This window comes from Haliaeetus leucocephalus, unplaced genomic scaffold (genome assembly GCF_000737465.1).
Source record: "Haliaeetus leucocephalus isolate CR32 unplaced genomic scaffold, Haliaeetus_leucocephalus-4.0 Scaffold151, whole genome shotgun sequence".
NCBI lineage: Eukaryota > Metazoa > Chordata > Aves > Accipitriformes > Accipitridae > Haliaeetus > Haliaeetus leucocephalus.
Genome location: NW_010972587.1, coordinates 7,006,773 through 7,150,951, shown reverse-complemented (window position 1 = coordinate 7,150,951; position 144,179 = coordinate 7,006,773). Strand labels below are relative to the sequence as shown.

The 144,179-nt window shown below is 37.4% G+C and overlaps 2 protein-coding genes across 2 annotated transcripts in view; both read right to left on the bottom strand.

The window, feature by feature from the left end:
* The window catches only part of MYF6 (myogenic factor 6 (herculin)), a 1,181-nt gene extending 278 nt beyond the window's left edge, over positions 1-903 (bottom strand). Inside the window, exons 1-2 of the mRNA XM_010561831.1 lie at positions 325-903; positions 25-115 (exon numbers count right to left, since the gene is read on the bottom strand). Coding sequence (XP_010560133.1) covers positions 25-115; positions 325-843 — 610 coding nt within the window. The 5' untranslated portion in view covers positions 844-903. The remainder of the gene's footprint in view (positions 1-24; positions 116-324) is intronic.
* A 24,485-nt stretch (positions 904-25,388) lies between these two features.
* PTPRQ (protein tyrosine phosphatase, receptor type, Q) lies at positions 25,389-135,624 on the bottom strand. The gene is made up of 45 exons (XM_010561968.1): positions 135,571-135,624; positions 134,998-135,109; positions 133,945-134,171; positions 129,907-129,976; positions 127,620-127,819; positions 125,986-126,235; positions 122,686-122,814; positions 121,793-121,939; positions 119,967-120,139; positions 117,377-117,587; positions 115,517-115,696; positions 115,219-115,398; positions 113,659-113,766; positions 110,860-111,141; positions 108,500-108,682; positions 107,662-107,763; positions 105,129-105,249; positions 101,196-101,356; positions 99,495-99,640; positions 92,491-92,656; positions 91,732-92,022; positions 91,179-91,454; positions 90,236-90,387; positions 88,177-88,318; positions 85,661-85,930; positions 75,208-75,540; positions 68,469-68,590; positions 64,565-64,751; positions 62,044-62,288; positions 61,344-61,410; positions 60,594-60,752; positions 59,125-59,347; positions 58,604-58,677; positions 53,010-53,109; positions 52,079-52,207; positions 43,989-44,015; positions 43,237-43,318; positions 38,059-38,149; positions 36,583-36,659; positions 33,973-34,107; positions 33,735-33,860; positions 31,435-31,583; positions 29,498-29,633; positions 25,715-25,838; positions 25,389-25,426 (listed from the first exon to the last, which is right to left on the bottom strand). The coding sequence occupies exons 1-45, from the start codon at positions 135,622-135,624 to the stop codon at positions 25,389-25,391; spliced, it is 6,957 nt and encodes a 2,318-aa protein (XP_010560270.1).
* Positions 135,625-144,179: the final 8,555 nt, after the last annotated feature.

Here is a 144,179-nt window from a genome sequence, read left to right as displayed (position 1 = left end):
GCGGCCCGTCCCGGAGGACGTTACCTTCCTTGGGGCTGGCTCCTAGGGCCCGGGAATGGTCGGAAACGCTTTGCCAGTCGGAGCTGCAGGTGCTCAGGAAGTCTGAACTGGGGATCTGGGGGAGAGGAGGGGTTTTAATTAAGGTATTAATTAGTTAAGGAGGGCCGCGGCTCCCCCCCCCTCCTCCCCGGGGCGGGCCGGGCCGGCTGCCCGCTGGAGGCCTGAGGAGCTCGGACGTTTCTCCCGGAGCCCCCTGAGGAGGAGGAGGAGGGGGGACACGGACATGGTCGTGGGCGGCGGGAGGGATGGAGCGGCAGTGCTTACATTTCCCTGCTTGGGGCTGAAGGTGAAGGGGTCCCCCCCGATCTCCTGCATTTTCTCCTGCTGATCCAGCCTGTGCAAGAGGTCCTGCAGCCTCTCGATGTAGCTGATGGCGCTCCTCAGGATCTCCACCTTGGGCAGCCGCTGGTTGGGGTTGGCCACAGTCCGCCTTTTCAGCGCCTCGAAGGCTTCGTTGATCTTCTTCAGCCTCCTCCTCTCCCGCAGGGTGGCCGCTTTCCGCCTGTCCGTGGGGGCCGACTTTCTCTTGCAAGTTTTACAAGCCCAGATCAAACACTGGCCGGGGCAGTGAGGGGGTTGTAGTCCCGGGGGTGCCAGCACATGCTCCTCTCCGCTACTGTCGCTGCCGGCCTCCGGCGGCATTTGGTCCTGACAGGGCGACAGGGTGCCATCGCTGCCTGGGTACAGCGGGGATCCCTCGGCCATCTCCAGCTGCTGCAGGGCTCCATTCTCCCCATCCAAGTAGAAGAAATAGGAGCCGGTTTCAAAAAGGTCCATCATCATGCTGTCCCTCGGCCTCTCTGCCTGCTTGAGTTGGGTGGCAGGCTCAAAAACACCCCGAGGAACAACTCGGATGGAATTTAATTAGTGCGGTGACATAAGTCCCCCCTGCTTTATATAGGAGCTGCTGAAACCCTATCCAACTTCTAGCTGTCGCGGTGTATCACCCTCCAAAACTGATTCCAGCCAGTCTCCTGGGCGCTGTCCTGAGAACATCTCCTATTTAGAAGGGGGGGGGGGGGGCATGAAGGGGGGGAGGAAAATTGGAAAAAAAAAAAAAAAAAAAGGAAAACAAGCAAAAAAGAGAAATACAGCTCAATTCTTCCCCCCCCCCCCTCCCCCTGCCCTGAAATCCTGTGAGCTCAGGGTGCAGCGAAGGGACGCGAGGTGGGGGCTCGGGAGCCGCGTCCGGGCCATCCTGTCCTGTCCCCGCTGCCGAGCCGGCGGGGGGCACGGCTGGAGGACAAAGGCACGGGGCTTCACGGGGAGCCCTCCCCCAGGCCACCCCTCACACCCCCCCCAGCGCACGCTCCTTGCCCTGCTGCTAAGTATAGATCTATAAGGAGAGATTTCAAAGGCAGCCCTCGCTCTCCAAATAGACGGGTTAATATTTTCAGAAGAAGCCCCCCGCTATTCCCCCCCCCTCCCCTGAAGCATGCCATTCCTGTGACCCAAGCCACCCGGGCCAGCCCAAGGTTAGGAGCCAAGCTCACTGTTGCTCCACACGCAGGGGGAAGGTTGCCAAGGCAGAGCCTTGCTGCGGTGCTGAGGCACCCGTGGTTATTGCACCTCGGCTTAGGCTTTTCATGTGAACTTTCCCACGTTGCCCGTGAGGTGACAGGAGTGATTCCGGGTGACTGGGTTACAGTCTGATGGGGCTGTCAGCACAGCCCCTGTCCTTGACGGTGTTTAGGGCAAGCGAAGCCCAGGCGTGTGGTGTAACTGCAGTTTAATCCCTTGGGCCTGGCAAGATATATAGAGCTTCCTAGCCCCTGAGACAGAAATGGAGCTTGCGATCGCTCCCCGTTAGGTATACTGTAACATCACATCGTGTCTGGGCTTCTCTTACATCAAGAAAGAGAAGGTATGGGAAAATCACCTGTTTGCCTCTTTCCTTGGACTGCCTTGTGTTCCTTAAATCCTGTGTGATTTCTCTCTGCTAAGGTAAATATATGTGTATATGCATATATATGTGTCCATATGTATAGACACACACATATGTATGTATATTTATGTGGATAAGTAAGTATATTTCTGTGTGTGTGTGTGTGTATACATGTATATGCGCATTTTTCACAGAAACTCACAATAATATACGAGGAGTGGACGAAGCACCTGGAATACCACAATCTCTCTCAAATGTAGATTCTAACCTCATTCTTTCTGAAGGGAACCGTTGCATTTTTGTTCGTTTCTCGAAAGCTACAATGAAATTGATCATTGACTTGACTGTTTCTCCAAAGCTGATTGCAAACCAAATTTTCGGAGTACAAAGATCTTAAAGGGCAGTTGTGATTTTGTTTTGACCACATCAGGGTTGTTGGAATGGATCTCATTTCTGCTTTAATGAGGCAGAACAATATCCAGTTTTGGACGAGGCAGAAGAAATTCAGACTGTTCTCAGCGAAACTAATTTTGATATTAATATTCCAGCACTGAGTTTTTTATCCTCTTCAGATTAAAGAAAGGGTAGTCTTGCAGTTAAGGAGCTGAACATAGGACACCATTTCTCAGTTTCCATGCTCTGCAACTTGCTTTCTGTTTGACCTTTGACCAGTCACTTAATTTCCCTGTGATTTAATTTTCTACCTTTAAAAAGGGATATAATGTTGACCTTTACCCATCCCTTGTGTTTCTCATTTAATTTGCTGACAATGCAGTCCCTTGGCGTTACATGCTTTGGAGTCCCACAGGGATGTTTGTCCCATACCATTAGTGATGGCAGAAATAATAAAAAAGGAAAAATCATAAGTCTGCTGATTATTTAAAATATTTTCACATTTACTACCGTAATTTTTTCTTACAATCTTTAGTTTCTTTACCACTGCTCTGGGAATGTTTGGAACAGGACAGAGACGAGATCAATCTACTGGTAAGGTGCACAAATGAAAACTTAGTTTAAGGGAGAAGTATCATTACCAAATTGTTGTTGTCCTTTCAAGAGTTTTAACTGGGCTTAGGGAGTTGGGAAACTGGAAGTTTAGGAGCCACATGCTCCTCTGTCAGCAGATTTTTTTTTTTTTTAAACAGGAAACAGAGTAAGAAATTCTTTCTTTCCAGCATTTAGTGCTAGAGTAAAGACATTTGGTTCTTCACAGAAACGTGGACACAGTATAGTTAGCCCTTTATCGAGCAAAACTCCTATCAACTGTAAATGAATTTTAATTTGAATGAAGTCAGCCAATTTCCGTATCACATAAGCAATTTCCACATCATACTGCATCTCCCATTCCAGCTCCTTGGTGAGCGTAACACAGCTAGCAAACGACCCTAGCGTATTTGAACAAAATGTCCTCAGTGATGGTCTCCATTACAAAAGTGGATCAAGTGGAGGATTCAAAAGTTGGTGCTGGTCTTTTTTCTTTCATACCTTTCATTCCAGATCATGTTAGATATAAGCACAAAGACATAAGAGGAAGTAAAAGCACATGAATAAGAACAACTGGACATAGAATTAGAAGGAGGATCACTGCTGAACTCTGCTTGTAACTTCAGTCGGCTTGATAGCCCCATACAGAAAAACTCACTTTCAGCCTGTGAAGCCAGTTCCTTATTCAGTTGTTAACTGCTTCCACCAGAATACTGTAGCACTCTGCTGAAAATGTACTTTCGGTATATTTATACAAGTAAAATACGAGATGTACTGCATTTCACTGGTCTACAAGTCTATTGTCCTACCAAAGAAGTATTTCAGTAAGTCAGTGAGTGGTAAATTCAGTAAGTGGTCAGGATGACCCAAATCCAAGAAAGATGCACTGCATTTTAAGTCACAGCTGATATCCAGAACTTCAGTCCCTCCAAATTCACTTTCCACATAAACTTTTCTGGATAACTGTGGTTGAATAATGAACCTGGAACTGCCCAGGTCACTCCTGACACCTTATGGTTTAAGCAGAAGTTCAGTCCAGAATTATAGAGAAATATTTTGTCATCTAGGACCCACATAGCACTGCATACCACTCCAAACACCTCTTTTTTCTCCTTCGCTCTCCTCAAGATTCTTCCAGCCACAGGCATGGTGTGTTTTTAACCTTTGATCTTTTTGACGCTTTTTTGCAGTGGCATCGGTGGTTAGTGGCTATCGGGCATATCCACTCCTGTGTGGCACTCTGAAAGGGCACCTAGGCAAAGGTGAATTTTTCAGCCTGTCTTTGTTATAGCCCTGTTCTACTCGTACAATACACGCCTTGATTTGAGAGATGGTTAGATACCCTGGCTGCCAGGTAATCTGCTTCTTGCAGATTTCTGAAGTGCAGGTTATCAGGGTAGGCGCAGCTGTGGGCATGCTGGGGTTCTCAGAGTGTGTTTGCACTTCAGAGATGGAAATTTTTCTGTTCACACTCCCAGTCTCCTTTTTTTTAACTTTTACGCTTATGTTCAACAGCATCTTTCTTGACAGAAGCTTTCCCTTTCTACATACTTTATTGTTAATACACAGTGCTGCTGTTTGCCTTTATTTCTGTCTTTCCAAACAGTTTATATTCTTCAAAACTTGTGTTTCACCAAGTTCCTGAAATCCCTCTAACATTTGACTTGATATCTTCTACTGATATTTCTAACATGTCCTTTTTTCACAGGAACAAGAACATCCCCTTTTAAAATTTTAGCATTTTTCATCTAATTTCTCAACAGAAAAAAGATTATACACTGTCGTCATATTCTCAAGGTAACTGCTTAGAGTACCTCTTTGCTACAGAAAAAGTTTAGGCTCTTAACTCCTGTCCTGTTCTCTGCCAATTCCATTTTGCACAGAAGACCTTCTCGCCTGAGTTTGGTAGTGTATTCAGGTAAGGGTAGGTGGCATGTCTGGGGATGTGTGTTAACATCCATGTTTTGTTGTCACTTGTAACCTCTATATTACATAGTTAGGACACCAGTCTAAGCTATTTGAGAGTTAATTGTCTGCCATTCCTCCTGACGTATCAAGAGGTGCACTCACATACTCACCTGGGATGTGTTTACATTCTTATTTTAATTTGTCAGGAAAGCCCGTGTGGAGCAAATCCCTGAATAGCCCCCACTTACTGCACCTGTGATACTCCTTACAGGGTGCTCTCAGAGTGTGTCATCCGGGTTCTGTTCAGGAGAAACTAAGGTGGAAGGTATCCTGAAATGAGAAGTGGACGCTAGGTCTTCAGCACTGCCAGTTTCTACAGACCTGCTCCTGATGTACCGGTATTATCTGCTAATGTATTCACAGTCGCAGTTCATTGGGAAGAACTAGAGAAAACCTTGACATGTTGCTGCACTGTGAAATTTGCTGCTGAAATAGTATGTTATGCCAAGGATTGCAAAACATTTCATTTCTCCTTTGCCTTCAGAAGGAAATTTTAAACAGGTGGGAAGGATTGAAGTATCTTTACTTTTTAAAGATGTTTGAAATGGTTGAGAGATGCGGAAACTGTAAGGGGAAAGTTGGTGCACAAAAGAGAGGTGGTCTGGTAAAGAACACATATCTATCCCTGAATCTACAAGTTATTACAGAAATGTTTGGTGAACAGAGATTAGAGATTTTCCATGAGTTTTCTTGAAGGTCTGGGCAGTGGAGACTCTATGGGGGGACCAGCATTTCTTATGCTGACAATGACCTATGGGAAATTTAAGCAAAAGAACTTTACTGACATTCATGGAAGCATAATTCCCGCTACTGCAACAGAGCATATGGAACTTCATGGCTTGTGGTATGTAGGAGCACTTCTTAGCTCAACTTCATTATCTTTTCTTGCCTTAAAATGTCTGAATTTCACAGAAGTCTGCAGTGGTGACACAGGCCAGCTTTAATTCTTGATTTTCGTTGTTATGTTGTTAGACGATCAGCTGACTTTTGCCTACCTAGGCTCTCTTGTTTACTTGCCCCTATTCAAATTCTGCTTGTCCAAGGAAATGCTATTATTTGCATATCCACATTGTCACCTGCACTCTCGCTGGAGCTTTGGGAACTGACTAGAGGAGGTGTGTGTACTCTGCATGCCAGTGCTTGTGGATAAGTATGTGCCATTTCGGAGAATTTAAAAGCATGTGGGAGCAACCATCCCTCAAATGCAAGTTTGGCAAGTAGAGTAGCGGACGGTGTAGTATATGCTCTGGAGCTGGGAAGCCAGAAAGGTAGAAACCTGGAAAAGACAACTTTGTATAATTTTACGGTCTTTGTAGGGGAAGATTTAAAAATTCTTATTCACAGAGGCCTTGGCTGTATAGCTGTTCCAAATTATTGCTGTTTTCCTTTGATTGGATATGGACTTTAGTGTTCATATCAGTTACAGTCCTGTTAGTATCTGAGAGGTGCAACCTTGCTAACTAAACAGACTTCTCTAGTTCAATATGGTAAGGTAGGATTTCATTACAGCTCTCATGTTGGGCGGTTATGAGACACAGTTCTAAATGGCAGATGCTTTAATGCCTGTGTCAGGGTCTACAGTGACAAATAGTCACCACTGCACAAACACATTTATTTTACTACAAGACGTTTTCCTGGGGAGGAGGGAGTGCCAATCAGAAACCGGAGGCCTGGTGCGCTGTTGCTGGCTGGGACAAGCATTTTCCATGGTTCTATCCACAAGCAGGGATTCCTTGCAGGAAGAAAGGTAGTAATAATAACAGACGTCTTCTACTTGTGATTAGGCAAAAAATGGGGGACATGAAATGGGACATGAGTACAAGATACATCATGTGCTATGCAATCATATTTCTGCCATCACGTTTTTCGTAATTACGTGAAAGGCCATTTTTACAGTCATATACTTATTTGTCTGTTTACGCTACAACATGTTGGAAGCATAGAGTGCATTTTGACACTAGGTAGTTTCAGAACATGATGACTGTGACATCTAAACTTCATCTCAGTCAAAAGGGCGATAGTTAAACCATAGTCGCTGCTACTAATTAAAATAAATATTCGCTGTAGTTCTGCAAGTGAAAGGAAGGAAAGGGTGTGTGGAGAGCTAGTTTCTGCATCCAACACTCAGGCTAATCACGTCTCCGCTGCCTATGGACGGAAGGAGAGCTTAGTGCTCAGACTGTGGAAAAATGACAGCGTACTTCCCTGGGGCTCACAAGGGATTTTTGCAGAGCCATGGATCTTCATGGAAAACTGGGATGATAGTGGCTTGGAAGTGGAAGCTGTGAAGATACAGTGAAGGTAATGGACGTAGACAGTTCTCTCCTCAGCAATAACATAGGGATTGTTTAAAACAGCACATCACAAAACCAGGAAATGTTTATGTCGAATGATCGCTTTTTATACATGAATTGTATTCAACTGTTTCATCACCCATTGCCAAATATTCTTTTGGTTTCCTGGTGTTAGCTCTCTGACATATGGGCGTGCCAGTTTAATGAGCCGTTTGATTATAGATACATAGCATTGGAGCATTAAGACAAAGTTAATAAGCCATACTCAAATGCAGGCATTACTTGGTCCTGACTTACTTCCTGGTGCTGCATTAATTCAGTCCTCAATTATTCCATGCACATGTGGATTTAAAATGCAGGAACAACTGAAAAGGGAATCTTTTGAGATATTACTGTTGCCAAAATGTGGCTACAATATTGGAAGTAATGCAATCATGTCATAGCCCTATAGAATTCCCTGTTCCTCCTGAGTTTTTGTGTATTTTCTCTGTTGTCTGTAATTTCAAAATTTGTCCATTTTATTTTCAGTATTCTTCTGCCTTTGTGGACAACCAGTTTAGCTCATAATTTTGAAGAAGTGTTGATTTCACCATTATTTATACTTTGTACATTTTACATGATTTGTACTTCAAGGTTTTATTCTCCATGTGTCATCGTTACCTCTTGCTTTCCACATCCTACGTTGCTCTTCACAAATAAAGCCTGTGTCGTGTACTTTGTTATGACTTGCTTGAGATCCTTTGGGTGGCATGGCATCAATCTTTTATGGTATATGGTAAATACAGAGGGTTGGTTTTGCTGCCCTGTCACATTTTCTGTTTTAGCAGAGATACTTGCTATGTCCTAAGTGTTCTCTCTAAGTTCTTCCTCAGGTACAATGATTAGCCTTGCTGAGTCAGTGTCAGCTTTGAAAAGCATGTATGCACCATCTTAATTTCCATAAATATGTTCCTGTCTGATTGGAGTGTAATGTTCACAACATGTACTTTGGGTAGTCTGATATGTGACCATTCCCTTTCCAAGTGTCAGTCAGATTCCTTTCTCTGTGTAGCTTTTCACAAGTCTTTTGATTGCTCTATATCCATAATCCTTGAGCTTTACTGGGCTTTAATGCAAAAAAAAAAAAAAAAAAAAAAGAGGGGGGTTTTGTATATTCATTCTAACATTTCCTATTTTCTTCCTCTCTGTGTTGTAGCAAGAAAAAAATGATTTCACAGATCTATCTTTCTGTATCCCTTAAGAATACACCAATCTTCAAACACTTTCAATGTTAATTCTAACATCTTCTTACCATCTCCACTTGGTTTGGGCTGGTACACTAGTTGGTGTGTTTTGGGGCCCTTTTGCATCACTTATGGTCTCCTGCACCTGCTGGCTGCTTCTAATCATTGAAAGACAAATGTACTTCTGTCCCTTCCTGGTGATAACCTAGGCAGTTGTCCACCTGGAATATACCTCAAAAGTCCTTAAAATTTTATCTCCCATCAAATATAGGGATGAAGTGCTCAAGGTGCCACACTGCAGTCCACCAAATCTGTTGTCTGTATTTTTTGAGCAAGGCCAGTATCAGATGCTTCAGTGGAAGATACGGGATGCTCTGAAGAGGTTTCAACAGAGAATTTTCTTCCAATCCCTTCAGTTAGAGTGGTGTGAGCCCTCAAATGTGACAGCCTGTATCACCTTCAAACTTAAAAAATAAATTCTGTATAATGCATCTGGGACTAGAGAAAATGTTAATACAGAATCCGCAAGTATCTTATCTACATGGGCTTTCAAAAGGAAAATAGCTGCTGCTTTTGGAAAACAGAAGCCATTGAAATAAAGTCTTCTGGAAAGAAATTTGCTCTGTATTAAATAGCAATAATGACCTTGAATCTAACATATATTGTATCATGTTATCGGAACCTGTTGCACAGCTGCAAAACTGTTTCAGGCCGTGAAGGTCATTCTGTTATTTGGCTGTGTGTCATTTAAGGTACATGCTTGTAAACAAGGTTGGTTACCTGTGATCTGGTAGTGCAAGAAATACGGCAATCTATATTCTACTCTTTCACCTCTCTGTTCTGTTCATTTCACGTAATCTCACTTAATAACTTCTGCATGGTTATATACTAAGATTTAACTTGCCTTGAGATTCCTGAAGGCTCAAAAATGTGTTCTTTAAAGTACATTGAGATCTAGGTGTTGTAACATGTGTCTTGAACATGCCATGAGTATGTGGCACAAAGAAAATCCGCAAATTTGTTGTCTGAGATTTCCGAAATAAGTAAATGGCTCTGACCACTAGTTCTGCACCATCTTAAAGCACAAAGGAGTCTTATGGTTATCCTAAAAGACAACAGGAAATTTCTCAAGGTATGGAAAGAACCTTGGCTGAGCTGACACTCTTCCTTCCCCATGCAATTCATCTGGCATATCGGACACAAGACAGGAATGAAAAGGGGATAGTATTCAGAAATTCTGGGTGATGAAATGGGTCTTACCCTTCTCATTCTAGCCAGACTTCACAACAGCATGCTCAAAAACTGCCTGTATTTCATTTTTCACCAGACCACTCCAGAGAACATATCAGAGAAACTGCATAGACTAAAAGATTGCCAGATGCCCACTCTGCCTGCAAAAATCATCAAAAATAAGGCTTCAGCTGAATTGATGTAAGTGCGTGCTTGGGTTCTTGGAGAAAGTGTACTAATTATGTTTTTTGGGGAAATGATTTGATAATTAAGCATTGAGGAAACATTTAGAAGAAAGAAACACAATCTGTTCTGATTAGATAAAGAATCATTGGAAGAGCAATCCTAGATCTGTGTTCTGAAACTGGTAACTGGACAGCATATAGCTATGTTTAGACTTACTTAGAGAAAATATTTTTGTTGTGAAGTGTGAAACAGCTGGCTTATAATAGAATCTGTTGACCTGCAGCGTCATTATTTGTAAACAACATTTGTGTATTACAGCAGCCTAATAGAACTTTTGGGCTGGAAGTGCTAAGCATTACAATTATTACTTTGAAGTATTATTGATCACTATAATAACTGAAAAATAGCACAGACAGAAGCAATTGTGCACCAGCAGTTCCTAAATAAACTCCAAATGACGAACAAATTAATTATATTTGGTAAGTCCATACACAGTAGCCTAGTCCCATGCTGTTCAATGGGAGCTGCTGAGTGCCTTGGACTTCTAAAAAGCTTGGCGTTTAAATGAGATGACTAATTATGGATTATAAATGTCATTTTATGAGAATACAATTAATTGTAAAAACTTTGTATTGGAACTACAGCTTGGGAAAGCCATAGTGGAACAGCTTTTCAGTAATGTCTGCAGGTGGGTTCTGAAACTGGATGGTGTATGAGGAGGGAGGCGTTAAAACCAGATGCGTTCAGAGCGTGGCATTTACCACTTCATGTAATTGCACCCTATCTTTCTTTTCCTTCAGAACTGGTTACTTGCAGCCATGTTAATTAGCAAATTGCAAATTCAGTAGCGAGCAGGGGTAATGAGAGCAGTTGCGTTTACAGCAGGAAGGCAGTCTTCAGGGTACGAGGCTAATCACAGATTGCTTTCTTCTTGCATTCCCACTGCTGTTGTTGGTAAACCATGTCTCGCTTTGAGGAATCAGGATCTGTTGAATTAAATAAAAGATATGCAAGACAGAACTGATATTTCAGAACTGATTACTGGTCTGCAAACTACTACAGAAAAAGAAGAAATCAAACTGAACTGGTCATCATAATCAGGAACATGACTATCACTGATAAAGTCATTGGTGCAAATGCTGAAAACTCAGTGACATTAACATTCACTGGACAATCCAAAATCATCCAAATTTCTGCTTTGGCAGTGGAAGCCAGCATCAGTGTTTTTTGTATCAAAGATTCTGTGTGACGTTCCTACAAGGTCACTTGAGCCCACTCGGCAGTATGAAACAGAATCACCTAACAAAGTTTCTCATCTGCAAGTATTATCCAACAAGTATTTAACAACAGGATAAAGAAACTTTGTCATAGTTGGAAGATACGCAGTGAAGAATATAAAGGCTCTGAAATGTTTACAAGAATGATCATTAGCAGTGGCAAGGGTAAGAGAAAAGTTGTCCCTGAAGATTCGATCTTTCCTTTTATCAATTTTCAAGCTGTGAAGTCCATCCTGCACAACCTATTAACCTTCAAGGACATTATGGTAAAGAAACTGACATTATGAGAAGCCTTAGATGAACTTTTTCTACAGTTTTTTCCAAGGAAATCACTTTTCATTATTACAAGAGAATTAGAAATCTGCATCCAAGATATCAGTGTCATTAGTGAAGAATTACCAAGAAAGATTGCCAACTAATTAATAACTAATTCATTGAAATTACATTTGGAGAAGAGAGCCCTCTGAAGGTTCTGGACCATCAGCATTGCTCTATTTGGATCCAAAAGTCATGTCAATTCAAGAAAGAATTTGTCTCTCTCTCGTCAGCTGATGCTAGACCTAAGTATTTCATGGAACAAGGAGTTATTAAATGATCACACAATTGGTACCATGTTTACAAACTGTATTATTCATTATACTGGCTGAAAGGTAGTGTGTGAGCACATTCAAGGAGCATCAATGCCTTGTGGCTGCTTATATTTAGCTGTCTTTTTCCAGGTAGAGGATGTGTCTTTGCAGAAGTTGATTTTACACAGGCAGCAGCAACAGTTTCTAAACAATAAAGAGTCTGCAGATGCTTGGATTATCACCTCTCATTGGGGAGCTTTCTCAGTCGAGCATCTCAAATTTGACGTTTCCATGGTTCCAGGAATTTTGTAACACTTCACATAAACTATTTTCCAGAATTCCAACTGTTCAGTACTGTGATTATGTCCTCGTGCTGGGTTCAATCAGCAGTGAACTTGCTTAGTGTTTTTGGGAAGCTTTAAGCTGCTCATAAAGTTGTATATGTAAAGTAAGAGGAGAAAATATGAGACTGGAAAAAACCAATGTCACTTTCTTGGGATGTATGACATTCTCTGACAGAAGATAAATGTTCAGTGTCCCTGAACTGAAATTCAAGCAATAATTTGATGATCAGTAGAGAAACTACCTGAAGTAATGAAACCATTTTTTCCTCACCAATATGAGCTATTTAATAAAAAAGAAATTGTAACTAAGTTTTTATTTCTGAAGAAAGTCACTGAGTCATCTTAGTTACACACAGCACATTCAAGAATTGCAAGCGTGCCTGCACAGACCAACAGTCATACCTGTAACTCAGACACCAGTATATAGAGAGTTATAAATAAGACTAAAGTTAGTCAAACTACTTAATGTGACTTTTCAAGAGCCCCAAAATTTCTGAGTAAGCCATGATCTAGAATGGTCTTATCAACTGTACCAGGCCCTTGCAAGGAATTAGGTTTCTGACTGTGATAGCTTTTGGTTTGAAATACTTTGAGTTTATTTTAATTGCAAATTTCTGAGGTAGTAACATGAATTCTTCATCATTTGTTTGCAACTTAGTAGTATCAGATGGCAGGATTGATTTGTGTCTGATGAGTCTAAGTTATGCCAATAGCTTTTTCATTTGAGCTGACATTGCACACTGCTGATCCCAATAAAGTCATGCCGAGCTATGGTGAAGACAACCAGAAATGCACTACTGATATTCCTGAAAGAGATTGCATGATAAGACTTAAGTTCTCATTGTCCTGCATAGCACTCCTTGTCCAGTTTACTAGCTTCAGTTCAGCAAGATGGCATCACAGTTCAGATCTTCATGATCTTAACTCTACCTGAGGCAATGCAGTACCAGCAGGAACAGATTGGATTAATCTCAGCCATCCTTATATTCCTTTTTGCCATAAGAATTCATATGTTATAGAAACCATTGAGCTGAACCAAATGGCTTCAATAATTATCAGAGTCATCAGACCTGTGATATACAGTCAGTGATGTCCATCATCCACATACTCGTTTTTTGACACAGTAAGCTCACAGAGGTAGTTAATGGATTAGTGCAAGTGACTCTTCCAGCTTTTAGTACAATGGAAAAAAATAAGTCACATATAAGAAATATATAATATGCGAGAAATTCCCTGCTAGGTCAGCCCAGTAGTCCATCTAGCAGAATATTCTGACTATTTAGAAAGTGCATATGAGCTTGGCCACTTCTGGTCATCTAGTCCTTTTATAATTCCTCAGTATCAAGAACTGTCTAAAGAGGGATGTTATAGGGCACATCCCTGCCTAGTTCTGTTAGTATCTGTTTACAGACATGTTGCCCATGAATTTATCTCATCCCTTTCTGAACATCCCAATAGTGTCTCACCTCCCAAAGTATTTTTTGTAATTACTTACATCTGATAGTGCTTGCAGGATCAGGTCCCAAAGGACAGGCCAGCGAAGGGAAACCTAGATAGATAATCCTTCTTGGACTAACCATGGGAAGGGTCTCAGGGCTGCCAAGAGACATCAGGAAATGCATAGGTTAGCACATGCCAATTAGCAGTAATGCCATCAAGGGCCTGATTCCACATGGGACTTTCGTGCCTGGGCCCCACTTTGGGTGCCTAAATTCACAACGTAGATTTTCAGGCCTTGCTGCAAAACCTTAGAGATGTCTGAAAAGTATATGTGCCACGTTTTCTTCAGAAAATTCCCAGAGGTATGTAAACATCATCTTCCAGACGTATGCAGAAATCCCTCACTGTTGGCACAGCAGAGCAGCTGGGTGCGTTATTTTCATGTGCTTCTGCCTGGTGTATCAACAGGACTTAGAGCAGATGGACCTAGAACACACTTTCTAGATTGGCCCTCGAACACAGCTTAGCCAGGGGCATTTTAGGGAGCAGTTCGGGACTTGCCAGAATGCCATTCTTCCTGACGAGACTGTAACTACCTCTCAGTGAAACCACAAGATAAATGGCAATCTTGACAGAACGAGACCCTGAGTAACCTGATCAAACATTGAAGTTGGCCCTGGGCTAGATGACCTCCACGGGTCCTTTCCAGCCTAAATTATTCTAATATTCTGTTCTGAAGCTGAGGAAAAGCAGTCATGAACAAGGTAGGGAAAAAAAAAAGAAGACAGAACTAAGGCTGGGGAAGAAAGGATAGCATAGACGTGTTAGGACGAAATCAGAAAGGCAAAGGACAAAGCAAGAAATCACTATCAAAAGACATAAAAAGTAAGGAGAAGCTTTAAGTATTGCAATAGCAAGAGAACTAAGGGAGCCTAAACAGAGAGAAAGCCATTAACAGATGATGATATGCTTAACGCCTCTGTCAATTCAGATTACAATTAAAAAATGAAGTGCATTTAGCTAGTTAGCAAAATTATTAGTGCTAGTAACAAAAGGAGAAGGAGTCAGGATGGGACAGGAAAACCAAGAGGTAAAATAATTAGATTAGTGTTAAAACTGGTTTGGCCTCGGTGTACTTAAGAGAATTGGCCGAACTGCTCTGGGTGCCATTCCCTGATAGCTTTGAGAACTTGTGGGGGAGGAGTGAGACTGCAGGAGAGTGCTGATGGGCAAATGTAATGCATGTTCTTAAACAGAAGGAAAGCGGGACTGGTACATGAGGAGTTCAACCTAAGCTTCTGTGTTTCTGTGAAAATACTGGAAAATGATACAGTATTTGTGTGCACCCGGAAGAATACAAAGGGGTGAATAATGCCAGTATGGAGTAGTCTTGTTCCTGTTTAAAAATTTTCAAGACTAAGTTGTGCCAGATCAATTTATTGTCCCATCATAACAGGAGAACAATTCTTGTGGTTATGGGATACGTGGAAGTCACTTACTTGATTTTAATGAAGTTTTTTTTATACAGTTTCACATGACATCCTCATATGAAGACCAGGAAAATTAAGCTCCTATGGGTATTCAACTCCTTGGAAACTCATCAAAGAAGAACTCTCAAATGAGGGACGTGTCAGGGTTCTGCTCTGGGAACACATTTTAATAACTCAGATGATGGACTAGAGAATACACTCATCAAGTCTGCAGATATCACGGAGATGGTATGAATTATCAGCTTGTTGGAGGACATGCCTAGGTTTCAAACTGATTGTGATGAATCAGAAATATGGTCTTTAATAGGTTTCAATTTGATGAGGACAAGGGCACAAATGAGCACTTAGGCAAGCCAGATCACTGCAGAAATACAGACTGAGGAACTAGGTAGGTGGTGAGTCTACAAAAGAAGGAAACTGCTGGTCACAGTGAATCGTGAGCTGAACGTGTGCTGTTGAGAAAAAAACCCCACACACGCCACTAGGACATGCAAACAGGAGGGAGACACATGCGGTCGTCCTTCCGTCCTCTTCTAGGCTGGTAAGACTTCAGCTGTAATTCTGTGCCCATTTTCAGGTACTGCACTGCATCTCAAAAGAGAGACAGCTGGTACAACTAGAGAAAACACAGAGTGCTAACGAGAGTGATGAGAAGCTTAGAAATGTTGTCAAAGTAAATGTTGAATAAATGTGGTGGTATAGACTACAGAATTAGAAAAGTCAAGAGAAAGCACTAGCAGTGATCAAGCAAACAGTAAATAATTGCTGCAAAGAGGCACAGAGTAAACTGATGTTGGTGATTATGTAGGAAGAAAAAAAAAAACCATGAAATTTGTTATAACAAGGTAGATTTAGGTAAGTCTCCTGATGGAAGTAAAGACACCAGACTGGGTTAGCTGCAGAGCAGCAGCTATGTAAACCTCTGTTAGGAGTGCTGTAGCCTTCAAGCAAAATATGTAGACTATGGGACTTCCTAAGATTTTTTTTTTTTTTTGCCTTGTTTTGCTGTGAACTATGCTGTCATTGTTCCCTATTAGAAAGAATTCTACTTTGTTTGGGATAACTGAGGAGAATTAAGGATGGAAAAAAGAAAGTCAGTCTGGGTATCAGAGCCCTTGCAGGAGGGAGAAGATCCAGCCAGGCTCCTGTAATTTTCTTTTAGTACTGTACTTGGGTGTTTGAACAGCTGCCTTCCACATTTCATGTGAGAGCCTGCCCCCCTCAGGCTACATCCCTTTCTGAATGAACGTTTGAATATTCTTGAAAGCGGCACTACTGGGGCAAGACAGATAGCGCACATGTAATACCCTGGCAGCCTTAGCCCAGGGATCAACATATTTGCCTGAGATGTGATAAACAGGGATAAACAGATCCCTGCTCTGAATCAAGCAGGGGATGGAAATAAATCAGTGGCTCCTATGTATTATTTGAGTGCTTAAAATACAAGCCTAGAGATTTACTCCTGGATTCTTTTTTAGAAGGGGACGTCAGAATTGGCAATTCCAGTTGAATTAGACAAGAATTAAATGACAATTAGATGATGATTCCCTAACAGGAGCGTGTGACAACCATACAGCTGCATGGGCATGTACACTTTGCCACTTTTTATCTGCATTGTCAGTCCTTGTTGTCTCCCGAGTCCCATTCATAATTTCTGAGAGTGCCTTTCTTAAGTGGCTGTTTTTCTACATGCTTTGAGTTTGGGCATTTACTTGTCAGCTAAGGCTTCTGCTGAACAACAAGATGTCCAAGAGTTAAGCACTGTAACACTTAAATGTCCTTGAAATTCTCCAGTACAAGCCAACTCCTTTCTCAATACCTCTCTCTTTGACCTTCAGACACACATCAAAAAAAAAAAAACCAACCCAAAAACCTTCACACAAAATAGCTTCATGGAATATGGAGTGGATTGTAATCTGTCTGGTCTGTATACTGAAAACTTCCTGTGCCCGAGAGCCACAAGTGTTTCTAGTAGACAGCCAAGCAGGAGAAGAGCACACATTTGGAAAGGCTCACACTGATCGCCCTGTGATCTCACTGCTCCGGTGTGAAATAGGACTGGGCTGAGTGTCTGGGCTATTTTGATGGTGTTGGCCTCAGCAGCTTCCACTGGCTGACTTCCTCCCAGAGTCAGGGGTTTGGATTACCCAGCAATGCCGGCAGACCCTCGCTGCCATGTGAGATTTTTTTGGCACGGAAGCTTCTTTTGAATTGTGTGTACGCTGTGCGCGACATAAGGCTGGCCTTGCTGAAATATAAAGCCTAAACCGATTCTTGCAGTCCTTCTTGAAGAAGAACTATACATAGTTCTTCTACAGTATATACTCTCTTGATTTCCCAAATGTGAATGCAAATATTCTAAATAGATCATAAAGAATTATTTTAAAGTAATAATAGAAAATCTTGCTTCATTCGATTTTTAATCTCTTAGAAATAAAACCATAGGGCTTTCTTACAGATTTGCTTCTTTGGAAAGATGAACTTTTTACCAAAGTTCATCAAAATACTGAACTCTGACTTATGTTTGGAATTTCTTTCTCAGGAAAAAGGAAAACACATCATATGATGTTGAATATCAGTGGAGTATAGTATGTTTAATTAATACACTATTCTTTTCTCCTAAGCATTTTAATACATGCTGTGTCAAACACGTTGTTCACAATGGATTTTTGTTAAGTACAACGTTCTTTTCACACAGATATTGGCTCTATTAACATGGTTTCTTCAAGCTCATGTCTAAGTTTTAAATCCTTCTGGAATTGACACCAACTGTCCATTTTGACACTTGTTCATTAGTTTTTTTCTCAATAGAAGCATTCTCCTTCGTTCAGCTGTTGTAGCAATTTTATATTTCACAAAGTCTCCTTACAAGACCCTGCTGAACATTTTTGCTGGTTTTGGAGAACCAGATAATGTGACAGCCCAAAGTATTTCACAGCTCCATTACAGCAACTTGCCACTTGTTCCAGTGCACGTGCAAAAAAGGAAAGCTTCAATCTGACCCCTTGCAAGTTGTTTTTTTTTTTAAATCAGAATCAATTACTTCTGTAGATCGAGACCTAATGGTCATGACTATTAATCCAAGTCATGCTTCCCTTTGCTAACCTGAAGCAAGCTAGTCACACCTGACCTGACCGATTTAGATGTGCCTTTACTTTCAAGAGCTTGAGTACCTGCTTGTGCCTGCATGAGTAACCAAGGATGTGTGGATGTGGTGTATCGTAACAGTCATCACAAGTCAGAGAAAATGTTGGCATCTTAAGTTAACTCTTGTCATTTTTCTGTTATTCCAGACACGGAGCCAAGAGATTTTTGCCCAAGGACTGAAAAGAAGGAAGATGCCTTTTGTGACAAGTGCCTGCTGCACTCCTGGGGTGCTCATGTGGAACCTTTCCAGAAAGAAGGTCGCTCTCTGCAAATGCTCTCTTAGTAATGCCCTCCATATTGAGACCCACTGCCTACTGCTAGTTCTTTTTTGTCAATGGGAGAGAACTGAAGGGATGGTGAAGGCAAAGCAAAGCATGAGCGTTGTGTGGCCGTGATGCTGCCCATAGTGGCTCTTGACAATCTACTGGCCATTTATTTGTTTTGGGATGACATTATAGGAGAAAGAATTCATTACTTTGACAGTATTCTTAGTTGCGATAGGAGGTGTGCAAAGACATTTTGGGAGAAACTGCTTTCCCCACAGAGCTTCCAAATATAAATAGATAGGACACATAAATGTTAGGAAAAAAGGTTTAATACAATTTTTTTTTTTTTTTCCTTTGGCTTAGGTAGTTGAGATACACAGAAATTAAGTGATTTGTTTCAGACATGCAAAGTGTGTGAAAACTTGGAACTCAGCATGGATTTTATGCCACAGCAGCACAGGACCATCCTTCTCTGACTGCCAGTTGGCGCTGGTAGTGATGTCAGGGATCCCCTCTGGCTTCAGAGAGAGCACACCGGTATGCAGGGGAGGAATGTTTGTCTCATTAAATTTTGTACAGAGTTAGTATAGCTGACACAATTAATCTCCATTAACCAGCAACCTGATATGTCCCCAAAACCTGCTTAGGAGTGCCAGTAAAGGATAAGAAGAATTGGAAGGGCAAAAAGAATGGGAAAATCAAGAAGTGATAAATGTATCTGCCTTCCTGAGCATTCAGTCCCATTCTTCGTGTACAGTGTGTTTAGTAGATATGTTCTTACAATAATGGCCACCCCACAGGAACTGGGCATATTTTTGAGGAATTGCAATGATATGGCCATTGTTATAGAACATATTTTTATCAAAGCACCCTCCTTATGGCTGTTTTATCAGGACAGCTCAGTATTTTCCTGAGACAACCTGTAACTATTCAGAAGTCAGTATTTCCAAATTCCCATTCTGAAAGAGAAAAAAAAAGATATAAAGGAGAGAAAAGTGTCAAAACTTTAAATGCAAACCATGAAGAGGACAGTATGTCTTTGTAAGTTTAAGGCACTATTAATACCAATTAAACCAAAGGTTTTGCTTCTTAGTGTCCTAAGCAGCAAAGATGAGTTGCTGACAATGATGACAATGCTAGCTCTGAATTTTCTTGTTTATCCTTAGCAGAGAAATGTTCAAATTAAAATCCTACATATAAATGTCAGTCAGATTTGGGAACATTTTCTGAACTCCCCGACTGGGACAGTGCCTTGTCAGATAACTGTCCTGGTCTCAGAAGGGAGGAAGATTACCTGCTAGGCAGCCAGTCTCCTCAGGTCAGTTCCTTGCCCGTGCCTGGAGTGCAGTATTGTGTTATCGCAGCTTGCTGCAGAATTCTGCGCACAATATGCAAGCCCAGATTCACACTATGTGTGTTGTCTCTGTAATACTGACAGAGAATTAGTAGAATTCTGTAAGAAAAATAGTTAAATGGAGCTATTGTGAATCCCAACAGAAGTCTGATAAATGAAAAGGCACAGTTCTGTAACTGTTACATGCTGGATTCTGAGAAAGGGATTACCAATATATTAATCAAATTAAAAATGGATAAATTTTATGTATCTGCAGTTATCCCCAACTGGTGAGCACATGCAGACAGCAGCCTGAGGGAGAGAGAGGGACATACAGTTTTAATTACTTTTTTGCTTATGCCTCCAATAGTGGAAGAAAATCCTCTTCTCTGTCTAGACCCTGTCTGCCTGTGTTCTACACTTGTGGTGTCAGAATATTTGTTTATATATTTAAGATTAGTGAAAGGATTGACTAAAGAGAGTCCTTTGGTTCCTAGCACTGACTTGAATCACAAAGGATGTTACCAGCTGTCATAGTAGGTGTTCCCTGTATTTGTGTTTTTCAGCTGAGCTAAGAATATTTTACAGTAAACCTTATTTAAGTGCGTTCCTGCACGGCTGGTGAGAGCGCCTTATCTTGCAGTGCTCAGCTGAAAGGTTGTGTTACGTTGTCCCAAATAAGCTCCGTGTGTTCTAGGACACACTTCCTGCTCAGCGGGCTTCATGGAATGCAACTCTGAATGCTAGAGCTGTAGTTGCATATTAGGTTTCCAGTAACCAAGTATTCTTTTTATATCATTCAGAACTCCATCTCCTGCAAAATATTTCAGGAACATCCTTGTAAAACTTCCTTCAGCTCATTATTGACTGTAAAGAGTACTGGAATGGTTTATTCATGATTACAGTGGATAGCTGGGTGCAGCTGTCATCCTACAAAAAGATCACCCTGGTAACACCAATCAACAAGCAGAGTAAGATGATCCAAATATAACTGAAACCTTCTAAATGTTGTCTTTCAACTGAAATACAGAGGCACAACTTCATCGCAAACTTTGCCTGATGATGTGGGATCTGTGAAATGTATCACAGACGTTGTTATTCAGTGCTGAAAAGCCATTGCTTTTCAGTTTTCTTTACATAGTGGAATCTGAGAAAGGGCCTACATGATAAGGGAGCTGTGAGAACAAGTAATTAAAATAAGTAATTAGTTCAGCATCATTTGGGAAAAGTTATTGGGAAAAGAGAAACACCATGCAAAATATCAAACATTGGATTCATCTTGCTGTCTTCAGCTGACACTGAACAATGACCAGCGCTAAAATTTATATCAGAATGTATTATAGCAGTAGGGGGAACTTCTGGATAGGAAGCCAGTTTATCCGCACAATCGCATACAGTGCCTATGCTGCAAAGACCTGCAACTGATACCACAGTTCAGCTCTGAGATCAGCACAAAAGTAGGTTTGCACTTGTCTCATCCCTCGTAACCATAGCCGAGGACAGGGCAGAAAATGTATTCTGGGCAAGAGCCAGCGCAAAAATGCAGCTGATATTCCGTGATGTCATCTGGAAATCAACTCATAGGGAAAGGGATAGAGAGAAGGTTTGAAGCAAGACCACTACCCACCTTACCTGAGAATGATGTATGCCTGTAGATCATGACTGCAGTATTTGAATACAGCTGATCCATATTATTGTTTACAATTCCTTCTAATATAGTCACATATAGACAAGCAATACAGCATTAGATAACAGAACGAAACATGGAGAACAATATTGGGAGGACTTGTCTTTTCAACACCATACATAGAGTGGTGACACCACAGTCATGGAAAAGTGGTGAAACAGTGGATCACCCCTCAGTACATTTTCTCTGACTCATTTCCTTAAAATCAAACCTGACAGAGATAGGACCAGCACTATGTGTTAATGGTTTCCACTTACAGTCTACTGCACTCAATACACTTAATTATAAAACAACGCTGAATTCATTGTTACCATATGTATATCCCCTAAAACAGAGAGCTAGTTGGATACTTTTCACAGTTCTTAAAACAAAAATTAATTTGGATCTGTCTATTTTTATTGTTTCTTTATTTCCATGGATAGACAATGATCTTGTGTAATGCTTAATGTACATGTAATACATACTCTGAAACAGGTACTTTTCAAATTTTATTTTAACTTGCTGTCAAAATATTTTCAGAAAAAATAGCTTCTGCCCACAAACCTCACAGGGCTTTGTGTCCTGAATCCCTGCAAATTCATGTCCACATCTGGGAGGGTTTTTAACTTCTGTATGCAACCAGAAAAGCTCACTGTCGTGTTACCTTAGTATGAAATGTGATCGATTCATTGCTCTTTTCTGCTTTGTCGTAGTAACTGCATATGAGCATACTTTGTATTGCAGCAATACACAGATGGTATTACATAGATTAATACATGTTATTAATCTTTCACATAATGTTATGAAATTAAATTACTGAATAGCTCTGTGTTTACAGTAAAAGCACGTTTGAATGCACAATTATTTTTATCAACTCCTTTAACAGTATAAAAAAAGTGCTTTAAATTCAACATGAATGTGGTGTTCTGCTGTCTTTCTATTACTTCTGTAAATAGAAGGGATCGGTCTTTGAAGGCACTGACAGTAGCCTCTTCTAATGATATCCAACAGAACTGGCTATAAATATATATATATAAAGACTGCTTCTTCTATGTATGTATGGAGGTATATCAGTCTCTACAGAAATTGCCTGAATAATTTAATACAGTATGACGTAATTTCAATACAATTGTAATCATCCTATAGCATTTGTATATTCTTCTCCAGTTTTTATTCATTCAGTTTCTAATTTTGATAGAGTACATTCTTGCTATATTAGTAGTGCCAAGAATCTAGAAAATTGAGTGGCAGCATTAAAAATGAAAATGGTGTGCTGCTTTACATATATATATATATATATATTCTTAAAATAGCTATTGGGCAAATTCTGCTTGCCTCCAGCTCGCCAGTTCTGTCAGTAGCACCATAGCTGTCATTGCATAAGGGAAGGAGGGCTGGAAGACAAGATATGTGGAAATTCTTTCTTCGTGACTGAACTGAGGAGATCTCCTGATACACAGATACTCCCCTATCCCTGTAAATCAATGGCAGGCACACAAGAAGGTCAGTGAACTACTGCTGTATTTATACTGAATACCAGTTCTTGGAGAGAATTGCTTGGAGTTACTTCTTTCCCTGACCATGTATCTTATGAGCTGTGGCCAGCTTACGCTGAATATTGGCTTTTACCCTAAAGACAATACAAAATGTGTCAAGGTAGTATGTATCAGATTGCTGACATTAAATTGTACAATAAACTACTTGAATTACTTCTCAGTTTTTCACCTTGCCTCTACAGAAAAGAGAGTCACATTTTCTAGTATCTTACTAAGTTGTCAGACAAGCATGCTACTGAATGTAGCGTTTGACCCCAGGAAGATCCCGTAAGGAGGATGTAGGAATCTTCATCATTAAGTATTTTATAAAACAGAAAACACTTAAGCACATTTGGAACTTCTGGAGTTCACCTGTAATTTGCATAGGGCTTCTTAGCTTTTTCCTCCAATCGAAAGGAACGACACACACACAGATATTCCACCATTGTGGATATAAGATTATACAAGATTATGACTCTATAATGTCAATTTATCACAGTGCTGCATGTACTGCTACCAAGGACAAATACAAATCATGAAAAACATCTGTAAGTCCCTATAAGCAATTTGTCAGAATACTTTAAAGTACATGTATAATAAATGAAGAACACATGTTTCATAGGAACCAAATGAAACTAGAGCTGTACCGAATGCTTTGCCAGAGACTTGAACAGCTGTGGACATCACCTCTCTCTCCCTCTATCCAGCTTTAAAAGGCATTGTTTTCTTTTTTAGCTTGACAGGTGATGTTTACAATACCGTCAGTCTTCCTGAAAGACAGATTGCCCAAAATATCTCTGTAGACCATTTCCATCTCCTTAAATGCTGTCTTTTGATTTTCATTTTAGATATTTGGCACTTTCTGCTAAATTACAAAGGGTCCTCACTGCACCATCCTTGCCAGCTTCTAAAAAGACATCAAACACCTACCATCATTTACTTTTGAAAAAGTATCAGGTTACATGCTGTATAGCATTTTCTGTCTGGTAGCTACAGCTGAGAGATGGAAAGTTTTGTTCATTTAGTATTCTGTTCAGAGTGTGTGCACACAAACACACACACACACATACATCTTTCAAGGTTCTAAAGAGATTTGTCTGACTTCCCTGAGCCTGATGCCTCAACAAGGCTATGGATTTCTTCTGTCTAAAGAGAATATAAGATGGCAACTCCAGAGCCTCTTCGCTATTGTGTTTTGCATCTCAGGTTAAGGTCACAGCTTTAGTATTATTCAGAATGATACATTTCTTTACACAAAGAAAAACTTAGCAATCAACCCTCCCCCCCAATAATATAATTGAATACTGTCACTTCCGTGTAAAACGAGGGCACCCTGTTTAATTATCTCTCTAGTCTTCCTACCCTACCAGGTTTTACGTTGCTTCTCAGATAAGAGCTTCCTGCTTCTCTCATTCCTGTTTCAGATCTATTTCCAGTAACGGTAATCACTGGGAGTGGAAGATGTTTTCTTTTATTAAATCTCCAAATGTTAGTTCCCATACTTTTCAGTGTCTGCAGTGATTTGCCAAACTTGAGGAAGGAGCAACAACTTTTTTACGTGACAACTCTGTGTTATAGAATATATTGTTATTAAATTTTGAGTAACCTTTCAAAATACTGAACAATGTTATATTCAAGAAATGTGATTGAATTATAAACATTCTATTACTCAAGTCAATCTAACATGCATTGTAATATATAATAAATTCATAGTTTTACTTTGTTTTATCTGCTTGAAAAAGTAGCAGGAATGTAAAATACTTTCTTCAGCACTGAACATATGCAATCACCATTGTTTATTTAAAAAAACAACCCGCTGATTATAAGATGGCTTAAATAGCCCCAAGTGTCCCTGAAGAGCTACTGTGTGCTGTGTAAAAGCTGAATAATCCTCCCTATGTCAGAAGGTGACTCTTCAGCTGTTCAGGATCATGAGCTGATATGCTACCACTCGTAAAAAATGATTCAAAACACAAGAACATACAGTTAGGTAAAGATCACTGTGATGATATTGGAATTAATCTGCAAGAGCTGACAACATTGAAACCAATCTAGCAAGAATGATTCAAGGAACTGTAGCTTTTACTTAAAACCAACACACAAAGAACACAGCAAATTCACACCAAAATAAGTTCAATGGGAATATGAAATTTTTACATCATATTTGGCTCACTTTTCTTCTTTTACAAAGGTAACTGGAAAAAAGGAGTATGTTCAAACACACTTTCTATTTAAATACATACTGAATGCAGTATTCATATAACACCAGAAGTGTAGTCTGTGCAAAAGTACTCCTAATCATTATTGCTCAGTGATCTGCATAAAATACTTTAACATATTTATGAAGGCACATTGATAGAAGAAAAGATATTTCTGTCATCTGTGTGTGTTTTAATCATCAAAATAGGGGAATTCACTTTGGCCCCTGTGCTTAGAAAAATATGACTTTGACTTTCAAAATCTCATTATCTTTAATATTTAGTCTGAGTATTTACATGGTCGTTTCTTCCCATTCAAGCTCCACATCACCTACAAAAGAAACAGATATATTACATTAACCTACCTCGTAAACAAATAGTAACTAATGGCAGATAACTGTTTTGGCTGAACTTAAAAGGTCTCGCAGGGAAAAAAATGGAAAGAAAGCTTGAGCAGTGACTATTACTATGAAGGAGACTGAAGAGCAGCAAAATGCTAGAAATTTACACTTCTGAAGCAAAAAAACGCATGTCAAAGTATTTTTTTTTTCTTCTTAGTCAGACAAGTCAATGCACCTGTTATGAAAAAATAATTTTGAGACAATCTGCATCTCCTTACCTTCCATGGCATCCAGAGAGTCCATCTTTTGCAGTGCTGAATAATTTACAAAACATATGGGCTGACTACTTCCCTTGCTTGTCAACAGATCCAATACACATTGATGCAAAAATATATATTGTGCCTGTAAGATGTGAATTTAAAGATGTTTGATTAGAAGAAAAATGTAATTCTAAACCCAAAAAACTTTTAATTTTTTTATATAACATCTAGATGTTCTTAAAGTAACTGCAGTTTAGCTCAGCAATCGCAGTACTTTGATGACCATATCATATATGCCCGATCTGATTTCATTCATTATGAGGCATAATGCATTAAAATTTGTCAAAACATGTTAATCCTTATGCCCAGTAAGATATATGAAATTAAGTTAATCATAACTGAGACTAATAGGGTGTTCCACAATTTTCTGTAAAGGTTTGTTCTGTGAAAAGACATTTGATTACTTTTTGCCACCAGATTCAGACTGAAGAAACTGAACCACACTAATGTTATATTTAGATAAGGAAATTTTCCTCTTTCTAGCATAGAGAAAACCAGCAGGGTGCACTCAAATGCAAAAGTTCAAGTAAATCTAAATCTACATGTTCTAGGAGCATGCACCATTGCTAGAGTAAAAAACTACATTATTTTTAGTGATACTTCTTGAACTGTAGCACCACTTTTAACAGACTATAATGCAGAGAGTGGGCAACTGAAGTTAGTTTGACACTTCCAAGGACATAAAGTAACCCTGGGTAATGATTGCTGAAAAGAGAAAAACAAAATAAGGCAATGTAAGAATGAAATAAAGAATGAAAGAAAAGAATGAAAACCGATAGAAAGAAAATGAATGGATTAAGCATATCTTCACATAGGAGAAGTACTGTGCATGCAGATTGAGAAAATGAGCCAGATCACAGTATCACAATTTGTTCAGATTGGAAGAGACCTCTTGAGATCACATAGTGCAACCCCCCACTGCTCAAGCTGGGTCAGCTAAAGCACATTGCCCAGGACCTTGTCCAGATGGGTTTTTAGTATCTCCACAGATGGAGATGACCAAAATAACTTTAACTCCCTTGACTTTTGCACAGTTAAATACATTAGTGTAATTTTTCTGCTCAGTAATTGCTATTTTGTTTCAGAACTGCCACCGATTTTCAATTCAAGTGTCTCAGATTTAGAAGAGAAATTTGCTTACGTGGATATGTTTTAGGGTCACAGCTCCAGAGCCATGGGTAATTAAAACAGACTTTCACAGGCCCCTGAAGTACACAGGACCATTACACTTTTCAATAGCTTGCTTACTGAAGCAATAGCAGGGCATTACTTCAAACTAGCCTTTCTACTTGGCTTGGCAAGATGATAAACTTTAACAGATCCACTGGACAAATATGGATGTCTAGAATGAAGGTCTTAAGTTTCAGTGGAGTTTAGATTGGTTACTCCAGTTCAGAAGGCAGACTCTGAAAGCTCCATAATCTCTTGCACTCATGCAGCTACTTGTGAGCATGCAGCAATGAACATCTTTCTGGGTTTGCCAGGGAGAGTGAAGCAGCATACCTGGGGAGTGTATGCATGACAAGTTATTTTCCCAGTTAGAATTAATGACATTCTTAATTATCTGAAAGTCTTTTTATGATTGCAAGTGGGAGAAAGAATAAAAAAGTTCACTAAAGAGTAGGTGATCCGCTTTACACGTAGTCGAGGGGCAGGCCTTGGTAATGTACAGGCCACCAGGCAGAGTACCAGGATTTTGAAATTATATCTACATTAGGGAATTAAACAGTGTCTGGGTACATCACCAGCTGGTGGAACCTGATCATCCAAACTACTTCAAATTGTTTGGATAGTCCCTCACATAGTTTCGATCCAGATGAACCAGCACTATCTCAAATAATTTCCAGGTGTGTTTCAGGAGTTACTGCAGACTATGGGTTGGTCCCTAGAGAGATCTTGTGAAGAGAGTGGTAACTGCAGAGGTGTTTAATTGCACAGATGTGGGCCATTCTGTGCCCATGGGCTAACAGTAACAGGGAGCTGGCAAAAGGAAAACTATTTTCAAGCTATCATCAAGAAAAAAAACAGGTCTGAGAACAACAAGTTTTTATTTATTTTACTCATAGATCTTACAGACAGTTTGACTGAGGGACCTCTAAACTGAGTTCTGGGAAGGAATTGCTCCTCTCTTTATATCTTCTGCGCTGATCACATAAAAACTGAACCATAGACTACTAAACAGTGTTTTATAACAGAACTGTCAGAATAGCTTGACTACTGAATCCGCCATAAAAGTTTACAAGATTTGGTTCCCGTGGGGCAAGTTTTGTTGCTGATCTGCCTTTTGTAGTCTTGCCAACATGAGCTAGAAACGACCTGGACGGAGAACAACCTGTCTCAGGATTTTGCATGTAGCATATAGATCAATACCTGATCTGTTTGGAAATCAGAACTATGAGACCATCATCTTCTATTGCATTTTGGCACATCTTTTCTTAGCCTTTTCCAAAATATGCAAATGAAGATGCACATTTTAAAAACATACACTGATGTTATCAAATGTCTCACTGTTTTAAGATTTTATTTTGGGGTGGTCCCATTAAATTGTCTTCCAGCCTCCGCCTTATTTTCAGACGATTCTCTTTCTAGCCAAAAGTGTAAAACAACAACAACAAAAAAGGTATTCCCAGAATTCATCATCGCAGGAAAGTCCTGGCAATTGTTTAGCTGCATCAAGACTCCAAAAGGAAAAATTGAAAGCAACTGGTAATCAGACAGCACCTTACAAGAAAGAGCATGACAGAGTATCACCAGAAGGTCTCAAAAAATCTACTGAAGTGCAGTTGCTGAAGAGAGGTTAACTGCTCTTTGTATATTCTGACATGATATAGAACAGCAGAATTGCATTCCTAATGGAACAAATCTCCTTACATTAAAATCAGTTTAAATCCACCAGTCATGTGGAAGTTCATCCTGAAACTGCTCACCCATACTGAGAAGTTGGCAAGTCATGCTGGAGCCTCAAAGGCTTCAGGCAGCAGCCTTGGGTTAGACCTGGCCTGCAGGAAGCTTATGCCAGAAGCCTTATGCAAATACAGCTGGATTTCCATTCCACTGGGCATTCAGGATCAGCTTTAAATTCTGCTATTACTCCTTTACATATACCCAGATCTCCAGATACAGCAGAGGTCTTCCTTACCAGCAGGTCATCACTAACTTACATCCACACACAATAAGTCTGCCAGAAATGCACTTTTTTAGACCCAGACCCCACCATTGCCATGATTTTGCAAACTCTGAAGTCTGTGCTTAATTCTATTGTATGTGTTATTTTATTTGAAGCAGTTTAAAAAGAATCAAGGAATCATTAATGAGGTCAAAGGTAAAGTTAAAAGTTTGGAGGACTATGCTACATATATATACACAAAAAAATACAGTTAAGTAGTAAATAAAGTCAAATTAAGTAGTGCATGAGCAAATCCATTTTTTATTTAACAACTGTTCTTCAACCAAAACTTGAAATGAACTTTCTCAAAGTCTGAGAAATTATGATTCAAGTTCAAAAAACTAAATATCTCAGCACTCTTTCAGCACTTGTCAAGACTTTGCTGGCCAAATATACTGAAATAGATACAAACCATACACATCTGCACAGTGCTTGAAATCCAAATAGAAGCAGAATTTGGTTGAAAATGTATTTGACAGCTGATTGTTATGAGCTTTCTAGTCTTGTTTTGAAGGAGATCAGATGATTAACTTCTTAACAACAGGAGAACAAATAGATAAATATGTAAATCTTACCAGATTCTGTACCATACACATTCTTTCACTTCTTAACTCAGCTACAAGTCCATAGATATCCACAAAATCATGGTCATCTACATGTTGGGTTAAATGGTCAAGTGCAATATAAACACCTGTTCTTCCAACACCGGCACTGCAAACATAATACACAAGATAAAATAAAGGTTTTATGTTAATTTTTTAGTATAAAATATTTTCTTAGAATATTCTGGTTAAATTAAGTTTATTGTGAAATGAAAACTTCAGAAAAAATTAAATCTTTTTCAGTAGTTACTTTTCTCTGTGTGTGTGTCTCCTTGCTGATTGGGATCAAGTGAAATCTGGATTTGAGCCATGTTGTGATCTTGATTTTACAAGGGGTTTGCATCAGACAAATGAGTTATATCTAAACCAAGCCTGTATAAGTGGAAAAATGGTCTTACAGCTCTTCTGTGAATTTTCTAGAGCTCATTAATTCAAAGAAAAGAAATCACAAGATTTTGTGAAATCATACCTGGATTCTGTGATGCTTTTGGTATTTGAGACAAAACAACATGGGATCCAGCAAAACATTTAAAAGAAAATACTTTTAGAAGGAGGATGAGTGTGCAAGACACGCTGATAGCTAGTGTTGTTTTATTTAAAGCTTTGAAAACGAACAGGATTTTCTCAAAATCACTATCAGACTTCTCTGCAACTGGTGTAATAAATGCAGGGTATATCACTGCAGATAATCAGAAAATGTATAGCAAAACTTTCTTCAACCTGCAAGATCTAACGAGCAGAAAGTAATGAATGAGTTTTCTGGATATGAGAGCCCATAATGCTGCTTTATAACCATCAGGAATTTGAGCACAGGTGGAGTATCTGGCCCATGGTGGCCCCTTTACGTATCTGTGTTGTGAAAAGGGGATAGGATTCGTTGCAGAGGGGCCCCAGAGAATATAAGTGTCCTCAAAATGTGAAGACCGTGTAGTTTTCTCCTGTAATAGTCTCTGGCCCCTGCAGTAGAGGGAAATGTCAAACTGTCAATGATAACGATATCAAATAAAATGAGGCTTTACGACCCATTGTGGTGGCACCTGTAGGACACCGAGGACAAATAAAAAGAACTGCCATGCATGATAAACTGGACAGTTAGGGAAGAGATTCGTGGCTCCAAACTCAGCTTTTCCTTCCACATATTTCCAGACTTGCACTGAGTGAGAATGAGACAATTGCAGACCTCTGAGTTCAGATTGCTATTTTGGAGTGTGCCCACTCATTCAGTGGGAACACTGACCTGCATATGAAATGCAGACACACTCACCACTTTCCTGAAGACTTAGCCTTCCCCACACACTTACTCTTTGAAATAGCAGTTTAAGGGTGTTGAGTATGAAATCAATGGGAACTATGACAGCTGAACACCTCTAACCACCAGACCATTTATTTAAGAGCCTAAATATAGATTTTAGCTGCTTACAGGCATCCAGCCTTGAAATCTGGCATATGCAAACCCTTATTCCTATTTGTCATTCTCTGTCGCTCCCAAACAGTTTCCTCCTTTTGCTAAGTGACATGTACATTTTAAATACAGTTTTTAATACTTATTTCTTAAAAAAAGCTATAATTATAATAGAAGTAATTAAAACTAACATGTCATTTACTATTCCTCTTCTTATGATAAAGTGGAAAATTGAGATAAATCCAGCAGTACCTTATGGTGTTTGTTGAATTAACTGTGTCACTGGCATCACCTCAATAGGATTTCCATGAATGGAAGAACAGAAACACTTTGGCATTTTCCCTCCTAGAACGGACTAAGGAGCACTGCTAGACAAACCTTCACTGCTGTCTGTACTAGAACCATACCTGTGCACTCAGTTTTCGTTGTTCTTCTGGCAACTTCCCTGAGCTTTAATATGCACCTGAAATTCTAAGATACTAAATGATGATTTGGTGAATAAGCTTACCTGCAGTGAACCACCATCGGTGTATTATCATGTGCTCGACTTGCACGGATAAGTTTTACAAAATGGATAATTGGTGCAGTAGTTTCGGGGACTCCATGTTCTGGCCAAGAAGTGAAGTTACACTGCCGCACCATCATGCAGTCTCCATGCTGAGAAATACAAAATAATGCAGTTTTCACAGAAGAAATGTGACAGAAGATCCAGTAAGCTACATGAAACCTTCTCAGCAATTTCATGTAAAGAAGAAAGTCAGAATAGCATAATAATTGTAAGATGTACTTGTATCAATGGATAATTTGTTGTGCACAGATCTTATGGCAGGTTTTTTGAGAGATGGCACCAAGTCCATCTTTCAGGAAGTATTAATGACTTCAGCAGTCACTCTCCATTTGACTTCAGTCACTGTATCAATGTAATTTGTAGACTACAGGTTGAAGTTTCTTTAGCGCATTTACAAGTTTAGTGAACTGGTTCAACAATTTGTTTAGGAAAAAGCAACCATTCTAAGACTGATCTTACACATACATTGGTAAACACAGATCTATTTTCTAAGTGTTTGATGCCTTCTCAGTCAGAGCAGCAGCAATAGTAACTCAAAGAAAAGAGCAAGTTATGATCTGATATCTAAATTAACTATGAAGGACACAAGAATAAAAGCACAGGATCATGCCAAAGGTCTGTCTAAACCAATATCCTGTTTCCAACAGTAGTCAAGGAAAAATCTTAGGGAAAATTATAAAACATGACAACAATGTATCTATAGTTCCACAGAATATCCTTTCCATTCTTAATAGTTTGTGACTTGTGAACTGCCTCAGTCAGAGAAGGTATCTCGATATTTAATAGTACTTGTCAGAATTTTCTTCTATTAATTTATCCAGATTTTATGAAGCCCTGTAAGTTTTTAGCACTCACAATATCTTACAGTAAGCAGTACCACAGTTTAATCAACTGTTGTGTAATGAACCAGTTGTGTTTTTTTAAATTTTTTTTTGAACCAACCACTTGCTCTTTTCAGATTGCAAGAAACACTGAACAACTGTGAACAATTATGTGTGGCAACTACTTTGGGTCTGTATTTTTTAAATTGATCATCATAAAACCAAAACAGAAGTGACTGTGGATGCAATATGGCAATAATTGTGAATGATTTGCCTCACATATGCTTTTCACCTTCACTGAAAGATCATCAAGAAGCCATCCATTTGTGAATGAAAGATGAAGTACAATCTTAAAGCCAGCAATATGGGACATTTAATGACATGCTTATAAAGGACATAGCTTCTTGTGCAGGGTAGTTCAGCTATAGCAAATGGATCACTTAGTCAATTTGGGTTATGTTGTCTTTTCTTTTCAGCCTCACCCTGGTTAACAAAGGTGACTTCGCATTTCACTCGCATGCATTTTTACTGTAAATAGTCTCTTTTCCAGTCTTGTTTACTCTTGTTTGTCTTCTCTCACTCGTTTTAAAATGTTCAATTGTCCTGTACTATGCGCACAACACATCCTTATGGGGTGACCACTGAGACAATCCCCTAAGTGCTATGTTCCTTTTGTCACACGCACATGCCACGGGATGGTAACGCACGTATTTGGATAGCTGAGTTCAGGTCCTAGCATCTGGCTGCACTACATACAACACAGGTCAACGTTGGGAGTGCAAAAGAAGGCTGACTTCATCTTGGGTCATTATGCCCAGATTGCTTTCTGAGCCTACCTGCTGGTCTGACTTAATGCTGGGTGCTAATTTTTCCAAAGAGTGGAGGCTATAGTTGTGGATCATGACAAAGATGAACATCTGTGCTGTACCCCCCACCCCCTTCCCAGCACAAAGAGTGGGAGTAATACTGATGATTCTCATTTATATTGGGTGAATCTCCTGGGGGTGGAGGCCACTACGGCTGGTGGTACAATGCAAAACAGCTGCGCTGCACCAGAGAATCTTGCCCTTTAATCTGAGAGGGATACATTCAAAGGGATTTGTCTGATCCCAGAATGGTTAGGATTACTCCTTTCTAGAAGAGACAACTGAGGTGTCCAAATAGAAACTTCACCTCCCACAAGACCAGAGGTTCAGTAACCTTGATAGGCCCTTCATGGCATGTTGGACAAATATCTGAGCTCTTTGTGACAGAAACTGGAGAAAATCCTCAGGAAAAAAAAAAAAAAAAACAGGAATGAAAACAAAATGCAGGAAAACCAGGCAGTACAGTGCATTAAAAATGGTGGGATGGAGCACATCTGATGTTCTTTGAGGTGTTGGATGGGTTTTATTCAATCAGCTTCCAGTTCTGGCTTACCCTTTCAATTTTTAAGTCTCTGATGGTCCAGTCTATCTGAATATCTTCCATCAATTTAGTAATCACTATATCCCCAAACACAGTCACTGGTTTATTATCTTCTGGCCAGTACTGATGACATCTTATCTGCAGTGAGATGATTACTAATTAACAATGATCATATTATAATCTTGACAGAAACTACATATAGAATTTCCAATTATATCAAATGCTGTTAGTTGGTACACTGATAACTTACCCGTCCTTTTTCAAAACATTGTGTAAGCATCACAAGTGTTTTTGCTCTCGTCTCCCACACCATTCTCCAGAAATCACCCACTGTTCCTGGTAATGGTCCCTGAGTTGCAATAAATTCATTTGGACATAAATAACCCTAAGAAAAAGAAAATATTTAATACATAATGGTTAGAAGGGAAAAAAAGAGTTTGCATGTGACTCATAGTTGTGCCTGTAGCTACCATGCCTAAGGCTAAAACCTTGTCAGACATACTAAACGAATTGGCAGAGGCCAGGCTAATCATTGCATGGCAGATGGCCTTGGAAACCTAAGGAAGTAATGACATTTTTTCCACCATGTAGATCAGTTATGAACCAATGCTCTAATAAAGTTTGGGAAATGACATCCTAATAGAAATGCATTTAGCAGAGGAATTACAGGGACATCAGGTCAGTAATTCCCATGTAAAAATATCTAAGCCTTCATATTAGCCTTACTGCAGATCCAGCCAGAGGCCACCAAGAACTGTGTCAGGAGGTGGCCAACAAAGGAGAATTAAATAGTGCTAAGGAGCAGTGGAGCCAGAGAAACTAAAGAGCTGTCTGAGAGCTAGTGCAAGCTATACACCACACAGATGACCTCGTCCTTCCAGTGAACGTCAGGGATCTGCTGTAACTCAGGGATGGAGCTTACTCAAACAAATCACCTCTGATAAAAGGTCTTTGAGAAACCTACTGTAGGGGTTGACTTTTATTTTAGGGTTGGCTTCTCCTGTTTAGCTCATTTATAAATTGATGTAAAACTTGGGGAGAAGAAAGTTTGTTGAAAAAAATCTGTGTAAATGCTGTCAGGGCATGGGTTCTCATGGATCTGTTTCCTCAAAGAAACTAAGCATACCCTACAGGAACTCTTATGTACTACAGAAAGTCTAAAATAATAATAGCAATAATAGCAATAAATTTATGCTGTAGAGCTAGAAGTCTGTAATATCACAGAGTTCTGCTTATTGCTCAAAACAACTGACACAGTGGTTTATAGCACCACTGAAGCTCCTTGTTGGAATTATAGCCCTATAATTCACAGCTGCCTGTTACTTACTCCATCTATAATATACAGAACAGGTGGCAGTGAGAAACTATGTTAATCCTTCCTAGTTTAAGAGTGAGGTGAGAAACCAGAGTTCAGGGATGCAAAGCTCACAGTTCAGTTAGTGACTTTTTCTTGTTTAACCAATGAAAATAAAAGTAGCAGCCAAGTTCCCATTTGTTAAAACTATATACAACACCTCTCTTTCCCTCTCTTTGTATGTATGCATATGTATATACACCTAGATAAATAGGTACATAAATACACACATGCACAGATGTTGCATATTTACAGCTATATGCATTTATATATTTACACATCCATGAATATGGAAAGTGAGAGGATTTAAAGGGCAAAGATTTAGCCCTGAGAAATGGTAACATTACGGTTGTCTCTTCACTGATGAACGGTGACCTAAAGCGAGATGCCTGTATGCAGTAAAGACATGCAAAATCTCAGCAGGGAACACTCTCTGCAGCTGGCTTTTGCTGCAGCTTTTGGAAGCTGCTGTTAGTGTTCCCTGCCTAAGCCTTGGCATGTTAGTTAGTGACAGGAAGGGTAAAGCCTCGGCCATGCTTCAAGCTGTCTGGTCTCCTTCTCAGTGTATAGTCCCAGCGTCAAGTAACAACATGGCATGGCTCTTCCTGTCTGCTAACTGTCAGAGTCGGGACATTCTATATAAAGGGGATAAATTGCTTTTGCTAATGAGAGAGGAGGATGCTCTCAGCTCTGTTACTTATTCTCTGTTAATGTCTCTTAGTTACCTGGAAATAACTGCTTCTACTTGCTACTGTGTCATCTGTTTAGACTACAGTCTGCAGGTCTTGCTATGTGTTTGAATATTGCTTAGTGTAAATCAAGTCTTGGCCTCATGTGAGAACACCAGCCACTGCTACAACAAATGAAATGCATAATTATAAGTCACACTTTGAGCTTCAACAGGACAAAAATGAGATACAAATATAGATGAGGAATTTACTGAGAACACAATTAGAAAATGGAAGGTCTAGGAAGAAATCTGAGGATGAGAAATACAATATTAGTTTCTTCTTCAAGAAGCCTGTTTGTATTTTCCTCCATCATAACTTTCACAAAATAAGGGGCATACTCATCCCTCTCACCAAAATTATTAACCATTTCTATGAAACTTTTCAGTTCAGTTATCTTTACATTGTCCTGTTCATATACAATAGCTCCAGTGCCTGAACTAAGAGACCAAACAATGCCTGCCTAAAAAATTGACCTCAGTGGGAATTTCACTATTGTTTTTAATGATAATGGTATGAGACAATTTATAGAAAGTAATTTGCTGGACACAGTTTTGATTATTACTGAAAATCATTGCTTAGCAATAAAAATGGGATAACTTATATTTTTAACTAGTGATGTTCAATGCCAGAGGAGTCACTTGAACAATGCCATGGCAACAGCAGCTGTAGTGAATGAAAGTAAAATCAGAATCCTGTTCTTCTTGCAAGTTATTTTTTGACTCTCTTGTCTACCAGAAAATAAATATACTAAAAATGTGAGAGACTTTCTACTTACAGACACGTAGCTGGCATTAATGTAGTCAGATCCAGGAATACCAGCATCAGGCATCAGCTTTACTCTGTTGTTATTATCTATTATGGAAATAAAGTCTAGTTAACTAAAAGATTTGTTCAAAAGCCATAGATGCATGTAACAAGTGTTTCCGGAGTGCTAAGAAATCAAAAATACTGTTATTGTTGCTAATCTAAAAATACTTGACATAGTAGAACTCTACTTGCAAAGGGAATTTAACCAATTTCCATTACTGTATGGTCATCCTCTAACGTTCCAGACATATTTTAATATAATACTTTTTAATTAAAATGGTGAACATGCCAAAACCTCCAATTTGATGTATGTATGGGATGATCCTCTGCCTGAAGGTAGCCCATGTACTTTAAGCCATGCTGTTCTAGCACGGACAACCTCCGTGTGAATCAGACAGCAGGGTCAGGGGGCTGACAGTCTTTCCTATATACTTGCTGCCCAGGTCATAGATTTGAGCCAGATCCTGGCACTTTTACATACTTTTACCTCTCTTACATAAGATAATTTCATTATTACAGAAAAAAACCCCAGTGATTGAGGGTTTCTGATTTGGGCCCATGGTATGTATGCAGAAATGACAAAAACCAGGAAAGATGTCATACGTGAATAAGTAAATGCTGAAACCAAACATTCCAAATTTTGATGTTTGGTCCTCAAGTTAGGAAGAAAAATTAGAATACAAAGTTAAAGATTTATGAAACTTATCTGTTTATATTTCATTGCGTGTCATGAATATAAATGTTTAGTGACTGTAACTTAGAGTATGTCTTGAACAAGGCAGTAGATAGCAGGAACAGCTGCTCTGAAAAGTTAATAGCACAGAATGTAGCATTATTAACCAAGGAATGCCATGCTCCCCATCTCACATCACAGCTAATGCCTAAAATAATAATGACATTTCTTGTCTTATTAACTGAAAAATGAAGCAGTGTTGAGTACAGAGAGACAGACTGCTGTCTCCTGTGATAAAATCTAGCCTTGGCTTATAAGTTATCATACAGTCACTCTGATCTTCTGTGGAACCTTTGCAGCACATGTACACATATCCACCAGGCTCCTGAGGTAGCTGAATGCACAAACATGTGGATTTTATATGTTTAAAAAAATTACTTCTCACTAAAGGGAAACAAAATGAGGAAGAATGTTAAGGAGTTTGCTACATGGCTTGAATTACAAAGCTAAGAAACTACTGAGGCTACAGTTTCTTGCACCTGCATATTAAAGCTTGTGCGAGCAAGTTGAAAGCTACTTGCAAATAAAACTGTCTTTAAAAAAACACAATGAAAAGACAGATTACTTGACAGAAAATTATTTCATAATGTGGACATGATTGTACCGCCATTTCAAAGGCAGATCAAACAAAAATACAGTTGCATTCCAAATATATGCTGCGCTGTTGAAGGTAGAGAGCAAAATGGAGGAGTTATCGGTAAACACACATACATGGCTTTATGTTTGGGAAACGATTCTTAGACCTGTTCCAAGGCAGATCAGCATCAGTTGAAGCAAGGTCTTCAAGAAACTTGGGAAGTTCCTGTAGAGGAATAAATGTTTGTTAGCAAACCTTTGCGTTTCACCTTCAGTGAATACAAAAAATAACACAATCATGCAGTAAGAGGAAGAATTCTTTAGTTCTGTAACAGAGTGCAGAACAGCTGGAAGCATTCCACCTCACTGTCAACCCCAGTTACACCAGCAACGGTAGATGCAGCACTGCAGACAAGGCTGTCAAGTTGAACAATTAAAGCTTACATGAACTTTCACCTTTACAAGTCTCGATAAAGTCAGCCTATCACCTTTTGTAGTTCTTTTCTGTCTTTTCATAAAGTCACATGCTTGGTTACCATGCCCTACTGACTCAGCCTTACTCTTGAATAATGCCTTTTCCCGACTCCTGTAGCTTGGGAGAGTTTTTGCCACAGCATGAGAACTGATGAGAATTTAATTAAGTTGAGACAACTGGCAATTAGCTATTGTTCACGGGACTGTTTGTGAGAGGGGTGGGAAGAGTTATTTTGGGTTGTACTGCAGTTTCATAACTGGTCATTAGTGCTATTACTGAAGGGCAGAGATGGATAAATCATTCATATTGAGGAACTTATTTGATGGGGGTGTTTGTGTACATAAATAGGTATAATTTCTGAAGCTGAGTAAAAGAGTGGAGAGAAATTAATAACTTGTTAATGGAGAAAATGTATTAATGTGATGATCTTGTGATGATAAGAGAATAGAAAACTCAGAAACCCCAGAATTTAGCCAGAATTTCTAAGTTAGTAAATACATTAACTGTAATAGATTTTTCCCTTTTTTTGATAAATGTTATATGCAAGTCTATTTCAACATCTAGCTAAGATACAAATGAAGAGATCTACCTATTGCCACTTGTGCTGAGTAATCCCTTCAAATTTGTCTTTTAATATTAACAGTTACTCTACATGGGCTACTTCCAAAAGTGGGGCAGATAGCCCTACTATCAGATTCAGTGTTACTTATTTTCAAGTGCTCTTTTGCGCAGGTATTTGAGACAGTTTGTATTCAATAAATAAAATGTAATGGGCAACTATTAGCAAATTAATAAATGAATAAATGAAAGACGTAATGAAAAATTTTAAAAAGGAGTGTTTTTTTTATTCCAGTGTTTTTATTTCATTGCTAATTCCAATATTTTGTTAGCCTTATTTGATGGGTTCAGATATTAAGAATAATTTAGTATGAGCATTAGCAGAATGGGATAATTTAAAAACTGATGTAATAAACCAAGTCAATAATTCATCTAATCTGATATCCTATTTTGTACAATGGATAATGTCTGACATATAAAAGAGAGTGTAAACCCCTTGAACAGTATTATATGAAATATTATCCCACAAAAAATTTATTTCTTTCACCATCTGACAAAAATCCTATGGCCTGAAGCATGAGAACTACTTCATTTCTTGAATTTCTATAATTATATCCTTGATAATATAACTGCAATTGCTTCTGAACAGGAGGGGAAAGATGCTTTCACACTGAAAGTAAAGGAGTTTCAGACAAGGGACATGACTTCTCTTCCTAGCTCTGACACATGTTTCCTTGCAGAAAGAATTAGGGGAAGAATTGCAGAGAACAACTAGATGCTCACATCCCTTTGAAAATTAACAAGGGACTAGATCCCATCCGTGCCCTTCAAAATCTCTCTAAATATCTATGTTTCCTAGGAAGAAAATTCAATAATTATGCCCCTTCTAAAAATAAAGTTTCTGACTTAAAATCACCTTTTAAAGAATGGCTGACTTTACATTTATATCTGTATGTTAAAGAATTAAAAAAACATAATTAACAGACATGAGGTAAATACAAACCTAAATGACTGTAACATGCTGTAGAAAAATATCTTTAAAGGCACACATTATTTTAAAACCTTGTTTTTGAATCAACCTCTGCCATACTCAAGGCACATTTCTTTTACCTGTTCGGTTGTCTCTGCCTTTTGTCTCAAGAATACTTTAGAGAAGTAAAGCCCCAATCCTATAACAACCTAGAAAAAGATCCCTGCTCCAGACACTTAGAGTCAATTCTGTGCATTCCTGTCAGGAGTTGATAAGAACAGTAAAACACAGCTAAGGGTGGAGATGTTAAAACTCCTCTCGTTCAGAAAGCTGAAACTCTCCCACAAAATTTCTGTCATTGAATTTTGCATGAAGGAAGAACACAGATGAAACGCCTACGGCATTTTGCAGGTGTTATGGTCCATAGGATCGCACATCATGTGCATGTCGTGAACCTTAACTTGCCTCATTTGCCTCACTCCTCTGAGTTTTAGCTTGCCAGTTAACTAGTATAGAAGTAGCACTGTTGTACAGTACTTTGTAGCAGAGAGGAAATAGAGAAGCAGATTATGTTATTTTTGTAATGATGCTTCCTTATCTGAGCAAGTGCTCAAAAACCTCATACCAATTCCCTGCTTCAGTATGGATTTCAGTCTAAATTATTATTTTCAGAATTGGGGAAAGACTATTTGGATTCCCAGATTCAATAACAATTTGTCACAGAAACCATATTTCTTTGCAGACTCAAAAAACTTTGAAATAATTAATTTGCACTTTGTTTACTGTAATACTTTTATGGTACTGTGGTGACATTCAGAGGTATATCACTTTTTTATTCATGAACAGAACTTACCGTAAAACACTTATAGAAGTATTTCTGTTTCAGTAATTTGCCAGTTACTAGAAAAACTTGATATCCCAAAGGAATTGGGAGATACTTGAATCATCTGGAAAGCTGGAAGTTTGAATACCAGCTAGGTGGTGCCCAACATCAGTTACTGTGGCTCCCTATGGTTTCTTTAAACTTGTCTTTTCTGACAACACATGGATCTAGATCCATTCTGAGGTCCAGATTCTCTTCTCATCATGTTTACACACAGGTCACGTTCACATGTGGACCGAGATTGAACCCTGGAGATCTCCAGGCACAGCAGCTTGGTCATTCCAGCAAATCAGATGAGACCAGGAATGTCCCTGGATTCCAAGACTAAGTGAAATGGAAAGAGCCACATTTATGCTAGAAAACTCCAAAACAGGTTTGTTGTCTACAAACTGGCTATTGTAAATGATCCCTAGACTATTTTACCTACCAAAACATATCTTGGAATTGTCCAGGAAGACTGCTAGCTGAAACAGTCCAAATTCAAGGCAGGGAATATACTAACAGTTTATTAGTGTAAATTATCATATTCTCATGTCCAGTTCCTGGTATACTTGAATCTACTGGTACAGAGACAGCCAGAGAGCCCAAGCAAGCTCAGCACCATGCTTTTAGTTATGTGCTTCAGATATAGTGGTCCATGGGTTTATATCCTGAGCTCACCTCTCCTACACACATTGTAGGAACCTTGAGTCATTTATGTGAAACTAAAATAATGAATGTAGATGAAAACAATGCAGGTCATGAGGTCTGCTTGTTTGTTGTGTGCATTGTCTGTTTCTGTGCATTGTCATTTCTGACGTCATTTCAAGCGCATTGTCAATCCCATTATTCATCTGATAAACCAGATGCTACAGGTACACTCTCAGTCAGGGACTGGACCTACCCTGCAATTCTGCCTGCCCTTGGACAAGACATCTGGGAAGATACCACTACATTCTGAAACATGGAAGCTGAAGCTCAGAGAGAAAAAATATGGAAGCCCAAATGACATATAAAACTGTTTATTATAAGTTGACTATATAGTTTACTTGAATGAGGCCTCAGCTACTTGTACTTCTCTAAATTTGAAATGGATTGCCAAGATTTTGATTTGATAAAACACTGTTGCTTAAGTTTTAAGGCATTACAGTGCTGTAAGGCTTACCCAATGTGGGTCACACCTAAAGAAAGTAATACTAGAAACTTTCCAGTGATGAACGTTAATATGTGAAAATGTTATTGCTAGTAAAACTTTTCATCTGTTCAGTCATGCGTAATATAACTATAATCACTCTTGTTCAAGTGAAATAACACTTCTGCTCTTGGAAAAAAAGTTCTCCTTACTTTATTGCTCAGAGAATTTTATGGTGCTTTTTATTATTAAATCCAGACGAATTTTACCTAAGGAGCATAACAAAAAAGCTGTAGGAAATACCATTAATCTTTTCACACTTTTGATGGTTTTCCCTCAGAGACTGAAATATTATAATCTAGCAGAAGAAAAGCCAATTGTTGAGTCTTCATTTTTGTTAATCCAACTGGTAAGCAATTCATGGTAAATCTATAAATCCAAAATAATAAAGTCACTGGAGACTGACAAATTGTTTTTGTGAGGGCAAATGACTGTATGTGTTAAAAATGATGGTGATAAAAATTCTGAAATAATGAGAAGATATTGTTGGGGAAAAAAAATATGATAGCCGTAAAAATGTTACTTAATGAAAATACTAAAAACTTTGAGATTTAAATTTGAAAGTATATATGCATTATATGTAATGTATATTTTGAAAGCTGGTCTCTTTTCAGAAAGGGAGACAGGCTTGCTGTATTCATCTACTTGTATAAGGAGATGGAGGCTATTCACATGGAGGCTGTTCTCAAGAGCATGACAAGTATGACCTATTATTTGTAGAAGAACAAAAAGCAAAGTACCATGCACAAGCTTTTTACTTCCTGCACTGAAACCTATGAAAGAAAAACATTTCTGAGTTCCATGGCAGTATGACTGGGGCCTGAACATTTCACAGAATAAATGTCAGCTGGTTTTTTGGGGTCATCATCACTCAGGAAAATGAACTTATTTAATGCAGTTAAATATACCTGTATATATGTTAGAAAACTCTTTCTAAATAAACTGTTCTCAGGTAAACTACATATGCATCTCTACATATGTAAAAACATAAATATTATGGTGCTCTTGCAAAGACTGGAGCCTAGAGAAGATCATCTTTTGCTGACACTTAGGTGAATAATTCTGATCAGGTTGCAGTGTAGACTGCAGAATCCAAATCAGTGTAATATTACTTTCTAAACAATCAACCTGGTAATTGGGTATTGATTATCAAGGCCAGAGTCCTTCACGGCCTTGCCTGCTTAAAATGGACATGAAATGTGACACATGAAACGACTGAAGGTCTTGCGATGTTGTGACAACTGCTAGCAACATACCGAAAATTCTTCCTGAAACTTTAGGTTGTTGTTTGTGCAAAGCTCTTCAACATGTTGTAGGAAGGATTTCTTGCTTATTGGCCTGAAAGTAATGACAGAAGAATTAGAAACCTATAGGGAATTTCTTTGTCATCCTTGTTATTCTTATTTAACTGCAGTTTATTAATAAACAAAGTTTTTCAGTTCAATAGAAACTGATACTTATAGGCAGAAAATTATAAATTGCTTACAGCATGCTTATTTGGTTTGTTTTCAGTCACTTAAAATAGAAGCATTTTCTCCCTTTGTTGTTCTCTCTCACCAAATTTTTAATGTTGCTAATGTTAACAGTACTGTAGGGTAGGATTGTTTTTATAGGTAACAGCATTCCAAGGCGAGGTTTTGACATTAATGGAAATTTGTAAAGTTATCATTGCATTCTGAAGTACATAATACTTCTTTGTCGCACAGAAAACACTTTATACATTGCAAGGTTTTAGACATATAAAATATTGCAGTGACCTCATTCTCATAATGACATGGTTTCTAAACCCCGAGGAGTTTAAATATCCCTGTATTACTTCCCAAGCTAAAACACAGACATGCAGGCTTCACCCCAGAGAGAGAGAAAGCATTTCTCCAGTTACCATGCAATTAGTCATGCTTTTATGATTTATACGCAGCTTGGAGTTTTTTTCTAATAAACATAGAGGAGGGAACCACACATTGAGACTCACCGATGACCACAATATAAAAAACTTTAATCAACTTACTTGATGGATTTTCTATAACTAAGTAACCTGCAACAGAGATTTTTGTTAAATGTAACAAGCTGAGAGTTAACCAATATTGTGCATATTAATGGATTTTAGATTAAATACTTGAGTAACTAAAGAACCAGATTTATTTCTCTCATGGATTCAAGTACTATTATATGTCAGATATCTTGGGTGACTGTCTTGCTTAGTTTTTATCTCAGGTATTGGCAGATATGGATATGGTAGTTACACTTTCTATCATTCTCTTCAGATCATTTTACAGTGCTCTGGGCTCATATGGCCCTGGGAAATCCATACTTCCAGCACACAACTTCATATACGTTGACAGGCTTCATTTTGTACTATGTACTCAATATCATTCTTTTAAGGGCCATTTCAGAGCATAAGGATAGGATTCACCTCACTGAATACAGACAGCTACTTCTGAGCTAGTCAGTCTAGATTCCTTTTATAATCAATGAAGAGAAATAGGTGTGATTTAATCTCATTTTAAGCAGATATCTAAAGTAAGTGACAGATGAACCACGCTATTGGTATACCTCTACAGGAACCAAACAGCTATGTCTGTTTTTCTGAAGATTTTAAAAATGAGTGCGTGTTTTCATGCTCATTTTCACATGTTCACTGCTCTTTCTGGTACACGGTGATTTTAAAAACTGTGCTACATATTAAATCTTTAACTTGATCCCACAGCAGGTTTCATGAAGATGTTACATGAGCATCTATACTCAGGGGACTTTCAGATGGCCTTGAAACTTGGTCTTCATCATCGCCTCTGAACCCATTTTAAGAATGTCTCAGCATTATGGATTTAGAAGCCAAAATTTGGGCACTCAGACTTACAAAGCTTGTCTAGAAGAGCAAGCGAAAAATTTTGAAGTAGTGCATTTTAAAAGATAAGTTGCCCTTTCAAAAAAAGTTCTAAGTATACCTTTTATGTGTCTGCCTCTCCCAAAATCATACATTCTTATCTACAAATATTACAAAAACTATTCTATAATACAAATACAAATATCTACTGCTGCCATAATTTTAGTAGAAAAGACAACAATTTGCTTTAAAAATACTTTGGTTTATGAAATTATTCTTAAATATTTAAATTTTAAATTAGATTAAAAAATGAGATTAATACAATTGTTGAATCATTTATTATTAAGCATCAGAGAAGTTAATTTCAAAGCTACTAAAGATGCCTTTGTGGTACATACTTTGTTATGACAGTTCTCTTCAAACAAAGCAAACTGGCTCTGAAAGCCTTGGGTCAATCTCAGAGGAGTAAAAAGAAGTGCAAGAATTCACAGAAAAAGGCTCAAACTCAGAGTGCTCACTAGGACAACTGAAGCAGGGCTTTAGAATGAAAAAGAAGACAATAAGACAACAAAACATGCAACTCTATTTATTCAGAATGTTTAGACATCTAGCTAGTGCTTATTGTATCACTTAACGTTGTTTGCATTACGTGGCAGATGAAACTACCTTCTAGTAATATTGGCACCATTATAGAGCTAAAGTTTCCTGAAGAAAAAGCATTCTTAATAGCTGTGCCAATGTATTGCATGCTAATATATTTGTCTTTGAGCAGAAAGTAAACATTTTTTAGGCCCTTTTTCAGGACAAAATTATAAGCGGTCTCTGCAAAGAAATTACTCATTTTTTCTTTGAATTCACCTATCTTCACCATAGAACAACAGGAAAAAAGCCATCTCCCAGTTGACATCCCAGTTATTTTTTTGAATACTGTTGGCTTTCCTCCTCTCGAATTGATAGCATTTAGGGGCTTACTGCACCTAATTTGCAGTAAGCTAATGCAGTTTTGTCATCAGGGAATAAAAATTACATCTATGCTGTACATAAGCAACCCGGGTATGTCATTTAGTACTTCAGTGCTGAAGGTACACGGATCCAACAGCAAAGAACATAGGAGACAAGCAGCACTGTTAACACTACTTTACTCAACAATGTTTCCTTCTTTTACTTTCACTCAAAGCAGGGAAGGAAAGCACTGAAATAGCTCAGGAAATGAACTAAACAGTGTTACATATGTTGCTTTCTAGTTCATTATTAATATTAATAACAGGTGATTTTTTTAAGGCATAATCATATATTATCTGTCACAAGCAGTAAACATTTTTAAAGTAAGACATCTACAGATTGACACTTTAAGCTATCTGCAGGCATTTAAGTGAAGAACTTGATTTTTAGAACTACTGAACTCTCACACTTGTGTTGGTAGCAAGTGCATATTGGAGTGGCTTGGCAGCTCAGAAAATAAGACGATTTAATTGAAATGCTTATATGAGAATTAATGTCTAACTTGAAGACTGTGGCAAATATGTTGGGTTTGTTGTGTAAGAATCTTCAGAAGGGATGAATTTTGTATGCTCGCTAAAGACTTACAGCTATGCTTAGTTCCAGCATTCTCAGGCTTCAAAAATTAGTATTTTTTCCAAGCCTCTTGACTTGGAATATGTAATAATAATCTTAGAGTATTTCATCAATGAACAAATACTTGTCTACCTGTTCTCCACATTTCCCAGTCTTTTGTATTAAACATAAGAACATAGATATCACTAGATCTTCATGAGCACAATTTAGAATCAAACCATGAAGTTGCAAATTTCCCTATTTCAGCTGGACAATTCCAGATTCCCACTTGTCTGACTTTGAAACTAGGAAAGAAAAACATTCTGTAAGATGAAGAATGCTTTATTGCCTTAAATCTGATTTTCTTTTAAAACAGTGTATTGTTTCATGTGTGGGATTTTTTTGAAGTCTATCAAAAATCTGAATCCCACTCAGATTACTTATGATAGAGCTAGAAAGAAGCCATTTATTTGTGTTGGCAGTGGTAACTGAAGACCATATTGTCACACAGACTCGGCTTTCTCTCTAGGTCAATCATCTGAAATCCACAGGGAATTAAAACTTCGTCCAAATAGAAAAAAACAGAAATGAGTATGTAGGCAAAAGGCTTAACTGATAAGCACCATTGACACTTCCTAGGACCAACGGAGGAACTAATTTTTAGCAAGTTAATTGAAAGCAATATGGAGCTTAACCCTTCCTAAATATTAAAGGCCTAAGGAAAGAGAACACATGGCCATTTCTTCCATTGTACCAGGACACATACATTCATAAACCCTGTACTCCTGGGATACAAAGCTCAGGAAGCCTATTTTTGATAGTTGATTACTAAAGAGAAACTTGTTGAAGAAAAAGGCAAGGCAGGAACCACGCCTATCCCCACCCAAAGAAAAAAGAAACAGGCTGGTCTAGAGAAAGTAATGGGTGTGCACAACTGTTACCTCAAATATAGACATCTACTGAATGCACAATATATAGCAAAGGTGAGATCAGACAATAATTTTATGTACAATACTTTTCCATAAAGAGTTCCAATTACCTGGTATTTGCAAGGGTTACGGTGTCTGTAATTCAGAACTATTTCTTCTGAATCTCTGCCCCATTTGCTTGACAAGCTGTCTCACACAGCATGAAACAAAAGCCTCAAAGCACCCACCACAAGGTGCAACTTCTCAAGGAAAGTTTTTAAGAAACAAGGACCTACGTGGCTCTATCCTTGCTGCAGAAACCACTGCAAAAGCAGGGTGCCAGAGAAGTTGTCTCCTGTCAGAAGTAGGTTGCCCAGAGAGGTTGTGGCTGCCCCATCCCTGGAAGTGTTCCAGGCCAGGTTGGATGGGGCTTTGAGCAACCTGGTCTAGTGGAAGGTGTCCCTGCCCATGGCAGGGGGGTTGGAACTGGGTGATCTTTAAGGTCCCTTCCAACCCAAACCATTCTATGATTCTATGATTCCTAGCTGAGCACCTGAAACAGGGAAGGTTACTTGTCTCTCACCAAACCTGGTGCACCCTGAAAATTTAGTGACAGAATCTATTCACAGCAGATGAACATCTGCTTTGAAAAGTGACTTGCCAAACCCTATGGACATGTTACAAAAAGGAAGTGATGAGAGGACCCAGTATATGTATATTCAGTGTGCTTAATGAACCAATGAATAATCCAGTTTAGACTGATGGGCTATATATGTTTTAAACAAGGGTTGGGTTTTTTTGTGTTATTGCCTGTCTCATACCATCTCCACCATCACGGAGATCAACGTATGTCCCAAAAGTTTCAAAGTTAGCATTTTGGCTTCATAAAGTGGATCTCATTTTCCACTGAATTCAATAGGACTTAATTTCCTGCATGCCCTCTGAAACTACATCCCATTAACTAATTGTCTAACAAAGATTTACTGAGAGATGGTATATGTACTAGCTGGTATTAGTAATTTTCAGAAACTTGAGGTTTTCAAGTAAATTTTTTTCTGATGACCATTATGTTAAAAAATTATTACTGGAAACTGGGATTTGCCATGAATTTCCTGATTTGAAAAAAATGTTGACCCTCCCAAAAGTTTCAAAATTGGCAAAATGGGATACTTGGCACTTTTAGATTTGATGTTTTTTCTACTTAAACATCCCTTTGTAATGCAAAATAATTAATATTAAAAAGTTATACAAATGTGTGAAATAAAATGTTTTAACTTATACTGAACATTTGCTGAGTTTTGGTTCATTAAACTTTTCAAGCTTTTCAATTTTTGGTCTGCTAAGAATGATAAAAAATATTTCCAGTCATATTCTTGCAGAACGGAAAAACCTTTTTCTATTTCTTTTTATTTCCATGTGATACCAGCTGCAAAAAATTTCTGAGAATATGAGCCAAGATCATAGGCCACGATCCACTAAGTATGAGAGAATGTTTGAAGAGACAATGTATGAGAGACAGTCAAGAAGGATCTCATGGAGTAGGCTAGAGTATCTTGATTCTGTGGCTGAACCGTGTCAGCTGCAGGTCCATGCTTTTACTGATTTATAGTAGCTAACATGATAAATAATATACTGGCTGAGAAATGACAAAACACCTGGTTTCAAAAGCATCTCCTTCAAATGAGCACTGAATGGGATGATTAGTAGGTACAGAAAAAAATCTATACTGCTCTTTTATCACCTAAGATTTTTACACAAACTCCCCATCACTCTTTCAGGGTAGAAAGTGTACTTAGTTGGACCAGATTTCAGCCGATTTACCAGTATCCAAGAAATACAAACAAACCAGCCTGGAAAAGGAGTCTGTCCATCTATGTTTTCCTCATAAAATTACAAGATGCCATGAACTGAAACCAGCATTCTGCAACACAGCAAGCTCTGCAGACACAGCTGAGACAGCTGACTAAGTGCAGCCAATGCATGGCAGTAGGTTACGCAGATGCAGTGACGCACAGTCCCATTCCAAATGCGTGGTAAGTTTGTGAAGGTTACACTGTAGTCATCAACACATAATGCAGTAATTTAACATGCTAACATGTCGCTGCTTTAACCACAAATCATGAGAATGATAAGGACAACACAAGAACTGGGACTGTGGTTGACTTCTACATAGCTATTCCCCAAAGGCAACAGGTACTAAAGTTCTTCCGTGGTGTAACTGTGGAAGTCTGAAAACAGGCAGCAAAAATATTTTAGACATTAGGTTCTGCAGTAAGCTGCCTTGGTGCATGCTGCCATGCTTCTGCCAGCTTCTTGATATAACTCATCATTACCAGGAAGGATGTATCTATATGAAAGACAGCATTAGAGACACCTAAAACGTCTCTTTTGGTTATTGACATTACCAGAACAGAACCTTACACATATTGAAACATTCTTTAAAGCTTAAAAAAAAGCTGTAATAAACTGAAAAATTTTGAGCAGATAAAGGATATCCTGCCCCTCATTACAATATGTATGTTATCTAGTAGGGTCCCACAGTACATTTACTGACTTCCAGTTGAAAAGATGGCATGAATACTGTCCTGTGGAAGTCTCAGTGTCTGCACTTCAAACTTCAACAATTTGTCGTAATGTCCAACAAAGGACCTGGGCAAGGAGCCTGCTGTTGCTTCAGTGTCACTACTATTAGAAAAATAATAATCCAAAATTTAACAGCTGCATCATGTACCTTACAAGAATGGCAGAAGAAGAGAGTCTTTGCTTTTAGCCATTGAAGGAATGGGGAAGGAGGAAAGAGAAAAATACAGATGGAAGGACGTGACAAATTGCAAACCAAAATGTGAGACTGACTCATTAAAATAAGGGTGATATAACTAAAACTGCTGAAGCACTGTTCAGTAAAGGCCTTGCTGTGCATAAATCACATAATGAAGAGCACATAAGTATGAAATATTATAGTTTTCAATTACCCTGTAGAGTTTGAGACTGTACAAATGTAAACTACACATGATTTAGACAGAAAAGTGGCAGAATAGTACTCTGCAAACTGATAAAGGATTTGACTGCATGGATATATTGCTGAGATTGTAGTGGCATAGTACAAAACAGCTGCAGTATAAGTGAGTAGAAAAAGTAGTTGAGAAAAAAAGAGAACTTCTCTTAAGTACATACATTCTCACTGCCGAAGAAAAGAAACAGCATGTTTCTTATGTCACATTTGCACTACATTTCCTTCAACAATAGGGTGTATATATCAGTGCTATATTGTTATAATATGTCATAATTTCCATGTAAAAACTTCCCTCATTTATTTCAATATAGTTGTGGAACTGTTAAACCTTAACATTAGGGACTAAAAATAAGCATGATTTCATAATGACAAATACCACTGTTTGTCACTAGTATAGCTGCAAAGATTGACATTTCATTTTGATTAACCGTATCATTCAATATAGTATGGTAGCACACAGGTTAAGAGAACAGAATGGAAAGCACACCGTGTTGCTTCAATAATACAAAAACTTACTGGATGACAAATATCTCCTTGCGTCTAAAGAAAAATGAAGAGTATCTGAAAGTAAAATCCATTAACACTTTAGTATATAAACAAAATCAGTACCATTCTTAATCAGCTAACACTTTGGAAACAAGGCCATTTTGAAGATCCATCAAGATCATTTATACCAGTCACAGTTATCACAGTGCATTGGCAATGGTTCCGTCTTCAGAGAATGTTTTCTGCTGTTATTAGCAGGTACTAAACGACGCTATCTGAATGACATGTGCCCCACACACAACATACCACATCCATTAGGTCAATAATTTCCAGATGATTCATAGTATGTTTTCTCATCTGTTACAAGCAGCCATTCCTGTGTGCACTATTTTAAACAGGTTTGTACATGCAATCAACTTGCTGTGTACCACACACATAGACATATACACACTCAAACAAAACAGGTCAACAGCTACAACCTTTCATCTTCCAGCTATTCCTAGTCCGCAACAGTAGGATGCCTGACTGCTAGGGGAAGACTATTTTAGGCTTCTCATCTTTAAGGAGACTGCCTACCACAGTGTTTCATCTGTGACACAGCAGGGTAAATACAGGCAGGTAAAGAATGTTCACCAAATACTTCTAACTCAGTTGGATGTCATATATTATTGAGAATCATCATTGTATTTATTCAGTGAATAATATTCATATTTCTGGCAGTCAGAAAGGGCAGTTTTCCTTCCGATAAATGTCTGTGGCAAGATTCTTTGTCAAACAGAATATATGAATAGCCCAGAATTGCTGCATACACCTTAAAGGAATAGATGTCAGGATAGCCAGTGTGCTGAGCTCCATGGAAACCCAGATGTTATGCAAATCCCTTTGTGAAAAGAATGCTTTCTAAATGCCAATTAAACAATGACAGATTTGTTCTTGAATTAGTTTACCAGGACTTCTGGGAGTCTGACTCTCTCAAAATGCTTATGTAGGTTTGCAGTCTACACAAAACACTAAGCCATCAAAAAACCTCAGAAATTCTGCATGTTTAAAAATATGTAGCCCTTTTTTTGCTAACACAATTAAACAGTGATTTGCACTTAGATCTTTATCTTGTTGTAAAAAGAGCTGAAGATTAAGTGATTTTCTAAAAGCTAGTGAGAAGTGTCTTGAGGATAGAGGTCGTCCTTTGAAAGAGGATCTCAGTGACCTGTGTAAATAAGAACACCACAAACACTTCCAAACAAGCAAAGGTCAGAAAGGGGTCATGGCTACAGCCCCTTTGGACTACTGTTTTGCCTAAGGAGTACGCTTACCGTGTAAATCTCTCATCCTTCAGCTCCAAGTCTGCCACTGTGATCAACTGATCCAGTTTGAACTTAGTATCAATAATTTCAGCATCTCGCGGGGAGTATGTGCCTCCCTCTTTTTGCTTTTGCCGAATTCTAAACAGAAAATAATAGTGAAAAGAAACATGCAAAAGATTTAAGGACAGATATGTCAATACTTTGATTAGACAGGCTGAAACTGAGAAATGGGTGCCGGGAATCCTTCCTTGGCCTTTATTCTGCTCTCCCTTCCAACAGTGTAATTTAGTAAAATCCAGCAGTTACGTTGTCTAAAATTCATACAGAAAGAATCTAGCCTATGTATTCTCTTAGTTTTCCTATATAAATTCTTTGGATGCCTGAATGATGCCGCTGAGGAAGAACAGAAGTTCTGGTGAATGAGCAAACTAGCGTCACGTATGCCTTACACAGTCTGCTTCTTTACATGGACATTTTGTGCACAATTTGAATTAGAAGTCGATTTCTCTTTCACATGTGAGACTTCAATGTATTTAACTGATAAATTTATTAATAAGACAGAAAAGAGTATTTAGAGTATTTACTTCATATCAAGCTGTCAATAGGGTTAGCCATCATGCGAACTTTAGCCAGGTGACACTCTGATCTGTATCATCAAGTCAACAGAGAAGTGGCTCTGAAAGGGTAAGATAGGCTACTGCTCTGATTTACCCTCTGGAGAAGTTGGTTTTTCTCCTTCATCTATGGAGGGTACCCTCACTAGACTAAAGCCTTTGTAAGTCCCTCGCTAAGTTCCTACATAAAAGAAAAAAAAAAAAAAAGAAAATGCAATACATTTTGAAATGACAGATTGGATCCATTTATAGGACTGTTTCAACTTTTCTTTAAAATATTTTTGAGTGCTTGCAAACGTGGTATGGCAAGGATACATAAATCTCACCTTGCAAAAGCATATACTGCAGCCACCAAAAGAACAACTGAGAGTACACACAAAGTAACAGCAAGGATAACTTCTACAGATCTTCCTGACAGTCCTTCACCTGCAAAAGAAAGGGGAAATCTAATATTTCATAGATTCATTACAATTTTTACATTTCTGACAGGGTGAAATCAGGGAGTGATGAGAGACAGACACTCTTCTCTCTGTACAACTGTATCCGTTTTGTGTCAGTCGAAGAGCTGCTCAGGAAAGAAAAATATATGAAAACCAGAAACAATTTATGTAAAGGTTCCTAAGCATTGCTGATCTATGGAATACATAATGCTAATAGTATATGTCTACAACTATATGTGCAGCCATCCCCTAGTGCTTTTCAGTTTTACCTGCTAAACAGGTTAAGGTAGGTCTACACTGCAGTTAACATCAGTCTGAACACCAGCCTGAGCTGAGCCCCTGCGTCAGTCTCTGTGCAGCCAAGAACAGACATGCTGCTCTAACAGCTAGGAGTAATCAAACCCCAGAAGTGGGGAAGGAAGAGGCACAACTCTAAAGCTAAGAGGCTGCAGCTGTCATTCACAGGAACAACAAAAAAAAGGTGCTTTTTTGGAGATGCTCTCCTCAGGGTGCTGAAGGAACCCACCTAGTGATCGGATCTGAACCTTCTGGATTAATCTACCTCACCGACCATTAACTCATTCTCTTTATTTATGTGGGAACTGGTGATATTGTTAAGAATAACCACCAGCAAGTCAGAAGTAATCATAAAGGCCTCTACGATAAAAAGGTAAAAGTGCTGGTATTCTAATCAGTCCTTCCAGATGAGAATGAAGGCTCACACACAGACTGATAAACAGTTCGGATTAGTAGTGTCTAGACCTCTTTTTGAACAATGTGGTGCTAAATTTCTGAGACTCATTTAATTTCCCACCCTTCCTGGTAATCCTGTTCCTATCTCAAAAACCTCAGCCTCTTTTTTTCCTTGGGCACACAGTGAAAATAAGAAAAGTAAGGGATTACTACTGCTGGTATTGTTCACCTATGCTGACATTCACCTCCACTTGCTGATCCAATGTAGAAAACCTGGGTCCTGTCCAGCCTCCAGGAAGGGCAGAAAAATGTACTGCTTCCTGCCATATGAAACTGAGATTTCCCACTCAAGGGACAACGTCCTCCCAAGGACACACTGGGAAACACTGAAATCCTGGCTTTGTTTCTCTCAAAAGACTCTGATCTTTGGATTAGAGAGTATATCGCAGATGATCTGGTCTGCATGTACACTGGAGAACATGATTAAAATTCAAAATGATCTTGATTTAGCTGAAGAAATCATCTTAAAACAGCAGGATGCAATTTTGCAAGATCAAGTGCATGCTTCTACACATAGGCAAGAATAATCAGCTACAATAATACAGCATAGTAAACAGTAGGTTAGGTAGAAATATATCAGAAGGAAGTGTGAGATTACTGTAGACCGAAACCAACATGAATAAGCAATATCACGCCTGTATAAAACTATAGACAACAGAATTAAGTATAGTTTACAAAACACCTGAAATAATTCTTCCACTGTATTAGTGAAGTCTCAGATGCAACGCTGGACACTCCAAGGTAAGAACAATTTAGGCCAGGGAAAGACAATAGAAAAGAAAAGAAAGTACATAAAAAAATGTTGCAAGGAGAAAAGGAATGAAAAAGTCCATGCCACTCACTGATCTCTGTGAAAAGGCACAAATGTTATTAATGTGGAAGAAGATCAGAAGAATCTCCAGAGGAACCTCTACAATAATTCTAACTATTTTGCACTAAGCAGTGAAGTCAATGTTAAACCTTAGGGTTAATATCAGTCCAAACGTTGCCGATGTTAAACAAAACAGTGCTGGCAGAATACCCATCAAGAATAAAAAAAAAATACATTTTCTCCTACTTTGCAAAAGGGAAGGACCACGCACATCTGTAGAGCTAATCATGGGCAAGGGAAAGGAGATAAAACAGAAGACATCATGTTGTATAACTCTGAGGTGCTGCAACTCAACACTTGATAACAAACCGCAATAACAGAATATCATAAAGTAGGTTTCCATGCAAAAGGCAGTGTCAGGAAACCCCATTTTGATTATTTCCTGTCTCATCAGCTTTGTATTTCACATGGAAAAAGTCTACACTTACACAAGACTACCAGCTGCCCCACGATGATCTGCTGAACTAGCTATCAGAGTTTATGAAAAGGTTATAAGCTGCCTTGATGTATTAGAAGTTTAAACAGTATTTGTCACCACATCTTAATTATCTGATGGAAAAATCCTGACCTTTCATTGTAGTATGGATGTTACTTTTGCACAGTCAGTCACGGGTTATGAGGAAGAAACTCTACTTCTCCAGCTCAAGAGGAGAGTTGTGGTACTCCAAGTATGGTTGAGTGGGAGCACCATATTAAAATGTATCCTCTACTATGATTAAAAAATCATTATTGCAGCTGTGTATTCCAATAATTTCTGCTTCAGTGTTCCTCCCTAGCAAAATTCCTATTGTTTAACAAGAACATCTGACATCTGTCACAGAGAACTCTCTCATAGGTTTTCCAAATTTTTTTCTGCTTCAAATATATTTAACATGCAGTGTTAAATTGCACAGATACGAGGTTAGCTTTCTGGTTTTCCAGTCTATAAGTAGACTTAGAAACCAAAATAATGTAGGGTTCTTTGAACTGTCATGAATACCTCTGCCAAAATTCAAATTAGTGTTTTATCTACTAAAATTAAAGTGTAATGTCAGGCAGCATAAATTTCTTCTGAAAAAAATGCTGTTGTTACAAGTGGAATAGAAGCTAGATCACGGAGATGCCTAACAGCTACTGATCTTTCTGGTGTGCATTTTGGGTTATACTTCTAGACCAAGTCTGAAGTTCATATAACCAAAGCATGTTCTATAGGAAAACACTTGGGCAAGGTTCTTCAGGTTATGTGTCTCAAGAGAAAATGTGTCTGAAAAAATCTAACTTCCTTTATTCACTTAAGAATATCAATTTGATGTTGATTTCACAACACTTGTAAGAAAGCATAGAAGGAACTTTTAATTATCTGTCCCACTTGAGTTTTGTATCTTGTTGGATAGGCTCTGAAATTCAGAAGTTAAGGCCAGAGAAGAATTTGCTGTAGTGCCCATTTTAAAAGCAGTGCTTGACGTTAATTAAACTTTAGTACAGAAGGCACTGGATGGGCATGAGGAGCCATGGATATCTGAGGAATTTATCAGGTCTAATTTTTTTCCTATTATATTTTAGTCATCATACAAACAGATCTTTCTTCTTTATGATCTACACCAAAGGAGAATGTGTCACAAGTTTTCAGTAACAACATAGAAGAGAATGAATTACACTATCTGTCTGCCAATAAAACATGGTTTCTTTAACCATTGCAGACTTTTCTATTAGAAAGGAGAAAGATGCCCAGAGGACTGGATACAGTTGGACTCATTTCCAGTAGGCTTGTTTTCCCTGATTGGACACAATGTCTTTCCCTTACTGGGCAAACTATTTGCTTCATTGGCTTAGAACTTTTAAACCCAGAACATATAAAGACAAGTTTTCTGTTGCACTTTCCAAAACATTCAGGGCTAGAGAAATAGTGCCAGATCCATTCAAAATATTCAGGTAGTGAATTAGCATTTCAGGGTCTTCAGTATCAGATCATGTAACAAATTTCTAACATGGATTAGATGAATAAGGGAGCTCGTATCACAGAAGATGAATGCCAAATGAAAAATATGTGCCCACTAAAATTCTTCTGGGTACTCATCCAGTTGTCTTGGGATCCCTTTTCAGAAAGTCAGGGCTAATGCTTAGCTAAGTAAGTTTTGGCTTACCAATATATTAAAAGAACTTACAGATCTTATTGCGATCTGCTATGAGAGTCTTCATTCCCAATTTTGGGGGTAGATCAATACTGCCATGGAGGAATTTATGCTGGATTTGAGACCCCATAACAGCTGGCCTGGTAGCCAGCAATGTCAGAACCAGATGGATTCTATTAGACAATATTAATTTATTAACTAATATGTAGCTTTGTCTGTATCTAAAGGATGAAGGGCTGAAGGGTCATGTCCTCAGATGAGCTGCCACTAGAAGGAATAATCTGCAGCCAAGAGGTTTCCTACACTAGGCTCACTGGAATAGAATCATAGAATCATTTAGGTTGGAAAAGACCTTTAAGATCATTGAGTCCAACTGTTAATCTAGCACTGCCAAGTCCACCACTAAACCACTTCCCTAAGTGCCACATCTACATGTCTTTTAAATACCTCCAGGGATGGTGACTCAACCACTTACCTGGGCAGCCTGGTCCAATGCCTGACAAAACTTTTGGTGAAGAAATTTTTCCTAATATTCAATCTAAACCTCCCCTGGTGCAACTTGAGGCCATTTCCTCTTGTCCTATTGCTTGTTACTTGGGAGAAGAGACCAACCCCCATCTGGCTCCAACCTCCTTTCAGGTAGTTGCAGAGAGCGATAAGGTCTCCCCTCAGCCTCCTTTTCTCCAGGTTAAACGATCCCAGGTCCCTCAGCCGCTCCTGATAAGACTTGCACTCTAGACCCTTCACCAGCTTCGTTGCCCTTCTCTGGACACACTTCAGCGTCTTTCTTGTAGTGAGGGGCCCAAAACTGAACACAGTACTCAAGGTGCAGCCTCACCAGTGCCGAGTACAGGGAATGATCACCTCCCTGCTCCTGCTGGCCACACTAGTTCTGATACAAGCCAGGATGCTATTTGCCTTCTTGGCCAGCTGGGCACACTGCTGGCTCATATTCAGCCGGCTGTTGACCAGCACCCCCAGGTCCTTTTCTGCCGGGTAACTTTCCAGCCACTCTTCCCCAAGCCTGTAGCGCTGCATGGGGTTGTTGTGACCCAAGCGCAGGACCTGGCACTTGGCCTTGTTGATACATACAGTTGGCCTCAGCCCATCGATCCAGCCTGTCCAGATCTCTCTGTAGAGCCTTCCTACCCTCAAGCAGATCAACCCTCCCACCCAACTTGGTGTCCTCTGCAAACTTTCTGAGGATGCACTCGATCCCCTCGTCCAGATCACTGACAAAGATATTAAACAGAACTGGCCTCAGTACTGAGCCCTGGGGAACACCACTTGTGACTGGCTGCCAAGTGGATTTAACTCCATTCACCACAACCCTTTGGGCCCAGACATCCAGCTGTTTTTTTCACCCAGCAAAGAATATGCAATACTAGCTCTACACCCAACACACAGGGAAACTGCACAAACAGTATAGCTCTGGCAGTTCACCAAGCAAGATGAGTTATCCTGGCAAAATGGTCTTTTTATTGGTATAACTGAATCTCTGCTAATGAACTTTGTCAATACTGCTTCTTCATTTAATGGTTCAGGCTAAGATAAGACCTCTTGAGAACCTCAAAAGGACACATTTTGGGAATGGATATGTTTCCCCAGCCATTCTGGTTAAGCTAGGTCCAACAAAAAGAGAGATTATTTACTTCAGGGAAACCACTGTACTAAAAAGAAACATGGAATTGTCTAGATATTCTTTGGAAATAGAGAAATATTTTAGTAAATGACAATCTCCTTACCTAATGTTTTGACAGGGTCAGAATAGTCAGAATCTGTAAACTGTCCTTTAACATTAGTTGCTCTGAACTTAAATCTGTGAAATAAAACCAAGAAAACTAATGAAATACAAGTTTCTGTGCATTTTCTTAAATATTATTTCACTTAGAAACTAAAACCTCTTTTTCAGTTTTAGTATAATATAAGCTGGAATCATTATTCACCTGCTAAAGTGACGTTATGACAGACATCAAGGACTCAGTGTCAATATCTTAAATGTATAATCAAACTACATGAATTACTTATCTTGAATTTGGGCTTCTTTAATTTAAGAACTCAGTAAGCATCTTTTGTTACCTGAAACATTTTAAAAAAAATTGACTGCCATATTTATGCTCAGCCAAAAAATTTAAAATTAGACACACATGAGGATCATTTCAGTCTCCACCTTTTCATAATTGAACTACACATTTTGTGTGTTTGTATAAATGTATATTTCACTTAAATCTTTCTCTTGGACAAACATAGAGACAAATGTACTTACAGGTACTGTTTTCTTGGTTTCAGTGGTCCATTACATATTTTGTCATGACTGCCTGGTATCATACATGTAGTATCAGCACCTATGACATATATCTCTTCTTTGCCACTCAGATCTTCTTTTCCTTCTATACATGGTGGGTTCGGAAAGCCTTCATTTGTAAAATATGGCCTCGGTCTGTTGAAGTAGGCATCATACCACTTAGTAACATTCCCATCATGCTGAGCTATTGTCAAGAAAAGAAACAGACATAATTTACATTCTAACCAGACTGTAATTAAAGAAGTTAAATAGGAAATTAATTTTTTTAAGAGCTTAGCATGCTATCAGTGGCATTTACACAACTAAGTCTATAACTGTGTTTGCACTTGAACCCAAATTTCCCTATTATCCACACTATGTGTATTTTGTTAACACAGAATAAGTCAACTGAATCACAACTAGAAAATTTCAGGGGCAGTCTTGCACATGAGCTCTGCCTGTAGAGGGTATCACTTGTGCAAGCCACTTGACTTTGAAACTGAGCATGGCTAGCAAAGACAGTAAAAAGTGTTTACTTGAAAGACAGTAAAGACTGTTTAATAAATGAAATTACTAGATTTCAATAAGTGGACAGTACCCAGCAACTCAGGAGAAAAATCATCAAAATGTTGCTTAACATGGTATTTGTATATCTATCAGTTCAAGAGAATCTTCACAGAAAAAGCTATGAAGTAATTGTAGGATTAGTGCTAAAATGCAAAATTCAGAAAAAGGTGAGAGACTTAATGTGAACTCACTTAGTGTGAATGCTTTACTTCTATACTTTGAAAGCAAGCAAAACAAGGGAATTAAATACCTGGAATTTGTCCTGCTTAGGTAAAGTAAGCCTGACCATATGATGTCCTATCATGAAACTCCCACTCACATTGGTAGGCAATTACTCAGAAGAGCATCATGGCACTGTTCATATGAGTAAATATTCATCAGTCCATACAAGGGAATACACATTCTAACCCACAGTCTACAGAAGGGATTTATATAAATCCCTCTGCCCCCGTTATGAAATGGAAATATCAACTGCACATGACTGCATTCTTTTACAGGCAACACTAATAGCAACAGAAGAATAACCTTGAAAAAAAAGTTTCAGTTTTATTTACCTTTCGCAAATGCCAAATGTATTTTTTTTCCAAGGAAATAGGAAATAAAGAAATATAAAGACAACAATAGGGCCAGAATAATATTGGTGACTTCAAACAGCATGCATGACTTCGTCCACATGTGTTCCCAAAATCCAGTACCCAGCCCACAGGTATTGTGAAAGGTACTTTGCTCTCAGTACTGTTGCCACAGCTAAAGTGACTTTGTTAGCTGTTTTCTAACATGAAACTACTGAGACCCAAGAAAAGAAATAGAAAAGACAAACAGCCTGAAAATAAAGAAATAAAAAAACCTGAAAACGATTTTCAAGAGAACTTATAAAATTCTACCTCCGGCTTCCACAACAAGAACTTGTATCTTCTTGATAGGGCCATGATCATCACTGTAGTAACATATTGGCATTCTGATCGTAATTGTTGTAGCTGTGACGAGTAATGCCCCATTGGTATCATAAACTGGTGCTGGTTTCTTTTTAGGCCGTGGTGGTTCTGTTTTTAAACAAAGATATACAACAGAATTTTGTTTTAAAATGCTTTCACTACAAGTACTTTGTTCAGGCACATAGCTGTGTTATGCAAGACAAAACTTCAGTATATTTTTAGGGACAAGTTAATGTTGTACTTAATGCCTTAAGCCTCTAAAAGCTGTATTCTGATAAATGCCTCTGCATATCAGTTTTCAATTAAAGGAGAAAACAATAAAAAGACTGGGTCTTAGTTTTTCAATGAATTTCAGTCAAGGACTGTATTTATTTCCACAACTGTGATACTGTGTACTTAGCCATACCTCTGTGATCCAAGCTGTTCGCTGATGGTAACTAAAATACTGAAGTTGGTATGATTACTTCACCGAGTCTGCACATGTTTTACAGTATCATTCAGATAGGAATAGCAAATGACCAGTGATATGCAGTGAAATTGAGCACTGCAATTCAAGGCTATCAGTTATGTGTTCCTGTTCCTACATTATGTGGCCTCTAAATAATAGACAAAGGCACACAGCTGTGTACTTACAGGTAGAAGAGCAATTTCTTCAGCATTTATAGAGATTTCAGCTAAAGGGTACTTTATGAGACATACCTTTGATATCCATGGTTATTTTCAATTGAATTTTTGGCCCTGCACCAGCACCATTAATTGCATACACCTTAAAAAAAACAAACACTTTTTTTAATGAGTATTTGTACTAGCTTCACATTGGCCAAATCTGGATATATTTGAAGCAACAATGAATGCTGAAACACTCCTTTTGTCATTCACACTTTGGTAGAACTTACTTCATATTTCTTTACAATCCTAAGTACAGTAACACTTCATCACTTGTAACGTAGCTCTTACAAAAAGGAGAAAAACAAGCCCACTTGAACAGTTATGCCGCCTCCTCTTAAGTGCTAGTCTCTGATTATTTGAAAGGACTTCACACACATACTTCTAGCAAGCTCCCCTTGCAGAACTGGACCTTTCATGTGAGCCAAATAAGCAATGCAAGTAGTGGAATTAAGAGAGAGATTTAGTCTCGTACCTGTGACGATGTGTCACAGGCTGCTTTGCTGGCACATGAACCGGTAGTCCAGAGTACAAAGCTAACCACCAGTGATGTGTCCTGCTCCCACTCACTCCACCCTCTTCATTGCTCCCCTCATTCCTCAGACTTGTCTCTCTTCACACCCCAGATAACATTCTCGGCGTGAAAATCTCATTTTCAGCCAAGGTTTGTGTTCCCTATTCAGACTAATCTCTCACTCATATCAAAGAAAAAAATAAAAGTGTTGGTTCTTACGCTGACATTATAGGTATGTCCTCCTTTTAGTCCTTCTATCATGGCAGTAACTGACTGATCTGTTTTATCAATGACACTAAGGTTGTGGATCCGGATGGCAGCTGGGTCATCTTCATTGTAAACCATAGCTTGATACACCTGAATATTTCCATTTGGTTCAGATGGCGGCACAAATGTTACTTGGAATTTTGTTACTTCGTCTGGTATCTTCTGAAATGTTATGTTGTTAGGTGGGTCTTCAGGCACTGAAATAAATATTTCAATGATCCATTTAATCATTTACTACTATTACTATTAGAGTAAAACCTGAAAAATTAGAAATTATATTTTTGCATATCCGTGTTATTTCATTGGTATTTTCTGTTTTTATTAAAAACACCACAAATACTTATTCACATGTAAATACTTATAAAGACAATAAGAAGGTAAATATTTAGTGAAATCCTATTCTTAATGATAGCATTTAACGCTACAAATATTAAAAATAATGATTCGATAACCCTCAGTAGTCTCTACTCAGAAAAGTTTCTTCTGATTTTCTACTCAGAAAGCCTGAAGGCATCATTATACCTTGAAATACATCCGGGTAAACAAATCCTTGCATGGATTGACAAGCAAGAAGCAAGTGTTAGTCTTGAGTATCCCTTTCTGAAAGCTCTCTGTCAACAGCAAGCTCCTTCCCAACATATAAACAAACCACCACGCTCCTAAGAGTCTCTGCTTATCACAGCTAACTCTTTTCTTCAGGAAAAAACTTTCCACTAGCCGATGCCCAGACACAAACACAACAAGCATTTTTCCCAAAGACAGTTTTTTGTCAAATGCTCATTCCAGTAGCTTATTCTCAAGACAGCAAAGGTATAAATAATTTTCCCAGTGTCCCTGTTTGAAAGAAAAGGCTGTAACATTCTTTCCAGGCAGCTAAATATTTATTGCTCTACCTGAGCAGGCAAGTATGTTGCGTGACCTCTAAATAGTGAAATCAAGCAACTGAAGGTGAACACATTCCCTCAGCCAAGGATTTAGATGCAGTTGTCCTACCTTCCAGGTTTTTTACACCAGCCAACAAATGCTTACTCAGGCTTCTCTGGAGTAAGTCTGTGTAAACTGGTCCTAACTCAGCCATATGCTAGACTGTACAAACCAGATGAGACAGGATGAGATAGAAAAAATAACTGTTCCTCTCTAAGATTACTGCACCTCCTGATGTATCACATTTTACATAAGAGAAAGGGCTACCAGAAAATACAGCTCACAGGACAGACCCAGCTACCACTTAATTTAATCTTCATTCATTTTTCCACAGTAAAAGACCATATCAGCCTCCAAGGATGTAAACAGGTCATGAAATTAAAAGGCATTAGATATATATCTATATATACATACCCCCATACCATACCATACCATACCATACCATACCATACCATACCATACCATACCATTAGGGGCATTGGATTTTCATACATGAAAGGAAAGATAAATGATAAATACAATCACTGTGTAGTATGTCTAAATCCAAAATTAACCTGACTATATAGCTAAAAGAGCTGACCTGCATCTAACCTCACTAGGGATAAGGCAATTGTAGTTTATACACAGTTGATAATTAGTTTGAATGAAACAAAACTTAAATATCTTTTCAGAAAATATTTTTTTGTTGTTTTGTTTGTTTGTGCACATATCCTTAGTGAACTATTAAAAACTAACAAAGATAGTAGACCGAGCATAACAAGGAACTATGTATATAAAGCTAGGACTATATCTTCCTCATGTACATCTGTTTATATTTTCCTAAGCAAATGCTATCTACTTTTCTGTACTGTAGCCTCTCGGTGTCATGAGGCCCTCACACAGTTCCTCACTCTAATCTCTCAGTTTTATTTCTCTGAGTAACTTAATAGCATCAGCAACGTTTGTCATCTTAGTATCTACCTCATTCTCCAGATCGTTTTGAATCTGTGGAACAGCTGACTCAAGCACAGATCCCCGTGGGCCTTCACTAGCAACCTCCATCCACTGAGAATACACAGATCATCTCCTCAAGTCAGTACAGGTACCATTTATAAATGGAAGGATTCGCTTCACTTAATTTTTATACGTTTAAATTTTGCATCAAGACCAAGGATGTTGTAGAGAGTTTTCAATAGTCTCTTAAGGGAAACAGGCACCTCCACAGAGGGCAGCCATCCCTTCCTAAAACAGGTATCTTATATATACATGCTCATATAGATAGGACCTCTCTTCATTGACTACAGAAGTAATCTAGATGGCTGTATTCCACACATCTGTATTTTACATGAAGCAAGTTAAGATCTCTGCATTACTAAGGTAAACCTTAGTATTTATTATCATCATCGCTTTTTCTGTCGACTGCCACCTTTTTAAATATTAAAGAAAAAATATTGTGAGCACAAATCTGCATTACAAGTGCACCATGTGTTCAAAACTCTCATATTTTTTTTTGTCAGGTGTAAGAAAAACTGCAAAGTTTGATCCATATAAAGTAGAGAAAAATACAAACCTGCTTCAAAAGTGGAGACAATTACTGGAGAACTAGCCTTGCCTTCAAGGAGTGCAGCATTAACGTCCCCCGTAAAGGCAATGATTACTACAGAATACCTTGTAAATGCTTTTAAATCAGAGATTTCTAAGACTTTACCCTCATTATTTGTCTTCAGAAATTGAGCTTTATAATTGTCATTATCTACCTGTAAAATAATAATAATAAAAAGAAATTATTATGAGACTTGAAACAGCCAAAATCAGGACATTATTATTTGAACACCTTATTTGACTTTTATCTTTCCATTTTTCTAACCATTTACAGAGAAGGGTTCACAAGAAGTCTCTACCTACCAAGACTAGAAAGCGGCACAGGGGAGTATGCTCCCATCTCACCCTCCTTAGCACTTCCCGTAGTATGGGATTAGGGAAATGGACTGTTTGCTTCGTGCTGTCTTCCACCAAGCAAACATGAACCAATTGGTAGACACTGGTCCAAGGGAGCTGTAGTGACTTGAAATGGGAATCAAACTAGGCAAAGATCCAGAAGATGAGCAGCTCTATATAGCAGAAAATTGTTTGGAATACAAAAACAAAAAGAAAATTGGGCAGCAATATATAATGTTGATATGACTGCAGAAAGTGCTGTTCCTCTTGGGATATATTAATAGAAGCACTACTTGTAAGACAGTGGGGAGGAAGTAATTCCCTCACTAAAAAAGCTGGAAAGCAGAAATAATTGGGGTTCAGTCTAGAAAAGGGAGGATGGTTGAAGACAGTAATAACTTCAAAATATAAAAAAGGATGATACTAAACTGAAGATAATCCATTGTTTCTAGTTCATGAAAACATAAAGAGAAATTTTATGTGCAGCAAAAAAAGATTAGAATTAAAAATGACAAAACCTGCAATGATATACCTAAATATGTAAATAAAACTATGACTATAAGTTTAGCTAAAAACTAGAACAATCTATTGAGGGGTGCTGAGCAACTTTCAGCACTGGACATTTTTAAGAACAGGATAATGAGTCATTTGTGAGGAGGGCTTTAGGTACGCTTGTTTCTGCGTTAGAGCAGGATATGGACTGGATTACATCTCGGGATCCCTATCATCCCTACATCTCAAATAATCTGTAGTTCTATAGAAAAACCTACAGTGTTGGGCTTTATATCCAATTAATCACTTCTTATGTTAGCTTAAAAAAGGAGAAAAAGGAAAAAATGAGAGCTTTTCTAGTGTTTGATCAAATATCATTTGCAAAATTCTTTTTAAGTCTATTCCTGCTACTTCAGTTAACGATGTTTTCATTATTGTTTCTTCAGTGTGTAATTTGAAAAGAGGATTAGGTAGCTGTACAGTAGTTTTCCCACTGGATGAAATCTGTATTAAATGCAGCTGCTAAAACATTAGAATAGTTCAAGCATACCTTTTATTTGACAGATATGCATCTATCCCCACTGAGAATTAACCTGAACTAAACTTTCTGATGGACTAAACAGACATTCATTTCCTGGGATGGTCATCAAGAGCTGAAACAGTTTTTCCTATCTGGCTATCAAAAATCTGGCATATAAATATTTATACAAGAGCTAAAATACAATCACAGCACTACATCATTAAATGTATTTCTATTCTTCCTTAAGTTTAATGGTTCGGTTCCATCTTCCTTACTCATTGTCAGTAATACTTTATTCAGGACTACTAATCATAGTAGGTAGCAAGACAAACTAAAATATGACTTGAAGGAATAAAAATGGGGGAGTACTTTTCAGTTTTTTCTGATCTGTAAAACTGCAAGGAACATCCTAGCAATTTAAACAGAACCCCTTCACTAATGAATACTAATTATTATCTTTTAAGAATAAAGATGTCACAGAGTAGAAATCTGAAATTATTCAGTTCTGCAAGCCTATTTTTGTAAATCCTTAAAAATACTCAGTTGAGAATTAAAATGAGTAAATTTATACATACAGGAAGTTTGTGGAATTTGGAGTCTTCATAAAAAATTTCCCACTGGGACAATAAAATATATACTCAAATTTTCACTGAAAAAGATTGTGACAGCTTTATTGGCCTTTAAGAAGGAATAGATTTGTCTACTAAGATGATTATCTATAGAACTGGCACCTGTAGTTACTGATCATTAGACAGACAACATCTAATTACAAGGAATCCCAAAATATAAAGCTAGATATCTGAAATATATTTGAAAGAAACCCACCACTTTCTAAAAACACCACCAAAGCCCTCCAAACTGAACATTTAAAACAGGTTTTTAAGTTCCTTCCGAATGCTGGCAGGCTCACATGAAACATTCCATACTTCACCTTACTTTAGGAATTTTGCTGTAACTTATATTGATAAGGTATTTATAACATTTTCATAGTGTAGAATCAGATGACATCCTGTTTATAATTTAGGAAATATCAGACAGAGGAGAAATCATTTAAGTACAAATTGATTAAATATTACACACAAAAAATCAAGCTTTGAAAATTGAATTTGGAAGTTTTATCAAAAGCATGAAAGTAATTTTTTCTGTTGATGTACTATAATGCTGTTTAGTCAAAAGTGACAGGAACTTTTCACAAGGAAAAAAGTCTTCTCTAACTTCAGCAAAGGAGAAATAAAAATTGTTATCTAGTTTCTGGCGACCTACCCAACAGGCCAAGGAACCATTCCTTCCCTGTTAACATTCCCCTTGTTATTATACATTCTTCATCCTGTCATACTACTGCTGTGGTAAGTGTGTTCAGAACTGAACAGATTGCAGTCTACATATTGAACAATGAAGTTAGAAGAAAAGAAAATAGCAGGACTACACATTACCCTCTTGTAACTTTACTGAGGAGCTTAAAAATATTTGGTACTTTTTTACTGATCTCTTTAGAAATTTTGATTGCACAAAAATGTCAGCATTAATGTTTTAGCATACCTGTAAATCTTATGAACAACTCAGAAACATTGAAAATATACACATAATAGTCTTACTTTCTTCTCAGAAAATTGAAAGAACTTTCTATTTAAAGCCTTTAAATAGTTTGAAGTAGTCTTTAACTTTTTGCCCTATTTATCTAACACACTGATTCAGGATTGTTGAAGCTGCAAACAGCAAGTTTTCCTGGGTAAACTACTTCCCATTTTCACTGATAGCCCTGCCTGTGTAATTTCTGGAAGAACAGGGAACCTATACCCTACGTAAAAGTACTCATGTGCTCAAACTTAGAAAGTTTCATATCTTGCCACAGGGCAGGAAATGAGGTTTATTAATGGTTGTTTTAAGGACTATTGTAAGGGGAGTAGGGGATGAAAAGAGAAAGGCCACTAGAGCTTTTCTCTTATGTCAGCTTTTTTTTTGCTTATAAAGATCAAGGAGAAAGAAGTGTTATTACTGTGCTACCAAAATACAGCTAATCTGATGGACAGAGCACCAAGTGGAAAGTGGGAAACCTAGTTTGATTTTAAAGTTCGCCCTCTGACGTGGTGTAACTTTGTACAAGCCAATTCCTTTTGCTAGGCTTTCCACTTGGCTTTGTAAAATCATGACAATGAACTTTTCCTTCCTTTGAAGAAAAAAAAATCATTATTAATTTTACTGGTAAACAGCATCAGTATTGTTAGAAAGAGGTACACCTCCGCAAAGCTCAGCTACTGTTTTCTTGTATACATTTATAGCTGCACCTTTTTTTCTCCAAGACCTCTTATTAGCACACATTTTTAATATCACATAATTAATTTATCTCCCATTAAGAAATTTATAAATGTACAATGAATTCTTAAGTGGAGTTTATGTGGAAATAGACACAGTCATATTGTTTTTCAATCCAGTTTATGTCTGTCCTATAATTTCTATAAGAACATCTGTATTTATATCACCAAACATCTGTATAACTACCAACAATAAAACAGAGTTGCCTTACCGAGGTAATGTCTATGAGGTAGCATGTTGGTCCAGTGATGATGACAGGTTCACTCCAGCTGATATTAATACTGTGAGGAGATGTAGCTAAAACAGTCACATTTTCTGGAGGAGAATCTGGAGCTGTAGAAAAAGATATGTATGTGAATCAAGGCCAAAGAAGTTCACAACAAATAACCCAGTAATTTTAGTGGCCAGTGGAGATTATTTTTCAATTTGAAAATAAAACTTTTTCACACATTTACCATTATACACTGCTTAAATAATTATAACATTTTTTCTTTCTCATATATAAAGCATACAATGTGATTTAGAAACATATCTTTCATTGCAATTACTACAAGTTTTCTACAGTCTGAACTGCCTACAACTTCATCTTAAATTGAAAATATAGGGGTTTTTAATTACAAGTTATTTATATTTATTTTGCATGACCCAAGCAAAATATATATAACTATTTAGAAAAATAGATAAGCATAATATATTCGTTTATGTCAAACGAATCATTCAAAGAACAAGAAATTGTGAAAACACAAGTTCTTCTGCATGCTAGAAAAAATTTCCAGAAATGTTGGAAAGTACTAGTATGAATAATTTTATACAGAAAAAAATATTTTCTAGCTTTCATTTCAACTTACTCTTAACATGTTGAGAAACTCTGGAAAACATGCACAAAAAAGTAATAGGAATTATAAGCGGGCAAGAATGTTCACATTAAGAAATGGGATTTTCCTAAAATTGCCTTCTGTCAAGGTGATATGTGAATTAACCTAGTTATTTCTTATTCATGAATAAGAAATTAATGAAATCATAATAACAGCACAGCAGTTCTTAGTAAGTGGTATTACTTTTTCATATAATGACCGTGGTAAATTTCAGGAAAATAAAATTTGGAATAGAAGTGACAACAGATTTGTAGATAAGGCCAGAACTTGGCTCCATGGTGCCTTTTTGGGGGAGTCTACTACAAAAAAAAGACAACCATGGTGATACGTATCAATGAACAGACTGTTACAGAAGCAACAACAGATTTGTACATATTTCCAGGACTTTTTTTTTTGTGCCTTTTTTTTTTAATCTACCAGAAAAAAAAATACAGCTATGATTAGCACATATTTGTGAAGTCTGTTATAAAAAATGATAAATCATATTTATCCTAATCAGAAGATGCAGTCTAGTTTCTCAAACATGATTAATGCATGAATATGTATTTTTTTCACCATTAATCATTAGGTAAGAGGGCTTAATGAGGAAAAGTGGAGTGTATACAAGGCTACTTAGTTTTTTAAGTAGAAAACAGGTTAGGAAAAGGAAAAATAGCATGGAAGGAAGTATATGTAGCTATTGAAATTATGTGTGAAAAATTAAGGAAGCGAAATCGTAAAATTTTGCACTGTGAAGGTGAAAATTTTCCACCATGGTTGCAGAATAAAACAGGAAGATTTGGGAGTTGATAAGGTGCTATGAGGAGTTTAGGGTGTTGGATATAAGAGGTAGATTGCTGTTCTGGGATTAGCAGGAATATATTAGACTTTGTAGACAGGATCAAATTCAGCCATTGGAAGCAGTCCCCAAAAATACTGAATAGCATGGAACAACTGAATGAAGAGTGTAACTGAATGAACTATGAAAACACATGAGGGAGGGCTGGTGAAAGAGGAGACTGCTCAGAGAAGGCTGGCTGTCGAGTGGGGAGCTAGAACAGATAACACAAAATAGAAGAGCAAGCATGTTCCCTAAAAACTAGAATTAGCACAAATTAAGCTTATTTTGCAGGTAATGTGTGTCAGACTTGTTGCTCAAACAGTGCCTTTTAGTGTAAACAATGCTTTCAGTAACTATGGCAGTGGTATTACCTTTATCGCCAGCTGAAATTTCTGAAAAATGGTATAAAATGATATATATAGCTTCACGAGCCTTAGTTTGCAAACCAACCGAGTTTCCAAAGACAATTTTCCATTACTTTTTTATAGCATTAATGGAGCGTTTAATCTCTCAATATTTTTTTTGCAGAAGCCACTTTAGGTTTATGTATTAGACAATGATGGTGTGAAATAATTTTAAAGCATAACCTAATCTACAAATTATCCAACCTGAAGTTATTTATATGGATAATTCCCACATGCAGTTTATATTTGGTACATTTTTAGATCTTTGCAAGAAAATTATAATTGAGTATGCTGTATTTAAGATACTTATCTAAAATACATCTAAGCGTTAATACCGGGTTTATTTTCATCATGAAAAGTACAATATTGGTCATTAACTGAATGACACGGAAATATAGGAATATTTTCTGAAATAACCTGTATAATTAGAAAGAAAACTAGAAAATGAAATGTGTCTAATGTGTCTCATGTCTACAAAACCATCTTTTTAAAAACTGTGTTTGCTTCAGTGGGTAACTGCCACGTTCTGATTTAGGTTTGTTTGTGAAATGAACCTAGTCAATACGAGGCCATGATATCACTATACCCTTTCTCTTATAAATCACAGCAATTTACTCAGTAGAAATGACCTAGTCTTATTCTCTCATTCCCCCATAATCCAATCACTTCCTCTCATAAGCACTTTTCTCCTGGTTTTCACAATAATGCATTTTCTGTAACTAATAACCATCATTTCCTGATTATCATGCTTCTATCCTTGCACAGGAATGTGGGTCTTATGGAGGTCAGGGTCATCTTTCCCATCCATCTGTGTCCTGATGCTCAGGCAGCAGTTAAGTGAAGCTTGAAGATAAGTCTGGATAGCCCATCATTTAGCATAATCCTCAAAAATAAGACTGAATACTCCAGTTTTCTAACAGAAATTCGTGCTTGCCAGTTTGGTTAAGACTTTTTCTGTTTCCCAACAAAAATTAAGTGCGAGGTTCAGTTATATTCATTTTATAATCACCTAGGTTACTTTTACCTATATTTAAACATTTATATCTTATATTAGGCCATATTTACTTTCCAATGTTTAGTTCTGAGACAATGAAAGGAACAAAGAAGAACAAGTTCTCTCAGGCAAAACCTGCCAGAAGAAAGGGCATACAACAAGAGATTAAAATCTCTTGCTTTTCACCACACAGAAACATTTCTTTAAGTATACCAAGCAACTGGGTATCAGCAGGGATTGAGAAAGAAGGTGCTGAAAAGAGAAGCATAAACCTCTGCCCCATGCATCTATGTCCTAGCCTTCATGGGACATTTGAACATCTGGGGTTTTCCTTTGTATCTCAGTATATCCTGGCATTAGGAGACTTGGCAGTTTACCAAAAAGCATTGCATTGTGTAACTGTACGAGATCCAAACTGAGGTCACTGATCTCACTGCCATTCATTTTCCACCTAACACTGACCCTCCAAAATGGCTTTTCTCTTAGAAAGCACAGGTTTGGCCAACGTTATTTTCCTTATAAATGTAAAAATGAAACTCGAGGTAAGTGCAGGTGTGAGGGAACAAAGTTTCCCTAGCTATGGAAAACATTTCTTGCCCTTTCTCTTACTGTGACACAACACTGTGATCTTCTGTACTGGTAACTATATAAATCTAGGTTATGTTGAAAATATTTCATCTTGCAGAGTCGATTTGGCTCTTGGGTAATCCATCAGCTAAGTAATAACAGTGCCATCAAACTACTTTATGAGACAGTAAGACAATTCCTGGGAGGATAATCTGCAAGACAGAAGGCTGAATTGTTTATCTGTGTGATGTGAGAATCGGACTGTACTGAACAACCTGTAACATTTTCCATGGAGTAACACTATAACCACCTTCCGTACAGAACACAGCCATTATTTTTTCGTTTGAAACTTGCAAACGAGTTAAAGAATCTTAAAAAGATTTCCTGTAGCCTTAGATTTACCTTCATAATGAACAACTGAAATAAATAGCTAAGATCCTCACCTTAGTCACTGAATATTCAGAATTACTAGGCTTTTCTGCTTTAGCACAACAGTCAAATCCTCAGCACTTGTAAAGAGTATTTAGGGTTTCTGTTATGTAATTTTTGCTGTTACTGAAGTTTCATCTCTTTATATTCTGGGAAATGAGTCTAACAGTTTTCAGCTTAAAAGCTGTAACTTCCTGAATATGAGTATAATAAATGTAGTAATTTCTTTAGGCTTGGGAGGAACACAAACTTCTGAGAACCCAATTATTTCTGAAGAAAAGTCATTTTACTATTCTTTCACAACCAAGGTAACGTTCCCTTTGGCAGAAGCAATGTCTTACAGAGGCATTTCTTGAAAATCAGAAACAGTGGCTAACTTCTGCCCTCAAATCTGCAAACACAACTCCCATTGATTTTATGGGCTAAGTACTCAGGGTATTTTACATAGCAGCTAAGCACCCTTAAGCCCTAACAGACCATGTATATTGGCTGCGTACCAGCAGGCTAATCCAGAGGATGCTTGGCCCTGTCCACGAGGGAGAGGAGAGGGGGATCGACACCTGTTCTCTGGATACACTCTGCAAGGCTGCCCAGAGCGCCGGGTCAGTTTTTTGTGCATCCTGAATTTCTCTTCCCTCCTACGGGCAGTACCCTTTGCAAAAGAAAAAAAGGAACTGATGGCTTTTAGTTTGTTTAACAATATTTCTAAAGACTAGTCTTTGGAAAGTATGAGGTCAGGTAGCTAGAGACCTGCCCTTGCTAAAGATCAGCCGCTGCTCAGGGAGGCTCCCGGCGCTGCCGAAGCACACCGGAGCTGCCAGCTGGCTACCCAGCCTGACATGTCACCTTCCTCTTTTCTTCCTCCTCAGCTGATTGCCATTACCCCAGGAAAAAGACCAGCACGCAGCCATGGTATCTGGAGTAGTGCCCATGCTTCCTTGACTCCCCAGCGGTGTGTTCTATAAGCAGCTCATCTCCTGATGTGGCACTGATGTAGCTCACAGGAAATTTCTTGCTGCCCACTTCCCTCACCACAGACACAGGCCAGCAGCCGCAGATACTTGGGCTGGAAGAACTGGTGGAACTTTTTTAACTTCTACCCCACCACCGTTTGTTAAACTAGCTAATAGAGGACGCAGAGGACCTATTGCTGAGAAGAACACTGTATTGGTGTGGAAAGGGTTTGTGCAGTCTAATCAGATTTTTATACTTTTTAACTACCGTCTCCTCAGTGTGACTGATGGGAAACTAGTTCTTTCTTAAAGCAAATTATCACTGTCCTGAGAGGAAATCATAAAGGGGATCCTAACTTTATGTAATTACATGTGTTTTCATTATCTGCCTGTCTGTCCAGTTTATATCTCTAACTTTCCTAAACTCAGCAACAATTTATTGAAGAGAAGTATTTGCACATGTCAGCAGCTGAGATCCATCCATCTAATAGTAAGAAATCAGCTCAGAGCTGCTAGCTCAACATTTGCACAACTTCTGTTAGCTATTTTCTGCTCCATCTGGGGTTAAATGTTTGGGGTTTGTTTGTTGTTTTTTTTTCACTTTTATTTAAAATATTCCATTGATTTACAGGCCTAGCATCCCCACAAGAATGACTGGACAAAGCAAGTAAGTGCACATGAGAACGACTCTGCAGCTGATTCCAGTACTTCTCAATCCAAAGGACTGCTTCTGTGCTTTATGTGAAAAATGGGCTGTTGTGATTTCACTATCACGGTGTCCAAATCTCTCTGCCCCTTGGGGCTTAGAATTTCTCTATTGCAATTTCTCATCTGCAAATGAAGACAACAATATTTCCTTACCTAGGAGAAAAACTGTGAGGTATTTAAGGACACATGGGTGTATTGCTGTACAGAGAGTGCAGAGATACTGTGAGGAGCATTATAGAAAAGCCTCCTGAATTCACATCACATGATTGTAAAAACATGGATGGAACAAAATAAGTATGTGGACCATTGAACAGTCCTTGGTACACAGCTGTTTAAGTCCTTCGTATCTCTATTACGATTACTTTGGAAGGGGAAAGGAGTGAAAGAGCTGTGATTTAGGCAGGCCACTCATGGTGGTTCTCAATTGTTTTACACAGGCCAGAGGCCGGACCTCAGATGTGCTCTGACCTAGGCTGGCTGCAGACTGGGAGGGAAGGTCATATGTCCCCATGACAACTGCCTAAATAATTTATGTTTCGCGTCCCCTTCTCTCAAATATCTTGTGATGACTTATCTGTTACAATTAACTCTTCTCTCACCTGGAAACCGAAATCCTCAGCTGAGACATGACAGTTCTATGTGTCATGGCAGTCCTGCAGGTGTTACACGGCTACTCTGATTTGTAATCTCTTTAGGGGGATATGCTGTTAGAAAGAAATCTTAATTCCTCTGAAACTATTGCTTAAATTCTATTGCCAGAAACATACAACAGAATTTCAGGAAACTGTTATGATGTTAGTGAACGGACTTTTAGCCAAGGAATTAAAAAAAAGACTACTTTTCATTGACACACCCCACATATGAAAATATATTGAAAATGGCATATCGACCCAAAATAGTCAAAATTCAGATTTATCAATTCTAGATGTGGAGTAGGGCTGAGAAATGAAATTGCTGTTGGGTAAGCAGTAACTAGAGTAGAGCATACAAGAGGCATTAAAATCTGATGCAGTGTCAAGTATGCATACATACCACACAATTTATATAATGATATTTCGTATGTGAAGAGTAGCAATAAACACTTAATAACTTTACCAACATTGTAGGTCTATGAAGAAATAAGTTCTACCAAGTGTGGCTTATTCAGGGGAACATCACACTGTTATAGCATTACGACACGTGGCAGACATCTTTACTTACAGCCAGGAAGTGTTTGCGTAAAAATCCAAGGTGAAGAACTGCCATAACCAACGTTCGTACTGGCAGCAACTGCAAATCTGTACCATCTGTATTTTTTCAGTCCATACACTGTCTCTTCTATCCAGTCATCCACTACATTTTCATATAAATATTGATGCATCTCATATTCAATACATTCCTTAGATTCCCAGTCACTGCAGCGGATGGACTGTAGCTGTGTTGTAATCTTGTAGTTTTGGAAGTAGCCAAGGATAGATTTCGGTGATCTCCAATTCAGGGTCACACTTGTTGATTGCACATTGGAAAAAACAATATCCCTGGGAGCACTAGGAACTACAAATTAAAACACTTGTAAGATATCTTCATTCGAATGAAAAGTGATTGCAACTATAACCCTTTTATCCACTGTTGAAAAAATATCTTAATAAGCATGTCTAAAGACCAAGATTCAATTTCATATGGTTAATAAGGAGTAATTCCACTGGTGTAAATCACAGTGTACATATATAGGTGGCATACGTTTACTGTAGCTTTTGAAAGAAAGAAAACTACTTTTAGGTGTGGCAGGGGCAGGGGCAGCTTTGAGAGGTGTGACATTGCTGTTGCTACATTTGGGGCTATGTCTCAACCGAGGGAGTGAATATCAAGCAAAGTTATTTTTGGCCTACCCATAGCATCTTTTACTGCTGTTGCTAACTGGGATTCCTCACCTCTCACTTAGAAAGACTTATTTGTCTCCCTCTCTCTTGGTAACATATGAAATTCTCAAGCAACACCTCAAGGTTTTATAAATGTCCTGTTTCACCTTCTGAATAGAAAGTATCAATGCATGCAAACAACAAATTAAATTAACAGGAAAAGCTAAATAATATGGCAATACAAAGCAAAAAAAGAAACTTCCCATAAACTTTCCTCCCATGTATTTATATACATAAGTATACGTGGGTATACACAGGTTATATTCATGTGCATGGAGACAGAAGTAGTGAATGTATGTACATACACACATTTATCCATATCTATATTAAGCCAACAGTGTACTCCCAGCTCTCACAGACTGGATGCAACATATGGTTTTGTGCTATATCACATAGTCATACAGTAAGCTAATATTATCTCTAAGACTCTGTAAGATAATACTAATACTCTCTGTGGCAAAAACTGTGCAGAGAAATCAGCTCGGAAATCATTTTGTGCACTTAGCTTTAAAGAGTGCTTTAGAGTCTTTGGGGTAAGAAGTATCACTGGTAAAAGAAAAACACGATACATCCTCAAAATGAAACTGAAGAAGCCCCAAGGCTTACATAAAGAATAAAAGGATCCCAGACCAACGTTACTGGGGAAGAAAGAGGAAACCCGCCATTTTTTTTCAGCCTTGTGGGAATATCTGATCTCTGCTTTCATCTGCACCAATTGTTTATAGAAATCATCATAATATAACAAGCTGAAGCTTCACCACTGAATATGAATATTTAACAAGAAATGTAAATTCTGAGTCAAACCAAGTCGTGATGATGAAAATGCTGAGAAATTCAAATCCCTTCAAATAAGCCCAAAGCAAGTGGAGCCTGCAGGAGAGGAGCCAAGGCCCAGGAACCGCGGGCACTTCCCTGTCCTTCCACTCAGCTCTCACGCATGCGTACACAACACCGCAGCATGCAACAGCCCCATGTGCTCCCACCCTGCTACACACTAAACAGAAACAAAACCAGAACAAACTGCCTAAGAAAAAAATTGTTGCTGGAGACAACTTTCATCATCATACTCCATGCTGTTAAAACTGAAGCTGTTTTGCTCTGTTATTAGCATGAAGAGAAGTACACGAAGTAGTAAATAAAAACAAAACAGGCAGTAACATTCTTGCTTGACCACAGTTTTGGAGATGTGATATTCAGTTTGTCCACTTTCAAAAAAATAAACACTGCAATATTTTCATAATAGCTCTATAAACTGTATTTGGTACTAGTGTAAATTACAAGAAAGGGCTTAGTTTGACAATTAGTTAATGGAAAGCAAAGGCAGAGAAATGTTGAATGGTTACTATAAAAAAAATCTGTATTTTTCCTTAAAAAATCCTCTATTGTAATATAAGCTATTAATATCTAAGATACCGCAAAGAATATGAATCTTACACACTCAATTATGACAATGATAAAATGTGGGATAGAATGGATAAAACTGTTTGAGTGAAAAAAAAGTTACCACCCAGTCTCACTCTGAACTTGAATTAAAGTATTTCTAAGACTCAATGCTACATATGCCAGAAATTAAAAAATTAAGAGTCAGCAATTCCAAAGACATATGGACAGAGAAAAATTAAAAGAATTTAAGGAAATTAAACTCTCCTCCTTCTCACTCAGAGGGAACTACTCTTTTTTTTAATAAGGAATATGACCTCACCTTCCCAGGCACACGGCTCCAGGAACTCTTGCTACGACAGCAACAGCCAGCATCGGCAGGTTTGGAATAAAAGTGTGAAAGTATGCAACGTGGAGATGGAAACAACTGGCTCTGATGCCTCTTAGTCTACCATTACCAACTTCCATCTGCTGAAAACTGATTATTGGACTATACTCCAGTTTAAATGACTCAATCAAATAATGAAACAGGGGCTTGGAATAAAGTAGATTAGATAGTAACTGGTTGCTTGCTGGGTGCCAAGAGGAAGGTGGGAATATATACCTTCACTTGCTCAAATGTGCAGCTGGTAGAGCCATGGCTGGCACAACCGCAGTCCCCGCACCTAAAAGGAGGCAGGTTAAAGAGGCTAGGCACAGGCAGGAAGAGCAGTGCCCATGTTCTAGCCAGCACGGTGGGCTTTCCTTCTCAAGGAGAGTACCCTGTTCCCCCAGTTTCAACATGGATGATGACATCAAAAAGAACTGAGAGCTAGCAATGTAGCAGTAAAGATGGAAAAGACGCTTGGCAGTTTCACAGAACTGGAAATTATATCAGGAAAAATAACAGTGGCTCTGATTTGTGGGCTCTCACACAGACTATCAAAAGTCTAATAAAGCCAGCCTCCATGAGCTCTCTTTGTATTTGGTGGAAAGAGACAAACTCCCAGAGAGCGGGGGAAAGAACGGAAGGCAGAAAAATGACATTTCTCTTTCCATCTGTCCTTTTTCCCACTGGCTACAGAGGGAGCCCATACACATTACCCTCACAAGGCAGAAGATATTAGCTGTGATTATCCCTGTGGGTAACACTACATGAAAACCACCATTTTGAAAGATAAACTTGCAGGTATCATGATAACACACAGCTTAGACAAGCACTTCTTTCATACAAAAGCTTTTATTGCTATTTTATGTCATAATTTTTCCAGTTTACTAAGACCCATATAAACAAAATATTTGTAACCCACAAAAGAAAGTGTCAGTTGGCAGAAGACACAGGAAATTTTTCTCTGCCAGTGCCTAAACAGAATTTAAAATGGAATCAGAGCCTTAAATATTAGTCAGTTTAAAATCTAGTCTATTTTATCTCATTGCCTACGTAGACAAATCAAATATAAATGTAATCTCTTATTAGAGCAAATGAAAAGATGTGATCTGAATCTGGAGGAAATGAAAGAGGTTTGCTCCAAGGGCCACAGTGAGGAGCAGTGACACCCAGTGGCACAGTGTCTCTTGCACTTGATGATTGTGTTCAATGAGACAATTTCAAGACAACTATGCTATTGGGTTACAGATACAAAGAGGATTACAATTACTCTAGCATGGAGAATCAGATTTCCATTCCTCAAGAATGACTAAAATTCCCCCAACTTTTTCTGTCCACAGATGGTACTGATTTGAACAAACCATTCCATGCTTCCTAGAGTAATCATGCAGCTTGTTTAAATTTTCTAAACATGACTCAACTATGATGAAGTGATCACTGTTCACACTAAAAACAATTAAAGCAAAAAATTGCATCTTTGTCAATTATTCTTTCAGATTAAATTGGAACTGTAACAAAGACTTATGTATCTGCTCTTATACACTGCTGCTTTGATATGTGCCTAACAGGAACTTTATTATTATTCCTGCAGAAAGATGCACTTAAAGAAAAGGCATGAAAAAGGCTGTGTTTGTAGTGGTGTAGGACACTAATTGTCTAGGACTGTGCTCTGATTACCTAGCTGGCATTCTAGTGCTAATCCCTTATTTAAATTTCCCTGGAATCATGGGTAGGACCCCTTAAGTCTCATCACAACATATCTGACAGTCTCTCTCTATTGAATTATATTGCTTTTGCTATAATTCAGCTAGTTCTGGGAGTAGAGAGTTTTTCAAAGTCTGAAATTTTTGGTGCAATGTACTCTATCGTTTTCCATTTAATAGCTTTTAATTCAGCTTCTGAAAGCCAGCCAGGGAGCTGGCAGAGAGGCTGGCCGTGAAATGCTGGTGAATTCAGTTTCTGGACTGGAGGATGAATGAGGTATTTTCAGGTTCATCCACCATTGTTCACATGATGGCCAAACTCCAACAAAAAGTGCCTAAAGCCAGATCCACATGGGATTTTAAGCTCCTAAAACCTATTTACGTGCCTGAACTCCCACTGAAGTTGACAGGAAGCTAAGCACCTAAATAGAAGTTACTTTCACAGATCTTGGCCCCGGTTCCCTATGCTCGTCTGGCTGCAATGCTAATCAGCCCTTCCAAAGCTGGTGGACTGCTCTGAGATTAAGTTTTTATTTGAGAACCTAAATGAAAGGAAATGCCTGGTAGAAAAAGCATCAGGACTGTGCAAAGACTCTGATCAAGTTGAACTGGGCCAGTGGAACTGGTTTAATCCAACAGAAATACTGGGTAGAAAAAATCTTATTCGCAATGCAAAGATAACCTAAGGGCAGCAAAGGACACACACACAAAAATCTACTGAGAAAAGAGAGAAGTTACGGCTTTCTGTAAAGACTTCTGTGAAAAGCAATGACTACAGCTGCACGGGCCGGGAACAGAAGACGGTAATATGATACGGCATAGTTCCTAACGAAGTTAATAAAAAAAAGTCTGCCTACAGAACAGCTGCTTGTAGCTGGAGTTTGGATTAAAAGAACAGCGGCAGCCTAGAAGTCTGTTGGGTGGTATTAAGAGCATCAATAGGAGGAAAGTGAAGAACAAAGTAGAACAGATAGCAGTGGGCACACAATAAAAAGTCCTCAGAAAATGGAGGTATCTGAAAAGTAATATTCTGTATTGATTATCTCTATTAATTTTTGAAAGATTACTCACCCAAAGGAGTTCCCTGGGTTAAGCTGATAACCCTGATCATACTAAATACTACTCTAGTATAGACTGCTAACTTCAGGGGGACTCATCATGATACAAAGTCCTGCTCAGTATGAATAAGGACATCACAAATAGGTCCCAAATGATTTTACAAACATAAAAATGTAGAAAACTGTAAACTATTTTTCCCATGACTTGGGACTGACGCTATCAGACATGCTTTAAAGGAAATTGCACAGTTGAGAACATGTCTTAAAAAAGCCTCTCTGGACTGTGTTTGTCGGTCCTTAGGACATTAGAAAACTCAGTCTCTAACTGTGGGATCTAAGCACTGAAAAATCAAGTCATACAAATCTAGGAAGAAATGCACACCTTTAAACTAAGCTTAGAAAAGTAGTGAAAAGCTGTCGGTATGTGAATCTTAAATTAAATTAGAATGCTCAGCTTTCCAACAAACTGGACCACTGTCTACTTCTCCGTAAACAATGTATTTGACCTGTAAATACTTTCAATGTCAGATTTGTATGTATATGTCACCACCATTTCTTATACATTAATGCAAACTTGACCTAGTCCTTAAAAAAAAAATTCCTTCATCCTACACTATATGATTTTTCTATTTTTATCTACCTGCTTATAAAAATAACATCAATACAATTTAATTGGCAGCAACCAATGATCACTACATTTGTCTAGTGAAGATTTGCCTTTAACATCAAAGCCATTAACCCACATTTGGACACAGCAACTAATCAGAAAATCTAAAATAATTTCCACATTACATAAAGAAAATTAAAGTCTGGGGAAAAAAAAAATCAATTTTGGTCACTTTGGAAAGAATTGTTTCAAAGGTTCTTAGTAATGCAATTTTTGGATGCTATTACTTTAATACAGTTTGGAAGTATGAAGTTGCAGCACTGATTGAACATGTGAAACACACTGCTCTTATCTGTAGTAGTGACAGGGGACACCCAAGCTCTTCCATTTCCAATGCTGTGGCTCTGCAGTAGGTTGATTCCTCTGGATAACCAGGCCAACACACTGCACTGCACATCATGCTTGGGGCCCTAAGGACCACTCTAGGGTACAGGCTTAAATATTTCTTCCAGTGCATTACAGTCATCTGTAGCTCTCTTCAGAAGTTAATGAGGAAATACATGTAACTCCAACTCAGAGCTGCCACGTCCTAAGAAAAGGATTACTGTGAAGGAAACGGAGCATTTCTTTGGATATGAAGAAGGCTTTAAGCTCTTGCTATATTTCGTGCTCCGTGCAGGCCTGGATGAAAAACAGGCTCACATTTTCCAATCAGCACCTCCATCCTGGAGATACAAACCCAGAATCTTTACAGGTTCCCCTGTGCAGAGAGTAAAGACATTTTGTGCACAGGTTACAACAGATGATGTTAATTTGCCACCTCCACACCAAAAGACATAAGAAACTTTCCCATTACCAAGCCTTTTAGGCACTATTCTCCTTCATGCACAAGGCATACTTCTGTGTATAGCTACAAGTTATTATTGGCCAGCAAAATTGAGCACAGATTAAATTAAAAGATGCTTCTTGGACAAATTTCTAGCCATATTTCTTTTGAAATTAAGTTATGACTTAATCTCTGTTTAATAGAAAACAAACGGTGAGGACTGTCACCACAGTACAATGGGGGCCTCAACCTGTTCCAGGACTCTGTGTTCAGTTATAATATTCAGCAAAACTAGCAGTAAGGAGGGAAAAATTACTCTGCATGTCTTAATACTATAATCAATATGATTAATATTTTCAGAGATGAATAAGAAGTCTATCAAGAAAAATCTAAATTAAAAAAATTGAAAGCAGCAGCAGTTTTCTTTTTATTATTCATGCTTTGAACACCCCAAGTGGCTTTTTAATTGTTTTTTTTAATTCTTAACTGAATGACTATTATACTTGTCCCAGACTTGTGAGTTAACTGAATCTTCACAGTTTTAGTGTGCCTTTTGGAGATGTTTCCTACCATTTTATGGCTCTTCCTCCTTTCTAAAAACTCACTCAACCTTAATGAATTGCATTTTAATATGTGCATTTTCTTGAAAATAATCCAAGGATAGCTATTCAGTCATAAAATCCTAACTCATTTATGCATGTGTATGTGCTATATTATCTTTCATATCCTTTACAATATATTTAGTCACAAAGTAATACTACCACTACAAAGCTGACAGTTTTTATAACATACTGCAGCCTGGCAGAGGTGGTTTACCGTGACAATGGAGCTAGATTAGACATAAAACACTACTAATCTCATAAATTTAATCTTCATGATTCATGTTTAATTGTACCCAGATATGAACAAATTTACCTCAAAAAAAAAGGCAAATAATCTTGCTAAGAATGTAAAGGTCAAACACTATGCAGTGAGACACTGAGCCAAATTCGATTTTACTTTATGTCAGAAATAAATGCGTTGTCAGTGACTCAGTGCTGGCTACATATTCTGTGACTAATCTTAGACCACCATAAATAAGAAGCTGACAACAGCTATAAAACTGTTTCCATTCCCATCCATGAATCTCCAATTCCTAGTACCCAGTCACCACAAAACAATTCATGCAAACACACAGTTAAGGAAATGTCCTAATAATAACTAGTTTGTTGTAAATATGACTAAGCAACAACATGTAAGCCAATGCTAAAACAGCAAGAAAGGGTCTGCACAGTGTATGTGGCAAAAAATACATGTATTGTAGTATAAATCCTTTACTTCGGAAAACTCCCAGTGATAAGACACATAAACCACATGTTGTTACAAAATAATATCTGGTTTTTTTCCTCTTGCTTGTACAACTCTGTGTAACACAGACCACAACAGACTAGCAGTCTGTCTCTCAAGCCCAGGCTTAATACCACATCCACAGCTTCTCCAGGCTTTCCTCAAGCACTAATTAATAGCCAACCCCAAATTTCTCAGAAATCTGAACAATTAACTTTCCCAGGTGCCAGGCTTCTTTAACACTACTAGAAGCCTTTCCACCATCCTCCAAGAAGTGAGGTACCTGGGAGGCCTCCTGTTCTCCTCTGTACCAGAGGGCAACATACCTCCTACAAGACCTTCAGGTTTTGGACAAGTCCAGTTTTAATTGGTCATCAGCCCACCTGTCTGCATACTCATTCCCAGTTTCTGTCTTGCTCGAGCTCTGAGTCAGGGTTGGCTGTTCAGCAGCCCCGATTTAAAAGAAGGAGTGGAGAGTTAAAAACCCAGTTGAGAAGTGTACTTAGGTGCACGATTGCATGCATCCACATTCAGCACAGCAGTTAAGGTCACTACAGTATTTCTAGCCAACGCTGTAAGATATGGGTATGCTCATCTCCAATATTTAAACAGTGCTTCCTTCAGAAGTGGATTTTCAACCCTGCCGATGGACAGGAGTTTCTGAGCAAACAAGAAGGTGGATGACCCAGGCAGAAGTCTTAAATCTTCCTAAAGAAGCCAGACAGAAATGGACCAGCAGGGATCAGAAAAAGGCAGAATTTGTAGGGGAGCTGTTGTTGATGAGGAAGTCAATTCAGAGAGAACATTTTACCAGAAACAGGTATGAACGTGCCACCTCATTGTTCAAATAGGGGATGTGGCCAGGCTTTAGTGGGATGGACCGTATTACGAGGAGGGGCAGTCATCAAAGTACAACCCTTGCTACTTTCACATCGTTGGCCCCATTATGCCAGCAAGGGGCTGCTCTGCTTGTCCTCATTTGGAGCTTAGCCATTTGATCTGGAACCAAAGGAGCAGTAGCTCAGCCGACGATACAGATGTGGTCTAGATTCATTCAGACATGCATATCTGCAAGTCTAATTTTAAGAAGTGTGGAAATCAATGCTCAGAGCGGGGCACTAGGGCTTTGTGAATAGGAGAGATCCAAAGGCTGAACCTAAAGAGGGGCATGCTGGTGAGGAAGCTACCAACATGAAGTCTAAGTGTAAGGATAAGTCTGTTCTCCAAGTATAGATGTCTGATTCAAGTCTGCATAGTAGATCTCCCCCTCCACTTGTCATCCAGAACCTAAACCCTGTTGCTGACACAGGCTTTTGTATTTATCATTTGACAGAACTGAGTGAAACTCACTCTTTGAGTTGAAATATATAGGAGAATGAGTGCTGCAACTCGTCTTTTAAGTTATTCGATAAACCAAAGCTAGGTTTGGTTTCTAAGAATCAGGGGATACAGTCGTGCTCCCCATCCCACCCCCATGTTTCCTAATGATCCAGCTGTTCCAAATCAGAGAGCTCCTCAAGTCCACTGCATGAACTGATGTCACTGAAGAGGAAAAAAAAAAAAGGAATTAAATGCAGTAATTGTTCCTGTAATTCAGTAGGAAGGTGAAGTCTTTTTCTGACTTTTGTATTAAACTATCATTGAAGAAGAAAAAACAAGAGAAATAATCCCAAGACTAGAAATCATCCCTAACTGGGGAAGAGAACTGAAACAGGCATTTGCTTCCCTGATTGGGAGTTGGGCTCCTCTCCGCTTCCAGTTTAGAAGCTAGGCACATAACTATTTACACAGAAGCAATACCGTATTTTGCACAGAATTTCATCTCTGAGTTTCAGATGCCAAATGAAAGCACAGCCAGGATTAGGTGAAGTGTAAACTGTGCATGGAGAGAGAAAGGAAGACAGACTTTGGGTGACAATTTTCTACTCCAATGTCAAAAACCCTGCCTACATTCTTCTTTGGATTTAGCTCACAATTTTCTTTCTTGCTAAAAAATCCTGTTCATCAAGAGTTATGACAAAGTCTGCTTGAAGAAGTTAAATTCTTCTCAGTTGCACAAATTCTCAACAGCTTTATTGTCAATCAATTAAGTCATAGTATTGGCTGCTGGTAGAAACAAAGCAACAAAAATTTTGCTCCCCCAAATTTTTTCAGACTTACAGTATCAAATATGCTAAGGGCACCAGGAACAAAGCAGAGATTATAAGACAAAAAATAATATGTGATCAGAAATGAATAAAATAATCATGCAAACAACACAGAAAAAGGTACTTTCTATGTGCTTTTTTAAGTGGCAACAAATTCTCATCACCAAGTGTATTCTAAAACAGGAGAAAGAAGAAGCCCTGTTTCTCCTCATCCACTATTAGCAAGAAATTTAAACAACAGAAGGATTTAGTTGTCTGAATTCAAGCAGGTATTTCAGGCCTGCTTGTTTCATAGTCATCATTTAAATTAAACAAAAGAATTAACTTGAATAATTTGTTACCTTTTTCTGGAAGCGTACTGGCATTGCATATCTGTTCTTCACCATCACCAGCAGATGTTGCAGCTTTTATTTTAAATTGATAAGTAATATTGGAAAGCAGATTTCTAAAAGTATGTAGTGTATCATAAGATGAAAAATTTGTAGAATTTCCTTCAACTGTTATGATGTAATGAGTAATTACACCGTTGGATGAAGCAGGAGGGTCCCACTGCACTAGGATTGATTGCCAACTCCTTGCAATACAATGAACATTCTGGACAGCATCTGGTACTTAAAAGATACACATGCACCAAAGATTAACATTCCCACACATTTAAAATGGTAACCACAGAACAATATAGTCAGAGAAGCAGACACAAAGTTATAGCAAGGGTCAAACATTCCAGTGGCAGACAAACTGATAAAAGAAGCACATTGAGAGAACAAAAATATGTCTTCATCCTCATTAGATGGTTCATTTCCAACTACTATGAATATGACTGATGCTAGTACTTGAAACGGAAGAGGCCATTTATTTGGCTTTTTCCTAGTTGTGTGCTCCAATTTTATTTTCACATCTGCTCATATTTTCCCCATGTTTTTTTAATCGAAATGTAGTAAAACATACACAATAGAGTGAAACCCATATACATACTCCACAACAGTATCAACAGCAGAAGTTCCTTATTTATCTGTTAGCTTTGTTTCTTTTAGGCACTTTATCATATCTCTCTGTCCTTTCAGAAAAGGCACGACAGAAGTCATTGGGCAGGTTTCAGAGCTGTCATATCAATGCTATTACCTTACTGTTCCCCATCTCCTTGCTGGTTCCAGCAGGAGAAATTTTTTTTAATTCTCATTAAGAAATTAATTAAAGGTAACAAATATTATACTCATGCTGAAAATAGAGCAGTTATCTGTGAACAATTGATTAAATAGAAGAATGAATTTAAGTATCTCAGAAAAGGCTAAATTGCTGGCTGTACCAGCTAAGAGAAAATGAATACATAGTAAGGGGTGCCCCAACCTACTTCCTCTATTGAAACATGTCCAGGAATCCATAAAATAGTGAAAAGACTGTCAGGAAGGTACCAGGAATAGAGGGCAACATGTTCATTATCACTGCACAGAGGTAAATGAATCTCTTTAAAATGATTAATTTTCTTTTCAGAGTTCAAAGAAAAATCTGGCTTTAAAAAGCAGCCTCTGCAGAAGAAAGACGATTAACCAGCACTTATAATAAAGACTAGAGACAGAATCCTTAGATGAACTCAGTGAGGAACTGATCCAGCAATTGCCCAAAATCTGGGTTGGAGGGAAAGGAAACAATGCTGCAACTAGCCAAGCATAAAATCTGAGAAAAAGCTGTAAAATGACTAGACCATGCTCCTGTGGGCAATGTCTCTCCAGCAATTCTGAAGAAAGTACCATGAATATGGAATGTCAGTGATGAAATGAGACAACTGATGGATGACCATGGCTCTCAGGCAGCACAACCTCCAGCTGCAGGGATCCAACCGCCAACCTGAACCAGTTCGGCAATGGTCTAGATTTATCACGGTGTTGTAACTGCTGGGTACAATAAACAGCATAATTTTTCCCAGAACCCCTGTTTTATCCACTCTGGAAAGAATATTTCAGTGGAAGTGTGGTCTTGAAAAACTGTAGTCACCATATGGGATCTTTTGATACTTTGTCTGCTCCCTTTGCTGTCAGTATAAAGGAAGAACCTGGGAGTTCAGACACAGTCCTCTAACCCATGCTAGTCCCCTGGCACTGACAGCCCTTATAAAGTACATGAGCCTGGGGATTGCTCTGACCTGGCAAAGGAACTACGGTTTTGCACAAAGGCCAGTTTCACAAACTCACAGAGATCCTGGGCTGCCTTTAGTGAATGTTGAATATTCATTTTCACGTGATACAATTTTTCATTTTGAAACAACCTGCAACTTCAAAAGATATGTAGAAGGCACAAGACAAAACTGCACATAATTAATTAATTAAGCCAGCTATATTGCTTAGTCCTCCCCAGTTGTCAGGAAGAATAAGATCTAACAAATTAGGATATTTAATTAGTGGCTAGCTTCCCTTCCCAAAATAAATTATAAAAAATGTTAAAAATTTGTATTTGTTTAATACGATTTCCAGGTCATTTGCCAATCTTTTGTCCAGCTGCTTTTGATACTGCTAAAGTTTCAGTTATTTTCACAGGGATCTGAATTATCACTTTGATCTGCAAAGACTGATATCTATCTAATTTTCCTCCCTTTATCTGTGATGCTATTAAAAGATTTATAGTAGCCATATAAGCCTCTCATTTCAGATGAGGACATTTCTAATTCTACACTTCCGACATCAAACTTCAAACCCAGCCTATCCGGTACAATAGGAATGTGAATCGGCGTTACACAGGCAGAAGACAATGAGATAGTGTTACATTACCTTTTCTTCAGAGAGAAGAGGAAGACTGTTGTTCAGCCATACAAGGAAAATACATATATAAACAGAACAGCAGCTTAGAAAAAGTCACATCTAACCTGATTCCATCGTTGTAAACTGGACAGCATTACTGAACTGATTGCCATTCCCAAGCTTGGTAAATGCAGAGACACTGATAAAATAGGGGCTGAATGGTTCTAATCCAACAAGGTTTGCCTCATGGTTTGAACCTGAAATGTTCTTAAGGAAGGAAAAATTATTAGTATGCAATTAATCTGTGTAAACATCGTGGGCCTCACCTTGAACCCACTGAAATGAACAGAAGATTTAGAGCCATAGTCTTGCCTCTTCTACTCTGAGTAGCTTTCAGTCAAAGTAGTCCCTGAGCTCAACAAAAAAGAATGCAGGGTCAAATTCTTCCTTTCCCTTCTCCTCTCCCTCTTTCACTGTGGCTTGTGAGGAAGATATGCCAAAGGATGGTATCATAATTACCACAGCATTGTTAGAACAGATTAACTCCACATATGCCTTTTTTTACCAATGCTGAAAACTTTTGTCACCTCCAAACTGCCACATCAACCCCCTCTCACTTTCTGCTTTCTTACTACACCTCTGCAGTGGGAGAGGTCATGGGTCATAGCTTTTCATTTCTTTTACTTTACCTGAGCCAGACACACAGACTGATGAAGAGCTTTGAAAAAAGCTAAAAACCACAGTTCAGTTCCTGGTAAGCTGTTTTTCACACAGCATGCAAGGCCTATTTTGTGCAAATGTTGAGAGGACTATAATAGCAGCAGGGAAGAGCTGAATTTCAGCAAGAAAACCTGGTGAACATCTTGTGGGATCCAAGTTATCAGAGAATTATGGTGCCTAACTACAGTATTTCTATATAAATTGCTCTGCCTGTCTTGCTGCCACAGTCTAAATCTGATTTCTTGCCCATATAACATTACAAAACATGAAGAAACATAAGGCATGGCAGACGCATTCAAGTGCTCCAGCCAGTGTCTGTATTCTAATTGGGTTTGAGTCTGCCGCAGATGGACAGTGGAGAATAATCCTTGGTGGTCTCCATGAGCACCCAAAAAATGTGTTTCCAAAGGCAGCTGGCTGTAGAAACCACTGTTCCTCTTCTGCATGTGCATTGTGCTCCCCCTCTTGCAAGGACTATGGAAGAAACCGGGGTGATGCCAGCACTTCATTCCACAGTGGGGAACAACAGCAGACTGCATAAGGGGCAGCGTAGCAGGGGACTGATTTCCACAATGCGCGTGCTTAACAACAGCACAAGCAGTTTCCTTGCATGCCAAGTCTCTGCAATAAGAACTGTATTGCTGAGGGAGCTGGAGTAATGAAACTCCTCACAGTGCCACGCATACCTTACGCTGCATGTCTTAAACTCATGTCTCACTGCAGCAAAGTCTTTTCCCTGCCGCTTTTACAAGTGTCTCGGGTGAACAGAACTCACTATATAGTTTCTAAGCCTGAGATGCAATCCTGGCCTCAGCTTGCTGCCTTTACAGTTCATGGCACGCTTCTTGATGCCATCCAAGCAACCAGATTTAAGCAGATATAAATGCCTTGATCAATTTTTATATATAATTTTATAGCTTCTATTTCACTTAAGATTTATTCAGTTATTCTTATTTTGCAAAAATAAAAAGATGCAAACCTCTAAACAGTTTTTAACCATTTTTCAAGATGACTAGGAGTTTCTGTCATTCTTTCTGAATCTTGAAAGCGTGCAGATACTAAATAGATAAACAAAGGTAGCCACAAGGTAAAACAAGTAACTTCTGGCATTTACTAACATCAAACTTACACGTAAATATGAACTAAAGATTAATAAAACTCATCATTAATGAAATATTAGAAGCTCAAAGCAAATTAAAATCTAACAATTTTTTTCTATCTAATTTTAAAAATTGAATTAAGGTGTGGTAGAAGGGTAAGTAAACTGTCTTAATAGGAATTTAAAGGAGCTTCGTAATTCTAGGAGCATAACAGACGTTTGAAATATTTGTCATATATTTTGTTCCTAAAGCATGAAAAAAGTATTTTAAAAAATTAAACACTGTTATATGATTTATATACTTTATTATAACATTTTAATTACAATGATACTTGATATTTTATAATTTATAATTATAAACATACCTGATAAAATAGTTTTTCGGTGTTGTTTTGATAAATCTTAAAATTATATTTCATAATAACACCATTTGGCTGGGGACTTGGATCCCATTTTAGCCACACAGAATCTGCAGTGTAGTTGGTAATGGTCAAATTCTGGGGTGGAGCTAGTGGCACTGCAAAAGAGAAATGCTATTGAGTTTCAAATTACAAATAATCCAGGCAAAACCAAACACTTTGGAGAAGCAGGAGAACATATGTACTTTTGCTACCATTTGTATCTGAACTCAACAAAACAGTACTTCATTGCTATTTTAATCTTTTTCTTTCTCTTTGGCATGAAATAAATTCCATTAATCTGAAATACATGTTTAGTCAGCAAGGGATCTTCTTAGAGATCTAACAAATCTATATTCATCACTTAAACATCCCCATTGTCAGAACTAAGGCATTTAACAAAAGTCATATTACATATATTACTGGAATGTGATATACTTCACTTCCTACAACATATATTGAGTGCAACTCAATATATATTTATAAGATATGTCATTTGCCATGCAGGTGAGAGGAGGTCCCTGTAAAGAAGACCTGTGTGAACGTGTCAGAAATATTTCCATATTTTATCATTTTTCAATTATGTGGGGAGATGAAGAGAAAGGTATTGTTGTTTGCTTCAAAATCCCTGACACTTGGCAAACTGTAACACATTCCAAAGGCAAAAGACATTTCTCCTTGGAGCTATTTCTCTAATCCTATGCAGAATGTGACCTCCTCTTGCACATAGTGGCGTGAGGAGAATGTAGAAAAGACTTCTCTTGTAGTGTTTCCTTCTTCTGAAAGCTCTTCACACACAGACCAATGGAAAATGAATCCTTCATCTCAACTCTCTCCAGGTCTGATGTTCAGATGGATGCAGTAACATAGGGCCAATATTTCAAAGTTGGTTACGATTGGATTTGCTCACCTGACTCATCTGTGTAGAACTGAAGCACGGCAGATGGACCAGGTCCTTTTATTGTTCTTGCAGCTGCATAAATGCTGTATAATGTGAATGGTAGAAGGTCTTCCAAGATGATAAAATTATTGGTAGTAGAGAATGAGTTATTCCTTTCTGGCCCAAATAAATTTAAATCATAACTTATTATAATACCACTTGGCTTAACAGGAGGGTCCCATGAAAGCATAACTGAGGTAGTTGAGAGATTTGAAAATGTTTTGATTATAGGTGCTGATTCTGGAACTAAATGAAGAAATAAGAAAAACAAGGATAACCTCAGAAAAATATGAGTTACAATGAAAAATGTCTTTTAGCTATCAGTTAAAGTCGTGCTCTGAGGGGAAAATTCTATTTCATAGTCTCAACACAGAAATGTGTAGCAGTTCTTTGTGTCATTGTATAACAAAAAAAGCTTTAAGTAACATGGGAAAAATAAACACAATAATCTTTTTTTCTTTTAGAAAGCTATTTGGGTTTTTTCTACATTTCCTTAGGAATGAATAAAATATACTTATCTTACCATCTTCATCAGTTCTTATATGCAGACTTAGAGCATGCAGTTCAGAAGATCCTTTATCAGTGGCTGGTGTGATTTTCAGAATGTAATCAGTATACTTCTCCAGATTGTCAAAAACTATGCTTGTGTTGTAAGTAAGGAAAGACAGTATCTTATGTGTTCCCAGTTGCAATAAACTTAGAGAAACATGAAAGAAGACTAAGCCATTTGGCTGGGATGGTGGAAGCCAGCTTACATTTACAGAAGATGAGGAAATGTTTTGATAGACCAGGTTTTCAACAAAACCATCTGGGACTACGAAAGACAATAAGCAAAAAACAAATGCATGGATTACAGTAATAAAGCATCCAAAACCAAAACAGAAATAAATGCTCAAAGTATGATTAGTCTGTAAATCTCACTTGTAATATTTGGTACAACTTTTACAAATTATTTATGTTTCACTATTGAAAGCAAAATGTTTTGAAGGTATATATGAATAATCATCTATGTTAAACTTGTTTAACAAAAGAGTCTTAATGGTGGTTTAAGACAATATTTTTATTGCTCATATCCAAAGAAGCGGCTTGTGAACTATGTTCTTATTATTATAAAGCAAAGAATCAGATCAAAATGTCTTCCTTGCAAAGAAAAATACTGCAGTATTGAAAACAGTACTTACTGGATTTTTTTTAACTTTGCCATCATAATTTTAAAGTTAGAGAATATTTAATAAATGAAAGCACTGATATACACTGAGCATTAAAAAAGTTATTAACTTACTATCCTGATCTGTATACACATCTATTATTTCACTGGTTTTGTTTCCATCTCCAAAAGCTGTGCTTGCAGTTAACCATAGAGTGTAATGGCTGTATTTTGCCAAGTCATCCAGAACTGCAGACTGAGACATACTGACATCACTGTCGTTACCATAACTTGTGAAATTCTAAAGGACAAAAAAAAGTGTTGCTGTTAAAAATGTTATTTATTCATTGATTCCTCTTTCTAGCTTCCCATGTAGCCATTACCACCACCAACAGCTGTGATTCACCATAATGTTCAGGAGACGTAAACCTACACTTTGATTCCTAATGAGTCCTGATTTTTACTGAAATACTCAAGTAATTTATTATTTGACGTCTATTGTTACTCCTGGTATATATATACAGAGTATACAATTGACAACTCTTGTAGTCTGTAGTTGTTCAATGCCAGATCACCTTTTTTTAAAACACGTTATAACTTTGTAATGTGTTCATCCATATTGCATCAAGAAAACAACAAAAAAAGTATCATCTGCTAATTGCTCATAGATTACATGATCACACATGTGACTGTCTTGCTTGATCTGCATGAAGCAAATCAAAGGACTTCTCTCACTTTATTCTATTATTATGGAGTAGATCTTACAGAATATTGACTGACTTTGAATTTAAAACTTCCAGTGGCAGAGATCTCACCACAAGACTTGATAAACTGTTCCTTTTGTTAGTTGTCCTTTCCATTAAAAATATGCCATTATTTCTAATGCGATTGTCTGTGCTCAGTGGATTGTGTTAAATGGAAGGAACAGACAGAATTTCTTTTCTTTGTGCAGTTACTTGCTAACAAAAGAACTCCACCAGAACCCACTTTCTTTTGAACCATATAAAAAAATCCACTAAAACTGTGACTTCAGCAATAGGTTAGTGCTCTAGATCAGCCACTCTGAGGAGGCTGTTCCTGTTTGGAATAAACCATTTTGGAAACTGAAAAGAAAAAAATATAAATCAGATTATTTATGTAAGGTCAGCTCTACTACATAACTGAATGTGTCAAATCACCCACTGCTTTACAGGAACTTGACTGAGATGATCCAAAGCGGTTTGGTTCACTATTTGAAAACTGTTGAGAGGTTATGTACCCCATAAGCATATTCAGCTCCAGCATTGGGTAGGAAGTCAAAGCTTTGCTCCTGATTCGAAGAGTCAGTAACATTCCTCTCTGGCAGCCACGTTGCCCCATTGAGCAGACTTCTCAAAACCAAAGTCCTCCTAATTTTTCTGCATAGCAACGTTTTCATGGTGAGCTAGATTTTGCCCACCCCCTTGATGCATTACCTAGTACATATTCCAGTTATTTGGCCTGCCTACTATTTTCAGTGTTACATCTTATTCACACCCTCCACCTCCTTAAAATCAAAGCTAGCTTTAAATTAAATGCTTTCCTAAAAAAGAGAGGCTATGATAGCAGACTTACTAAAACAGGAGGAAGGTGGCTGTAATGGTTGCATATTTATATTCGGAAATACCACATATCAACACAGACATACTAAAACCACATAGTAAAAAATGGGTTATATTTCTCTTGAGGAAAATTCCTACTGAAGAAGTCACTGTGATACACTCTACCAAACAGCTGAGTCACTACTGTGCAAACTGATAGTTCAGCATGCAATCTTGATGTCTGTCACCAATACATATCAATTTATATATCTAACATAACACTTCACCAATTTTTTTGTACAGGCAAAATTATTCTGTTTCTGCAGAAGACAATAGGTGACGCTCTCATTCATTTCCCTGAGATTTTTATACCAATATCTGAAGACCTAATTTTGCCCATAGTCACTACTGCTCATGTAACATAAATAAGTAAACAGTTTGTTTGGCAATGAAAATGTAAGCCTTTGTTTTGAATGCAGAACAGAAGCTGCACAAATTGGCAGTATAAATTTCTATATCCACTCCTATTAACAGACTTAAAGCACACTGTTAGGTTTGTCTGAAAGATTAGGTTAAGTCAACATCAGTTAAAATACTAAGAAATTCCACCTTAATATATGACTTTCTTCTAAACATAGATGGAAGCTCACACTATCTTCACCTAAGTGAAAAAGGCTGGGAAGAGCTTTACTTTACACTTGGGTAGGGTAAAATACAGGAAAGAGAGGATTGAATTCTAAGGTATTTAATTAAACTTTCTGATGCTCCAGCACAGTATCACAGAAAATACCTTCTGACCCAGAAGCATAATTTTACTACCCTCCCATTGTTATTATTATTAGTTATTGTAATTATTAATAATTAGTAATTGATAATAATAATATCTAATAATAAGATTAAAAAAACACCTTAAATAATTCTCTGAGTTTTCAAGGTAAAAATGTCAAAGGTACCACACCAAGTTTTGACTCTAGATTTAATGGGAGTTTACTGGTATGAACAGCTGAAACCCCAGCTCTTAGTTTAAAAAGCATACCTTTACAATTTAGTCAGCTGTCTGGCAGTTAACGACTCAGTGAACCAATGTGAACACTATAACAGGCTTTTTGGTGGTTCAACAAAAACTGTTTTAAGAGGTAGTCCCCTTACTATGAGGAGTCCAAGGACTGGGGATTACCTTAAACTTCTGATAAGACAAAATATTAGAAAAGAATGAACACATAATTAAGAGTAAGGGTGAGCAGGAAGAACTGTGTGGGTACAAAATGAGAAAAGATGAAACTTGTACTAATTGTACCCTGGGGATAAAACACTATAGGAAGTTTTACAATTAACTGTGGCTGCAGATGAAAGCAAACAGCTTAGGATCTTTGGCTACAGCTGAAGAAATTCTTCCTTCTGTCCCTTTCTTCATCCATACATGAAAGAAGTTTTGACATAGCAAAGTATCAGATTATTAAAAGCAGCTACATGTAAGCAATACACACAGGCCATGAAAGCATCAGCAGAAAGTAGTATCTTCTACACCTCAGGAAGCGGCAGAAATTTCCAGTGGCATAAAGCTGTAATTAGTTGTATACAGACAACACAGTGCTGCTGTTCTTCACTGTTAACATTTTCCCCCTGTTCAGTTTCCTTCTTTAGGTTCATTGTATTGCAATGTTGTTTTGAGTTAGAGTATCCCATACTTGACTCTGGCAATCAGGTGAGAGCGGTGACCCTGTGAGGGCCATTCCCCAAGGAGTGTAATGTTCCAGTACCCACCCAAGTGAAGATATTTCCTTTTTGTGTGCTGTACCAATCTGAGGTCATCTTTTAAAAAATTTGCATTGTATTTTAGGGAAGTTCCCCTTTTATCCCTATTTTGGTCAAACTGGTGAAAGAAAATGTTTGGTTGTTAAATTAAGATAGCACATTGCTTGCATCCCTTGTCTGCATCCTGAGGGCAGACCAAGCCGAATTTCACTCTGAACTGTGTCCAGTCACGTGCACTTAGGTTGGCTTGAAGTACAGGCGTTGGATGATTTGGGGCCTAATGTTCAGTCTGTAGAAGGGCGGTGGGCTTTTTTTCTCTACTTAGCTCCTGGTTCGCCTGTCTGGTTTGGCAGAGCAGGACAGTTGTCACCTGTACTGAAATTGCTATGCTGGAGAACTTTCTCCAAACATAAAATTATATTTGTAATTAGCACCTTTTCCACTTTCTTGCTAATCAAAACACAAGTATAGAGAGATTGAATGAAAGAGTTTATTCAAGTAAATGATACCTCTTATAGATCAGTATTTAGCAATGAGACAATTACTTCTATAAATTCTTTGTCTTCTTTGCTCGATAAAATGAGAACGTGGGCAGTATGATTGCTTCAAGCACCATGCAAGGCACCGTGGAGCAAAATTTGCAAAGCTGCTATTGCAAACAGTGAAAGCTTGAACTGTAGGAATCCAGCAGTGTCACAGAGAAGTGATGTGAACAAGAGGTACACTGCCACGACATCTGTGTAGGAAGTGCCCTTTGTCAGAATATGTGCCATATCTTTATGGCACTGGGGCAGAGTAGTGAACATAAACCAAAAAGCAGCATTTTCCCTAGACCTGTGGCAGCAGAAGTTGAAAGATAAAGCTGAACTTGAACCTAGCCTAGTGCAAGTGATAGTTTCTTCTATTTGGCTACCAGTCATTCCTCCCTCTCTGACACTTTCTTTTACAACTCGTCAGCATCCCCATAGAAACAGCCCACTCATCTACCAAAATCCTCAAATCTAATCTCCATCACTAAATTTTTCCTTCTGCTTCTCTGGCTCTGAATCCTAGGTCTGAGCATCCCGGGCCTTCTGACTGGACAGCCGCAGTGTGATTTTTCATGTAGACCTGTAAAGCAAAGAAACTATACATTATTTTTCTGCCCTATGAAGGTATGTAACTTTTTTTCTTTTTAAAGGAAAATATTTTTCCTGCAAGTTTCTGCATCATGTCACGGAGCAAACTGCATCCTTTACCACAGGTCCTTTGGTTTTTTTTCCCCCTAAACAAAATGCTTTTCTCTGCAGTAATTCCCTGTTTTTAACATATTAATAATCAGTGTTTTATATTAATTAGGTTTTAATATGCCTGAGGAATTTGAGAATGTGTGAGAAGTGAAAACTTGAGACAACAGAATAACACTAGTTTTAGTATGACTTTTGTTTCTATTTCAGATTATGACAGCATTGGAAGATGTTAATTTGCTTGATGTTCTTCAGCCAGGATGTTTTTTCAGGCATCTAGAAGATATGCTTTAAGACTTGGACCTCTGTTATTATGTCCTGACAACGGAACAGATGAAAGACTGGCAGAGAATGACTGCCTACAGCAGTGTGTCTGAGAAGATGAGGTTCCTAGAAATGTGAACAGATCATCTACTTTTTTAATTTTCCTGCATCATTTCCCAAACTGAAAATATGGTTCAGATAAACATAAGCAGAATGGTGACCTAGATGCAGAGTATTCCAACTAAGGATTATTTCTTTCCAAATGTGTGCAATACAAAACTTACCAACAGACCCTGCAACTACATGGTTATACTTCTAAGTTAGAGACAGTTGTAAACCTTATGTGTGCACACACTCGTACAGCTTACAACTGTCTGTATTTGTCATGTATATACCCTATATATATACATGTATCAGGCTGGCGTTCACACATGCATTTCTCTGTTGTAAAAAGAGTAATATAAAATATCTGACAGAAACGAGCAGGGGAGAGTTGGTTTCTTCTCCTGTTTGAAATCTGTCCTGCACCCACAGGAATGCCAAGGTACAGAAAAGGAGTGCAATGTAGATACAGTAGTTGCCATGCCAAATAGTGAACAGAAAGGCATGTGAAGAGCAGAGGGAGTTAAGGGGAGCAGACAGCTTAGGACTGGATCATGATTTGAGAGATTAATGGTGATCTCCCATGGCCAGTAAGAGACAGATGCAACAGCAGCTGAAACCTATCTTCTGATGGCAGAGGGATGGGTTAAAAACCAGAGCTGAAAGGGCAAAAATGGTAGTTTCCACACCTAGAAGTGGAGCTACTGTCAGCACTTTTCTGTCATCCACCACATAATATGCCAAAGCAGCGGTAACTTCCACCCATGCCACCATCCTTTCCTTGCCCAAGCACATCACACGATAATGAAACTGGACCCTCACCTTGCTGGGCCAATGCTACTGTGCTCCATCTTCCCTATCTTGCTCCTTCATTTCCAGAATCCTGGGCACATCCAGAGGGATTTTAGCTCTCAGTGTATCAGTTTCACCTTACTCATTCACCTCAAAGTTCCACCTCCCCAAAGGCAGGAATAGCTCAAGTCCGTAGTCCTCCTCTAAAATCGCTTGAGCTGTCCAAGATCAGATAAATGTAGACACTCTTCATAGGATGGGCTAGTTCAGGTAATGCACTGGTGTAAAGGTATCTCCAGGGATTTGTCAGGCTAAGAAAAATGCTGTTGGTATAGCGGTGTGTGCAAGCACAGTCTGAAGCTCTGAAATGTAGCCCTGATTTTAATCTCATCAGAATGTGAATTCATGGCACGGTCCTGCTTGCACCTGAAACTATGCAGACAGAGCCTGGCAACCACACAGCTTCACAGAAGTCAGAGAATTGTATACACTGAAGTATGTCAGCAATTATTCAGTCACAGGTATTTGTAAAATTCGTGAATATTTTTTTCTAGTTATCCTCAAACACATGCATACCTCACACTAGACATATCTTGAGCCTAAAGTTATGCAGTAGAGGTAATTTTTCATGCATAAGTTTCTTCATGAATTTATATTTCTTTCTTTTCTTCCACATGTGTAAAGCTTGTGACCAAAAACCCGTCAAGACAGCTTATTTCTTATTATATTTCTGTATCGTAATATAGTCTTAGAAAGGACAACAGAAAAACTACATATACAATTAATAAATATGGTGCATAAATAAGGATGAATGTAGCAACAAAAAAACCTACATGGAAATGTGCAGATCACCAAAAAATTATAAATAACAGTTTATTTATCTTTTATGCTTCAACTTAGGAATCTCAATATCTTTGTTTCAATATACTAAACAGTAATTTCCTTTTGAGAGTAACAAAAATATGAAATAATAATGTATTCACTACTTTGACATTATCATCTTATTTTCAGGACTGTACAAACATGCATTAAAAAGTAAACCCAAAACTGTTACAGAAATTTATTCAAATTGATAGATTAGACTAAAATAAAGAGTTTTAAGGATGTGCAATGAACGTAATTGGTCATGTGTCTATCTATATATGTTGTGTATTAGATGTATGTGTGTGTATATACATACATACATATAAACTTTGCAATATGGAATATTACGCAAAACCTATTTGCTTTAAATGCTTAATGATATGAATATCCAATGAGATGCACAACATAATACATATGATTACAAGATGTGCATCTGTCTTTATAAGTTAAAAAACTGCCTTGTGATAAAGGAAATATGAAAAAATATATCGATAACTATAATTTTGATTTAATCTTTAATGAATTATTAGAACACTTTATTGAATTCTACAAAAGAAGAATAGAAAAATAAGCTTACCTGTATGAATATTCCTGAATTATTTTTGAAATAAACTGTGTAGTACAGTATATTTCCATTAGGCTTTTGAGGAGGAGACCAGAATAGCATTATTGATGTGGAAGTAAGGTTTCTGTACACAACATCTTTCGGTGGATCACTTGGTGCTGGAAAAATGTTAAGTTTTAGCATACCTAACGCAAGGTTTTGTACATTTTGGTGCCCCAGAAACATGCACTATAGATTTAACAACATCCTATGTCAAATTAAATGTATTTCTGATTATGGTATAAAAACTGCTTTGGGAAATGATGAAATAAAATAGTAGATGTAAATAAATTTTTAAAATGCTATTTTTTCAGACACGTTTGTATTTAGCTGCATCTGTAAACAGATACTTTTTGCTTACAGAATTTGTCCTGTACTTAGTGCTTTGGGCACATGGAAAGTCTAATTTGCAGACATGGAAGTTGACTGAGTTAGGCCTCTACGCTCCTTATACAGTTAATAGTAAAAAAAAGGATTTGTTTCAGAAAACCTAAATTAAAAGCCTTGTTCTCTCTTTGCTCATTATAATGAGAATTTAGGCTTCCAACTCAGGTAGGTAAACCAGATACTGAAGCTTGGACAGTAAGATCGTCTCTGTTTTTTCATCTTTCCTCAGCCTATTAGACGTGCAGGAAAGACTCTGTAAGTCTTCTTCAATTAGCCTCTCCTCCTATCCTGTAAAGAATAGCAGCAGTGATGTAGGAGATTCAAAGTTGGTTCCTTAAGTCAGCTTAAGAGAATTTAAATCCGTATTTCTCGCCATCCAAGAAAGTGCTCTACACAACATGCAGTAGAGTACTGAACACTATAAGTTATCTTATCTCTGTTGCTTTGGGCTGTTCTAGTTTGTATAAAATACTAAAATATTAATTGAAGGGGGAACTCCAGGATCAGTTCCTAAAAATCCTGCCCTAAAAAGTCAGTTCATGTTTCCGTAACAGCTTCAATAGCAAAGACTGGGAATACCTACAACCTGATGATTTAGACAGTCTTTTGAGGGATGGCTTGGACAGATGCTAATCCTGCCAGTGATTGTGTGTTGGGAAGTCAGTTTATCTATGCAGGATGATTCTGAAATATGCCTGCATACTATACATTTTGGAAAAGATCGTAGCAATATAATTCATTGGAAAAACAGAAACGATAATTCAACTGAATGACTTTCAAAGCACCATATATAGTATGATCATTTATAAAAGTCATCTATCATATTGGAAGTATAAAATCATTAAAATAGAATAAACAAATCAGTGTACACTTACAGATTTTATTTTCATATTAAAACCATTTCAGACTTGCGAGAGAGACTCTAAAGGGTATTTTCCCTAGTGGAAGTTGTGTCACAGCAAGATAAAGCAAAGAGCTATTAAAGTATATTCTAAAATGAATTTGATTTTTTTTCAAAATTTAAAATTAAATTATTTTAATCTTACCTGTCTTGAAGGGAAATGCAAAGTTTTGTTCCATAAATTAACAGAAATACCCATCATAATTTTACAGAGCCATAGATACATGTACACACACAGACAGACACACATACAAATAGACAGGTAAAATGTCTTTTCTTGACCAGTCAAATGCCACTTCTACTTCAGTACCTTTATTAACTTCAAAAAGACTGACAGAAGTTTAAGGGTGAATGAAATTAAAAATTCACACTATATATAAGCTTACCTCCTTCTGAAGTTCTGAATGTTATAGTATCACTTTTTATGTTGCCATCTCCAAATCTTGTACTTGCTGTTAGGTAAGCACTATACTCAGAGTTTTTTTCCAGGTCTGTGAACTGCAGTGATGTTTCTGTTACATTAACACTCCTTTTTGACATTTTATTCCTAAAGAAAAAGTATTTTATTAATTATATATACACACCATTTCTGTATATATACAACTGTGACATACAATATAAAATTGAAAAATGCAGTATTGTGGTAAATACAAATATTTTAGGCTTTAAAAAAAGACTGGGATAACTTTTGTCTTTTATTTTGAAAAGCTCACTTTTGTACTGCTGCATCAAAATAGGGCTCTTAATTTTGCTTTTAAAAAACAAAACAAAACAAAACAACAAAAACCCCACAGAAATATATTTGTAAATTACATCAGCAAAGACAACAATTATATGGAATATCAAAGAGGAGCATGTCCATCTAGTAACTGCTATCAAATGGTTATGTGGTACCCTTGGGAAGGACACAGTAGGGCATAACTAAACTGTCTCCCTGGACAGGAATAGCGAAATATAAAAAGATTATAGCAGGGAGCATGCCCTACTGTGACTCTGTGAAATTGGTCAGAAGGCTGAAGTTATAAATGGAATAATAGAAGATGATATGGAACAGGAATTAGCTGGTGCTGAGTTAATTCTGGTGGAATGTAGCAGGGGATCAGAATGGAACTCTAGTCAGGTCAAAACCCGCCTAGAAAGACTGTAAGATGTAACATTAATAAAACGCTGGTATTAGCATAGGTATGAAATGATTATCAGAAAGTAAAATAAGATACAGAAATAACTTGAATTCAAAAAGTCTGCTATTCCTCATTAAATTAATTTAATCTTTGATGAAAGAAAACAGCAGTGAAAAAAGCTAGCTAACGTTCCATTCCTGCAAAGATTTCTGTATATGTGGGTGCCCTGTGTCTTTAATGGGATTTCATATAGGGATGATAATTTGACAAGTAAAACTGAGTATCTTGCTCCAGGAGTCACTGTAGACCTCTTCACAAACAAGACAATGAGTTCTAATTCTAAAAAAAAAAAAAAAAAAAAGGGAAAGGATGATTCAAAATTATTAGATGGACTGATTTTCATCCTTTGATAAATGAATGAATGTCCCATTAGCAAATATCACCATCTGATACTCCTGAAATAAAGTTACATTAACAAACAATTAGAAGGAGAAAATGTATGAGAATGAAAAAAACTAAATTCTCCCTATCCCTTTCAGATTTTGAGTGGAATGTCTCTTGACATGGGAAATGCTCTTGGTAACAGAGAAAGTTAACAACATTTACATTTTTTCCAAATTTCTGACATCTTGAATAGTCAGTAAAAAGATACAAAAGGTTGCAGCTGCAGTTATCAAATTCTACACAAAGAAAAGATATCTGTTCTTGGATCTTTGCCCAATATATTCTTAGTATGGAAAAACGTAGCTGGTTATAATTTAAATAAGAAGAAAATCCACAGCTTAGTGCTGCAAACACTTCTACTCTGAGTAATTGCATTCTTATAACATCTTATTTGCCAAAAAATGTTTCCACAATCAGGCATAGTTAGACAGAAGAGTAAAAGCTTATGGTGTTTCAAGAAAAGTTGATTTTCTATTTAGAAACAACTGAGATTGCAATCCAAACAATAAGGAAACACTGATCAAAGTGAGCGCAGTCTTCACAGACATTGAGAAAGAAAGTACCTAGCAGAATGAGTTAAGCCAAGGAATTTTAATGATGAACAATAATATTAAGTTTTGAATGATATCTTTCAGAAACCCAGACAAAAGAGGTTCTAAGAAATTGCATACTTTCACTTGACTAAGACAAGTACCATATTTTCTGAAAAATTGGTACCTCAAAGTAGATCTAATCAGTAATTATCTCACAAAAATTTGCTGAACAGGATAATGCCAAAAGACAAGAGCTATATACAAGTTCAGCAACTTTGTTAACATGCCTTTGATACTCTAGAATTGCAGACTCAAGGAATATGAGTTTGTAGACTCAAGGCACGCAGAAAGTTGCTTTGCTACCTGCTAGCACCCAAAACCACCCTGTCCTGAGACAAATTCCATGAAAGATAATAACAAAAAAAACATTACAGATACTACCCTTTCTATTCTAGTAGTTGTGGATTCTTGTTCCCAATCCATTAAAGAAAGGTTACCAAATTCTCTGTAACTGTTGCAATATATTTAAGGGAAAGAACATTTATTTAACATCTGTATTAACCTTCTTTCTGCTTTATTGAGAGGCTCTGGGATTAACTATCTCCCCCAAAATATATTGAATACCTCCCAAAAGCAGCAACTATGGCACGGCAGTTTGCCTTGTAAAATCTCACACTGCAATGCATTTTATGAAATTGTATAGAGAATTCTCTTAAATACTTAAAATTCCCCTCCTTCCCCGCCCCCCCCCAAAAAAACCCCTCCAAGGAAGGAGTGAAGTTGTGTCCCCTTTGAAGGCAATGGGAGTTTTTCTCCAATGTCCTTGCCTCAAGATGATACCTAATGCCTCTCTAATTTTAGATATGGCACAGTAAGGACAGATAAGACAGAGCAAGGAGAATATAGAAGGAAAAAGGACAAGGCTTAGTGCAAAAAGTTATGTGGTTGCTTAATTCAAATATTTAGAAAGATGGATCAATTAGCAGTTTTAAAAAAATAATTCTTACTCATTTGTCATAATAACAAAAAGCAGTAAGCTTTAAGGCAATATAAGGTTGTATAATCTCAAGTCTTTGAACACAGCCTGTGTCAAAACCATAATCCTTATCGTGAAGTAACTGTTTCCTAGCTAGAGGATAGTCTTTAATTTAATGGTTTTTTGTGGTTAAAGAGCACCAGACCTTGCCAATACAGTAGAAGTAACAAGACAAGCCAAATTTAACTTTTCTGGAAAGAAGAGCCCACTCCTGTTCACTTTATTAACAACTTAACTAGATGCTATAATTTAAAAAAAATTCAATAGGATCTGAGGCCAAACCCTACCCCAAAACTGTCAAGTAACATTAAAATAATAAATGTAAGCTCAATGGTAGCGTGTTTATAATGACTGCTGATTTGCACATCTGGTTCACATCTCATAAGGTGCATGTTAGCATTTGCTTCCTGCACCTTAGTAGTGGCAATAAAATGGTACAGCATAAATGCAATATATTAAAAGCAATCAATAACAAAATCTTTTCACTACCAGCAGAAGTTACACATAGATCTTTGAAGAGATGCCACATCACTAGACCAAACTATGTTATCCAGAGAATAGGATAGAAGCTGCAAGTTTTTAAGTGACAAAACTCCTTTTTAAAGGTGAAAAAAGATCCCAGGAGGGATGACAGAGAAAAAAAAATAGGGAAAAAGAAAGGATAGATAGAAAAAAATAAAGCACATTAAGTGAAAAATATCTGTTAAAAAATACTCGTTTGCTATGAATAAATACAAAATATAACAGTAGACATAACTGATAGCACATACAAAGACTCTTAACATTGCTCTTACACACTTTCTACAGAAGTAAGAAGTATTTCTCTATCTTAAGCCTATTTTAAGTCTCCTTGACAATTTAGCATAGGCTTGTGCCCTGCCTTACAATAGGCCTAATCAGAATATAATGAAAATAGTCACCATGCTCTAATTTAAATTTCAATTCATTTAACATAACATAACCTTTAGGAAAATGTGGAAAATGGTTACAAAACATTTAATAACCCAATTTTCAGCTACTATATTATATCTGAATTTGTATATACAAAAGGCTAGTATTTTAAGTGCTGGATGAATATTCATTCTCCAAAAACGTGTAATCAACACATTGTGTAAGAAAAACCTAACATTCCTGATAGGTTACAGATTAATATTTGTCCTCAGAACTACTTCCAGAAAATCTTACCAGACATAAACTGTGTAATAGAGGATAATTCCGTTTGGCTCCAGCGGAGGTTTCCATGACAACTTCACAGTGACACCCGACAACTGTTTTATGGAGAGGGATTCTGGAGGAGAACTTGGAGCTATAAAATAAGAGAACAGGACACAACATCTTGTTAAACAGCTAAGATCGATGAGATACGCAGCATCCTTAAATAGGTTTTTAATTATTTGTGATGGAAAGTGAACTTTGTACTACACCAGTGCAGTATCCATCAACTAATGTTAAAGTGCAGCTTCTTTTCCTTTTTCTGACAGATGATAAAAGAAGATTTTGCATGGTGGTGTTAGAACATCTGTTTCTGTGATTCAATGGAAAAAGTACTTCATGAGAAAACAGAGCAACGGGCAGGTCACAGTGATTCACCTACTGTCCAAGTACATTGCTGTAATTTTTTTTTTCCCCTTCTAATAAAAGCAAGATCTTTATAGGTATGATCACATGTAAAATATAGCAAAATAGTTCTCCTGAGGAAAAAGAGGTGCTGTAAAGAATGATACAAAGCACAAAAAGGTGGAAAAATGGATAAGCACGGCATTGAGAGATGAAAAAAATATGGGATCCTAGGCATTGGTAAAATCTATTAACTCCATCAAATAAGGACCACATTCATACATTTAACATGTCACAAGGGCAAATATAAAGATAGGCATTGACTGAGACCCTTAAAATTCATTTTAAGATGAACTCTACATGACACCATGCCACAACTGTGTAGGGAAACAATGTAAGTAAATGAAAATGCTAGACCGTGTTTGATTTCATTCTATAGTTCATATAAATATTGCTGAGGAAAAATATACCCCTGTATGCATAAATGACACTGCTTTGTATTAGCATGTTATTGAGAAGTAAATATTTTTCTTCATCTTGATTCACGGATATATGTCTCACTATGAAGTAATATTAGAATTACTTTTGTTTTCCTCAAATTAAACCAAAGAGCATCATGCACTAAAAATTCAGGTCATAGCTGTAGTCATGCATGAAAATTGAGAATATGAGCATAGCTATTAGCAAATCTATGAAACATTTGGTCTGAACCTTGGAACACTGTGTTCCTGTGAATAAAGAACATGTGGTGTATTATAAATATTGTTGTTTTTCAGTTGTTGTTCCTTCTTTCACTACCTCAAAAGTTGGCATAAAGGTTTTAGAACTCTGTATGTTTCAGAAAAAAAAAATTTTTCATGAACAAAGGTTCACTGAATTCAGTGAATGTCTGTATTTACTAGCGAAAAATGGTGACAGCTGTATTTAGTGTTTTACTTGTTATATTATCCTCAGTGGCTATATAATAAAAGATCTGTCATACTGTGAATATCATGTCTTTTTGGCATGTGTAGTTCATTCTACAGTTCTTATTCAGAGGATATTTTTTGCTGAAGAATAGAATCTACATTGCTTTAAATAAAAATACTCTATGCAAAAGATGGTTTTATCCAAATTAGCTGTTCCCAGTGTGCTCCAGCAACATTACTCTTGAGCAAAGGTTTATTACTGACAGTATGAATGTAAGCCCAACAACATCTTGGAGATTTGCAAAGATCCGTTATCATCAAAACCTGGATCTTAGGCAAGTCAGTGCTCCCTAAAACATGAAAAAAGACTTAATTTGAGAGAGGCTGGTGGGATGTTTGTGTCAATGCTGCTTTAGTCTAGGTTCCCAGAGACTTCCTCCCTAAGCAATGGAGAAGGACAGACACAGGCTCCTCCAAATGTGAGTGACAACACCTAAGTTAAGATTCTGCTTTGAATTTTTTTCAGAATTCCCCCTCCAGAAACTATAGAGGGGACCAGTGATGATTTCCCACAACTAAATTGGGTACTGAAAGTACAAATACCATTTTGCGGTTCCTCTGCTGATTTGTGACTTACTGTACTAATTAGCAGGGGATGCAATAACTGTGTTCTACCCTCAGCCTACAGTGCAGAACACTCCCCTGCTCAATTTGGAAGTGCAGTGCTACAGATGATGGACTTTGAGCATTTTCATAGTATTAATAATTCTACATCTATATATGTGTATCTGTACATGCATCTCTTTAGAAGAATCAAAAAATTTCCAAACGAACCAGAAATGTCCCTGGACCATTCAAGCTGTCTTTTGGTGGTTTTCCCTTTCTCCAACTCTCACATGTCTGCAGAACCAAACACAATATTTAATTCTACCATGTGGTGTATTAGATTAAAATAATACTAGTAAATTAAGAGTCTTCAAATCCATACGATATTGGTAAGACCAAATGTCCATGCACAGCAATCATGTCATTTCACATAGCTTGTACTGGTAAATATATTAAGTAACAGACAGAGAGACAGATAAGAGAGACAAACAGATAGATGAGTATGTTTGTGTGTAGATAGATACAGATATCAATACAGAGATATAATTGCAAAAAAAGTATATAAAACCCACACGTATCTGACAGGAAGTGTAAGATCAGTTTAAGACTACAGGCAGACAATGATAACATTGCAACTTCTGACTTACCATCTTCATCAGTCAGTATATGCAGAGGTGAACTACGAAGGCCCTCCCCCATTGTGGTACTAGCAGACACTTCTACAGTATATTCTGTATATTTCATTAAATCTACATAAAGAAGAAAAATTCAATAAACCAACCATTCACTGGGCTAAATTAGATTTTTTAATGGACCATAAGTAGTTTGAAGTGCTGAATAAGCCCATCACTTACACTGATCTGTGTCTTTAGAGACCGAAATAAGCATTAGGAAAACTTGAACACAAAGTATTCTGCATGAACAAAAGAAGGGGCAAAGCCCTAATTACCAGTTTATACTTCATATTCCTAGAATGCTTTATAGTTTGTCCTTAGCTGCACTCTGAAAATTTACTGGTTAAGGTACTGAGCTCCCAGCATTAACTGCTGTGTCATACCTCAGTAATAATGACAGAATATAGCAAAAGATGCAAAGGTGAGTGGAAAGGGAAGTATTTATTTTTATCCAGAATAAGATCAGAAAGATATATAGGTGACTTGAGTGTTTACTTTGTTACAGTGATATATATGCAAAGAAATCTATTGAAGTTCCTTGTACTTTAAACATCTAAAATACAGTATAATAATAAACATCTAAAATACAATAAAAACCAGATATATGTCAGACTCTATACCATTCGTGGCCTGTTCCACCACATTACGGCAGGACACAACAGGCTATTTCTCAGGACAGGTAGCATATAACTTTATATAAGGACAAGAAGGATCATGTCCAACCAGTGAACTAATTGATTTGCATCAGTCTGTTGATCCCTTCTCAGAACAATTTACAGTTGACATAAGTTCCCAAACATTATATACTGGCCTGTAATACGTAGCGTCAGAAGAGTAGTGTTTATGACTCTTTGCTCAGTTCCATTAGTCCTCTTGAGATATATTGTGTAAGTCTGTATGATTCCATTGGGAATGGATGGTGGATAAAATGATAGTTCAATTTCCATGGATGAGATGTTCCTATAGGTTATGTTTTCTGGTGCAGAATCAGGAACTAGAAGACAAAATTTAGACTGATAGAAGATTTCAGTCAGTTTCATTGATTTGTTAAGCATTTTCTTAAACTTTTTTAAATGAAACACATTATAAACATTTGGATTTTTATCCTACTTTTTGTATAAAATAAATTTTAAAAGAGGCTGAATTGGAAGACCAAAACCACATGACAGACACACACTGTAACAACAAGGTACAGGTAATTTAAAAAAAAAAAGAAAAAAAAAAAGATGAAAATCATCTTAACATGCCAGATGAAAAAATGTGGAGCATGACACTAAACTTCCTTCTGTTAGAAGGTTTTTGTGTGCATGTGTCTGTCTGTCACCAAACAGATACACAAGTATGTTTTCCATTATCCAAAACTGGCCTGATAGCATAATATATGTTACTCCAGAAAATCATAATCATACAATGACAGAAAAATTTTCCCAAAAGGTCAAGTAAGGCAGGGACATGTTTTTAGGATGTCCTAAACATTCTTATAACTGTACTGACATTTGATGAAATCCTGCATTCAAAAAACCAAATTATTTCTGCTTAAGCAATATCCAGAAAGGGGATAAGTGCCATGAGAGGCAGTGAAATCAGCCCACAATTCAGCCTAATTTCATGGCGGAACGGTAACAGAGAACTCCCAAGAGCTCTTCAAACACACTAGCCCATTAATCGGTTGTGTTCACTCAAAATGCTCTATTCTCCAGATCCTCCCTTGGTTTTATTCTTCTCATCTCAGACAGTGTTTTTGCAGCTTCTCATCTCTATCACAGGCAGCTGGAATTCAAATTTTTGTTCTGAGTGTCAGGGGAGTTAGGCACTGAGAAAGAACTGCCTTAAAATACAACTTAGACAAAAGATAGCTGTCTGTTAAAGAGAGCAATAAAAAAGGTTATATCTAAGGACATTGTATCAGTTGGGCAGGTGCCTACATACCTATGGTATCTGACCAAAAAAAAATCCTCAAATGTAGCACAATGTCTTGACAGAGCTAGTTTGGTGCTTCTGTTATGACTACTGTTTCATTTAGTCTAAAAACTAGGTGTTTGCGTCCCTGTTCCTTAAGAGCTTGACTTGTTAGGCAGGCCTAGACCACGACTACTTCACACAGGGAAAATAAAAGTTCATTTCAGAAACAAGGAGGAGAAGGAGCTCATAGTGATTCCACTGTGTCTTAACAATAACAGCCAAAGCATCTCCCTGCCCCTTCTGAGAGACATCAGTACGTGCATGTCTTTCCTTACTGAGAAAAATGTGATAAATAGAGCATGCTTAGTTCCAGGGCTAGCTCTAGGTATAGATAAAGTAGGTACTTGTCTGAGGTAGCAAATTAGTGAAGATGGCAAAAGGCCCCCCAAAAAGGATGATCATCATACCAGTGCTACCTGGATATGGATGAGTCCTAAAGGAAACTAAGCTTCACATCTGTCTCCCCAGCCACCTTTCATTCCTGAGTCTACAGCTTAACCCAAACATCTATTCCTCCATATAAATCATTATCTTCAGTTTTTTTCTCCAATGCCTCTCCTGTTTAGCTCCATTGAAAGTTTAATGACCCCCTGTCCTACCTTACAGCTACTTATTTATTTCAATTCTTTTCCTATGCCTTGTTATACCTCTTTAATGTTCATCCTTCCCAGTCCTCACTTCTAAATTTACTTTCCTTTCTTGGAAAAAACGCATCTACTCTAATCATCTGTGATTTTGTTTTATCTGTACCTTCTCCAAAATATTTCTAGTAACATAAACAACTTTGCCTGCTACAAAAGAGCACTTATCTGTGAATTCTGGGGGGTTTTTTTTAACCATTAGGGTTGAATTCTTATAAAATTTCAGTTCATAACTTGAATTCCAAATTGCACTCACTTTATGAAACCCCACCTTTCATACAAAAAAATTATTTTCCTGCAAGGCACAAGGAATCTTCAAGGACAAATAGTAAAATATATGAAGCCCATCAGGCATAAAACTTCACTTTTTTCTGTACTTCTTAATCCTCCTTACTATTTCCTTATTTTTGCTTTGTATATAAAAGAGAAAACAGGGTTCAAACATACTGCTTTGCAAACCAAACACATACTTTTAAAATTAATTAAACTGATCTCCGGGGCATCAAAGGTCACCATAAAGCAGTTGACTGTGGAAAATTTACATTTTTTAAAAAAACTATATACTCACCAGTTTCAGAAGTTCTCACCAGAAGTGGGAAAGATGACTGATTCCCATGGCCAAGTCTGGTGAATGCCCTTACAGAGATGTTATAGAGAGTATATGGCTTCATTTTGCTTAGTGACATACTTGTAGATGAGGCATTTTTAATAAATAAATCATTGGAATCACTGTACAGAACTTCATAGTGAGTTATGAGACCATTAGGCTGCTCAGGTGGTAACCATTTCAGATTTATTTCTGTTGCAGTTACATTTATTAACTCTACATTTTGGGGTGGGGAGTCTGGTTCTGCAATACAGAAATCAAAGAGAAAAAAAACCCTCTGAGACTTTCAGTTAATTGAATATAGGACCGATCTCATAAACCTATTGGATCCTAACATTTAAATTAGCTAACTGTACCAAAAGGGCTACAGTCAGTAGTCAGTCAGTCACTTACTCACTCACTCTCCTTCTCAAAGCCTTACCATTTTTTATCTTAGTTAATTTCAGCATGTCTTCTTTTTCATTCATAAAACCGGGCATCTTTTTGCATCCCAGAAACTTCAACTTTTCTGGAGTTTCTTTTCTCATCCACTTATAAATCTATCCAAAACTGCATTTATTAAGAAAAAAATCTCTCCTGTCTAATGCTTTCATGCAGACTGATCCTTCAAATCCTCTTACTGTCTTCCTCAAATTCAGGTTCTTTAAATTTAGCTGAATGCCAGCTTCTTACTGCTTTCTTCTTAAATAGCCACCCATCTTATTTCACTCAACCAAGCACTGAACCAAGAAAAGGACTGTATGCACTGTAACTAAATTCCCTTTAGTTTACTGATAGAGCTGCTAATTGATGACCATGAAGACCCCAGTGTAAATCTCGCATGCACTGGTGTGAAGGTCATGCACAAAACAAGTCCAGCTCCAGGGCAGTGTGTTGGCTCAATCTACTGGCAACATGAGTGCATGTGAGTCCAGTGAGCTAATAATGCATGGAAGTGTTGAAGGAGTGTGGGCTGCACTTATGAATAAAATCAGCTCTGAATGTCAACCCTGATTCCTCCGAAGGCTTCATCACTTCACCCCCGAAATAACCTGCCTGTAAAGTTTTAAAAAAATGTACTAAGAACCCAGGATTATGTGATTCAGTTTCTGTACAAATACCTATATCCAGATATTTCAGAGTTTATCATGAATTCTTTTGTCCTAAAGGTCTCACAAACCACTTTCATTCCTGATTTCTGAGCCCATGAGTGAAAAGTATTAACTGTAACAGATCACTACTCTGGATGACAAGACTGCCCACATGGATATTTCCCATGTGAAGAAGCTTAATTTTAAATTGAAATGCATTTTGCAATTTATCTGTCATGGTAAAATATTTAAATGCAACAGCCTAGTATCTTCTATCGTAACATAAGTTATCTAAGATAGATGTAGTGAATCTTTTATTTGGAGGTATCTCTCTTTTCAAGAGTCAAACTAGTTGTCACTCCTAGCTTGGCTAAAGTTAGGATACATGAATCTCAACCTGAATTACCTCAGGAAAACTAAAGAACAAGAAGATGACAGGAGTAATTACACATAGCCTTATGAAAAGGCAGGAATTATTGGTGGTCTTCTCAATAGTTTCCTCAAGACTTGCATGCATCTCTTACCGATGGATCAACTGTTGGACTGCAACTCTACTCTGAACAAATTTCTGTAATGCTCAAAGGCAAGGAATTGTCAACTTTCAGAGAAAAACATATTTAGATAGGTAATTTTCTGTTCTTGTGATATGCCCTTCCCCTGCAAAAAACTAACAGCATAGAAGCTTACAACCTTTAAAAAAATTTACAAGCACTTAAAATGTCACTGTTTAATTTGAGATTTTGGTTGATTATTCAAATCATCTAAGCTTCATAAATCACCATGATTTTTAATCCTGTAATCCTTTGCTCTCTTTTATTCTCACTTAATTATGTTTCCTGTATTGTAGCATATTTGGCAATGAGAGAGATATATGACAACTGGACAATTACCTTCTTTATTACTTCGGTAAAAACTGGAAATAACTTTGCTGAAACCAGTGAAAATATAAACCTGATACAAATGAGAAAAGCTAAGGTTTAATACTCATGACTCTGCTCTGTAAATCAGATTCCCATGTTCTCTTTGCAGAGGCCGATGGCAACTCCAGCTACTGCCCCTGTGCCTTCATGGGTGGAGACTGCCTTGCAAGCAAGAAAGCAAGATCCAGAAATCTTCATAAAGTAGTGTTATACCCTACATTAAAACTATTGATCAGTCTTAAAATGAATAGAGCCCCAAACCTGTACGAAAACAACTGCATATAATACCATGCAGTGTAAAAACCCCTCACTTTATCAGCAGCTCTGCTTATAGACAGCAATATGGCATCTGAATTGTTGAAAGCTGCCATTTATAGATGCTTCAAAACCAACCTAATTTCCATATGATAACATAAAAAAAAGGATAAGCTGCAGTCCCAAAGAGAATTGATTATGGTTTAATGGTTTAGATGGGGTCTAGGGACACACTGTTTTCAGTGAAGGAACCTCAGCTCTGCAGCTTTCTTCCCATTTGTCTGTCAGAGTTGAGATTAGCTGATTGCTGGTCATGCTGCAGCTTTCATGCTTATTTCTAGTACTTACATAAAAACGGGCTGAACACAGTCACTGACTGATAGAAGACTAATAATTTCAACAAACATTGATTTTATTCATACACTTTCTTCCCCTGTTATGTATGTGCCCAGTCTTCTGAACAAGTGCAAACTTAAATACAGAAATCAAATCATTATTGCAAAGAATGTATTTACCATCTTCAGGGGTTCTCACGAAAACATCATTCTCTTCAGACAAAGCACTTTCTCCAATTGTCGTAGAGGCTGCAACTCTCATTTTATAATTTGTGTACTTTTTTAAACCTAAAAAGATTAAGTAAAAAATCTTGACTGTTGACTTCTTAAACATATTTTTTCCTCATAGCTACTTACAAAACTATAAAGAAGGCTACTGTTCTAAGAGTTTTTGATACACATTTGTTACCTAAAAGGCAGAATATGTATAATACCATTCATATGGGGAGACCCAAATAAGCACTTAGTCAAATCAACAGATTTTGAAATAAGTCAACCAGCTTCAACCCTGTAAATAGCTTTAAGAATTTATCTGTCAAGACAAAAGATGTGTATGTGTACATCCAAATATACGTTTTTATTCTATATGCATTACTCTGTGTTGTGGTTTAACCCCAGCCAGCAACTAAGAACCACGCAGCCACTCACTCACTCCCGCCCACACCTAGTGGGATGGGGGAGACAACCAAGGAAAAAAAAAATAAAACTCATGGGCTGAGATAGAGACAGTTTAATAGGACAGAAAGGAAGAAAATAATAACAACAATAACAACTACAACAATAATTAAAAAATTACAATAATAGTAATAAAAGAATTGGTTATACAAAACAAGTGATGCACAATGAATCACAATTGCTCACCACTCACCGATCAATACCCAGTTAGTTCCCAAGCAGCAATCTGCACCCCCCTACCCTGGCCAACTCCCCCCAGTTTATATACTGGGCATGACATCACATGGTATGGAATACCCCGTTGGCCAGTTTGGGTCAGCTGTCCTGGCTGTGTCCCCTCCCAACTCCTTGTACCCCTCCAGCCTTCTTGCTGGCTGGGCATGAGAAGCTGAAAAATCCTTGACTTAGTCTAAACACTACTTAGCAACAGAGAACGTCAGTGTGTTATTAACATTATTTTCATAATAAACCCAAAACATAACACTATACCAGCTACTAGAAAGAAAATTAACTCTATCGCAGCCAAAAGCAGGACACTGATTAGCATAAATAAATGCCTGAAACCCCATGAGGAACGCATTTTCTTCAATTACTATCAAAATTATCACCTTAAAAGAAGAAAATTATTACTAAAGTCAAACAAATACTGTGAAAAAAATTCAAGTCTGAAAAAGAATTGACAATTTAGGAATATTTTCCTATGTGGAAGGAAGAGGTTAAGGAAAAAATTCCAAGGAGAAATCCATTTCACAAATTACTACTCAGTACATTTCACAAATTACTACTTGGCGCATTTCACAAATTACTGCTCGTCTTACCTAGTCCTCTTCTCCCATCTCACATTCCCTACGTACCCCTCCACAGTAGACAAGTCTGTCAGTAGTGTCCCAACTTTGCTTTGGCAGGCGGTGGGGGGGGGGGTGTGTGTGTGTGTGTGTGTATGTGTGTGGATGGGGGAGATCTGGTCCACCTACCTGATGAATGGCTACATTACATAAAGTTGGAAAAAATAATTTTCTGTAATGTATTTGCAATTTTCTTTTTTTTAATCAAATGACAATGTACCTGTCATAAGTAAGCTGTTGTTTGAAGTTGTTGTGTGGAATGCTTGTTTTGTATCCAGTTCCATGGCATAAACAGTATAATGAATGATCTTCCCATTGGGATTTGCTGGAGGATCCCAATACAGCAAAACAGAGGAGGAGCTAATATTCTTGTAAGATATATTTTGTACTGAGCTTGGAACTGAAATGAAAACAGAAAAATATAAGTAAGTAAATGAATGATAAAACAGAATTTAAAATGTTCAGTGAAAGAAGTCACATATGCTAAGTTTGATAGTATCAGACTTACAACATTTTACCTTGTTCATGTGTCCTGACTGTAAGAATGGCTGCTGGTCCTTCTCCAACAGCAGTGAAAGCAGACACACTGATTGTGTAGTCTGTGAAAGGTGCAAGGCCCTTTATAACATAGGACAGTTCTTCAGCCAAAATGTTAATGGTATACTGATTATCTGTGATTAAACGGAGAGAAATAATTACTTACTCGTAAACTCATTTTTTTCTTTTGCATTCTAAACTCACTTTGACACAGTGACCTGGAACTATTTTATTGCAAAAGAATTAACTTTCTAGGCAATTACAAAAATATAAAGAAAAGTTTACACTCCACCTCCTAACTCAGTCAAGGAGAGGCTATTATAAGTCCATTTTCATGTGTACAATAGATAGATTGGCTAGATGAAAGAATGAATGGGCAAGAACTAGAACCATGAGGTTTATACTGACAGTTATCTCCAAAAAATTTTGAGAGAAATCCCCTAGGAACTAGGAAAAGGCATATTTGTATATGGCCTAGTATCTCCAGTGACTTCAGAACCATGGATCCTAGGTTGGTGGAGCTTTTAGTTTTGTTTTAAATTTTGTTTTTTAATTGAGAAAGACAGATTCCCTCTTCCTTGCCCTCCCAACGGTGCTATAATAACTGTACTTGAATTGTCTGCCCTCACAGATCCTTTCACACTGGTATTTTTAGCAGAAGAGTTGTGGCCAGCAGACTGAAGAAGTCATGCATGCCCACAAAAAGTTTTTGGTGCATCTACAATAAAGTTCAGTCCACTGCAATCCATCTGTGCTACTCAAAATCACATTATAAAGCAGCCATTATGCCACTGCAACATGAAAACGTGTGGGTGCTTCACATATCTAAGTATAAGCCTCAGAGTTTTTGCAAGACCAGCATTAAAATGAAGGCATCTAAAAATCAGCAGACCCTGTTGAAAATTTGGCTGTCAACAGCTTTAACTACTATAACAACTACTATAAAATAATACTGGTATGCTAGATTACAAGAGATGCTGTCTGAAATCAATTTTTCAGCAATACAGACATCTTTTAGCAACTCAATACCTCAACCTGAATGAGGCTGTAAAAAGAAGATTCACATTTAAAGCACTGTACGTTTTCTCTGTATGACGAAGAAGATTCTTCAGGATTAATAAAGTACAGAAAAGATCCACTGTAGTTTAGACTAATGGATTGAATTCTCATTTTAGATACTGGTGTACATGGAGGAATTTGGTGACTTCTTTAATAAAAAAAACCAACTTGACTTTCTCCCCACAGTTCAAAACTCACTGTAAAAATCTAGAGTGGTATTTTAAGTTCCTGCCTGTCAACGGAGGCCTGCTTAATGATTTGTAAATATCCATACTTGGTAAAGAAACACTGGTCCATTGATAATACAGAACAAGTGTACACACTAATGACATCACCATGTCATGGGGTCATCTCCACCTGTTTGTCACCCATATAGCAAATTTGTAACTTTTTGACCTATTTACCTTCACTGACATTTGAAAACCTATTAGTCAAAAGGCTTAGAGAAATCAAGGTCTCTGAAGGGCTTGGAGATATGTTAATCCCTGACAATCACACCTGCTTTGGCAACTGTAATAACTGATTGTCTATGCAGCTTGGCTGATGGCTTTCTGGTGCTCCTTTCACTAGGAAGAAGGTCAGCTGGGTGACAAGGGGCTAGTTCCTGCCTGTGTGGCATTCCCATTTGCTTCAGAAGGTTATTTGGTAGTAAAAAAATCCGACTCCAGCAAATGACCCATTCATAATTTGCTTGAACCATGTGCTAAAGATCATATCTGGGACAGTGATGGGGGTCCTTCAGAACAAAGGAGCAAGTAGATAAATACCCTAAAATATCTTACCCAAAGCAGAAAGCAATTTTGCAGCTCCATTTATAGCAGGTAAATCATCACCAGATACACTTGTAAATATTACTGGGGAAGCTGTCTGAATGCTGGAAAACATTTCAGCTGAACCTTCATATAATTCATTGGCTGTTTCCACTGAATTCCAAGTGGGAGAAGGTTTGATGTTTTCATTTATCATATATGATTCCAAAGAATCAATCAAATACTAAAAATCAGAAATGTAAAAATAAATCACAGACCTCGTCATCACTAAATTATTTAATTAAATTAATATATAATATAGAAATAGTGTTTGTATATTTGTGCATATATATCTACACACACACTATATAAATGTTGGCATACAAACATTATCTTTCATTACAACAATAATTAACTTTGAACAATACAATATTTCTCATGAAAAAGCTCAGCTGCCAGTAACCTGCAACCTTTTATTAATTTTTATTTTTTAAACACCACATTCTTTTTTTTTATTTTTTAAAATATGTTTTTTATAGTAAAGTGGCAATTTTAGAGCAAGGCCTTTAACTTGAATGCTGTATCCTTGGAGTTACATTGAATAGATATATGTTTGAGCCTGGGAGATTCCATTTGTACTAAGCATGTTCTGAAACGGGGTTGCAGGCACTGAAAAGAAGAGGGCTTCAGATACCCCTACTAGGCCCTGAAGAAAAGGAATAACATGTTGACTAGATCACTGAGAGGGAATAAGGGGAGAGAGAGAAAAACAGAAGCTAATGAAATAAAGGGAAGAGGGAAAATAAGGGAGTATATATGTGAAAAGGGAGAGTGAAAGGGAGATAAGTGATACAGAGGTCCATAGGACAGAAGGGGCAAAAGACAAATGTTGGAAAGGGCTGGCAGTAGATGTAAGGGGAGCAAGAACTACAAAGAGAGGAACAACAAAAGCAGAAGAGAAAAGACAGAGAGGCTAGAGCATAGGTACAAAATAGTGTGTAAGCACTAGAGCATTATGCCCCTTCAGAATCTGGGACCGAATCCAGGACTCTAGTGTCTTTAAATTGTTCTGCTGTCATCTGTGAACACTCCCCACTCACACATATGGCCCACTTCACTGCCAAAAAGAGATGCTTTTACAGTGATGTAACTCATACACATTAGGTCTCTCCCTACAGACTCTGGGTGGAGAGAGGGCAAAGCAGCTTTTTTTACTGCTTCAACTAGGGGGGATTAACCACAGGCAGAGATACAGCATCAATCTCACCTAAGTACCAACAGGTAAAAGATATACATGACTCATCTTCACCAACATTTCATAGCAAAATAGTAACCCACGTGGAAATACTTTTTGCTTCTGAGGCTTTTCCACATATAAGGCAACAGGTTTTTATTGCTACTAGTTATTGACTACTGTTAGCACTGTGGATCTGCCAGTTCAAATCCTGTAGATGGTCTAAGCTTGGGTCAATGGGGTTCTAAATAAAGCAATGTTTATTATGATTTGGTTTGATTTTTAATTAGAAAATTACATTTAAGGAACTATAATAAAGCAGCAATGATGCTACACTAAGAACTCAAAAATTAGGAAATCCCATCATTAAAACATGTTTGTGCAGACAATTTTCATTTCTTCTGTGTCTGTACTACGATACAATCTTTAATTATAGTTATATACTTTCATTTTCCAAGGAAGCTTGCCTGTTTTAATGAATGGATCCTTATCCTCATTTTTTTTTCCCATACTCTTTATTTAATGTTTGGCTCCAGGGCTCTATTTAATGTATACCATTCAACTTGAAAGCAAACTCCTTCATTGAGCTCTACATCAAAAACTTAGATTCTGTATCAGATCAGAGAAAGACATCATTGTCTAAAAAAAAGGTATTATGCAAACTTTCGGCACCTATGTTCAAAATTCAGACCAAAAAGCCCTACCTCAGAAAGCACTCAATCCTGAGCTGAATGTTTGCTAGGGCTCCACAGTTCTGTGCTGCATGCTCAGAGCTGCCCCACCTAAGCATGTAGAGCATCTCAGCACCCAAAATCCAGAAGCTAGACTGACTGACAGCGTAAGTCCCCTAAAAGATTTGATCTGGTAGATGTGCACAGATATCCTTAGTATACAACCATAGCATGGAGTTCAGCATGTAGTATCAGACATGTAAATTCAAGGATACAAATGGGGGCAGAAAGTATAACTTAACGAGCCTTGGGAGACTTCTGTTGAATTCACTTCTCCGTAGGATTCATACCCATATCTTCTAGGAGTTCGCCTGAGTACACCTAAATCTGTACTCTTATTGTTAGGTCACCCTATGCTCCAAAAACCTCAAGGGCTAGAAAGGATAAGACTGTGGGCTACGGCTTCCTGCCTTTAGTAGCTAAGACAGTCTGGATAATTCTGCCAGAATTATTTATTGTTCTCATGTTGTGGAAACAGCATTATTGGAATCTCTTTAAAACCCAGCCAGAGAAAGAGGGTGGGGTGAGGAAGGTGGCCCTTAAAAGCATTGACATGTCATCTGTGGTGGCTAATTCCATATTCCCTACCTATCAGATAAGGCAGAGAAGCAAATTTAATCTAGCAAAGAAATCCATATTAAAAAAAACCACTGAATACCTTATTTTTTCCTTCAAGAATAGTGTTTTCCAGAGTTACCTCTGTTTCCTGCACATGTACTTTAACTCTGTACTGGGTAATGATTCCATTTGGTTGTCGTGGCTTCCTCCAAACAATTTTTATATATGTGGCTTCCACTTCTGCCAGATGTAAATCTGATACAGCACCTGGCACTAAATATTCAAGAAGAAACTTGTTTTAATTAAACATCTGTGATTATTGCAAGCTCTTTCAGCACTGTGTGCAAAGTACAATAGGCATTTAATCAAATTTCACATCCTTATCTTTTGAGTTGCGCCTGTGCAGGTACAGAGTTACTTCACAGGTTTTCTTAGCAAACAAGTTACAGTTCTAAAAATATGCACACAGTTTTTTGACATATATGACATATGTATGAATATGGTCAGATCCTAAGATGATGTAAATCAGGAGAGTTCCACTGAAGTCAGTGACTGGAAGCAAGCAGACCTTTGCTTAAGTATATTGAAAATGAAAGCTTAATTCTCAATTCATCAAAACCATACAAGAATGAAGTAAAAAGCTGAAAGCAAAATAATGAATGTGATACATCTTGTTCAATTCCCTTTTATAACAGGTTTTGGTTCGATTTCTTCTTTAACTATGCAGTAATAATGATACTGTACTTTATGCAGGACTGCCAGAGATCAGATACATTTATATTCAGTAGAATGATATTCAGATTTTATATGAAAAATAATTTTGTCCTAATATACCTTAGAAAAAGAAAAACTTGAAATTACTTGCATAACGAAGATTTGTAGATTTGACATTAAAATGCAACATTCTATGTCACTCCCAGAAAAAAAAAAAAAAAACAAACCACCGAATTCCCCTTTGGCTTCTGACAGTGAGTTCAGACAAGAGGTGAGCATGACTGCACTGAGGCAGGCCATCTCTGGAAATTGTCTCTGAGAGCACAAAAGCAGATACTCCAGGAAAGAATGTGATAAATAAGGATAGGCGTTCCTCTTGCTGTTACACCTTGACGGCAAGCATTGCAGCAATCACTGATTAAGATATTTTCTAAATTTGTGCTGTGTGGCATAAATGTAACACAAATAACCATCTTGAAACTGCCTGCCTATTACACACCTGATTCTCAATTTTTTCTGGTTGCATCCTCAGATGCAGACCAATAATCCTGCACAATCTCACATGCATGCAAGATAAAACCACATTTCTATACAGCAAGGGACTCTCACTTGGTCAGTCAACTACTGGGAGCCAAAACTCCCAAACGACAGAGTAGATGCCTCAGGGGCAGAACCAACCACTTGACTGCCCCAGGACAAGATCTCTTTGTTGGGTCTGCCTCAGAGCTATGGACCCTGGTAAAGGTGGCTCCATTAGAGACTGGTATGGGGCCTTAGATTTGGTGAAAATTAGTCAAACGAGGTTTAATAAGAAACATTGGGGCTGAACAAACTAGCCGTGGGGAATTCTGCGCTGTTCTTTCTTTTCCACTTGCTGCCATCTAACGGGTAAGGGCAGGACCTGCAACTTAATTACCGTATCTAAAAATACTACTTTCATTCAGGCAGAAACCACCTTTCTTTCACAATCTCTGAAGGCTTCTGATAGCAAGTAAATTTAGTGACAGTGTATGAACTCGACAAAAATGGAGAAATAAATCGACATAATAAATTTTCAGCTAATTTCTTTCATTAGCTTTTTATCGCTCTCTTGCAACACTCTTAAAACACACCCATTATTTATTTTGCAAAGTACCTAAAAGGCTCTGCAGGGAAAACTGAAACCAGTTACCACGTACAGCCCATTTATTTCACTTCTCTATGCTTACTTACCATCCGCAGGAGTGAAAACTGTAAGGTTAGTCTTTGGCCCCACTCCAGCACTTGTCTCAGCACCGACGTACACGTCATATGTTGTAAACGGCACAAGGTTACTAAATACAAACTTATGATCTTTTGTGCTGTTATCCAGAATATGACCTGGAATGAAAAATAAAGAGATTCTAGCTCAAAAATAAAAACAGTCCACAGCTACTTTCCAGGATGATGAATGATGAAAAGACAAATCTTTTTGTGAAAAATCTCATTTGGCATCAACTTCGTTGGAAATAATACTGAATGTCTGGGGAAAAAAACAAACAAACAAACAAGCCACCTCAAGAAGGTACGGGTTTCAAGAGGAAGGGATTTCATTTACAAGCTAATTTCTATTACTTTTCCTGTGTGGTCCCATAAAAACATTAGCATGCAGCTCATTAACTTTTTACTTAACTACAGGCAGCTAGATAATTTCTTTATATATACATGTCTGAGTTAAAAAAAATACAAAAACATCAAAACAGACTCATACAGTTGATTGCATACTACACAGGAATGAAAATCGTCCAGAAATCTTTAACAGAAAGAGAAAAAAGTAAAAAAACAGAGAATGATTTAGATATATAAGCACCCTAACTCAGCTGCGAGCCTAGCTTGTCATCTCTCTGAAAGAGTGAGGAAAGTTGGTTTCCTCCACTCTTAAGAATATCTAATATGAATTTAATTGCGCACTCTTCCTCATTATGGACAGACTTTCCCTTAAAAGTAATCTAAAAACTATTGAAAAGTCTAATAGTAAAAAGGATACATAGAACTGCTTTCAAATATTCATTCTTGATTGGCAGGGACACTAAGAAGAAAATAATCACAAAAAAAAAAAAGAAATAGAAACATCAATTCAGACTTACCAGATGGTCCATACAGCTCAACTCTGTAACTAAACTTTCCTGTTACTATGGTTGGTGGGTCCCACATCACTGAGAAAGACTTTGCTGTAATGTTGCTCTTGGCAAAATTTTGTGGTGGATCTTCTGGAACTTAAACAATATTGGAAAAAGTCTTTGAACATAAAATAATTTATATTAGGATTTCCAAGAACCACATAACAGACAATTCATTTTAAACATAAACATTAAATATTCTGAGGGGAAGCTGCATTAAAAGCACTTCTCATTAAAATGACATATTTATTTCATTTCTTTTTTAAGGTATCAAGAGAGCTGGTAGCATGCAAATAATCCTTAAAAGACACGGGTGGCAGGGATTCTACCAAGTTCAGCATGGACTTGATCATGATATAGATTACATACAGAAAATGCTCAAATATGATTGTGATGCTCAGCAATACAGAGCTCACATCGGGTGTGGGTTTTTTTCTTGAATAGATGCTTTGTTCATATAGACAACACTTCATCTTACAGATTTCTGACAGCACTAATGATACACATTACTATCCACAAAGGTAAACCTGGAACCAAGCTTGCAAAAACACTGCATACTTGAGTAACTTTCTATTTTCATGAAACTATTCACACAAATTAAATGAATCCAATACTCAAGTGATTATGGAATCTGAGTCCTTTCCAAAGCATACCTTATTGCATTGATAGTTAATGAGAGATTACTACTGAGATTAAAATCTGAATCCAAAGACAACTAAAGGAGGTGGAATTTTTTACATCCATATAGAGTAAAAACAAACTTGATTTTCAAAAATGCTGCATATGCAAGTAAACTTATGGGAACTGCTTGATATAAATTTCTACAAAAATCAGGTCTCGATATGTCATGTGTGAGATTTATGCCAATATGGAGATATAGACTGATCCTGTAAACAAATATGCAAGTTAACTAATATACTACTCTTAAAAAGTACTATCGCCTTTTGTAAAAACTAATGTACAAATGAAAGAAATAAAAAATCCTGTCATTCCTAAAAGATATGCTATAGATTGGTCAGTAGTGACTACTTAATCATTCTTAGTATGCAAATTGCATCGGCTACAATTGCACATAATTCTGAAGTATCATCTTAAGAGTCCACTTTTTTTTTTCCAAGGTTTAAATCTTTTTCTCTTTGTAGAAGTATCCCCTTGACAGCTACCCGAGCAAAGAAAATATTTGCATGCTGAGTTTTCAAAAAATATTTATAATGAAACATTTTAAAATACTTTAAAGAAGTGGCCTCTTTTTCAAAAATCAAATAAAGAAAAATATCATCATTGTCAGCAACACAGGAGAGCTTCAGGATGGCTCAGAAAATTCTGGTTGGAGGGGACAGAAATAATTTTTAGCATTTTAAAATGGAACATCAATGAGCTATACAGTAGGGACATATATCACCTTCATCTCTGGCGAAATGGGCACGACAACTCTGTGTCATGCTCTTGTGTGAGCAGGAAAGTGATATTTGAAATAAATGCACTCTCCGTCCTCCCACCTGCTATGACGAACTATAATCCATCAATTCCTCTCCCTCAAGCCTCATCTCAGACACTCCAGTGGAGGATTTGGCCATATGAGAAACTGGTAACTTGGAGGGGGTAGCTAGTGTGATGCTAAAGAGATTCTTGTAAGAACCAAGACATTTTGAGAAGGGAAGTGGATTTCAGGAATTGCAGAGACTGGATGATGGTGCTTGATACTAGAAGGTGAACCTGTTAGAATAATTGCAAAGCAACACACCTAAATCATGATTTTACTATATAGACTATACGGATAAATACAAACTTTAGCATGTAGAAACATCTTTCCCACTGAAGCAAATGAAAGGTAAGAAAATAAAAATAATGAGGCAAAATGCCTATTAACTCGTAATGCCTTCCTAACAAATCACCAACCAACTCTACAGCCAGCCTCCAGACAGAGTCCTTGGCACACAGGCATGCAGGGCTCGGGGGAACACTTTAACAAACACCTGAACGCTCATAAGGTGAAGATCTAATAGAGGTGGATCCAGAAGCTTGGGCATACCAGTGTGCTGCTAAGAGGAAGGACTTAGTGAGGCTTGGGCCATGAGTGCTGACTGTGCCTGTGGCCCTGTGCACACCACACATCCACCCACACTGACCAGTAAGCCAACCTCCCTTTTCCCAGAGCATGCTTTAATAGGTCAACCCTGGCTGTACGGGCAGCCGGTACGCAAGGACTGAAGATCTCGTCTTTCAAACAGCTGACATCTTTCTATGTTTTTGGCAGAACTAAACCCCATTGCATAAGCTTTTCATCACTTTCCAGGGTGTTCTTACTACCAGCGTACCTATCCTAGGATGTTAACAGGGTAAAAAATAAACTGGAAATCAGCCCTGAGATCATTAGAACAGACACTACCCAAAACTTCATTAACCATAGACAGAACAGCAAACTAAGGATATTTAAATTCTAGCAAAGCAATTCAAATGAACAGTGCTAGGAGGGAATTAAATTTCTTTTCATCTGAACAGTGCTATGAATTTTGGATGTATGAAAGGGGAACCCAGTAACATCAAGCTTTGTCAGGCAAAGCAGTGATGTACTAGCAAACAGAAAGCCAGAATAACATTCTTCTAGAACACCTTTTTGCTATGGCTCTATTAATAATGTTGCCCACTACCTAAGTCATTATAAAACTCCTGCTCCTGGACAACCTTCATTTCCAATTCTAACTTCTCGGTGCATTGCAGGTAATCCAAAATCAACTTTCCTAGTGTTTAAAGATTTCTTCAGCACTGAAAAACTTTCTGCAATAGGTCCAGACTGAGGAACCATGGGACAGGAGTTTTCTTTATACCGCTTATGTTTCCACGAAGGCAAAGAAGCTTTAAGTGCATTGCTATGTACACAATACACATACTTTTTTGAATACTATGCCTGACGCCTTTTTCCTTCACCTGTATTTTTAATTCTCTTTCCATTGTGCCATTAATTGCAGTTCTTAAATCATACTCAGTTTTTCATAAAAATTGATCTGTACTGAGCATACTTTGGTATCTTTGACTTTTAATAATAACTGAACTCCAGCTCACTGTACATTATTAGATACATTAATAGTTATATACACTTACAGTTGATTCGATCAGGTAATATGAAAGTAACCATGTAAATACAAGAGCATGATACAGATAAAAACAGATTTAGACTGAAGTGTCTTGCAACATAACTTCAAATTGATATTTTGAAGTTTTCATATAAATCTGAGAACTTTATTTTCATTTGAAAGCAGTATATACCTGATTCTGGTGTCCGGACAATTGCACTGTCAATGTAGCCTGCTTCGGTGGTAACTGCAGAGACTTCAAAAAGATAGGTGGTATATGGCCTGAGGTTAGTTATAACAAAACTAATTGGTTCATTCCAAACAGAGCTCATTTGACTTGGTGCCTCTGTACTTGGTGTAACTGTAGTCCGTGAAGGAATTGTGGACTTGCCAAAAGTAGTTGAAGGAGTGGTAGTACTCCACAAAAATGATTCACTGTTATCCTATAAAGACAAAATATGAAACATAATAAGCTGCATCTATAACCTATAATGGTAAACATATGTAGATCAAAAAAGGCAGACCACCTTTGAAATACAATTACCATAAAATGGTTCTCCTTTTTATACTTTAATCTCCAAAGTTAGGTTATTAGTTGACATTGCTAGTACATCCCATTAGTGACAGTATTATAGTTTCCTGCCTTATCCCAAAAGATCTCAAATCTGACTGAACAGAAGCAACTCTCTAGGATTCATTTAATTATTCCCAGATTCCATTTTCAGCGTTCAGTCTCTCTCTTAAAAAAACAAAAGTTCCCTAGTGAGGTCCTTCTACATCACGTATATACATATACAGCATACATATATCCATATATCACGGATAAGACCAGACAGGGGTTTCCTAATCCATACTGTCAGGAGAGACCTCTGAAAAAGTGCTAGACATTAGCGTAACCAATGCTTATGAATCAGTAGGTGGCAGTCTCCCTTCTCAGTGCTGAATTAAATCAGCCTGATGTTGGGAACCTTCACAATGCCTAAGATGATCTTCTAAATAACATCTGAAACCAAACTTCTGACAATTTTTGTCATTTAAAACTGCACTTTTCATTAAAGTACTAAGCCTAGCATCCTGAAAAAAAATAAAAATAAAAAAGGAAAAAAAAGTTAGGCAACTTGACATCTGAGTAATCACAATACTCTGCTCAGAATACAGAGGAAAAGGAGAATAAATACTAGAAAAGAGAATCTTCTTCAAGACATTCTGAAAGGTATACATTGGTTACAGGTCTGAATCCAATGAATAGTCAAAATTCAGAAACTTTCAATGAATGCTTATTTTAAGAACAACTCAAGACTAGAAATGTTTTTTTTAAAAATCACTGCTAATCATGGGTCTTTTTAATTTTATATTAAAAGTACTTAAATAATGTTGAAATGTGATACACAGAATAAAGCATTATCATACTGCATATAAAAGTAATATCTTAACATTACTATATGTCTGCACTGATCAAAAAATCCCACCAATTCTTGCTTTTTCTACTTCACTGCTGTATAAAACAAAAATAAAAAAATTGAATGCTGAAAAAAACCCCAAAATTATCTATTTCATTATTTTCTGTTAAAAGGATGCCAAATTGAACCTTTAACACTTTTACTTTGATTAAACTGAGCTTTTCAAGGAAAAGCATTCCATTTAAACTATTTTGAACAGAAAGGATTTTCTTCAACTATTATATCCTGCCTTGAGCCTAAGTTTGTAAAGTATTTGGGATTGTTCTGAAAAGCAAGCCTCCAAATTTTTTATGCCTCAAAATTAAAATGTAAAATTATATTCTGTGGCTTGAGTCTATTTCTAATTTAAAAGGTTTATAGCACTTACATTACATTTTGGTAACCTCCCAGACAGAAGGTCCTCTACTTTAACCAAGACATCTTTCACTACAATTCCACTTCTCGCATGTTTCACACTAATCTTGAAACTAGTTATCTTTCCATTTGGTTGCCGAGGGAGAAACCAGATCAGATTTACAGCTGAATAATTTAAGGCTTCAACTGTGAGATTCACTACTTTACCTGGAGCTTGAAAACAAAACAAACAAAAGCAGTGAGACATACTTTTCTTCTCAGCACTGGAAAAAACAAATACCCATTTCTTTTTTGTAATGTCATTTCTAGCTTCCAAACTCTGAAGCAAATAAATAACAACCATTCACAAACACATGTAAAGTAGCTGATATGCAACCAGCTGTTTTCCAATCTAGTTTAAGTGAGAAATATGATTATTTCAGTCTCATAGTAATATAGTAATTGGTTTGGTCAACTTAAAAATATTTTTCCTAGAAGCAACACATCTACTGTGCCAGAAGTAGCAAGTTTTTGCCTATTTTTGTTTGTTTAAGAGCATATGATGGCACTGGGTGTTTTATGTCACTTTACCTGTGTCATCTTTTCAGTTGGATATAGATTTTTGGTAGCTTTAAATAGCTCAGTTTAATTTGAATATTCACTATTACTGCAGAAATGGTGTTTGTATCAGTGACAGTTTCCAGGGTCTTTTGTCAGAGCATGTGTATTAATCACAGCACAAAGGAATGGGATGCAGCATCTAAATGAGACTTTACATGCTATCTGAACTTTCCTGTGAAGTAGAGCACTGTGGCTTTCTCTTAGTCCTGTCTGCACAGCATGGTCAGCAGCAGGTTCCTGCAATAGCTAGCCTTAGTACTAAGGAGAAAAGGGTTATGCTGCCTTAAAAATATACAACTGTCCACAATTACAGAACTTCCACAGGTAAATTCAGACAGCTCCTCCAAGCTTCTTATTTAGTTTTTGCTTAGGCCCTGCTGAATCTTTTGCAGATCTTTCACCTCCTTCCCCCTCCTCCCAGACTACGGCCTTTATATTTAAATAATTATATCTTCTGGTTAACTTTCCTGCTTTAAACTGCAGCTCTTCATGATCAAGATGTTGGGCTTTCTTTAACCATCCAAGGAAGATTTAAAAAAAAAAAAATTGAGGAGGTGAAAGTATAAATGTAGTATCAGCGACATATTAACTCTCACCTAGAATTTGAAGAAACCTTCCAATTACATTTATAATAAGGGATTTTAGCTTTAATAAAAACGTAAGCAGAAATGCATCAAAAAGTAAAAAGCTAATGTTCTCATATGGAGGAATGCTAGTGTTGTCCTCTGTCAAACATGAGTAAATAAAGCTCATGGAAATATGGTTTTCTACCAGCAATAATGTACAAAGAATAGTAAAGAATAATGATTTTGCATAGCTCCACCTGGTAAGTTTACTAGTCCTTCTTATATTTGGTTTCATGAGTCATTGCATTATCTCAGAAATCTCATGCAGAGTGATGATTTCCTGCCATTAACTGAGATGTGGCACTCTGCAGTTTGCACAGCTACAGAAACCAACCAGGATTCCTAAACACAGAGGGACGGTCACCGCCATGGCAGCACAAATTTTATATTCCACTGAGACTGGTTCACCCTAGCGTAACTGGTCTGGTACCAGCTCTTCAGCCAAGGCACAACTGTTCCCGGAGCATGAGCAAGACTGCAAACACCAAATTAATAAAGATTACGCAAATTCAGACTATATAATTTTTTAATCTTCAAAACCATCAAGTCAAATTTTCATTTCAGCCATATACTATTTTTAAATTTTTTTACTTCAGAATTAAGAAGTAAAAACTTAGTAAAATACAGTCTGTGCTGGGCTTCTTAGAAAAGGCACTTGACTCCAGCACTAAACAAATATGGCTTGACATAAGTAGGCAATGCCAGAGCTGATCCCACAACAAAGTCTGTCTCCTAGGACTGCTGCAGGCAACAGCAGATGGGTCCGCTTAATAGGTAGCTCTGCTCTCCTGTGACCTTGCTTTCTGGAAGCAACCTACCTAGAAACTGGCATAGGAAAACCCCAACAGAAAGACTTTGCATATAAGAAACCCCCATGTGTGCACACTCTAAATGCTGTTACTAGCAAATAGGACAAAATGCACCTTTTCCACTGAGTGAAAGAATAAGAAAAGAATTAGGATTTTATTCTAAATGCATCAGAATTTGTTCAAGTATAAAATGTGCCATGGATACTTTATTTGAACAAATTACAGCAGCTTTAATTAAAATAATTAGCAACTTTATTAAAATTACCACTTTCTGCAGTCTGAAAAAGAAAAGGATCGCTAAATACTCCAACACCAGCACTGTTCTCAGCAGCAACCTACAGGAAAAAAAAAGCCACATTGGAGAATCTATAGGATATATAGTTTCAGGGACTGTGAAAATCTTAAGGATACACAGAGATTAACCTTCTAGCTTTAAACTATATATATACAAATGAACATGCCTTTATAGCTGTATTGTTTAATTTATACTCAACATTTAAATGTGAAAAAATAAAATGGAAAAATTATGAAACCGCTTAAGAAATTGAGAAAACCACATGTGAATATCCACACTTCAAAAGTGCCAAGTCCCTGTTTCATGTTAAAGTCAACAGCAGGAATAACATCAGTAACATTCCTTTTCCTTACCACAACTCACTTAAACCAGCTTCCCCATTCCTATTTTACTCATACTATAACTTAAAAGAGTAAAAGGGAAAATAGGTTATCTTTTATTTCTTGAACTCCTGAAGGACAGCAAGAGCAGGTCAACCTCCCTCAGAGCAGAAACCCAAGGAAAGCATGTCTTTTGGCAGAAAGAAAACAGCTCAGGGAACTGTGGATACACATTATGGTGGACGTGCTTCAATGCCCACAATCATAGCAGAGTCCTCCTGCAGAAGGGCAGTACATTGAGACTTTGGTAGAATTTATGGAGATAAACACAACAATGATGCTATTTGCTCTGTAATATAGGACTTACTGACAATTCAAATCAGTGATGGGCTATGGCATGCAATACTTACAAAGAAAGAGGAATGAAGTCTGACTCCTTATTTTGAAAAAAAGTGACAGAGACAACAAAAGGTAAAACATGAGCAAAATTCCACCAGTGGTGGTAAGAGATGTGTGAAAGAAGCAGCGAAGTGAAAAGCTCTTCAGCAAGGTTAAAGTTGGCAGAATCATTCCCTCCTGCCAGCGTCAGGCATCAAAGTTATGGCAGTGGTGCTGACTGCAGACTGCTGAGTACAGACTGTGGGGAAAGTGGGGTGAGAAGGGACAGATGTGCAAAACTACACGTGGATCAGAGTAGAAGTGGCAACAGCATGCAGGGGATAATGAAGGGCAAAGAAAGTGGAAGGAGCCAGGAGGTCAGAAGAAAAACTGTTCTAATCACTTCTCAGGAATAAACTGTGCATCCTTCAGAAGACTGTGTAGCTGTTTCAACAAAAGCATTAAGCTACGGCAGACAAACTACAGCAAAGAAATATGAGGTAACATGGAAGACTTAATCTAGGATGTAAAGGGACACATATGCCTACAACCACTTCCCAAAGCAGTGCATACTCTTCTTGTTGAAGGAGAACCTGTATCACTGGCCAGCTCCTTCTTCCTAAGCCATACAAACACCCTCTCCCCATGCATGGACACCTCATGACTCCAGCCAGTCCTACCTACTTCTGTGTCACAGAGAGAACAACCTGAAACATCTTTAAGCATTGATGAATTCTACAATAACTGCAACAGCTGAGGAAATTACCCGGAGATCTTCAGGGGGTTGACAGGCAATCAGAAAATTCTGACAGTATTAAAATTACATTATATAAACCTAAAGGTATGTCCTAACCTCATTTTTTTGTTATCTCAACTCAAAGTAGGTATTGTAGAAAGAGTCAGAAAGGAAAACTAGCATTAAGACAGACATGGAAACTCCTATTTCATATGTGTAGTTTCAAGAGAACTCAAAGTCACTATGACATAAGTACGCAAAAATTTGCATGGTAAAGGTGTCAGCTACACACACCAATTAGCTTTGAAGAGAAATCAGAATTAAATGCTTACACAATGTACTGTTAGCTTCTAGAGATCACTGCCACAAAGAGCCATTACAGAAAAAATCTTGCAAACATTTAAAAAGGACAAGTTTACTATGCAGATAACAAAGTACTACCCAAAGTTCAAGTAGCTGCAGTTCACATGTGGAAGGACGATTAATTTTTATGCTTTGAAGTATGTTGCCACTAATTATGTAAGTTTAGAAAAAAGTCTTGAGTGCATATTTTTACAAAATCATCAATGATCAGATGTTCAAAATTGTCCATAGCTCTCCAACAGTTAACAAATTATCACTTCTAACTGCTATGTCTTTAAAAATGTTTTTTTCATTAGATGTAAAGAAATTAAGACTGGGCTGTTACAAACAGATTGGAAACCCATATTCAAAGCTGATAAGCTTTGTTGAACTGTACCGTCACATTATTTACCAGAAAGAATTTCACAACAGGACCAAGCCAGGTACCCTGAAACAATAAAGAATGTTCACCCATGCAAAAATCAAGAGCTACTTTTAAATGACACAACAGACTCCAAAAATTAACCAAAGAACCACAAGAAATTGCTCAAGAGAAGGAAAACATGTAATGTTTCTTTTTGGCCACATCTGTAAGGTAGAAAAAGTGTTTCCACCTCAGTCGTTATTGAATCCGTGAGGTTGCTTGTGGGTCATGCGGTCAGGGCGCCCACCAAAGCAGTAGGTAACGTAACAACCCTTAGCTTGCCAACAGACTTTTATTCACTCATGAGAAAAGCCATGTGGTCCCTGCTAGACAGAGGTTGTTGGGTCACAAGTCACTTTTCTGAGTCAAATTCTGCTTTAAGATCAATGTTTCAGGCACCATCAATGGGAAGGATTGCCTCTCATATATATAAACAACGGGCAAATTATTGCTAAGTAAAACAAACGATTTAAAATGTCCCAGAGTTTTCCCAGGGAAGATTCATGTATGGAGCAAAGAATGGAATTTGCAAAACCTTTAATATTGAACCCCACACAAGTGCTACTGAGGTACTTAGAATTGCAAATTGAATTATCTTAATAACTTTTGTCTGAGAAGATTAATTTGCTTAGAGTCTAAGTGATAATACTTTTCTCAAACAGTAGCTGAACTTTTTTTGTGTTTTTTTGTTTTGTTTTTTTTTTAAACAGATGACTGGCAGCAGGAGATCAAAGGATAAACATTTCTCCAGCTGTGGATATGCTGGCTTTTATCAGTATGGTCATCACGACTAGATTCACAGTGAGCAACCTTCCCCCACTGGTAGACATAATTATATTTTTACTTTCTTACACGCATACTTTCTTACACACATACCACCTTTACAAAGAATCACTGCACAGTCCTATTCCTAGTCTAGTCAACTACAATATTTTTTTTATAGCTTTGTGCTATAGGAACACACATGATATGGAAAGAAGCAAATCAAACACATAATTTCATTTCATTCTTGATATTGAAAAGAAGCATGTCTACAAGGTTCTTATGAAAGAGTAAGACAGGCGAAGAACTGCTTGGCAGATATTGCCAAGAGGACAGCAGTTCATTTCTGTCCACTCTGATCAGGAGTGCCTAATCTCAACATAAACAAATTCCACATAGAGAAGTCATGAAAATACATGTACTGATTTTGGCAGTAGATATTCACTGCGAATATCTAGGCAATAAAATCTATGGAAAGGGAATGGAAAAGTATGACTTTTTTATTTCAGGAGATAGCACCAACTAAAACTCCCAGCCTTAGGGAAACCAGGCTAAGGTGTTTACAGGCTACATCTAAACAGATATTCAGGCAGGAAAACTCCTTCTTAAACTAATTAAGTTTAAAATCAAAGAAAGAAGTATGTACCTACATGCTTTTCTGGATCTGGCTGAGATGATTTAGAAATCTATGTGTAATATTCAAAGTGCACCAGTGATGTGAAAGATTAAATCTCAACGAAGATGAAGAAGGGTTTAGATATTCTTGAAAATTCTACCCTTTGCTTTTTACTTTTTACCACAAATGCCATATGTCAATAAGAATATCAATAGAAGAAACTACATTTTAGTACAATTTTGGTTGGAAATTATTTAAAGTAGATTTAAAAACGACTACTGTAAACATATACCTGGCTAATGTATCTTGTTATATGGCAACAGTAATTAGCAAGGTCTTTCAGAAAACACTATATGGACCTACCATAAACTCACACAATTTACAATAATTCAGAATTCAAAATACTAAAAGGCATTCATAAAGCTTTTACCATAATTTCATAAGTTGTTCCAGGGTTAAGACTGGTAAGAAGAACTTCCAAACTATCTGGTTTTGTTGTGACCTGTGTATAAGCTGTTTGCATCCATGGGCAGACCTCTTTATATTTAACAATATAGGAGAGAATTCTCCCATTTGGATGCAGTGGCGTATTCCATGACAGCAGAATCCCAGCAGAGCCCACTCTTTCACCTGCAAGGAACGCAGGAGGCCCAGGATCTAAACAAAACAGAACAAAAAAACAAACAAAAAAATTATTTTTTTTTTTTAATATAAATGTATACACACACACACACAAACACACACATATAAAACAGCTTTTAATTAAGTTTCCAGATAATGGAGACACCTTCACAGCTTCTATAAAGAAATTAAATCATCTGCCAGCATAAACCAGTAAAACTACTGAAAACTAACGCACTGTTGAATAAAAAGCTTTTTTCCTGGCTAGAGTCCTGTTACAAAAACAATTAAATAAATTTTGGAACACCAGGAACATTCTTCTGTAAGAATGTAAAAAATGTAATGCTCAAGATCTTCATGGACAAAACAGAGTTTAATGCCAATTTAATATTGGAGACATTCTAGCATGCTTAATTTCAGTTCCTTTCCCTAAAACCATTCAAAACCAAACTGCACTCACTTACAAAACATGTCTAATATGGCTACATTTTTTTGAAATGTCTCCGAAGTCTACCACTATACATATAAAATGGGGCACGGATATTTTCAAAAGCTTATAAATTGTTCTCCTTCGTGCTTTTTTTTCCTTTTCTTTTTTTTTTTTTTTAAATAGCCAGGCTAATGGATGAAAACAATTACAACTCCTATCCAGGGCTGCTTCTTAAAAATATCTGATACAGAAACTCTCATGCTCTCATAGAACACCTCAGTGTATTTTTTATGGTTAAAGAAGATGAAAAAAAAAAAAAAAGAATGTTCAAAACTGATTATCATTTCTCAGATACTACTGTGCACATAATAAATACAAAAAAAGCATAGTTAAAAAAAATTAACAAAATTTCATCAGTCATTATTAACTCACTTGTCACGTTTGTTGTCACTGTTCTACTTGCAGGTGAACTGTAGAGTGAAGAAGAAACTGAAGAAACTGTAACATTGTATGTTGTTCCAGGAATAGTATTAGAAAAATCAGCCTGAAATAGGACATAGATTTATTTAAGTCTTTCACCAAGAATTATGAAAATGAAATGAAAAAAAACCCCAAACCCAGAAGTTTAAGCATTGCATTACTAAAAGTGATCTGTTAATAAGCTTTTAGAAATACATCAGTATAAAACTATAGTTTACATCTGTTAGGTCCAGTACAGTATTTTGCCATCTTATTTAACTACCCTCCATAAGATTTGTATAACATTCAATATTAAAGAACAACAAAATTAACTATTAATTTTATCACAGAATCACCTATCAGTGTATCTATGAAGTTTTTCTGTATCACCATCATTATCAAAGTAAAATTGAAGCATTATAAAATTCCTTTTTGAAAGAATAAACACAAAAGCAGCCTGAAAAACCCACAAGTTTTTGATGCTTAAGCTAGCCCATCTTTTGAAATAATCATAACAACTTTTTAGCAAGCATTTATATACAATACCTGTATCTTTGCAGTTCCAATAAAAAACAAAAGCAAAACAACCAGAATAACCATTATTTCTGTTAATATTATTATATTTTCCAGACAGCAGAATCAAAAAGTGTTCCTATTTCTTTTTGATGGCTTAGCAGTGAAATGTTGCCTGCATTAATGATTTAAGCACAGATCTTCCTGGCAAGTACACAATTAATGAGCCTGTATTACTCAATAGCTCTGCTCTTCCTTTGTTAAACTATTCATGAACCCTTGGACGACTGGCTGTATCCTTCTAGCAGACTTAAAAAAAAGTAAATTCACTACCTGTTGTTAGTTACCAAACTCTGGATGCTGAAATTTGCTCTCACCAATTTTTCATTAATACTTTCATATTCATATTTGCATTAAATAGCTAAGGAGTCAAGCTTGAATTCCTCATGAGCACAGTGCATAAGGAAAAGCTGGCCATGCAAGTCATGTAATAAAAGCACATACTTGATACTCCCTAACTCCATGATCTAGGACAACAACAGAACCATGATCAGGAATAAGATCCACATGAAATCTGTCTACATGTCCATACGGTAGTCTCCAATACAGTGAAAAAGAATATGATGAAACATTGAAGAACTTAAGTCCTTCTGGCTTTGCAGGTTCTGAAAGAGAATTGTGGAATATAAGACATTAACTTAAATAGCCCCCTTTACAAATATATTAGTAGTTACAACTGAATGTAAAAGCATTCAAGAACAGTTTACCTGCTACTTGAAGGATAATTGCTAATTAGCCTGGATACAGCAGTATATTGTACTATAGTTGCTATACTCCCACTGAGACTTGGTTGATAATCTCCCAGCTATGCTGTGCAGACATTCCCACTCACAGAGAGCAAGCTCAAGTATCTCTGCCCAGTATTCAGTTAACAGAGAATCTCTGCACAGTCCTGGTGTTTCTGCTGTCCTCAACCTTAAAGTTACCACTACTACTGTCATAACTAGTGCTACTTAACTCTTTTATACTTCCCATGTATTTAGAATCCCACTAATTCCGTGAAGTCTAGTTAGCCAAGTCCCCAAAATTTAGATGTTTTACTCTTTTTTTTTTAAAGTCAAGTTTCCACCTACTCCTGTCACACCATCTCACTTTCTTCTGCTTGTAAATGCACCTTTAAATCTGTATCATCCACTCTAAGCCTAATAATGAACCAGATTTTAGCCTCTTCAATAGGTCATTAAAACATTATCTACCTATAATATTGTATAATTTATCCACCTGTGCAATCCATAGCCACGTGCATCTATCTCCTTTCTACTTTGGAAAGTACACACAGCTAACAGCTTTCCCTTTGCTTATCTCCCAGAGCAAGCCCAGTCAGTGATGCTATTCACCACGTTTCAGATTCACCACTACCCTTGCACTCAGTCCTTTGTCTGCCTTACTAACATGGATCTTCAGAATTCTGACTAAATCGTCTAGTACTCTTTATACACTAATATCATACTGTGCAGTCTGAATACCATATCGCTGCCATCCTGAAAGAGTTCCACTCCTTTCTTATTTCCTGTAAATCTGCTTACATTATATATCTTTCATGAACTCTTTACACTGACTATCCAAAATTGCAGAATAGTTTCAGATTACTCCAGTTTTGCCATCAAATAATCTATCTGAAATATTAATATACCCAAATATTACCTTTAGATTTTATATTCAGTCTGGATTTGCCTTATATGTATGATTTATAACTTGTTGTTTTATTTGAATACTAACAGAACAACAACAAAAAATATACGCGGAGGTGTGCAAGTGTAACTGAGAGTGTAATTTCTTCCTTTTAGTATACTTTTATGAATTTTAAGTCCTACTGCTATCATCAGTACTATTATTTCCATGGATCTCAACTTCCTTTAAAGCTGGATTTTTTGCTTATAGAGGTCTTTTTATACAGACCCATGATTAATCTCTGAGTGTACAATCATTACAATACTGAAGACCTCTCTTTACCTCAGTTGAATTACTTCTGACTCAGCAGTAGAAGAGAGCATAAAAATGTCTTCATGGAAAGAGAAATTTAGCGCCATGAAGCTAATGCTCTTTCGAGTATTAGCCCATGACTAAGAATTACCCTTCCCACTGACACTAAAAAAAAGCCTCACTTCTACCTTTCTGCAGATTTAACCACATTATCAGGGAACGTATACGTGAGGGTTCACTTGAGCCTCATTGCACCTGCTCTTCTACAGTTCCCTGCTCTGTTTCACGCACATGCACACACAATTCTTACCAGCAGTCGTCAGCATATTTGTATAAAGTATATAGCCAGTATATTTATGTAAAGCATAGTCAGAACAATTTGCTATAAATTTCACAATTTCACCTGCAAAAATACTCCTTAATATCTGCAATATATATTAGGAGTGATTGGATTGAAAATTAGTCGAGGTTGAGTAGACACATCAGGGAATACGGAATGTATATTTTTCAAAAAATTAACCATTATAAACCAGCAGGCTCAGCATCACAATGTAATCTCAATACCTTTAAGTAAAAGGAAGCACAATTAGGTCAACCAAACTGACTTAAATCTTCCCTGCATTAGAAAAAAAAATTAATTGCAATTAAAGTATTATAGCACTGCAGTCCTACTTTACACTTTCAAAGATATACACAAGATTTTTTTCTTATTAATTTTACCCTCAAGACATTACCTCAAAACAAATGTAAGGATTTTCACCCCTAGGTCACTTTATTTTAAAGGCTCTCTTTGACCTCTTGCTTCAGTCCCCCTGACTAAGGCAGAAGAACCAGCAGTTTGTCAAGCACTGATCCCAAAAGCAGACATACAAATGTCATGACATTTGGTCAAAGTTGTCATTCAATGACAGCTTCCAACACTTCTCAGGTCTCTCTCATACAACTATGTCATTGCCACAAAAAAACCTACAAAAAGTAGTATAAGAAAGTAGTAAGAGAAAATGGTTGAGGTAGTTAGGTGCATCTTTCTGCTCTTTAAATTTCATCTCTATTTCACATTAGTACATTACAGTAAACTGCAGACACATGTTAAGGTTAAGATTTTACCCCACTAAGTTTTAATCACAGATCTACTAAGAAACAGTCCTTGAATGGAATAGTTTACAATCTAAAGCCTTAACTCTACAAACATTTGTAAACCTGTTTAACTTCACTCACTGCAAAAAACCTACTGAAATCAGATAAGGTAAAACTCAGCTCATGTGTAACTCGTTGCAGGATAAAACCTGAAAAATAACAAAAATACTAAAAATGGTCAAAAGAAATCCAGCACGGCTGAAAAAATTATGTTTCTGGTACCATACCACTAGATGCAGGTTGAATAGGGTATAAGTAATATATGTCCACAACCACCGCAAACGATTACATGCAAGATCTCTTGAAATTCCAATATTATTCTGCAAAGTGAGATGTACAAAGCTGTGCACTGCTATTGACAGCTACCATTCACTGACAAGGAGAGAAAGCAAGAAAACATACAGACCTGTCACGATTTCAATGAAAGCAGAAGCTCCTTCAATATTTCCTCTTAGTCTTTGCAGTGTGAAATTATAAATGCTCCCAGCAGTCAGGTCTGTAACACTGAAATCAGTCAGTGCTCCTGGAATCCTGAACTTGTTAATAAAGGTGTTGTTTGATAAAGATGCTTTATAATAAGTGAAGTTAGTCTTGGTTGGATTCCACATTAAAGTTGCAGAGGAAGTATTTACCATTTTTAATGCCAGACCGCATATCCCAGCTGGTTCTACAGTAAAAATGATTCAGATTAATAAAGAAAAAATTAATGCATAGCCCTGAAAACATAAGAAAAGTACTATCTTTTAAAAATAAGTGGGTTTTTATTTTAATGATTTGAGGGTTCACAGCATCATGAAACATAAAAATTTTAGAAGTATGTTTGTATGGATATATAGTAAATAGTGCCATTATGCTGCACAGGGTAAAACGTGGGAATGTACATGCTGTGTGCACTCTGTAATTTATGGAAGAAAATTCCAGACTTATCAGATCTTCTGTAAGATCAGTAACATTGCTCACTGGCGAAACAGAATGAGAATGGAAAACTTTGTAAACAGAAGTAGAGATTTTATTCAGTTAAGTTTTCTAAAACATACCGTAAGCCACATAATTTTAGAAAACTATTCATCTGTTCACTTAGGAATACAGTAAATCACATAGTCTCAGTGATTATCCCTTTTTTCCTTTCTAAATATTCCTTTTGGTTACATTCAGGTTCCTCAAATCACAGATAGTTATTTACAAATAGCACCTCCATTAATCTGTGCAGCACAGCTGCAGTTAGAAAAGAAAAATATTTCCATTCCTCCTAAAAAATGGAGTCTTCCAGATTATTGATTTATCTTTCTCGAAGCTTTCTGAAAAATACTAATTAGCATAATCCCATTAAGGGCTGGATTATTCAGCATGAAAAAAATCCTAAATGTTTGCCATTAAAATGATAGAGTAAATTCTCCATAATCTAGCCATATACTGGACTCATCCACAATACTCTTGAAAATATTTGCTTGAGGATAAAAAGCACCTTCAGGACCATGATGATGATTATTCTGCTGCACTTTTCATTAACAAGAATCTGCAGGACTAGATCTGGGGTTTTTCAGAGATTCACTCATCTTTGAATAACTAAGTGCTGAGCCTCCTTAACTATTAACTGGGTTAAGGAGTTACAGTCCAAACAGACCACAGAAAATCCATCAAGGAAGGGAGGAGGTCTATGACATGCATGTGTATAAATCTGGGAGTTGATTTATTTTCCGATGACACTTAGCTGCTCTTTATCTGCTTTGGCAGTCCAGAATCCAATATAAATCTACTCCTTCAAATCTCTAGACAAACAAACTGTCCTCTTTTTATGCTGTATCACAGGAGCATTGGAAAATCCATGTTTGCTCAGAGACAGAAAATGAGTGCAAGATACAGGCTAATTTTCTGGACCTTGTCAAGCTATCTGAACCACAATTCCTCTTACTCTTTTAAGCATTCTGTGGCCTTGTACAGGAGCAATCCTCCAATCTTGGACCATGGTCTTGCAAGAATTTAAGAGGTGTAGAAACAATTGTAAACAAAATGCAAGGTAATTCTTAAAGTACAGGATGCTATTCTGGCAAGATCTTATTCTGCTAGAGCTGGAAGAATTTTGTGAGTCCACCTCTTTTTTCAAACGGTTATCTGCAACTATGTCTAGGCTGCTCGACTTCAACCCAGCAAGTTACATACAAAGCTCCTGTTTAAACACCTATCACAAGAGGAACTTGCCTCCCAAATTTAAAGTTTCATTTTGAACTGTATGACCCTTTTGAGTCACTTACATACAATGATTTAAATGTCTCTGAACATTTACTGTTTTTCAAAAAGAAAAAAGACAAGTTATAAGGTATTTCCTTACTTGTGATGACTTTTTTCTCCACAGCCACAGAGGAATCCAAGCCTTTAACTGTCCTTAACTGAAAACAGTATTCTGTCCCAGGGACCAGGTTTTTCACTACAGCTCTGCTGTCATAAACAGTTCTGGTAAGCTGCTTTTCATTATTCATTAGACAATATGAAAGCTATGGAAGAAAAATAATTTCTTATATTGGAGTATTTCACTTCATAAAAAAAAATGTTCAGAGATTCCAACTACCTGTTTATAGAAAAATATTTACAGTATTTTCCACATTTTAAAGACCAAAAAAAAATCAAGAATATGGCTTAAGCTTTATCTTATGTTCCACAAGGTTGATCCACCACTTATTCTGAAATTGCTTACTAGCCCAGTGGTGAAAGCAGTGACTTTAATCTTTAAAAGTAGATGGAGGAAGCAAAGTTAAGTCATGGCTTACAGGTGACATGTTTTTGCTCTTGGAATAAGGATAATAGAGTGTACTCCAACTGCTCAGTCACACAGCTGTACAATTAACTACAAGATAGAATGAGAATAGCCAAGGGGTAGAAGAGCAGCCTAAGGATTAATCAACAGGATGAGATACATTTTTTTTATTCTACAATGGAGACACTTCCAAGATCTCTGTACCTTTCTGGCAAAAAAAACCCCAAACAAAATCAAACAAAAGCAACCAAAAAACACCCATGCACTGTTCAGAGCTGAGATTCTGAAAAGAGTCCCACTCAACTCTGCTCACTGGTACACCTTGAAAACTGACTTGTTTAGAGTCACTGCAGAGAATAAAAGTGCTGGAGATACCATGTAATTGAAATTCAGGGACTTAACTCCTAGAGGCTGTGAGGATTCCTTCTGACCTCCCAGACAACTCTAAGATGAGAAAAAAAATTCCTGTGATAGTCCTTTCTTTGGACTTAGAAAACTGTCACTGCAGACTGTTTCATATCTGCACTAGTGAAAAGCAAGATGCACACTGTGTCTGCCCTGCAGAGGAGGGCTCGACAAGCATCTCCAGCACACAGACGTGGGTTTCTCAGGTGTGTCAATTAGTACTAAGAGATCAAGAAGGTTTACAACTCCTACATCAGTGTGTCCTGTCCTGCCACCCGTTATTTCCTCTATCAGAAGAGGGATATTCTACACACAGCAGTGACCTGAAAGCACTTTGGTTCAGCTGCTATTCATTTGGGGAGGAATGATCCAATTCCCCTCTGTATATTTTACCAGCATAGTACCTGTTAATACACACTAAATCTTGGAGACTGTCATCACCTTATTAGAATTACAGCACTGCAAAATGCTAGAAGCAAAGCTATAAAGATTTACATCTAGTATAAAGAAGTTAGGAAAGTACCTTTTGTGCACTCTTCGCTCTACAAACTACAATATATTGCACAGAAAGTTGGTGAGCTGGGATAATTAATTTTAAATGATTAGTAAAATGATCCCTTCCATGCAGGTACACCTTACTAAGCAACCAGTCTACTGAAGCCTTTCTCATTAAAGATTTAAAGATAAGCTCATTTATTCAGACAAAACACTGTCTAATGTGGCTGCTTGCTCTATGAGATGCTGAACAATACTGTGCCATAAAGATCAATATTACAATTACAAGATGACAGTTACTTTCCACAGGATGGTAAAAATAACCTGACCACATACAAAAGTATATCTGAACTGGTTCCAAACATTAATGAGAGAATTTAATTTAATTTTAAAATTTGTAAAACCACTCCAGTCTACATCACCAAATTGTGCTGTGGTAGGTCAACTGGCTACTCTTACTCATTCAGATCAATGCAGCGTTATACTAATGAAGAAGAAATGTCAAGAAACTATACTAAGAATACTCAGATTTCAAGTTTTAGGTAAGGATATAATTGAAGTCATGGGGAAGGGGGAGGAAAAGTATTGGACACTGTAATATTGGGGTATAAACTGTGTAAGACCACTAAAGCAAAGTACTTTGTCTCATGGTAGTGATACATGCTAAAGAATATCCTAGTCAAGTAAGTTAACCGTGCAAGGCTATACCTTGAAATCTTTATTGATTCAAATGATGTGTTTAAAGAACAGTTTGCTATCACAAAGTTTTATTGACTGCATGACCGTGTTTATACAGGGACTGCAAAATGCAAAGGATAACACAGACTGCAAAAGACAGGGTACAAAAGAGAGACTGGTTGACTGTCATAGTGAAACATGATCCAGAGATGAAGTATTTAGATATCATAGTGGATTGTTTCTGACCAGAGAACTGAAAGAACAGAAATAACTCTAGATTTTGTGCTAAGCGTTGCAAAGGATATGGTTCAAAATACAAATGCTAAAGAGCCACTCTGTAATACCAACCATGAAATATTAGAACTCAGCTTCTTAGTAAGAATAAAAAGTCCAGCGCAGTGACATTTAATTAGAAAAGGAGAAATACTTAAAAATGATTAAGCAAGTTAAAAGGAAATTACAAGGACGACCCAAAAATATTATGGTATGAAAAACACTGAAATGCAACTTTAATACATAATACACCACTCAGTTTGTAGAGGGAATGTAGAAATAGCAAAAATATTTGAACAGTAAAGAGGATTACTTTAAGAAAAGATATCCTTAAAAACTGGAGATCATGTCAAAATAAGAAAATTAAAACTATAAACTTGTCTAATTCATGCAAGCTAACTTAAGAAGCACAGGGAAGTAGGGCAGAGCAGAAACACTGGTCAGCAGGCCAAAAGAGACTGAAGAGCAAATTGAAAATGGTATAACAACTACTGAAAACAATAATTTAAACACACAATAAGCTTATCTGGGTGTCGGGGAGGCCACCAGCTGACCAAAGTACAAAGAGAGCACTCAGTATAGACTAGCCCATATGAGAAATAGTAATTGAATTATTTGTTCCAGTGGTCAAGGATGGTCCCACAGCAGAATCATTATTAATGAACTATGAATTGTGAGTCAAATCAAGTTGTCTCAAATTGAAATGTCCATAGAAAAGGTTTTTTTAAAAGTCTTGACATTAGTCAGAAAGGTAGACAGCATGTTATTGCCTAGGAAAGGAACAGGAAGCAAAACAGAAAACACTATTAACCTTTTGATAACTCCATTATGCACCCAATCTCAAGGATAAAAAAGGCTTAGAAAAATTAAAGAAGAAAATAATAAGAGATGTAAAACAGCTTCCACACAAGAACAATGC

Coding starts and splice junctions, on each gene's coding strand:
- PTPRQ (XM_010561968.1), bottom strand. CDS start 135,624: ATGGTTATTCTGGTTGTTTTGCTTTTGTTTTTTATTGGAACTGCAAAG. Junction 135,110..135,570: donor TTGGAACTGCAAAGATACAG/GTATTGTATATA, acceptor GTCCTATTTCAG/GCTGATTTTTCTAATACTAT. Junction 126,236..127,619: donor GGAGGTTACCAAAATGTAAT/GTAAGTGCTATA, acceptor TTGTCTTTATAG/GATAACAGTGAATCATTTTT.